Source organism: Hemiscyllium ocellatum, chromosome 9 (assembly GCF_020745735.1).
Source record: "Hemiscyllium ocellatum isolate sHemOce1 chromosome 9, sHemOce1.pat.X.cur, whole genome shotgun sequence".
Lineage (NCBI taxonomy): Eukaryota > Metazoa > Chordata > Chondrichthyes > Orectolobiformes > Hemiscylliidae > Hemiscyllium > Hemiscyllium ocellatum.
The window spans coordinates 83,803,487-83,947,665 of record NC_083409.1 but is presented as its reverse complement, the minus strand read 5'-3'; the positions used below and the strand labels follow the sequence as shown (position 1 = coordinate 83,947,665).

Below are 144,179 nucleotides of genomic sequence, written 5' to 3'. Positions count from 1 at the left end.
ACAGAGAGAATGTGCAAACTCCACACAGACAGTTGCCTGAGGCTGGAATCAAACTTGGGTCCCTGGCACTGTGAGGCAGCAGTGCTAACCACTGAGCCAGCGTGCCGCCCCTATGTCCTCTAGTTCTGGACTCCATCATGTAACTGTTTCTTCACAACCATGTCCCTGTCGGCTCCAAAGCCACCATCTTCCTCAACAGTTTGTCCAATGAAGATGACATCAGCCAATCCCTAACCTCACCAAATCATCATCCCTGCCCTTGGGTTTACAGGAAAATCCAACCACTACTTCAGACTTTCTGCACTTTACATTGGCGCTCAGGGACACATATGGTTTGAATGCTTTCATCAGGTTACTTTGTGCACAGGGACACCCATGCTTCTTGTATGGTTGCTTTTAAAAATGGACTACCACATGTTAAAGCTTTTAGCTGAATTCCTTAATGCTCACTACCTTTAGCTACCAGCTCTATCTACTTCACATTGCTTTGGTGGTTTATATTGACTGACTTCAGTGTTGACTGACAGGCTATCAGCTTCTGTGTAGCCCACATTGGTGTCTTAGCACACAAGATCTTTATAACTCAGTTACTCATATTTTGAACATGTTTCTTGAAGATATGAGTACTAACTGTGAGACATTGCACAACAGGTAGTGCATTTTATGCACTTATAACAAAGGTAGCATCACATTACATGTTGCTCCATGTGCGAAGACTGTGGGAGGAAACCAGAGCACCCAGAGGGAACCCACACAGACACGGGGAGAACGTGCAAACTCCACACATACAGTCACCCAAGGCTGAGATTGAACCTGGGACCCTGGTGCTGTGAGGCAGCAGTGCTAACCACTGAGCCACAATGGTATGTGGGATTGCTGATGTAACCATGCAAAAGTGCTTGTTAGATTGACTTTATCATGGGAAAATGCACAAGTGGGGAATGTGAAATGTAGGATATTCTAATGGAAGTGGACACCCTCGCCAATCTGACTGAACTTGGGGAACAGCATTTGAATGAAGGCAATTGCATAGCCTCACTCTGGACACATCCTGAACAGTGAGACTCTCAGTCAGCCCACAGCAAAACATCTAAGCAAAGCCAAAACTTGGCTAAACAGTTAAAATTTCCTTCAGGATGTGGGCCGGCAAGCCATTGTGGTTGCTGCCAGTATGCTGGCTCAAGACAGCAAAAGGGTCACACTAGACATAAATTGAGTTATACAGCTCATACACCAGTATCCAGGAGAACTCTCACCCTGGAAAGTTCACCTACATCTGTTTTGGAACAGTTAAATCGCTTAGCAACATCCAAATCAGAATCTATCAAAATAAACGTCTTGTTAAATGAAAATTAAAATAACTGCGGAAGCAGTAAATCAGAAACAAAAACAAATTGTTGTAAAAGCTCAGCAGGTCTGGCAGCATCTGTGGAGAGAAATCAGAGTTAAAGTTTTGGATCAAGTATCTCGACCCGAAATGTTAAGTCTGGTTAAATGATCTGGACTCCAACACTTAAGTTTGCGCAACACCTCTGCTAAACTGAGAATCTACACTCGGGAAACTTTACAAATTAAGGGTACAACTTCAGTCCTAGTCTCTTATGAGAAGTAGCTGGTTCCGTTATCACTGATGTGGGAAAAGGCTCATTCCCAACCTTGATGGGTGAAATTGGTTGAGAAAGACTCACCTCGATGGACTCAAGAATTTTTGATGAGAAAATGGCTGCCTGAGTGAAGTACTAATTAAATACATACCTGGAAGATTTTCAGGAAGGTTTATGGACTAGCATTGGAGTCAAGGCCACTTTGACCAGGAAGCAATTCCACAATTCTACAAGTCCTGCCCAGTGCCATTTGCCTTCCAGGTAAAAGTAGATGCAGAAACGAAAAGGCTGGAAAGCGAAGGAATCATCAGAACCAGTCCAGTTTGCCAAATGGGCAGCACTGGTTGTACTGATTATGAAGCCTGAAGGGTCGGTTTGCCTTTGTGGAAACTTAAACAAATGGTAAACCACTTTTCGCAGCTGAATAAATATCCAACCCCTCACATAGAGAATTTATATGCAAACCTGGCTTTCAAAGCTGGACATGAGCCGCGTATACTTATGCAGTTGATGAGGTTTCTCCGATATGCTACAATTAATACCCTTAAGGATTTGTACCAATATATGAGACTGTCATTTGATGAATTGTCAGCCTGTGTAGTTTTTCAGTTGATGATGGAGAACATTTTACAAGGTCTACCTTAAGTCACTATTTATTTAGATGACATGCTAATAAAACACTTAGAGAATTTGAAAATCACCCTTAGACATTTCTCTCAGGTGAGCATATGCTTTCGAAGGGAAATATGTGTGTTCCAGGCACCCCAAATAACCTACTTGGGCTACGGAGTTGACAAGAACAGATTACATCTGTTGAAAGATAAAGTGAAGACTATCAAAGGTGCCCCAGCTGCCACTTCTGTACCAGAGCTTAGATCTTTCTTTGGGCTGGTGAATTATTATGGAGAGTTGTTACACAACCAGGCCTCCATCTTGGCACCTTTGCATCAACTCTTCCAGCCATGGTCAGCCATGGACATGGTTGTAGAGCCAAGCCATATCTTTCAGGCAAGTGAAGAAACAGCTATCATCCTCTAAGCAATTGGCATAGTATCTGATCTGATATTGACATGCGATGCTTCCAACATGGCATTGGGGTACTACTAACTCATAGAAGAGAAATATCCAATACAATATGCATCTAAGACTTTGGCTAATACAGAGTGGAAATATGCCCAGATGGAGATGGAAGGTTTATCAATGTAAATTTGTAAGAGTAACGGATCACAAATCCTTGCTGGGTCTATTTAAAGAGGACAAGACAGCACATCCTATAGCTTCAGTCTGAATTCAGTGGTGGGCTCTAATACTGTGTTTAATTGCAAGTTGGAACATCATCTAGGAGGCCAAGTAGCAAATGCAGATGCATTGAGCTGCCTTCCACGAGCAGATACCCCACCAGTGGTACCACCACTGGAAGAGTCCATGAAGGTTTTTAATTTTCTGGACATGCTTCCAGTCACAGCTGACAATATCAGACTTCGGACACAGAAAGATCCAGTCCTGGCAAAACTGCAACAGCTGGTGGTGATGGGGGAAACCAAAGGGCCATCACAATCACAACCAAAACCTTTCTGGACCCAGAGAAACCAGATCACAGTAGAAGATGGCATATTATTATGGGGAGCAAGAATGATTGTCCCAAGCAAAGGTCACTGCCAGATACTGGCTGAACTCTACCAGGGTAATCCAGGGGTTTCCAAAATGAAGTTATATCTGGTAGCCAGGATTAGATGCAGATATAACTGCATTAGTGGGATGGTGCCCAGAATGCCAATTTAGACACAACTTTCTGCCAGCAGATGCCCTACATTCATGGGGAATGGCCAGATAAATCCTGTACTCAGTTACACATCAACTATGCTGGTCTTTCTGTGGGCTCAATGTTCTCTGTCATTGTGGGCACCCACTCAAAGTGGATGGATGTGCATAGAGTTCATGTGGCAAACACAGGGACGATGATAGAAAAACTGCATGCAGTTTCACAATACACGGACTTCCAATAATGTTGGTCACAGATAACGGGCATCGTGTATCAGCAGGGAATTTGAGTATTTCCTAAAGTCGAATGGTATTCAACTTATATTCAGCTCCATACCATCCATCATCCAATGGTCTGGCAGACAGATCAATCCAAACTTTGAAGGCAAGCTTAAAGAAATGACCGAACTGCTAGAGTTCCTATTTGATTATAGGACCACCCATCACACAATGACAGGGATAGCTTCAGCAGAGTTGCTAATAGAGAGAAGACTCTGCACCAGGTTAAATCTGATCTTTCCAAACCTGGAGAGGAGGATGAAATGGCATAAGGAATGCCAATGTCATGCAGAAGATCCATTAAGTGATAAAAACAATTTATTTCAGGGGACAAAGTTTAGTGTAGGAACCACAGGAATGGTCCAATATGGATGAGAGGCAAGGTCGATGCAAGGTCAGGTCCAGTGACATATAAAGTTCAGGTAGGTGCGACTGTCCTGAACAAGTAGGTGAACTATATGAAAGCTGCAAACGGTGCAGGAGCATAGCGTGCCTGGCTCCTCGACAGCCTTTGCAACTCTTACGGAATCCATTTCCATGAGAGTTGAAGATACCTTGGAAGCTGAGATGGACACGGCAGATGTTGCTGCTTTGATGTCTTTGCCACCTGAAGAAGAAAATGAGTTTCTTTCAAGACACTCCAGGCTCAAGAAGTGAGCTACTGTGCATTACATGCCACTCGTATCAAAGACACAATTAGAGGAATCTGACCCAGTGCAAAAATGCTCCAGGAGGAGCTTGAAAAAAAGAACCACCCTATGTCCTTGCACGCAGAGGCGGGGCAGTGACAGTAATGATGTCAGCCAGGTGGACCTCATAGAATAGGAGGTCCATGTTTGGGGCTGTTAATCTGATATAATCAGAGAGTCCTGGTGACAGATACATATACCAGAGTGTCAGCCATCCTGTTCAGTCTGAGAGCTGGCTCTGAGGGAGCTGAATCAATGTCAAAGACTCTCCATGTGCAAATAATGAGTGATTTGGTGATGGACTTTCAGCCTCTGTGGAGTTATTTCAGGAGGGACAAAATAGGGGTGAGAATTTTAAGATGAAGACTTTACATAATTAGGAACTAATGTAAATTAGGCAGCTTAGGATGAAAACTGAACAGGACGTGGTGGAGAATTTGCGAAAACAGTCACAAACACATTTACCACTGTCTAGCGGTAACAAAGTCATGAATTCATCACTAGGTGAGGATGAGGGAAATGAATGTACTATCATCAAGTTGTGGATGACATGAAAATAGGTGGCAATACAAACTGTCTGCAGAGGGATACAAACACGTTAAGTGAGTAGGCAAAAACTTGTCAGATGGCATGTAATTTGGGAAAATGTAACCACTTTGGCAGGAAGCATAGAGGAGCTGAATAGAGGGGAGAAAAAAATGCAGAAAGATGGAACAAAGGGATTTGGGGAACTTTGAGTCTGAATCACAAAATATTGGCATATCTGTTCAGCAGGTAATAGGAAAGAATATGGAATGTTGGCTTTTATTTCAAAGGTAATGGAAATAGAGAAGGAGAAGTTTTTCAAAACTACTTTAGGCACTGGTTAGACCTCGCCTAGAATGCTCTGAACAGTTTTGGTCCCTTTATCTAAGGAAAGATATAATGACAAAAGAGGTAGTCCAGAGAAGGTTTAGTGGGTTGATCCTGTGCATGGATGGATTTTCTCAATAGAAGAGGTTCAATAGTTTGAGCCAGTACTGTTATCAAGTTGAAGGTACGTACTGTAACTTTAAGAGAGAGAGAATGTTGTTCTGAACTGAGAGATTACAAGCATCTGTGTATATGACTAGATGACAGTCCTAGAGTGTACTGTAAAATTGAAAATATGGAACATTTCGCTGTGAAATGGATACCTAAGTTTTGGTTGCTGTTTTGGCAGCAATTCAAATTTAAATTATGCTCCAGGATACTAAAACCCAATCTAGTTTTGCTAACGTTAAACCAATGAGATGATCTGATGTTGCAAGGGGGTATAACATGCAAATTTTTTGAAAATCGGTCAGAGAGCAACTGCTGTTGAGATAGTAATGCATAGAGAGTTAACATATTGCTCTCCAAGAAATTAGGAAACACTCTCTATCAAAGATACCTTTTCATATAAAACATATTCACAGTAAAAAAAAAGATCCCTAGCCTGAAGAAGAAAGATGCAGAAGATGACAGCAGCTGTGGGTTTTGACATTAAGTTGGTGTAATTTTACTAAGTATATTATTGGAACAGCATATTGTTATAGAGTTGGAGGCAGATAATAAGCAATTAATAGAAAGGGAGCTGTATATACTCGTGTATAGGCTGATCTCTTAGAATAAGTTGACCCCTTATTTTTGGCCAAAAATCTGGTATTTTTCATCTACTTCATTAATCCTAGTTTTTGTGGGGTCCCTTCCTGACCATATATGTAGCCTTAAAAGGCATGATTTGCACATTTTTGATTCAAGTGCAATACATGTGTCATCACATGTTACATGCACCAGTACATATTTGTACAACGTGATTTTCAAATCATTAAATTGAATGTTAATAACTATATACTGTATATATTGATTTATGTAATATTTACATACATACATTTGAACCGAGCATGCAAATATCTACAGTACCTTACGGCAGTTCTCGGAACTTGTCTTCCTGCTGTTGTCTCAGTTTCTTAGAAGTAGGTAACACATAGAGTTGTGCTCTGGACCTATTATAAAACTCCCCCAAATTTTTCTGACAAAATGGCATTATGAATAAACAAGTATACAGCACAGTTTAAACTAAAAGCTATTGAAGTTGCAGAGAAGGGCAACAATAGTGTAGCTGCAAGGGAGTTCTGTGTTTCTGAAAAACTTGTTTGCGTTTGGAGGAAAAAAGCCACACAGTTAAAGGCTATGCCAAAACAGAAGTAGGCCAACTGAGGCAAGCTGAACAAGTGGCTACAATGCGAGGAAAAGATTGCTGACTGGGTAATTCAGTGTCATCAGAACAGGAGCATAGTGCCTCAACAATATATAAGAATATATACCATAAACAAAGCAACAAAAAGATGGATTCAGTGATTTCAAAGCCAATGCTGGATGGTGCAGTAGGTTGATGAAAAGATATGATTTAGTGCTTAGACAGAAAACTAAGATTGCCCAACGTCTACCAGCAGAACTTAATGACAAGTTAATTGGGTTCCTTCGCTTTGTAATGAGAAGTTGGAAGAAAGATGAGTACAGATTCTCGTGCATCGTAATATGGACGAAACCCCAATGAACTTTGATATGCTAGGGAACAGAACTGTGAACAACATTGGAGCAAATACATTTTTGTTTAAGACTACCGGCCCTGAAAGGAGTTGGTTCACTGTGCTACTTGTTGTATGGCAGATGGAACAAAATTAAAGCCTAAGGTGATTTTTAACCAGAAAACTCTGCCCAACTGGAAATTTCCAAAAGGCATTCTTGTCCTTGTCCATGAAAAGAGTGGATAGATGAAGGTGACATCAAGACTTGAATTAGGGAATATGTGACCAGGTAGACTTGGAAAGGAAAAAAGCTTACCGGTTTGGGATATGTTCAGATCACACCGAGTGAAAAATGTCATCAGTGAACTTTGAGATAACAAGACTGACATTGAATGATTCCTAGAAGCCTTATGAGCATTGTGCAGCCATTGGATGTTAGCATTAATAAACCTTTTAAGGACTTAATATGGAAGGAATGAGACACTTAGATGCAAAAAGGGGGAAAAAAAGCTTCACAAAAGGTGGCAACATGCATGCTCCATTATATGCACTGTATGTGAGCGGATTGTTGATTCCTGGAAGGTGATGAAAACTGAAATTATTGTGAAATCCTTCAAAAAATGTGGAATTTCTAATGCTTTAGATGGTAGAGAGGATGTCTATTTATGGTCAGATGGAAATGATGACAAATCAAATGATGATCCCCTGAGATTGCAGATGCAGATGATCCTTATAATGATCTGGCTGACCCATATGACTGGAATGAATTATTCAATGGTGCAACTGATGAGGACAGTGAACTTGAAGGATTCTCATGGATTTTTCAATGTACACGTAACTTTTATTATAAGCAGCTATCTCATAATATTTGTGATGTACGGTTGATCAAAACAGCAAGCAGTTTGCTGTTTTTGATATTACATCAAAAATATCAGTTTTTGATGTAAAGTGTTTATCATATATTATTAACAGTTTCATGCGGTCTTTTTAAAATTAAATACTACCAGTCCATTTTATTGATTTTAACTCTCCTTTGTTTTTATTGTATGAATTGTGTGTTGTACAAATATCCCTGGTAGACGGCCTGACCACCTGCTGGAATGCCTGTTACCTTTTGCACTCCATGGTATGGGTAACTGGAGTATGGTATGACAATACCACTCCACCATAGCAGGCAGAATGAAGATAGTTATTTTGTAGATAAATATTCAATAAGGACCATAATACGATTTCCTTTTTTTATTATTTTATACAGAGATCTGGCTCTTGTTTGTCTATTTTTTGACTTAGGCCAAGCATAAATTTCATACCCTCAAAAAAAACCTTGTGTATAAGTTGACCCTCTAATTTCAGCTAAAGAAAGTCTTCAATATGTGACTTATACATAAGTATATATGGTAGTTGTTTAATGTTCACTTTTAGACTTAAAAATAAATTGAGGTTATTTTCTTTAAATAGTGGAATTTTGGAGTTCTCTTTCACTCATATTTTAACAGATTACGAGGTGAGGTGAGTTCTTCTGAGTGTTTGGTTTAATTAGCAGAGGGGTTTACTGCTGTGTTGTAAAAGTGCTCATTGGTGTTTTATTCAGAATGAGAAGCAACCTTATTGAAATATGTAAGATACTTAGAATACTTGGCAGAGGGCATAATTTCTGAATTGAGGGTGGGGGAATGGTGGTGGTGACCCAGTTACAAGAAAGATGAGGAGAAATTTATCAGAGCAATCGCTGAATTTGTGGAATTCTTGAATGCAGAAGGATGTCAAGGCTGGAAAGGTAAGTATATTCAAGTCTGAGATAGATTTTTAATCAGTAAGGGAATCGAGGGATTTGAGAAAAGGAGGGAAAGTAGATTTGAGGTTTATCAGAACATTCATGACCTCATTGAATGGTGGAGCAAATTCAGTAGGCCAAATAGCCTTCGCCTGCCACTTTATCTTACCGCCTAAAACTGGGCAAAAATGGATGATGAAATCCAGCTCAAAATTAGGAATCTTAATGGTGGGCAATGTGGTGAGCTGTGCATTTCAAGATCAGTTAAGATCCCAAAATTGCAAACAAATTGATTTAATCTCAAATTGTTGACAAAGAGATGAATGGAGTCAGTTGCTGACAAGACCATTGGGACAGCAAGAAGAAGGAAGGTGATGTTGACAAAGGCAGAGGAGCAAGGGGATATCTAGCTAGGCCTGAGGAGCGAAAGGAGATTGTCAGAGGAACAAGCAGGGCACAGGGCTAATGAAGTCAGAGAAGTGACATCGGGGATACTGCAGAAGCCCAGAATAACAAGGAAAGTGGGTGAGTTGGGATACAGGTGGGTGCAAAAACCTGGGAATGGACCCAAACTTCAATGCGTCAACTAAGTCAAGAGTACAAGTGAGTGCCTCAGGTCAAAAAAAAACTATGAGCACCACAAAATTGTGCATCTAAAATTCCTTACTTACATTCTGCTGCCTCAACCTCAGCTACATGCGGATCCCTTAAATAACAACCTTGCTTCCAGCATACATACACAACACACACTGCTGCCTACGCATACTAAGAATCCTCTTACCCCAACTCCTTTCTACACAGGAACCCCTCTTCCTAATCCTCCGCTTGAACCATGCTAGTCAAGCCTTCCCCTCCTACCACTCACCATCTTGCCTGAATATTCCTCCAGCTTGGGTTTTCTGATTGCTATTGTTGGAGCTAGAGGCAGATGGCATGCAGCTTTTTTAGTATCTCTACAGTATGGAAGCAGTCTGTTTGACCCATCGAGTCTACACTGACTGTCTGAAGAGTGTCTCACCCCTCTACCAATAATATCACATTTCCCATGGCTAATCCAGCTAATCTACACATCCCTGCACACTAAAGACAATTTAGCATGGCCAATTGACCAAACTGCACATCTTTGGATTGTGGGAAGAAACCGGAGCACCCGGAGAAAACCCACTCAGACACGAGGAGAATGTGCAAACTCCACACAGACAGTCACATGAGGGTGGAATCAAACATGGATTTCTGGTGCTATGAGGTAGCAGTGCTAATCACTGAGCCTCTGTGCCACCCCAAATCTTGATAAACCAGACTTTCCCAGTTGCTGGTCTTCCAACCTAAGTTTTCTTTGGAAATTACTTTATTAATTCTGTTACTTTTGCTGTATGAGACCATGGGCAGGAGCTGTTGGCCCTCATCCTCCACTGCACAAATCCAAAAACAGTTATGCATTAAATGTATACCAATGGTATTCATCATTGTTCATCTGTATAATAATGAATAACAATAAGGCAGCTTTGAAGAAAGCTCAAATGGTATGAGGACCACAAACCTGTATGTTGTAAATTTATGACATTAGAACATGTTTGGGCAGTCTTTCACAACCAGCTTACACTCTGCCACACCCCAATCCCAACCACGGTCATTGAGAGAAATCTATTCAGAGTTAGAATGCATCTTCAAAGTTGCTGTCTGTAAAGTTGTTGTAAAGACCAGGAAATAACTCAGAACTGCTTCTACTCCAGTTATTTCACTGGGAGTGAAGTGGAAATCCTGTTTATTCCATACTTCTGCTGAAGAATGAGACCAGCTCCTAGAAATTTCCTGGCTATGGTGTATTAAGTCATTTGGGTCAATATTCTGAGAACTGACTGTAAACAGCACCAGTATTGTGGGGCTGCTTTGAGACAACATTATGAAATTGGCTGCAGTTCAGCATTATAAAACACAAAACTCTTGATCTAAAAACATTTGCAACGAAGGGCCTTAGTTTTCCACAGCAAAGGACAGGATTTTCCTTTATAAGCATTATAACCTGCCATTTTCAAATGTTTGGAATGGTATTTTGTGGTTATCTTGAATAAACAGTATTCCCTGTTACTGAAGTGAGGCCTCAATGAGTAGACACACTGGACTGATTAGAGAGGCTCTAGCAAGGATCCCTGTGCATGTTGTAAAGTTAAATTAATTCAAGGTTGTGAGACAGAATTACCCAGTTTAATCAACAACAGAAAAAAACACTCTATAACTTTGGTTCAGATTAGAAATGTCTGGGAGAACTTCATCTGCTCTCACCTTTTACACAAAAAATGTAAAGGGGAACAACACAGAAAATCAGCATCACATTCAGCTGCAAGAGAAATAGCAATTAACACAAATTAACTCTTTTTTGTCAATACCTTGCTTTTTCATCCATTCAAACACCATTGGGCCTAAGTTATTTGAGGTACCTGAAATTATGTCAATATTGTCAATATCTCTTGTATTCAATAGCAACTTATCGCCAGTCAACACATTGTGCAACAGTAGGTTGATTCAAGTTAAAAATTAAAGAAGATTTTCTAAGATTAAACTGTTCAAAATAATTTGCAAAAGAAGCAAATGAAATGAACAGCAAGAAGTTAGGGTTTGGAATGCACTGGAAGTGTGCTGGAGGCAGTTTTATTCAAAGCAATCAAGAAAACTTTGAATGATTATTCCAAAAGAAACAATGAACAGACTTAAGGGCAGGAAAATGGTACTAAGTCATAATGTTCATTCAAAGAGATAGCAATGACGCAATCATTCGAATGGGTTCCTTCTGCATGGCAACAATTCTATGAAAATATGAACCCCTTGAACAGCTACATCTTGAGATGTTCCATCGTTCATCAAGTGTAGGCTCATTGAATATTTATTTTAATTTTTTTTATCAAAGTTAGAAATGCAATTTAGAAATTTCTTGACTTCATAGATCAGTGCCATATGAATGATCTATGCATGTAAAACTTCCTTTGCAGGGAGGTGATCATGTCATAGAGTCATAGAGGCACAGAGATGTACAGCATGGAAATGGACCCTTCAGTCCAACACGTCCATGCCGACCAGATATCCCAACCCAATCTAGTCAAACTTGCCAGCACCCGGCCCATATCCCTCCAAACCTTTCCTATTCAAATACCAAACCATATGCCTCTTAAATGTTGCAATTGTACCAGCCTCCACCACATCCTCTGGCAGCTCATTCCATACACGTACTACCCTCTGCGTGAAAAAGTTGCCCTTTAGGTCTCTTTTATATCTTTCCCCTCTCACCACACACCTATGCCCTCTAGTTCTGGACTCCCCAACCCCAGAGAAAAGACTTTGACTATTTATCCTATCCATACCCCTCATAATTTTGTAAACCTCTATAAGGTCACCCCTCAGCTTCCAACGTCCAGCGAAAACAGCCCCAGCCTCTTCCTTTTGCTCAGATCCTCCAACCCTGGCAAAATCCTTGTAAATCTTTTCTGAACCCTTTCAACTTTCACAACATCTTTCCGATAGGAAGGAGACCAGAATTGCACGCAATATCCCAACAGTGGCCCTGACCAATGTCCTGTGCAGCAGTAACACGACCTCCCAACTCCTGTACTCAATACTCTGACCAATAAAGGAAAGCATACCAAACGCGTTCTTCACTACCCTATCTACCTGCGACTCCACTTTCAAGGAGTTGTGAACCTGCACTCCAAGGTCTCTTTGTTCAGCAGCACTCCCTAGGACCTTACCATTAAGTGTATAAGTCCTGCTAAGATTTGCTTTCCCAAAATGCAGCACCTTGCATTTATCTGAATTAAACTCCATCTGCCACTTCTCAGCCCATTGGCCCATCTGGTCAAGATCCTGTTGTAATCTGAGGTAGCCCTCTTCGCTGTCCACTACACCCCCAATTTTGGTGTCACCTGCAAACTTACTACTGTACCTCTTATGCTTGCATTCAAATCATTTATGTAAATTGCAAAAAGTAGAGGGCCCAGCACTAATCCTTGTGGCACTCCATTGGTCACAGGCCTCCAGTCTGAAAACAACCTCCACCACCACCACCCTCTGTCTTCTACCTTTGAGCCAGTTCTGTATCCAAATGGCTAGTTCTCCCTGTATTCCATGAGATTTAACCTTGCTAATCAATGTCCCATGGGGAACCTTGTCGAACGCCTTACTGAAGTCCATATCGATCACATCTACTGCTCTGCCCTCATCAATCTTCTTTGTTACTTCTTCAAAAAACTCAATCAAGTTTGTGAGACATGATTTCTCACGCACAAAATCATGTTGACTATCCCGAATCAGTCCTAGCCTTTCCAAATACATGTACATCCTGTCCCTCAGGATTCTCTCCAACAACTTGCTCACCACTGAGGTCAGGCTCACTGGTCTATAGTTCTCTGGCTTGTCTTTACTGCCCTTCTTAAACAGTGGCACCACATTTGCCAACCTCCAGTCTTCCGGCACCTCACCTGTGACTATCGATGATACAAATATCTCAGCAAGAGGCCCAGCAATCACTTCTCTAACTTCCCACAGAGTTCTCGGGTATACCTGATCACATCCTGGGGATTTGTCCACTTTTAACCGTTTCAAGACATCCAGCACTTCCTCTTCTGTAATCTGGACATTTTGCAAGATGTCATCATCTATTTCCCTGCAGTCTATATTTTCCATACCCTTTTCCACAATGTGATCAATGGTGGTGAAGTAGTGGTATTGTCATTGGACTAGTAATCCTGACACCCACAGGTATGCTGTGGGGACATGGGTTTAAATTCTATTGTGGCAGATAGTGACATTTGAATTAAGTTCACAAATCTGGATTTAAAACTGCATCTAATGGTGACCACCAAAATATTGCCAACTGTCATAAAAGTCCATGTCTTTCTCTAATGTCAATATTGGGAAACAAAATCATTTGGTCTGGCTCACACGTGTCTCAAGGTCCACAGTAATGTATTCGATTCTTAAACAACTTCTTGAAATAAACTAGAAAGGCAATTAGTTGAATGAGCCACTACAAAATCCGATAAAAGAAATGAAACCAGATGGACCATTTGACATTGATTAGGAGAATGAGAACACAATGAAACACACAGTCCTGGGTCAATCCTGAAAATACCACGTTAACAACATCTAGGGTCTTGTGCCAAAACTGGGAGAACTGACTCAAAGACAAGTCAAGCAACAGTCTGATATGGGAATTTGCGCACATTCATACCTCACAAACAATACCTAAAACATATCACTACCTGAATGCCTGGAATGGGTATGTCTTCTGACTATTGGTTGGATGGTTTCCACTTTGGCTTTTAGCAGTTTGAGGATTGACTTGATTGAAATGCATAAGATCCTGGATGACCTTGACAAGTTGCATGCAGAAGGATGTTTCCACTTATAGTTGAGTCCAAAACTAGGAGATGCTGATTAAAATTAGGGGTCAAAATTTTAGGACAATGCAGAGAGGAATTTGTATTCTAAAGAGTAGAATGACCTTGGAACTCTCTGCCTCAGAAGCGATGGAGGTGGTTATTGAATATTTTTAAGGTGGCATTAGATAGACTCTCGTTTGGCAAGGTTATCACAGTTAGATAGGAATATGGAATTTGAAGTACAGATAAATCCTATTGAACAGAGTAGCAGGCTCGTGGTGGGGAATGGGGTCGAGAGTGTAGTGCTGCAAAAGCACAACAGGTCAAGCAGCATCAGAAGAGCTGGAATATCGACGTTTCAGGAAAAAGCTCTTCATCATGAATTATGAAGAGGAATGGCATACTTCTGTTCCTAATTCATATATTGTACATCGGTTTATTTCACCATCACTAGAGGTGGCAACACAATAGACATTCAGGTGAGAATTGCCCTTGATGCCTTCAGTATTGACTCTGGACCCCATGAAGTTTCAAGGCATCAGGTCAAATATGAGAAAGGACATTTCCTGCTGATTACCACCTACTGCCCCACCTGTCACCTGATGAGGCAGTTTACCTCCATGTTGAACACCACCTGGAAAATGTACTGAGGGTGATAAAGGTATAAAATGTACTCTAGGTGAGAGACTTCAATCACCATCATCAGGAGTGGCTCAGTAGCACCATTATTAACCATAAAGTCGTAAAGGACATAACTACTATACTAGGCCTGGACCAAGTGGTGAAGGAACCAACAAGAGGGTTAAACATATTTGGCATCCTTCTCACCAATATACCTGCAGCAGGTGTATTTGTCAATGTAATACTGATAGGAGTGTCCACCATACACTCATGTGGAAATGAAGTCCTGCTTTCTCTTTGAGGATATATCCCATCTTGTTGTGTGATACTACTACCATGCTGAAAAGGGTATATTTCAAATAGAGTTAGCAACTCAAAATCCATGAGTCACTAGGGGACATCAGCAACAGAATCATACTCCAATACAACCTGCAATGTAATGGTCTGGGCAAATGGATTAGCTCAGTTTGGTCTATTTGCACAGTGTAATAAAAGCTTTTGCTTTGATTGATAAATGTCTTTTTGATAAATTATGATGAACTGTTCTTTCTTTAAACTGTACCAGTTCTTTTCAGGATTAGTGGTGCTGACAAAGCATGGCAGTTCAGGCAGCATCCGAGGAGCAGTAAAATCAACATTTTGGGCAAAAGCCCTTCATCAGGAATACAGGAATCTTGTATTCCTGATGAAGGGCTTTTGCTCAATATGTCGATTTTACTGCTCCTCGGATGCTGCCTGAACTGCTGTGCTTTTCCAGCAACACTAATCCAGAATCTAGTTTCCAGCATCTGTAGTCATTGTTTTTATCTCAGTTCTTTTCAGCATTGAACCCAATGTCCTTATGCCGACTTGGATAGGATCAAGAATTTTTAGTAAGGTAAATCTTCTGTTTGCATACTATAATAGTCTAATTGAAACATTTGTAGAGTTACAAGAGCAGTGTTTGTTTATCAAGGCTTACCATTGTTATTACATAGTTTACTGGTTCTTCAGCGCATACTGGGTGAGTGGGCACAGAGGATGCCAGGTCACAGTGGAATTGGCATGCTGGACATGCAAGTGGTATCAATGGGTTGTAAGAGCGTGGAGGGAGGGGAATGGAGAACATCAGCGAAGTGCAAAGCTTGCAAGATCATAGGTAAATCCTTTTTTTAATATACCTTTCAAAGGGTTCCAAAATCCAAACCATGTTTGTCAACTTCTCTGAGGGGCTGTGAGTCATATGTCATCGAGAAGCTAGGCCAATTACATAAAACGTGCTGGGGTATGTGGGGATCAGAAAGATGGGCATGGAATGCTTGCCCCCCTCAGTAGAATTGCTGTATTTAACAGTGCTGGCTGGGGACTCATTACTCACAGTCATATCCTGCTCTGGCAAAACTTTCCAGTAAAGAAACGGGGACAGGAGTCAGCTCAACTCCATGCAAATTCAATCTATTGTTTTCTGTAGTCAAACCAATGTCAGAAAATACATTCAAGTAATCAACAGAAAATATTTCTGAGTTGGACTTAGAATGTTTCAAAAGTGAGCAACCTAGAGAGTTATAAAGTTTATTTACAGTCAGTTCTACTGTAATGCCATAATTCGGTTCTTATGTAATTCCATGTGAGAAGAAAATCATGTAATAGCAGCACCCTTTAAACTAATGGGACCAGAATTGCATTATAACCAATACATGCTTTAAAACTTCGTGGTTTAGAATCAGTGTCCTCAATTCGTCAATTGAGTTAGAGCAAATTCATGCTTATGAAACCTGCATTATGGTAGAACAATCTATACTAAAAGAATATTTATAAGAAACCATGGAATATATATACTCCTTGGAACTAACACATCATATATTCAAGATGTTTACTTTACGCCCTGTTTAAAGTTATGAAGTATCTTCTGCCTAAAATTTGTAACAATTGCTAAGGAATTACGAAACAGCATTTGAACTGAATGACCTTCCTCAATTCAGAACCTATGGGCAACATTTTCAATTGATTTCTGTTTTGAACCAAGATGCTAGTTTACTAGACATTATTGTTTTTGTCAAGTTGGAAAAGCTGTGTAAAAATGTAGGTATTTAACTTTTATGAAAATCTTGCCATCCCCATTTTAAATACAAGTTGTCATCACAAATTGAATTATGCGTCAAGTCACTTGGAACTATTTAACTCTGTTTAGATGCTGCCTAACCTGCTGTGCTTTGACCAGCAACACATTTGCAGCTACCATCTATGGCTCTGAATTTCAGTTTCAAATTATAGCTTGCAAAACGGAGCAATCAAATGCACAGAAGGCCTGATGAATAAATATCCAATAAAAATTGACTAACGACAGTTGAAAAGAACAATCAGCAATGATCAGTCAGCACTAGCCATCATTAAAGAAACAAAGGAAATTAAATAAATTGTCCAAGCATTCTTGATTTCTGCTTAGGAACATGCTTAAATTCAGCAATTTGTTATTTCCTGATCTGAAATTGTCCTTGATCCCAGAAACACAAGTCTCCAAGTGGAGCAGTAAAGCATTCACCAATAGAACAATAGGCCCACCAGTCCTCTAACATTTATAATTGACAGGGAGATGGCAGTTCATTGCACAGCCATAGTAGGTATGTCCCCATCAACTGCCCAATCTATACAGGAGTTCCACTAGTAGATTTACCAACCCAGTGCAACTGAATAGCATCCTCTGGAGAGACTTTCCTGTTTTTATCCATTTATTTCTTAACAGTTTCATATTCTCTTGAATCCCTTCAAGAAGCATTGCTACATTTCACCAAGAATAGGTCGGCAATGCCTCCCTCTCCTATGAACTTCTACAATCAAGAAGAAGAAAAGCAATTTCCCCTTCATATCCTACACTGTCCTCGCTTATAACTGTTCTTATTCCTTTCTTACTTGAGTTGGAATCCTGCACATACCTAGAATGATCATCACAGGTACTTATAGTAGTTAAAGGAGATAACCCACCACCAACTTCTAAGGATAACCAGAAGTTCCAATAAATGGTCATAGAGTCATACAGCACAGAGACAAGCCCTTTGACCCAAACTGGTCCATGCCAATCAAAATGTCCATTAACCCTAACCCCATTTCCCAAGATACACACTTGCCCATATCCTTCTAAACCTTTCCTATCCATTTAATTGTCCAAATGCTTTTAAATGTTGTTAATGTACCCACCTTAACCATTTCCACTGGGAGCTCATTCCATATACATACCACCCTCTGTCTAAAAAATTTGCCTCTCAGGTTCCCTTTTATTTTTTCCCCTCTAACCTTAAATTGATGCCCTCTAGTCCTCAATTCTCCAATCCTGGGGAAAAAAATAAGTGCATTCACCCACTCCATGCCTCTCATGATCTAAAACACTTCCATAAAGATATCCCCTCAATCTCCTACACTCTAAAGAAAAATGTCATGGCTTGTCTAACCTCTCCCTTTAACTCAGACTGTTGAGTCCGAGCAACAACTTTGTAAATTCCGTCTGCATTCTTTCCAGTTTAATAACATCTTTCTTATAGCAAGGTGACCAAAACTGAACACAGCATTCCAGGTGGGGCCCAGTATCAGTGGCCACAGCTTCTGCCTATCTAAGGTGAGTCTTTTGTGGCATTTTGGAGTCCTGTGATTTACCAGGCATTGGATGAGCAAGGGATTTTTTACTTTTAGTTTTGCAGAGACCAAGACCAACAGGGACTGCAATTCCAATGCTAGTCCAAGAGTGGGGATTAGTTCCTTTGTCCCCAGGCTCTGGTAATCAGCTGATTCAGTAGGAGACATCTTCATCTGCATTTGTTTGCACATGCATGCTTTCCCAGGTGCAGATCTGGCAGAGAGGACATAACAACTCTGATTTTAGTGGGATTGTTACAGTACACACCATCTGCAAAATAGATTAGATTAGATTAGATTAGATTACTTACAGTGTGGAAACAGGCCCTTCGGCCCAACAAGTCCACACCGACCCACCGAAGCGCAACCCACCCATACCCCTTACCCCTTACCTAACACTATGGGCAATTTAGCATGGCCAATTCACCTGACCCGCACATCTTTGGACTGTGGGAGGAAACCGAAGCACCCGGAGGAAACCCATGCAGACAAGGGCAGAACGTGCAAACTCCACACAGTCGCCTGAGTCAGGAATTGAACCCAGGTCCCTGGCGCTGTGAGGCAGCAGTGCTAACCACGGATGGTACACTTTCGAGTCAGATGTCATGAAGTTCTGGCTGTTCTAAGCAGCAAGGTTTTATTCCTTTAACTTTTATCAGAGTATATCTGAACATGATCAAATTCACTACCTTACCAGAAGCAAGGCTTCAGCAGCAAGGCCCCAGTCAGATGCAATGGGAATGGTTTCTACCAGTCAGTTGGCGAGAGTATGGGCATAATTTGGAGGTAATTGGAGGGACCAGGGTGGCAGTTGTGGTTGGTGCTGCTTGAGGAGACTGGGCATGGGAATGGGCAGTGTCTTGCCATGGTTGAGGGATGAAAAGATCCCAGTGCAAGAGGAAAGGGAGATTTATAGGAAAGATAGGGATAACTATTTTTGGAAGAGCATGAACAGAGACATGATGTTCTTTCTCTTGTCCCCATAAAGACATAAAAGAAAAGTTAACAAAAACATTGTTTTTATCCACTTTTGACCTTGACTAATCTGACTGATGGGTCTGCTTTAAAGCTGTCTGCAGAGCGTCCTCCTCCCAGTGTGAAATTTCTGACCACTGGTCATCTGATGCATCCCATCCATTTTATGTATGACAGTAAATGATGGAATGCAGTTGTCACTACCTGCTAAAGTCAGGGTGGTACATTTTCTGTGTTAGCCCTGTCCTGCCCCATTCCCAGCCTTTGTTAAAGTTAGGGGAAAGAGTTTGTTCACATCTGAATTCAGGCTAACTTGCGTATATTTACCCAGTTAATCCCTTTCTACCTTCTGGAGCAAGGTTGTTGCATCAGCACAACTTGCTGATGAAAGGAGGATTCAAAATTGGCCCACAGCCTTTATTATCTTTTACCTAACTTTTACTTTCAACAGTTATCAGGGTCAGTGACTTGGTCTCCTTGAATTCTGCAATTTTTTTCATATATTCTATGTCCATTATAGTGTGCCTGTCTTCTTAGTTTTCAATTCATTTTTAAAAACTTATAGAGAATTTTGCTAACTTTACCATTATATATTCTTCCTCCATAATCTTTTCAACAGTTCCTCATGACAACTAGCTGCATAGAAGACTTTGTTAATAAGCTGGTGCAGAACTGCTGTGCTGAAATCCTCCAGGAGGCTAGCACAGCAGGAATGTGAGGATGTGCCACTCTGCTCATACCATTGATCCCACACTGAGGTTTGCAATGTTGGAAAGCAGATAAGGATGGTGCACATGAGAATCTGTGGCATCTCCCCGCGTGTTTCCAACCCCCTTGAAACCTGAAACATCGATGGTGGCCATGGGTAGGCTGTGGATGAGAATAAGGAGCTCTCTCTTCCCCTCGTTACCACCACAAAACAATCTGTCAAATTCACAGGCCTCCCACTTCCAGCTCCCTTCAGTGGGGATGTATTGACAGGGAGTTTCCATTTAGAGGGACTTCAGGGAATAGCTACTAATTAAATAGGCTGCCTCATGAGGCAACTTGTCAACAATGTGCCCAGACCATCCTGAAAGCAGGAAAGTGCTAGGGAGAAGTCTTGAAATGGCACTCCCACTATTTTTCCGGTCTCCTCAGTTCCAAGCCCATTTCCAAAACTATGTCGAGGAAAACTCAGCTCAGGATTCCCTACCTTTGGATCATCCTTGTCCCAAACTCTGTCCCCATACTGCCATCCTAGTGACACTGGGCACAAGACCAGGACAAAATTAAGAAGCATTAGCCTGAACCAGGCAGCACTGAGTCCAGCTGCATTTAATTTGTTTTTCTCTTTTTTTCTCTCATTCCAGGACTTTAAAATCTTTTTTTAAAATAAGATGCCCAGAACTGAAATAGCTGCACAGAGGCTGGTATCCCATCACCAAGCTTTCCTTTGTTTACTTGTGTACAGTGCACTGGCTGTGGCCAGCCGGCTCAGAGTCAGTCCCCAAAACTGAGGAGATTCTAATTCTCTGTTAGTTTTTTTTATCCCTTACTCCCACACTACTGTGACACAGCAATAGTGCTTATTCTGCCCCAAGGCATCCGTGTTGTGTGTGTAAGTTCTGGAGAGAATTGGTTTAGCTCAGTTGGCTGGATCATTTGTTTTCAGAGCAGTGTGAAGCTAACAGTGTGGGTTCAATTCCCATCACCAGTTTGAGGCTACCATGGAGGACTTTCCTACTCAACCTCTGCCCTCACCTGAGGTCTGGTGGTCCTCAGGTTAAATCACCACCAGTTGATTCTCTCTAGTAAGAGGGTAGCACCTATGGACTGGTAAGACTATGGTGACACAACATTGTAAGTGCCAGCACTCAATGAAGACACCATTGTGCAAATAATTGTAGTCAATACTTCTACCACCAGGAAACCAGTAACAAGCAAAGCCTGATAAGGGCAATTCTTACAGAAAAAGGTAAGGGGGAGGTTGGGATTAAATCAAAATAGAATTGGAGGGGGAAATAAAGTACTCCATCCCATCTCCCCCTGAAGGCATCGAGACCATTGGTGGACACCTTGAGTTCCCTCTCCAAGGATAGCTGGGCTCGAACACAGATGGAAAAAAAGGGACAGTCAGTCTGTCAAAATGACCCCCTCCATGGCCCGCTGCCTGGACCCATTTACAGCCAGCCTGATCAGACCCAGGAGCAGACCCACGAGGAGATCCTCCGACCTGCCCGTACCCTTCTGCACTGTGTGTCCAAATATTAGGACTGTGAGGCTGAAGTGCAACCAAAAACAGCAACAGGTCCTTCAGGTCATAGAGTCATAGAGATGTACAGCATGGAAACAGACCCTTTGGTCCAACCCGTCCATGCCGACAAGATATCCCAACCCAATCTAGTCCCACTGCCAGCACCCGGCCCATATACCTCACAACCCTTCCTATTTATATACCCATCCAAATGCCTCTTAAATGTTGCAATTGTACCAGCTTCCACCACTTCCTCTGGCAGCTCATTCCAATGCTCCAGGGAAAACAGCCCCAGCCTGTTCAGCCTCTCCCTATAATAGCTCAAATCCTCCAACCTTGGCAACATCCTTGTAAATCTTTTCTGAACCCTTTCAACTTCCACAACATCTTTCCGATAGGAAGGAGACCAGAATTGCACACAATATTCCAATAGTGGCCTAACCAATGTCCTGTACAGCTCCAACATGACCTCCCAACTTCTGTACTCAATACTCTGACTAATAAAGGAAAGCATACCAAACGCCTTCTTCACTATCTTATCTACCTGCGACTCCACTTTCAAGGAGCTATGAACCTGCACTCCAAGGTCTCTTTGTTCAGCAACACTCCCTAGGACTTTACCATTAAGTATGTAAGTCCTGCTAAGATTTGCATTTCCAAAATGCAGCACCTCACATTTATCTAAATTAATCTCCATCTGCCACAAAAAGTAGAGGACCCAGCACCGATCCTTGTGGCACTCCACTGATCACAGGCCATCAGTCTGAAAAATAACCCTCCACCACCATCCTCTGTCTTCTACCTTTGAGCCAGTTCTGTATGCAAATGGCTACTTCTCCTTGTATTCCATGAGATCTAACCTTGCTCATTTAAAAGGGAGAGCAAATGCCCACAACCATGGTCCATGGACTTCACAGCGTTGCAAAACGAAGAGTTGGGTTCAGAGTTTGTGAACCAACTTAATCTGCGGTGACATCTGGCTGCATTTAAAAGCAGTCATATGGCTGTAACATATAAATGGCCAAACATTCGTATCAGTTGGTGAAACTGATATTTTCTTTAATTCCTTCATGGAATATGAGTTTTGATTCAACAGTAGCATCAATCTGCCAGAGGTAACTGTATAGTGCACTGAAAGTAAATAAAGTATTTAGGAGTAGCTTGGATTATAACAGATGTGTTTTGCCAAGAAACAGTACATATTGTCATTGGGGTCAGTATTTATGTTGTGTCATACATAGTTAATCATTGTAGTCTGTTCTGTTGTATTCCATCACACTTCAGGTAATTACTTCAGAGGGTAGTTTCTCTTCCTCCTCAGTAATGAACAAATTTCTCAATATTAAAAGATTTTGTACTTAGCTGTGGTGAGGACTTTGAACCTTTTCCAGTGGAATAGTTGAGACAAATAGCATATATGCACTTTAAAGAAAGGTCTGTGGAAAAAAGATAATAAAGGGTTGTGCTTCATGCACTTTGTGGTTTTCTATGTTTGTCAACATAACATATATCACAGAGTTCTGAGTCTGAGTCTTCATCCCGTATGTTAGGTAGCTGATGCCAAGCAGTTTCTCTATGCGACCTATTTCTTCAGAGGTCCTGACCATTGTTCATTATAATATAATTTGCCCGAGATTGGACTCAATGACATGTTATCTTTTCCTGAAGTCTTCTGTACATATGAAAATTTCAAACTTATCCATTATGTCCTTATTTGAGTTGGATTAACTCTCTGTGTGTTCATTGATCATGCTTTTGTATCATTTTCTCCTTTTGTTTCAACAATAAGATATGCACATGTGATTGGATGGTGTGAATGTGGGAAGGAAGAATAGCACAGATCATTTCTTTGCTTTTGTTTAGTGCTTTCTATGACACTATTCAATTGAGTGCAGTTTTGAGAAGAGACCGTAGCATTTTGACCATCACTGTTTTTTCTTTACTTTTCTCATTTTTGGCTGGGAACTGTAAGCTGAATTTGAGAATCAAACATTGAACTTTGAACATCAGCTTGGTTGTTTCTTAAAAAAGAGAAGAAACAAATTGATTTCTGCACATGAAAACCAGTCCACAAAGATAATTGTAGTTTAATTATTGCTCTTAGAACACTGCAGAAATCTCATCACCAAGATCTGGTATGGTCAAGCAATGGCAGTTGGTTAGATGTTGCATTCGTCAATCAAGGGGGTGTCAGAGCTGGTTGGCCAACCACAGAAAGTGTTGTAACAGAAAGAGAGACTAAAGATTGAATTGTGTTTACCAGGGTTTCTTTGTGCAAGAGGCTGTCTGCTTGGAAGCTGCTGGACTGGAAACCTGCATTTTTCAGTTTTACTCTCTTTAGTTCTATGTTCAATTCAAGAATTGTTGAATGTCCTGAGAAAAGCATCCCAGTTTATCAGATATAAGTGATCATTTCTGGAAGTCTACTGGAAGTAGTTTGTATTGAATGGTGACTTTGGAATTCAAGCAAGGTACAACCTTATGTCCAAAAATATAATGCTTCATTCAAGGATTCCTTGAAGATCTGGTACCAATTGTTGAAACGGTTACTGAACTGGCCTATTATAACTTTATTTTTTCTCATTTATCCTGTAACTCTGTCTGTCTGTCTGTCTAGTTATACAGGTGAGGTTTACGATCAAGAAGATTGGGTTTAAACCATAGACATTAGTTAGATAACCTGTTGTTAGCTTTGCTCTGCTAAATTTAACTGCATTAATAATTAATTGTTAATTTCTGAAATTTGGTGTCTGATATCTTATTCTTAAAGTCTGGTTGGGAACAACTGGACAATTTTGAATGTCACCAAATGTTTTAATTTCACTGTGTTATTTGTTCTGCTTTAGCAAGTCTGACTTGGCCTAATTTTCTATCCCTGTGTCGTAACAATGCAGAACAAATGGAGAACACCCATCTTCTACATGCTTTGGAAGGGTGCCCTATTGTACTGTGGACTGATGTCAGACATAGCTTGCTGAAGAACACAAAACATACTGATATGGTGATCAATGTGTCAACAAGTATTGTACAAGTTGTCTCTTTGAGCTATCATACAAAAGAGGATTTGGTGAAATAGTCAGTCTTGGATGTACATCTTGGATGGGAATGGCTTAAGAGATCAGCATTTTGATGTGAAGTGCTGGTCATTCAGCAGACAGAGCATTTTCACTGAGTACATGCTGAGGCTGAAGAACATGCTGAAAAACTGATGTAGATGTTGCCCTTAAATAGTACATCTCAATGTATGGAGAAGTGTGTGCAGCCCTCAGCATGTGTTAACGTGGACTCCTCTGAGACTTAAGAACTTTTTTAGATCATCATGTTCCCAATGAAAGTCATTTCTACCAAGAGTGCTATGCCCTGCCACTGGTGAGATGTCAGTTGCTGTGGCTGCCTTCCCAATAAGATACAGGCAGATACAGGAAGGTCAGAAACAAGGCCAGGAGCAGAAGCAGGTTGATGAGGAGTATGGAATAGCTGCCTCAGAAAAGAAGGACTAGAGCATTTTAGCTGATTCCATTTCCTGGGGATAAGGAAGTGATGTATGTCCTGGCATGCTATGAAGGAATTATTTGATATGTGGGAGGCTTTCAAAGAAAGGTTAAAGATAGTACAGGATAGGCAAATTGCATTGAGAGCAAAGGATAGGAAAGGCAAGATTTATGAACCATGGATGACAGGAGAAATCATATGACTAGCCAAGAGGAAAAGGGAATCATACATAAGGTCCAGGCAGCTAAGAACAGAATGGACCCTGGAGGAATATTGGGAGAGTAGGACCAGACTTAAACAAGGAATCAAGCGGGCTAAAAGATGTCATGAAATAGCTTTAGTGAGCAGAATTAAGGAGACTCCCAAAGCTTTTTATTCTTATATAAGAAGCAAGCAGGTAACTAGAGAAAGGATTGGTTCACTAAAAGATAAGGATGGAAAGCTGCATGTCGAACCTGAGAAAATGGGTGAGATTCTAAATGATTACTTTGCATCAGTGTTCACTGAGGAGCGGGACCTGATGAATGTTGAGATTAGATATAGAAGTTTGATTAGTCTGGATCACATTGACATAAGTAGGGATGATGTGTTGGGTAAGCTAGAAGTTATCCCAGGTTGCTGAGAGAGGCAAGAGAAGAAATAGCTGGGGCCCTAACAGATATCTTTGTAGCATCCTTAAACACAGGTGAGGTGCCGGAGGACTGGAGGGTTGCTCATGTTGTCCCCATGTACAAGAAGGGTAGTAGGGATATCCCAGGTAACTACAGACCAGCGAGCCTGACGTTAGTGGTGTGAGAGTTGCTGGAGAAGGTACTGAGGGATAAAATCTATTTTTATTTGGAAAAGAATGGGCTTATCAGTGATAGCCAACAAGGTTTTGTGCGGGGGAGGTTGTGCCTTACCAACTTAATAGAGTTCTTTGAGTAAGTGACGAAGTTGATAGATGAAGGAAGGGCTGTAGATGTTATATACATGGACTTTAGTAAGGCGTTTGATAAGGTTTCCCATAGTAAACTAATGGAGAAAGTGAAGTCACATGGTGTGCAGGGTGTTCTAGCTAGGTGGATAAAGAACTGGTTGAGCAACAGGAGACAGAGAGTAGTAATTGAAGGGGGTTTCTTGAAATGGAGTAACGTGACCAGTGGTGTTCCAAATGGATCAGTGCTGAAGCCACTGTTGTTTGTGATCTACATAAATGATTTGGATTGGTATGATCAGCAAGTTTGCAGATGACACGAAGATTGGTGAAGTAGCAGAAAGCATAGGGGACTGTCAAAGATTATAAGAGGATATATATAGTCTGGTGAGTTGGGCAGAAAAGTGGCAGATGGAGTTCCAGGCAAATGTGAGGTGATGTATTTTGGGAAGTCTTATTCGGGTGCAAATTGTGCAGTAAACGGGAGAGCCTTAGGAAAAGAGAGATCTGGGAGTTCAGGTCCATTGTACCCTGAAAGTTGCTGCACAGATGGATAGAGTGATCAAGAAGGCATATGGTATGCTTCCCTTCATTGGACAGGGTATTGAGTAGAAGAGCTGGCAGGTCATGTTAAAATTGTACAAGACATTGGTTCAGCCACATTTAGAATCCTGTTGCAGTTCTGGTCACCACATTACCAAAAGGATGTGGACAACTTGCAGACAATGCAAAGAAGGTTTACGAGGATGTTGCCTGGTATGGAAGGTGCTAGCTATGAAGAAAGGTTGAGTAGGTTAGGATTGCTTTCATTAGAAAAAAAGAGATTGAGGGGGGACCTAATTGAATTCTACAAAATCATGAAGGGCATAGACAAGGTAGATAAGCTTTTCCCAGGGTGAAGGATTCAATAACGAGAAGTCATGTTTTCAAGTTGAGAGGCGAAAAGTTTAAGGGAGATACACGCGGCAAGTACTTTTCACAGAGGGTGGTAGGTGCCTGGAACGCATGGCCAGCAGAGATGGTAGAGGCAGGCATGGTAGATTCATTTAAGATGCATCTGGACAGATGCATGAGTAGGTGAGGGGCAGAGAGATACAGATGCTTAGGAATTGGGTGATAGGTTTAGACAATGGATTTGGATAGTTTCAGGCTTGGAGGGCTGAAGGGCCTGTACCTGGGCTGTAAATATTCTTTGTCCTTTGTTCTTTGTTCTAAACCTATGCCCTCTAGCTCTGGACTCCACCATCCCAGGGAAAAATACTTTGCCTATTTATCTTATCCATGCCCCTCATGATTTTATACAACTCTATAAGGTCACCCCTCAGCCTCCGCACTCCAGGGAAAACAGCCCCAGCCTATTCAACCACTCCCTATAGCTCAAATCCTCCAACCCTGGCAACATCCTTGTGAATCTTTTCTGAACCCTTTCAAGTTTCACAACATCTTTTCGATAGGAAGGAGACCAGAATTGCATGCAATATTCCAAAAGTGGCCAAAGCAATGTCTTGTACAGCTGCAACATGACCTCCCAACTCCTGTACTCTATATTCTGATCAATAAAGGAGAACATGCCAAACGCCTTCTTCACTATCCTATCTACATGTGACTCCACTTTCTAGGAATATGAACCTGCACACCAAGGTCTCTTTGTTCAGCAACACTCCCTAGGACCTTACCATTAAGTTTATAAGTCCTGCTAAGATTTGCTTTCCCAAAATGCAGCATCTCGCATTTACCTAAATTAATCTTTATCTGCCATTTCTCAGCCTATTGGCCCATTTGATCAAGATCCCATTGTAATCTGTGGTAACCTTCTTCGCTGTCCACTACTTTTTGCTGTCTTATGCAAACTTACAAACTATACGTCTTATATTCACATCCAAATCATTTATATAAATGATGAAAGGTAGTGGATCCAGTACCGATCCTTGTGGCACTCAACTGGTCACAGGCCTCCAGTCTGAAAAGCAACCCTCCACCACCACCCTTTGTCTTCTACCTTCTGAGCCAGTTCTGTATCCAAATGGCTAGTTCTCCCTGTATTCCATGAGATCTAACCCTGCTAACCAGTCTCCCATGGGGAAACTTGTCGAATTCCTTATTGAAGTCCATATAGATCACATCTACAACTCTGCCCTCATCAACCCTCTTTGTTACTTCTTTCAAAAAACTCAATCAAGTTTGTGAGACATGATTTCCCACACACAAAGCCATGTTGACTATCCCTAATCAGCCCTTGCCTTTCCAAATGCATGTACATCCTGTCCCTCAGGTTTCTCTCCAATTGCCCACCACTGATGTCAGACTCACTGGTCTACAGTTCCGTGGCTTGACGTACCACCCTTCTTAAACATTGGCACCACGTTAGCCAATCTCCAGTCTTCCAGCACCTCATCTGTGACTATTGATGATACAAATATCTCAGTAAGAGGCCCAGCAATCACTTGCCTATCTTCCCACAGAGTTCTAAGATACACCTGATCAGATCTTGGGGATTTACCCACTTTTATGTCTTTCAAGACATCCAGCAGATGTAATACAGACATTTTTCAAGATGTCACCATCTATTTCCCTACATTCTATATCTTCCATGTCTTTTTCCACAGTAAAGACTGATGCACAATACTCGTTTAGTATCTCCCCGATCTCCTGTGGCTCCACACAAAGGCCACCTCGCTGATCTTTGAGGGGCCCTATTCTCTTCCTAATTACTCTTTTGTCCTTAATGTATTTGTAAAAACTCTTTGGATTCTCCTTAATTCTATTTGCCAAAACTATCTCATGTCCCCTTTTTGCCCTCCTGATTTCTCTCTTAAGTGTACTCCTACTGCCTGTTAAGGATTCACTCAATCTATCTTACAAATGCTTTCTTCTTTTTTTTAAACCAAACCCTCAATTTCTTCAGTCATCCAGCATTCCCTACACCTACCAGCCTTTCCTTTCACCCTAACAGGAATGGACTGTCTCTGGATTCTTTTTATCTCATTTCTGAAGGCTTCCCATTTTCCAGCCGTCCCTTTACCTGTGAACATCCACTCCCCTAATCAGCTTTTGAAAGTTCTTGCCTAATACCATCAAAGTTAGCCTTCCCCCAATTTAGAACTTCAACTTTTAGACCTGGTCTATCTTCTTCCATCACTATTTTAAAACTTAAAGAATTATGGTTGCTGACCCCAAAGTCCTCCCCTACTGACACCTCAGGCTCTGAGATTCTCAGGTTCTATTATCAGGCTCTCAAAGAAGTGTCCAAACAGCTGCAGTGCTTGTACTTCAAATGTGTCCTGATCAATTTTGGTTCAAATGCATTATTTTGCCCTGTTTGTCTTGCTCTAACACTGAAGCTCTTCTTGCAGTCTTAATGCAATAACAAAGGGAGTAGCATTCTTGTCTGCTATAAAAATATATCATGGACCACACTCTCTTTCTTTTCCAGTTCTTTGCCCAGAGGCAAGTGCAATCCATCACATCCCCCACAATCTCCACCACAGGTCACACAAGCAGGCAGGCCCCAAAATAAGATAGTCATAGCACTGTGCTGCAGAATTCGTCAGCCAATAGAGGCTCTGTTCTATTAATGTCCTGGCGATCTATAATCATCATTACCACTTTGTGAAGGTGTACGCCCACCACCCAAGCAACTGACATGACCCCTACATTTTGCAGCGCTCTTCTTTCCCAGCTGTATTTGAGGGTGCATCACAAAGCCTGGTTGCAGGGGACAAGGGCAACTCACTACAACCATGGCTCATGACACCACTGCACTACTCCCTGGCGCGTGCGGAGCGCAAGTACTATAGTATTTACTTGAATATACTGCACCATGGATGAACACTGTGTTCTACTGAATGGAAACTTGCAGGAAGATTTTTCTCTGATCATTAAATACAATGAAATCATCAACTTGTGTTAAGGAAAGCACAATCGTGTTTTGGTATACTGTATCTGAACAATTTGCTCAATCAATTGGCTTGTTGGTCAGTTTATGAGCACTCTTGTCAGATTTTGTGAAACTGTTCTATGCCAAACAAACTGCTCCCTTTAAAATAATTTCGAATAGATGGTTCTACTGAAGATTTTGACAAATTCAAGAGTTAAGGTAATTCTCCTTTTTTCCCCACAACAACAATTTTACAACACATGAAGTCTTGATGGTTCAGTGGTTAGCGCTGCTGCCTCACAGCGCCAGGGACCCAGCTTTGATTCCAGCCTCGGGCAACTGACTGTGTGGAGTTTGCACATTCTCCGAATGTTTGTGTGGGGTTCCTTCAGATGCTTTGGTTTCCTCCCACAATCCAAAAATTGCAGGTGAGGTGAATTGGCCATGCTAAATTGCCCAAAATGTTCAGGTATGTGTAGGTTGGGTGCATTAGTCAGGGGTACATATAGGATAAAAATTATGGGTCTGGGAGGGTTACTCTTTGGAGGGTCGATGTGGACTTGTTGGGTCGAAAGGTCTGTTTCCACGCTTTAGGGATTCCAAGATTCTGTGAACAACATTGCCTGAATATTACTCATTTGTACCTGAAAGGGATAAATATAGAGTCATAGAGATGTGCAGCACAGAAACAGACCCTTCAGTCCAACTCGCCCATGCCAACCAGATATCCTAACCCAATCAAGTTCCATTTGCCAGCACTTGGCTCATATCCCTCTAAACCCTTCCTATTCATATACTAATCCAGATATTTTTTAAATGTTGTAATTGTACCAGCCTCCACCACCTCTTCTGGCAGCTCATTCCATACATGCACCACCCTCTGCATGAAAACGTTGCCCCTTAGGACTCTTAATTTTTTTCCCCACTCACCCTAAAAGAAAGCCCTCTAGTACTGGACTCTCCCACCCCAGGCAAAAGACCTTATTTACCCTACTCATGCCCATCATGATTTTATAAACCTCTATCAGGTCACCCCTCAGCTTACGATGCTCCAGGGAAAACAGCCCCAGCTTATTCAGCCTCTCCATATAGCGCTTATCTTCCAACCCTGGCAACATGTTTGTAAGTTTTTTCTGATCCCTTTCAAATTTCACAACATCTTTCTGATAGGAGAAAGACCAGAATTGCACACAATGCCTAACCATCATCCTAGACAGCTGCAACATGACCTCCCAACTCCTGTACTCAATACTCTGACCAATAAAGGAAAGCTACCAATCATCTTCTTCACTATCCCATGTATCTGCGATTCCACTTTCAAGGAACTATGAACCTTCAGTATAGAGTCATGGAGTCATACAGATGTACAGCATGGAAACAGACCCTTCGGTCCAACTTGTCCATGCCAACCAGATATCCCAAACCAATCTAGTCCCACCTGCCAGCTCCTGGTCCTTATCCCTCTAAACCCCTCATATTCATATAGCCACCCAGAATACCTTTTAAATGGTGCAGACATATTAGCATCCACCACGTCTTCTGGCAGCTCATTCCATACACATACCACCCTCTATGTAAACAATTGCCCCACAGGTCTCTTTTATATCTTTCCCCTCTCACCCTAAACCTATGCCCTCTAGTTCTGGACACCCTCACCCCAGGGTAGAGACTTTGTCTATTTATCTTATCAATGCCCTTCATGATTTTATCAACCTCTATAAGGTCACTCCTCAGCTTCCGATGCTCCAGGGAAAATAGTCACAGCCTGTTCAGCCTCTCCCTATCGCTCAAATCCTCCAACCCTGGCAACATCCTTGTAAATCTTTTCTGAACCCTTTCAAGTTTCACAACTTCCTTCCGATAGGAAGCAGACCAGATTTGCATGCATTCCAAAAGTGGCTGAACCAATGACCTGTACAGCCGCAACATGACCTCCCAATTCCTGTACTCAATACTCTGATCAATAAAGGAAAGCATACCAAACGCCTTCTTCTTTATCCTATCTACATGTTCCACTTTCAAGGACCTATGAACTTGCAGCCTGGGAAAACAGCTCCAGCCTGTTCTGCCTCTCCCTATCGCTCAAATCCTCCAATCCTGGCAACATCCTTGTCAATCTTTTCTGAACCCTTTCAAGTTTCACAATTTCCTTCCGATTGGAAGCAGACCAGATTTGCACGCAATCCAAAAATGGCTGAACTAATGTCCTGTACAGTCGCAACATGACCTCCCAACCCCTGTACTCAATACTCTGACCAATAAAGGAAAGCACACCAAACACCACCTTCACTATCCTATCTACCTGCGACTCCACTTTCAAGGAACTATGAACTTTCATTCTAAGGTCTCTTTGTTCAACAACACTCCCTAGGACCTTACCATTAAGTGTATAAGTCCTGCTAATATTTGCTTTCCCAAAATGCAGCACCTCACATTTATCTGAATTAAACTCCAGCTGCCGCTTCTCAGCCCATTGGTCCATCTGGTTAAGATCCTGTTGAAGTCTGAGGTAACCCTCTTCGCTGTCCACTACACTTCCAATTTTGGCGACATCTGCAAACTTACTAACTGTACCTCTTATGCTCGTATCCAAATCATTTATGTAATTGAAAAAAAGTAGAGGACCCAGCAATGATCCTTGTGGCACTCCAATGGTCACAGGCCTCCAGTCTGAAAAACAACCCTTCACCACCACCCTCTGTCTTCTACCTTTGAGTCAGTTCTGTATCCAAATGGCTAGTTCTCCCTGTATTTCGTGAGATCTAACCTTGCTAATTAGTCTCCCATGGGGAACCTTGTTGAATGCCTTACTGAAGTCCATATAGATCACATCTACTGCCCTGCCCTCATTAATCCTCTTTGTTAATTCTTCAAAAATCTCAATCAAGTTTGTGAGACATGATTTCCCACACACAAAGCCATGTTGACTATCCCTAATCAGTCCTAGCCTTTCCAAATACATGTACATCCTGTCCCTCAGGATTCCCTCCAACAACTTGTTCACCACTGATGTCAGGCTCACTGGTCTATAGTTCCCTGACTTGTTCTTACCACTCTTCTTAAACGGTGGTATCACGTTAGCCAATCTCCAGTCTTCCAGCACCTCACCCTTGACTATCGATGATACAAGTATTTTGCTGAGATATATTGCCCAGCAATCACTTCCCTAGCTTCCCACAGAGTTCTCAGGTACACCTGATCAGGTCCTGGGGATTTATCCACTTTTATGCATTTCAAAACATCCAGCACTTCCTCCTCTGTAATATGGACATTTTGCAAGATGTCACCATCTATTTCCCCACAGTCTATATCTTTCATATCCTTTTCCACAGTAAATACTGATGCAAAATACTCATTTAGTATCTCTCCCATTTTCTAGGGCTCCACACAAAGGCCGCCTTGCTGATCTTTGAGGGGCCCTATTCTCGCCCTAGTTACCCTTCTCTCCTTAATGTATTTGTAAAAACTCTTTGGATTCTCCGTAATTCTATTTGCCAAAGCTATCTCATGTCCCCTTTTGCCCACCTGATTTCCCTCTTAAGTATACTCCTACTGCCTTTATACTCTTCTAAGGATTCACTTGATCTATCCTGTCTATATCTTACATATGTTTCCTTCTTTTTCTTAACTAACCCCTCAATTTCTTTAGTCATTCAGCATTTCCTATACCTACCAGCCTCCCCTTTCACCCTAACAGGAATACACCTTCTCTGGATTCTCTTTATCTCATTTTTGAAGGCTTCCCGTTTTCCAGCCGTCCCTTTACCTGCGAACATCTGCCCCTAATTAGTTTTTGAAAGTTCTTGCCTAATACTGTCAAAATTGGCCTTTTTCCAATTTAGAACTTCAACTTTTAGAACAAGTCTATCCTTTTCCATCATTATTTTAAAATAATGGAATTATGGTCGCTGGCCCCAAAGTGCTCCCCCACTGACACCTCAGTCACCTGCCCTGCCTTATTTCCCAAGAGTAAGTTTTGCACCTTCTCTGGTATGTCTCTTTGTTCAGCAAAGAGGACCTTACCATTAAGTGTGTAAATCCTGCTAAGATTTTCTTTCCCAAAACGCAGCACTTCACACTTATCTGAATTAAACGCCATCTGCCACTTCTCAGCCCATTGGCCCATCTGGTCCAGATCATGTTGTAATCTGAGGTAACCCTCTTCGTTGTCCGCTACATCTCCAATTTTAGTGTCATCTGCAAACTTACTAACTGTAAATTTACATCCAAATCATTTATATAAATGATTAAAAGTAGAGGACCCAGCACCAATCCTTGTGGCATTCCACTGGTCACAGGCCTCCAGTCTGAAAAACAACCCTTCACCACCACCCTCTATCTTCTACTTTTGAACCAGTTCAGTATCCAAATGGCTAGTCTCCCTGTATTCTGTGAGATCTAACCTTGCTAACCACTCTCTCATGGGGATCCTTGTCAAATGCCTTACTGAAGTCCATATAGATCACATCTACTGCTCTGCCCTCATCAATCCTCTTTGTTACTTCTCCAAAAAACTCAGTCAAGTTTGTGAGACACGCATAAAGCCATGTTGACTATCCCTAACCAGTCCTTGCCTTTTCAAATACATGTACAACCTGTCCCTCAGGATTCCCTCCACCGTAATTAAGGATCTTCACATGTTTTGCAGAATCTTGGCACCTTAATTAGTGCAACCTTAAAAATATATTGCTAAAGATGGTAACTGGTCAGGGAAGTCGACATATTCTGTGATTTTTCTTGATTTATATTAAGGGAAGGTGAAAACCTTGCAGAAACTTTCAACGGCAGCTTAAAGGGTTGTAAAGGGTTGTATATAGTCTGTGGAAAATCATTTATGGAAATTTTAAACATATCATTCTGTCTTATCCGTTATTTAATTGCATGCATGAATAATTTTTTGAAGGGTTTCAGTGCCCTCTAGCAACTAGACTGAAATTGTTCATATTATGCTGATAAAATTGTAAAATAGGACAATACAGAAGTAAACTATTCAGGACATCAAATCTGCATTGGTTCATCTGAATCCAGTTAGCTCCACCTCACACATTTTCTTCATCTCTTGCTGAGTTTTTTTTCCCTTTCAGCAGATTTCACTTTTCAACGCAATTAAATCACATCATTCAGAATCTTGAGGAATTTCGGAAAAGCAGCTGTAACAGCTGGATTCCAAGATGCAGTTCTACTGATTCTGTTGCTATCTACAACAGGTGGTACAAGGACTCACCCAGCCAGAGGTGTAACCACACACAAGCCACTTTGCACTTTCCAGTCAGGACACTGCAAAAGTGGCCAGGCCCTAAATCACCACCCAACATGCCGCCCTCCATATCTTGTAGATTTGAGCCAAAGAGCAAAACCCTTCAGCATATCTGGCCAATTTAGACCCAAGTACCCATGAGGTCACCTCACCAAACCTCCAAGTCCAGTGGGCTCCTTTACTGAGCAGGCTCCCTCCATTTCAACTTAGGAACCTGGGATCACACTAAGACATAATGGCAGTGCAAGAATGGATAGAACATACTGAAAGCACTTCAGTGACACAGATGAAAATGGCTTCCATCTTCACACCATGCATCAGCACTTTATGGCCACAGGTGAGGCTATGTGTATGGAGGTCAGTGCTGAAAGTTCACTGCACCATCTGGAAGCAGAGAGGAAATGATATTGGATCTTGGTGAAACCTTTGCCCCTCCATATTCAACATCCTTTGTGTTTGGTTGCATCTATGCCCAGAATTGTAGCTGTCAAAGAGTTCTCCAGCAGTGACTGTGCCATACATAGAGAGTCATTGCTGCAGAATGGCCAGGGAATAAGCAGTCTGTGTGCCAGTCTGTTGTGTATTGCATGGGCCTGTGAACAAGTTTCTTTCCCTGTAAAAGCCCTATGATTGGTGTTTGCTGCAGCTCTCTCCCTCATAGTCACTCTCCTCACACACCCTGACTGTGGTCGCAGCCATTTTCTTCCTCATTCTGCACTTTCAATTTTTGGTGCCAGTGGTTTCCAGTCTCAGCTTGAATGCACTGCGAGGCCCTCAGACTTACATATTCTCTTCCTAAAGGCTTATTCTGTTCGACCCACAGGGTTCATACTTTCCCAAATCCCTACTCTATCAATCTGTAACTCATATTTTAACAGATTACAGGGTGAGGTTGGTTTTTCTGGGTGTTTGGTTTAATTAACAGAGGGGTTCACTTCTGTGTCGTAACAATAGTGTCCTAAACTCAGCCATCTTCCAGCATAAGACCAGAAGTGGGGATGCATGCTGATAACTGTGCAATGTTCAGCACCATTTGCAACACTTCAGATATTGAAGCAGTCCATGTTCAAAGGCATGACTACATCGACAATATCCATGTTTGAGCTCACAAGTGGAAAATAACAAAAGCACAAGTCCTAGACAATGACAATCTCAAACAAGAGAGAATCCAAACTCTGCCTCTTGTCTTTCAATCGCACTACCATCACTGAATATCACACGATCAATCTTCTGGGTGTTACCATTGACCAGAAACCAAACTGGACTAGTCATATAAGTACAGTGGCTACAAGAGAAAATCAGGCTCAGAATGTTGAAGAGTAATTCAGCTCTTGACTCCCCAAAGCCTATCCATCACTATAAGGCATAAGTTAGGAATGTGATGGAATACTCTCCACTTGCATGGATGGGGGTAGCTCCAATAACATTCAGAAAGCTTGATACCATCAGGACAAAGCAACATCCACAAACATCCACTCCCTCCACGACCAACACTCAGTAGCATCGGTGTATTCTAACTACAAGATGGGCTGCACAAATTCACCAAAGGTCCTTTAATAGCACCTTCCAAACTCACAGCCACTTCCATCCAGAAGGATAAGGGCACCTGTAGTTTCCTTCCATGTTACTCACCATCCTGACTTGGAAATATAATGTTATTCTTTCAGTGTTGCTTGGTCAAAATCCTGGAACTCCCTTCCAAATGGCATTGAAAATCAACCCCTAGCAAATGGACTGCAGCATTTCAAGAAGGCAGCTCACCACCACCTCTCCAGGACAACTCGGGATAAGCAATAAATGCTGGCCAGCCAGCAATGGCTGCATTTCATGAAATATTTTAAATTGCCATTTGCATTAATGCTTCACTAACATTTTTGCTAATTATTCTATTGTCGTGTATTTTTCGTGATCAATACAAGGTATGGGCTCGCTTTTGTATTAATAACAGCACCCAATTACATTCTGTAAGTTTTAAAAAGTTTCAGTTTGCCCATGCTCCTAAATGGGAGAAAGTGAGGACTGCTGGAGATCAGAGCTGAAAAATGTGTTGCTGGAAAAGCGCAGCAGGTCAGGCAGCATCCAAGGAGCAGGAGAATCAACGTTTCGGGCATAAGCCCTTCTTCAGGAATCATTCCTGAAGAAGGGCTTATGCCTGAAACATCGATTTAACTGCTCCTTGGATGCTGCCTGACCTGCTGCGCTTTTCCAGCAACACATTTTTCAGCTCATGCTCCTAAATGGAAACCATGTTGGCCCATAGTAACTGGTGCGAGAGCCACATCATAGCACAAACTTTACCACTTTGATGTTGAAGGGCAGCAGATTTGTGGGAACTTCACTACCTGCAAATTTTCCTCCAATCCATTCACTATCTGAATCAGGAATACATCGCTGTTCCTTCAGCGTCACTGGGTCAAAATCAAGACTGCCTTCCTTACTGTGTTTTACTCTGCCCTAAGGACTTCTTCAATTCAAGAAGGCAGCTCACCATCATTGAAACCAAGACAATTAAGGATGGACAATAAATGCTTAGCCAGTGCCAGCCAATCCCATGAACCAATTAAAATATATATATTTATCAGATCCATAAGTTCCCACAGAATAATGCAGAGTGATAGTAATTATAAATATCAAACACAAAGTTGAAAACTTTCAGATTGTGAGAGCAGAACATTCAGTACCCTGTGCCCATTCCTGCAAATTGTGCTATTTTGCATAATTTAAAGAGGAGCAGTTTGCATTGTCTATAAGTTTAGAAAAATATTGATGTTTAATAAAGTACAAACAATAGTCTTTTTTATTATGGAATGAACTTCCTAAGAAAGTGATGGTTACGGGTACAATTACAGCCTTTAAAAGGCATTTGGATGCATACATGAATAGGAAAGGTTAGGAGTGATATGGACCAGGGGCAGGCAGGTAGGTCTAGTTTAGTTCGGGAATATGTTCAGCACGGACTAGTTGAACCGAAGGGTCTGTTTCTGTGCTGTATGACTACATGACTCGATGTACAACAATAATCAACCTGTTCAGATGTGCTCTGACACATCTTTGAAGCAGCTGGGATTTGAACATAGGTTTTCTGGCTCATGCACAACAGTTTTTTGAATCAACCCGTTCAGAGATGTTACTACATACCACAGAAACACATGGGACTTGAAGTTGAGTCTCTGGCTCAGAGGTAAGGACATTACCACTGTAGCCCAAGTATGCTTGTACAGCAGAGTTTAATTGAAACTATAAAAGGAAAAACAGCTGAACTCAATTTTAAGATTGATTTTCATGGTCATTATATTGATTCCATTTGTTCTTCCTGAAAATATTTCCAAGCAGTTTTTATTTAAGCTGATTTACAAAATAAATCTTCAATTAATAATTAATGTCCTCAATCTAGTTGGTCAACCCACTTGGGTTATCATGGAGCAACATGTGATGTGAAACCACCTTTGTTATAAGTACCTGTTGTGTAATGTCTCACAGTTAGTATACATATCTTCAAGAAACATGTTCAAAATATGAGTCACTGAATTATAAAGAACTTGTGTGCTAAGACACCAATGTGGGCTACACAGAAGCTGACAGCCTGTCAGTCAACACTGAAGTCAGTTCAAAGTTTGTGCGAAGATTTGTAGCTCGGGTGCTCGTTGTTGTGGTTCTGTTCGCCGAGCTGGAAGTTTTTGTTGCAAACGTTTCGTCCCCTGGCTAGGCGACATCATCAGTGCTTTGGAGCCTCCTGCGAAGCGCTTCTTTGATGTTTCTTCCGGTATTTATAGTGGTCTGTCCTTGCCGCTTCCGGGTGTCAGTTTCAGCTGTCCGCTGTAGTGGTTGGTATATTGGGTCCAGGTCGATGTGTTTGTTGATGGAGTTTGTTTTTAAATGCCATGCCTCTAGAAATTCCCTGGCTGTTTTCTGTCTGGCTTGCCCTATGATAGTAGTGTTGTCCCAGTCGAATTCATGTTGTTTGTTGTCTGCGTGTGTGGCTACTAGGGATAGCTGGTCGCGTCGTTTCGTAGCTAGTTGATGTTCATGTATGCGGATTGTTAGCTGTCTTCCTGTTTGTCCTATATAGTGTTTTGTGCAGTCCTTGCATGGTATTTTGTATACTACATTAATTTTGCTCATGTAGGGCATCGGGTCCTTCGTTCTAGTAAGTTGTTGTCTGAGCGTGGCTGTTGGTTTGTGTGCCATTATGAGTCCTAAAGGTCACAGTAGTCTGGCTGTCAGTTCTGAAACGCTCCTGATGTATGGTAGTGTGGCTAGTCCTTTTTGTTGTGGCATGTCCTCATTCCGTGGTCTTTCTCTTAGGCATCTGTTGATGAAGTTGCGCGGGTATCCGTTTTTGGCGAATACCTTGTATAGGTGTTCCTCTTCTTCTTTTTGCAGTTCTGGTGTGCTGCAGTGTGTTGTGGCCTTTTTGAATAGTGTCCTGATGCAGCTTCGTTTGTGTGTGTTGGGGTGGTTACTTTCATAGTTTAGGACTTGGTCCGTGTGTGTTGCTTTCCTGTATACCCTTGTGGTGAATTCTCCGTTCGGTGTTCTCTGTACTATCACGTCTAGGAATGGGAGTTGGCTGTCCTTTTCTTCTTCTCTCGTGAATCGGATTCCTGTGAGTGTGGCGTTGATGATCAGGTGTGTTTTTTCTATTTCCGTGTTTTTGATGATTACAAAAGTTTCATCGACGTATCTGACCCAGAGTTTGGGTTGAATTTGTGGTAGGACTGTTTGTTCTAACCTTTGCATAATTGCCTCTGCTATGAGTCCCGAGATTGGTGATCCCATGGGTGTTCCGTTGATTTGTTCATATATCTGGTTGTTGAATGTAAAGTGTGTAGTGGGGCACAAGTCCAGTAGTTTAAGTATGCCGTTTTTGTTGATAGGTTCCGCGTCCTGTTTTCTGTTCTGTATGTCCAGTAGGTTGGCTATTGTTTCTCTGGCTAGGGTTTTGTCAATCGAAGTGAACAGTGCCGTCACGTCGAAAGAGATCATGGTTTCTTCTTTGTCTATGTGTATATTTCTGATGATGTTCAAGAATTCCTGTGTTGATTGTATGGAGTGTTCGGATCCGCTGACCAGGTGTTTCAGTTTCTGTTGTAGTTCTTTGGCCAGTTTGTATGATGGTGTCCCTGATAATGATACTATGAGTCTGAGTGGGATGTCCGGTTTGTGTACTTTAGGTAGTCCGTAGAATCTGGGGGTGTTGTTGCTTTCCGGTTTCATTCTTTGTAGGTCAGCTTTGGTTATCTGTCCGTTTTTTTGTAGATTCCTTAGTGTGTTATTTATTCTATTGGTGAGTTGTGGTGTGGGGTCACATTCCTTCATTTGGTAGGTGTTGGTATCTGCGAGTAGTTGTTGTGCTTTTTGGATGTAATCTGATTTATCTAGGATGACCGTCATTCTGCCTTTATCTGCTGGTAGTATGATTATGTTCTTATCGTTTCTTCAGAACTGACAGCCAGACTATTGCGACCCTTAGGACTCATAACGGCACACAAACCAACAGCCACGCTCAGACAACAACTTACTAGAACGAAGGACCCGATACCCTACATGAGCAAAACTAATGTAGTATACAAAATACCTTGCAAGGACTGCACAAAACACTATATAGGACAAACAGGAAGACAGCTAACAATCCGCATACATGAACATCAACTAGCCACGCAACGACACGACCAGCTATCCCTAGTAGCCACACACGCAGACAACAAACAACATGAATTCGACTGGGACAACACTACTATCATAGGGCAAGCCAGACAGAAAACAGCCAGGGAATTTCTAGAGGCATGGCATTTAAAAACAAACTCCATCAACAAACACATCGACCTGGACCCAATATACCAACCACTACAGCGGACAGCTGAAACTGACACCCGGAAGCGGCAGGGACAGACCACTATAAATACTGGAAGAAACATCAAAGAAGCGCTTCGCAGGAGGCTCCAAAGCACTGATGATGTCGCCTAGCCAGGGGATGAAACGTTTGCAACAAAAACTTCCAGCTCGGCGAACAGAACCACAACATTGAAGTCAGTCAATATAAACCACCAAAGCAATGTGAAGTAGATAGAGCTGGTAGCTAAAGGTAGTGAGCATTAAGGAATTCAGCTAAAAGCTTTAACATGTGGTAGTCCATTTTTAAAAGCAACCATACAAGAAGCATGGGTGTCCCTGTGCACAAAGCAACCTGATGAAAGCATTCAAACCATAGGTGTCCCTGAGCGCCAATGTAAAGTGCAGAAAGTCTGAAGTGGTGGTTGGATTTTCCTGTAAACCCAAGGGCAGGGATGATGATTTTTTGAGGCTAGTAATTGGCTGATGTCATCTTCATTGGACAAACTGTTGAGGAAGATGGTGGCTTTGGAGCCGACAGGAACATGGTTGTGAAGAAACAGTTACATGATGGAGTCCAGAACTAGAGGACATGGGGGCGGCACAGGGACCCGAGTTTGATTCCAGCCTCAGTCAACTGTCTGTGTGGAGTTTGCACATTCTCTCCGTGTCTGTGTAGGTTTCCTCTGGGTGCACTGGTTTCCTCCCCCAGTCCAAAGATGTGTAGGTTACGTGAATTGGCCTTGCTAGTGTTATGAAGATGTGGGTGTACTATACCTTTAAGAGAGTTAAAAGCAACAAAACTACCTGACCGAACCAAGTGTTCTGAAAAAAATCTATTTAGTCAAACAACTTGATTAGCTGGTTGCCTGGAAACGACAAAATAGATTCGAATTAGGCCAATCAGTTTAAATTATACACCAAAAAAATACTAAACTCCAGTCCAGTTTGAACTGAGTATATTGACAATCTTAAAAGCCAATGACAGAATCTGATGCTGTGGGGTATAACACTGGGGTAAATTGAACAGTTGAGAGGAGAACTGCCACCATCATGTAGAAAAGACTGTCTGAGAAATAGCTCTCTTAAAAGGTATCTTTATCAATCAGTAATCTCTGAAGCAGAATCTGCAAGAAGAAGAAAAGCAGACAGGAATTCGGAGAAAACTGAAAGCTGCCTGGTTTTGAGATAAGAAGTTTTGTTTTGTAAATCTTAATTAGGGGCTTTATCGGACTGGTATTGTAGATGGGAAAGTAAAAGATAGGTTAGAGGAAGGAATTGTAAATAGTTGTTAGCTAATTATTCTCTGTTATACTTTAAGAAATAAAGTTGTTAATTTGTACTTCAACTAGTTCTTGGCCTATCGAATTTTCACAGATTACTGCACGGGATAAATCTTTTCTGTGTTGCTGGTTTTAAATTAGCAGTGGGGTTTAACCCTTGTCATGTGGAATCATGTTAACAAGTGTAGTACAGATATATTTCTCAATGCTTTATTACTATAGAAATACATTGTAGAACAAATGGAAATAAAGCTGTTTTATATCTAGCATTGTATGATAGGACAGGCTTAAATAGTGATCTTATGGTAAGAGATCTGTGGGAAACTAATGGTTAAAATAAACCAAATTACATTAAGTTGAAAGCAATATACTCCAGTCATAAACTAGAATTTTAAACTTGAACAAAACCAATTATATAAATCTGAGAGAAGAAGTGACTAAAATTGGTTGTGTAAATAGACTTTAAAAGTATGGCTTTAAATAAACAGTGGAAAACATTAAAAGAAAGAACTCAAAATGTTTAACATACAGATTCTGAGCTGGCTGGCCAGAATCCATGTGCTATGCACATGTAAATAAAGTGTGACTTGGTGACAGCATATCAACCTCTGGGCAGATATTTCAGAAGGGGAATCGAAATTAGCGGGCATAGTTGTAAGGTGAGCGGGAGAAGATTTAAAATGGATTTGAGGGGCAGCTTTTTCACACAGAGAGTATAGTGTATGTGGGTTAGGTTGCCAACAGAAGTGGTATAGGCAGGTACAACTGCAACATTTAAAAGATATTTGGATACATACATGGAGAGGAAATGTTTAGAGGACCACGGGCCAAACACAGGAAAATGGGACTAGTTCAGTTTAGGAAACCTGATCAACATGAACGTATTGGGCCGAAGGGTCTGTTTCCATGCTTTATGACTCTGTAAGTCTATAAGTCTATATAGATTCCATTCTGAAAAAGAGTAATATTGAACTCAGCATTTTAACATCCTGTTTTTCTTGCCACAGATACTGTGAGACCTGCTGACGTTTTCCAGCATTTTCTCTTTTCAAATCAGATTTCCAGCATCTGCAGTATTTTTGTTTCTGTGTCTTTTTTGATGCTGTGTCAGCTTTGAAAATATTGTTGGTAAGCTTTTGTTAGATTTTATTTGGGTTAGCATGTGTCTTTAGACTATACAGACTGCGAAGTTCATAAATCTTTTCACTGGATTGGTTGAACATCTTGTAACTCACCACCTACCTTCCATGACTCCATCAGAATAATTAAATTGAATAAATGACTTCTAACTACCTATTATCCTCTGTTTATCTATCTGTCATTTCACTGAATTTGTTCAAGATAGATGAAACATTTTGTAAATCTCACTGAGAGACAAATTTGCTTTATAGTCCAAGTATTTTAAGGCATTGCTAATTTGCTGAACCAGGTCAAGCAGATGTACGTTTCCAAAATCTGTTGTGCAGATGTTAATACTACTGCCCCTCCGACAATAAATATGATGGTATTTTATTCAGTTCTCCCAGAATATTCAGGAAATATAAAAGCTGGCTCCTCTTACTCTTCACCAACACTATAATCAAGATCTCCCATAATAAGCCTCATGTGCTGGGGTGAATTATGTGATCTGTTACAGCAGCAATATCTGCAACTAATTAACCCAAGACTTCTATTAATATAAAATAAAGAAAGGAAGCAACTGAGAAGGAAGAAATAATGTCTTCCATTCTCTGTCCAGCAAAAATCCCTTTAGTGTCCCTTCACAGCCTTTGGAACCTCTCCTTAAGAACATATTAATATGTACGAATACAAATCAATCCAATTTTTCCCACAGTTGAAAATATTAAAATGTTAGAACTACGACTGTACATTCAATCTCTGTTTCAATATACAATCCATAGTATTACTGTAATAGAACCTAATCTGGCTATTTTCCATCTCTTCTCCACCCAAATGATTATCCTTCCGCTTCCTGCTAAACCAGTAAATTAATACTTTTCTTTTGAATACTTTAAATGATTCCGAATTTAAACACTAAGTAGTGCACTTTAAATAACGATGACTGAGGCAGCATACCTCCCCTGGGTGACTTAGTTGGTGAATCATTTTATAGAGGCGTGGGTTGCCCACCCACATTGGACCAATTAATGACCACTAAAAGACTTTATCCAACGCCACCAAATATTTCCACAGGACATGTGGAGTGTGGCACCATGTGAGAATCCCAGGGGCTTTCATTGTTCAGGCTGTTGTTGGGCCAACGGCATACTTTCTTTAGCGCCCACCAGGCCACCACACTGCCCTGTGTAAACAAGCAGAACTTTTACCTGGACATCCACCAAGGTCATTTATTGTATCCATTGCTCCCAATGCGATCTCCTCTACAGTGGGGAGACTGGATGCTTCTTTGCAGAGTGCTTCAGGGAACATCTCCGGGACACCTGCACCAATCAACCCCACCACCCCGTGACCCAACATTTCAGCTCCCCCTCCCACTCTGCCGAGGACATGCAGGTCCTGTGCCTCCTTCAGCGCCGCTCCCTCACCATCTGACGCCTGGAGGAAGAACGCCTCATCTTCCACCTCGAAACACTTCAACCCCAGGGCATCAATGTGTACTTCACCAGTTTCTTCATTTTCCCTCCCCCCACCTCACACCAGTTCCAACCTTCCAGTTCAGCACCATCCTCATGATCTGTCCTACCTGCCAATCTCCCTTCCCGCCTATTTGCTCCACCCTCCCCTCTAACCTATCACCTCCACTCCCATCCCCATTCACTTATTGTACTCTTTGCTACCTTCTTCCCAGCACCCCCCCACCCACCCCCACCCACTCATCTATCCACCCTGGAGGCTTCCTGCCTCTATTCCTGATGAAGGGCTTTTGCCCAAAATGTCAATTTTTCTGCTCCACGGATGCTGCCTGACCTGCTGTGCTTTCCCAGCGCCACTCTGACCTAAACTCTGGTTTACAGCATCTGCAGTCCTCACTTTTGCCAAGGAGGCTGGAAGAACACAGCAAGTAGGCAGCATCAGGAAGTGGAAAAAGGCAATGTTTTGAAAATAATCCTTTTTCAGGAATGGAGGTGGGGGCAGAAGCAACTGAGGGTACTTCAGTTCATTCACAAGACTGAGAGGTTGATAAATTTCAGGTTTCAGGATGTGATCATACCACAGCTTCAGGAAATTGAACACAGAGAGGGAATGGGTGAGTGCCAGACATAAAAAGGGGAACCAGGCAGATAGTGAGGAAATCCCTCGAATGCATCCCACTGACAAATAGTTTTACATCCTTATAAAACAATGAGAATGACAGCTGTTCTGGGGAAGCCACGGTCATGGCATTGTGGATGGTTCAGCTGTTCAGTGATAGGGAAGAAGTGTGGCAGGGCAGCAGTGGTAGTGGATTCATTAGTGAGGAGTGCACATAGGCAGTCCTGCGATTGGATACATGACTCTCTGGCTGAATGAATGTCACTTCAATTCTGTTCTAAATTGACCCCCTCTAATTCTAAGGGTGTGCCCATGGGACCTAGTCTCCCTGCCTAAAGAAAACAATTTCCCACCCTTTCTAAGCCATACATTATTATGTAAGTTTCTACTAGATCTCCCCTCAACTATCTTCTTTGAGATAGTGACCATGATTCAGTTAGATTTTTGGATAGTTATAGAAATGGTTGAGGAGGTACCAAGAATAGAAAATTTCTAAACAGGGGAAAGACAATTTTACTAAGAAGAGGTACAATTTGGCCCAGTAGACAGAGAGCTGCTACTTGCAGACAACTTTGTCAGAGTGGGAGGCATTCAAGGAGGAAGTTAATAAGAGGAAAGAGCAAATATATTCCTGTAAAGGCAAAGCATGGGACGAAGACCAGAGAACCCTTGATTTCAGGGGATATTAACGATTAAGAAATAAAAGAGAAGATTAAGTCAGATACTGAGGACGCTATATGGTAGAGTCCCTATAGGAGTATAAAAAATGTAGGCATGGAACTTAAAAATGAAATTAGTGGGTAGATTCAAGGAAAACTCAAAGAAGCTTTTTATATGTCTAAAGAGGAAGACAATAACAAGGGAAACAGTAAGGCCCATTATGAACCATATAGGTAATTGATGTCTGGATCCAGAAGATGGTTCTCAATGAATAATTTGTGTCGATCTTCACAATGAAAGAGGTTGACACAGATATAAACATCAGGATGGAGGACTGTGAAATATGAGTAGAAATTAATTTTCTACCTTCGAGTGAGAAGGCACTCACAGGTTCAGCAGTCTTAGAAGTAGATAAATCAGCTTCCCTCTTCACAGACTGTTGGGGTAGGCAATAGAGGGCATGTCAAGGGCTCTGACAGTAAATTCAAAGGTGAGGTGCCAGACCCGGAGGATTGCTAATGCTGTCCTGTTATGAAAAAATGGTGGAAGGAATAAACCAGAAAATTACAGGCCTATCAGGCTAATCTCAGTGGTGAGAAGTTATTAGAAAGAATTCTGAGGGACTGAATATATCTGTCCTTGGAGAGACATAGATTATTCAGCATAAATTTGTTAAGGTGAGGTCCTGTTCATTAAATTTGATCAAATTTTCTGAAGAGGAAATCAGGAATGTAGATGAGAGTATTGTATTTGATGTAGTCTACATGGACATCAGCAAGGTATTTGATAATGTCCTTCATGACAGACTGGTCAAGGAAATATGAACCCAGTAGATGTCAGGTAAAGTTGTGCATTGAAACCAAATTAGTTCAGAGACAAGAAATAAGACTGTAAGACCATAAAACATAGGAGTGGAATTAAGGTCATTCAGCCCATCGAGTCCACCCCACCATTTAATCATGGCTGATGGGCATTTCAACTCCACTTACCCACACTCTCCCTGTTCCCGTTAATTCTTTGCAGGATCAAGAATTTATCAAACTCTGCCTTGAAGACATTAAAGTCCCAGCCTCCACTATGCTCCATGGCAATGAATTCCACAAGCCCACCGGCTGAAGCAATGTCTCCTCGTTTCTAAATTGACCTCCTCTAATTCTAAGGCTGTGCCCACAGCTCCTAGACTCCCTACCTAACAGAAACAACTTCCCAGCATCCACCCTTTTTAAGCGATGCATTATCTTCTAAGTTTCTATTAGATCCCCCCTCAATCTTCTAAACTCTAATCAATACAATCCTAGGATCCTCAGCCATTCATCATATGTTAGGTCTACCATTCCAGGGATCATCCGTGTGAATCTCCGCTATACATGCTCCAGTGCCAATATATCCTTCCTGAGGTGTGGGGCCCAAAATTGGACACAGTATTCTAAATGGGGCCTAACTAGAGCAGTACAACATCTCAGAAGCACATCGTTGTTTCTATACTCCAACCCTCTTGAGATTAATGACAACATTACATTCACTTTTTTAATTACAGACTCAACCTGCAAGTTAACCTTTAGAGAATCCTCGACTAGCACTCCCAGATCCCTTTGTACTTTGGCTTTATGAATTTACTCACCGTTTAGAAAATAGTCCATGCCTGTATTCTTTTTTTTCAAAGTGCAAGACCTCGCATTTGCTCACATTGAATTTCATCAGCCATTTCCTGGACCACTCTACTAAACTGTCTAAGTCTCTCTGCAGCTTCCCACTTCCTCAGTATTACCTGCCTGTCCACCTAACATTGTATCATTGCAAACTTCACTAGAATGCCCCTTAGAAGCTTCATCCAGGACATTAATATATAAAGTGAACAGCTGCAGCCCCAACATGGAACCCTGCGGGACACCACTTGTCACCAGTTGCCAGTCTGACAAAGAACCGTTTATCCCAACTTTCTGCCTTCTGCTAGCCAGCCAATCCTCAATCCATGCCAGTAGGTCACCTCGAAAACCATGAGTCCTCACCTTACTCAGCAGCCTCCCGTGAGGCAAGTTATCAAAGGCCTTTTGGAAGTCTGGATAGATAACATCCACTGGGTTTCCCTGGTCTAACCTACTTGTTACTTCTTCAAAGAATTCTAACAGGTTTGTCAGGAATGACCTCCCCTTACTAAATCCAAGCTGACTTATTCTAATCCAACCTTGCACTTCCAAGAATTTAGAAATCACATCCTTAATGATGGATTCTAGAATTTTACCAACAACCAAAGGTTAGGCTTATCGGCCTATAATTTTCCATCTTTTGTCCTAATCCTTTCTCGAACAAGGGGGTTACAACAGTGATTTTCCAGTCATCTGGACTTTCCCTGATTCTAGTGACTTTTGAAAGATCACAACCAACATCTCTGCTTTTACCTCAGCCACCTCCCTCAGAACTCTAGGATGTAGCCTATCGGGGCCAGGAGATTTATCAATTTTTAGACCTTTTAGCTTTTCTAGCACTTTCTCTTTTGTAGAGGCTACCATACCCAACTCTGCCCCTGACTCTCCTTGATTGTTGGGATATTATTCCACTGTGTCTTCCACTGTGAGGACTGATGCAAAGTACTTATTAGCTTCTTCAGCTATTTCCTATCTCCCGGCACTAGCCTTCCTGCATCAATTTGGAGCGGCCCAATGTGTACTTTTGCCTCTTGTTTGTTTCTTATGTGCTGAAAGAAAATTTTATAGTCATTTCTAATATTACTGGCTAGCTTACCTTCATATTTGATCCTCTCCTTCCTTATTTCTCTCTTTGTTATCCTCTGTTGGTTTATGTAGTCTTCCCAATCTTCTGATTTCCCAGTGCTCTTGGCCACTTTATAGGCTCTCTCTTTCTCTTTGATACATTTCCTGACTTCCTTTGTCAGCCATGGTTGTATAATCCCCCCCAGATAATCTTTCTTTTCTTTGGCATGAATCTGTGTCATGTGTCCTCAATTACACCCAGAAACGCCTGCCATTGTTGCTCTACTGTCTTCCCCACTAGGCTCTGCTTCCAGTTGATTTTCGTCAGTTCCTCTCTCATGCCCCTGTAATTACCTTTATTTAACTGTAACACGGTTACATCTGATTTTGCCTTCTGTCTTTCAAACTGCAGACTGAACTCTACCATATTATGATCGCTGCCTCCTAAGTGTTCCCTTACTTTAAAATTTTTTATAAAGTCTGGCTCATTATATATCACTAAGTCCAGAATAGCCCGCTTCCTGTGGGCTCCATCACAAGCTGTTCCAAAAGGCCATTCTGTAAGCATTCCATGAATTCCCTTTCTTTGGATCCACTGGCAACATTATTCACCCAGTCCATCTGCATATTGAAGTCCCACATGATCACCGTGACCTTGCCTTTCTGACATGCCCTATCTATTTCCTGGTACATCTTGCGCCCCTGGTCCTGACCACTGTTAGGAGGTCTGTACATAACTCCTATTATGGTTTTCCATCTTTGTGGTTCCTCAACCCCACCCTCACAGACTCCACATCATCTGACCCTATGTCATTCAGTGCCATAGATTTAATTTCATTCTTTAACTAATACACTCCACCCCCTCTTCTACCTCCCTGTCTTTTCGATAAGTTGTAAATCCTTGGATGTTTAATTGCCAGTCCTGAGCCCCCTGCAACCACGTCTCTGTGATGCCTACTGCATCATAATCATTCATGATGATTTGTGCCGTTAATTCAACTACTTTGTTACGAATACTATGAGCATTCAAGTAAAGCACCTTAATGCTAATTTTCTTATCGTCATGATTTCCAACATCTCTAGTAATTTGTCCTAAGTTATCTTTCCTTTTTGCTTCATTCCTAGACTGCCTTGAACTTGAACCCTGCACATCTGCTAACCTGCTGCTTATCTTTCTACTTGACTCCATACTCCCTGTCGCTTTTGCTTTTCCTTCCCCTTGACTCACAAGTTTAAAGTCCCCGTGACCACCCTATTTATCCTTTTTGCTAGAACACTGGTTCCAGATCGTTCAGGTGGAGACCGTCCCACTGGTACAGATCACCACGGTTCCAAATGTGATGCCAAAGTCGCGTGAAATGGAATCCCTATTTCCCACACCAATCTCTTAGCCATATGTTTCCTTCCCTAATTTTCTTATCCCTATGCCAATTAGCACATGGCTCAGGCAGTAATCCAGAGATTATGGCCCTCGAGGACCTGTTCTTCAATTTCCTTCCTAGTGCTTGATAATCGCCAAACAGGTCCTCCACTCTAGCCTTGGCTATATTATTAGGGCTAACATGGACCACAACAACTAGATCCTCCCCCTCCCACCCCAATTTCCTTTCAAGCCGATTGGAGATGTCCTGCACCCTGGTACTAGGCAGGCAACACACCAGGCGGGACTCCCAATCCAGCTTGCAAAGGATACTATCTACCCCTAATTATAGAATCTCCTATAATAACTACTTGTCTTTTTGCTCCCCCCTGTTGAATGACCTTCTGCACAATGGTGCTGTGGTCAGCTGGCTCATCCTGTCCATAGCCCTTTTCCTCATCCATACAGGGAGCAAAAATCTCATACCTGTTGGACAAGGTGAAGGGCTGAGGCTCCTCCACTCCTGAACTCAGAATCTCCCTACCTGCCTCACTTACAGTCACACAGTGTTATTTCTGATCACTGAATTTGAATTACTTAATCTACCAGGTGTGACTGCCTCCTGAAACAAAGCGTCCCCCTCCCAGATGTGTCACAGAGTTTGAAGATCAGATTCCAGATCATCTATTCTGATCCGGAGTTCTTCCAGCAACCAACACTTGCTGCAGGTGTGGTCACTGCCGTTCACAATGTGATCAGCCAACTTCCACATCATACAGCTACAGCACATCACCTGCCCAACCATCTCTAGCTATTTAATTATTGCTGGAAAATATCGAAGTTCCTAGGCGAGGAGTCCGCAGGGTCCTAGAGACATCTTTCCCACACAACAATACTGCGGGAGTCCATCGTGACCTAGAGACACCCAGTCCCAGCAAACATTACTGAGTGAGTCTACAGTGTCTTAGTGACACTCCATCCTGGGAAACATTACTGAGGAAATCCACCGGGTCCTAAAGACACCCGGTCTCTGCAAATATAACTCAGGGAGTCAGGTGGGAGCTAGAGATATCCTTTCCATTTTTACAGAGCAGCGAGGAGAGAGGGCAGCGAGAAGTGAGGGCTGATGGGAAGAGATAGCGCGAGAACTGTTTTTAAACGAGCGGAGTGAGGAGCAGAGGGCTGCCAGGTATATATTTGGGTAGCGGCTGAATCCCAAGACACTACATGTGCAGTGTTTCCAACATGCACTCCTTCTCTAACCAAAAAAAGGACTCTCGTGTGTTGCTAAGGTAAGGCCTATCAATTGATATTTCTTGTGTATTGTGTAATTGATTAAAGGTCTACTGTTAGTTGGTTTGTTAAATAAGACCATAGAGAAGTACTAGAAATTATTTCACTCAATTTGTATAAATTAATTAAATAAGTAAAGAAATAAAGGGTATGGTAGATAGATATTTCTGTGATTGCAAGTGGCTTGTTGCTGGGGTCCTTGCTATTTATGGTGGAGCATTAATTATTTGGTCATAAATATAGGGCTATCATCAAGAGATTCACGGATGACAAGGAAATTGATAGGGTGGCGAATTCTGAGGAGGTTAGTTGTAAACTGCTGGAATAAATCAATGAAATGGTCAGGTGGACATTCAAATGGAATACAACTTAGAAAAATGTTAGGTAATGTACTTAGAGTCACATTGTCATCGAGATATACACCCTTTAGTCCAACCCGTCCATACCAACCAGATATCCCAACCCAATCTAGTCCCACCTGCCAGCACCCGGCCCATATCCCTCCAAACCCTTCCTATTCATATACCCATCCAAATGCCTCTTAAATGTTGCAATTGTACCAGCCTCCACCACATCCTCTGGTAGCTCATTCCATACATGTACCACCCTCTGTGTGAAAATGTTGCCCCGTAGGTCTCTTTTATATCTTTCCCTTCTCACCCTAAACTTATGTCCTCTAGTTCTGGACTCCCCAATCCCAGGGAAAAGACTTTGTCTACTTATCCTATCCACGCCTCTCATAATTTTGTAAACCTCTGTAAGGCACCTCTCAGCCTCCGATACTCCAGGGAAAACAGCCCCAGTCTGTTCAGCTTTTCCCTATAACTCAAATCCTCCAACCCTGGCAACATCCTTGTAAATTTTTTCTGAACCCTTTCAAGTTTCACAACATTTTTCCGATAGGAAGGAGACCAGAATTGCACGCAATATTCCAACAATGGCCTAACCAATATCCTGTACAGCTCCAACATGACCTCCCAACTCCTGTACTCAATACTCTGACCAATAAAGGAAAGCATACCAAACACCATCTTAACTATCCTATCTACCTCCGACTCCACTTTCAAGGAGCTTTGAACCTGCACTCCGAGGTCTCTATGTTCAACAACACTCCCTAGGACCTTACCATTAAGTGTATAAGTCCTGCTAAGATTTGCTTTCCCAAAATACAGCACCTCACATTTATCTAAATTAAATTCCATCTGACACTTCTCAGACCATTCGCCCATCTGGTCCAGATCCTGTTGTAATCTGAGGTAACCCTGTTCGCTGTTCACTACACCTTCAATTTTGGTGTCATCTGCAAACTTACTAACTGTACCTCTTATGCTCACATCCAAATCATTTATGTAAATGATAAAAAGTAGAGGACCCAGCACTGATCCTTGTGGTACTCCACTGGTCACAGTCCTCCAGTCTGAAAAACAACCATCCACCACCACTCTCTATCTTCTACCTTTGAACCAGTTCTGTATCCAAATGGCTAGTTCTCCCTGTATTCCGTGAGATCTAACCTTGCTAATCAGTCTCCCATGGGGAACCTTGTTGAACGCCTTACTGAAGTTCATATAGATCACATCTACTTCTCTGCCCTCATGAATGCTCTTTGTTACTTCCTCAAAAAACTCAATCAAGTTTGTGAGACATGATTTCCCACACACAAAACCATGTTTACTATCTTGGACAGGGCTAACAAGGCAAGGATTATACAGAGAATGGTAGAGCTTTGGAAAACACTACAGATTAGAGGGACCTTGGTTTGCCTATCTACAGATCCCTGAAGGTAGCAATGGAGGTTGATATTATGGTTAAGAAGGTATTTGAAATAATTGACTTTACTAGTCAAGGCATACAATACAAGAGCAGAAAGTTATGCTGGAACTGTATTAAATGCTGGTTAGACCACAATTGTATGCAATTCTGGTCAACACATTATAGGAAGGATGTGATTGCACTAGAGATGGTATTGAGAAGATTTACCAGGATGTGGCCAAGGTTGGAGGATTTGAACTAAGAGGAATGGTTGGATATGTTGGAGTTGTTTTCCTTGCAGCAGCAAAGTCGAGAGGGGACCTGATAAAGGTATATAAGATTACGAGGGCCATAGAAAGAGCATATAAAGTGTCACTTCATCCATTATTAAAGGGATCAATATTGAATGATGCAGACATAATGGACCAAAGTGTCTTCTTCTCAGTTGTAAATATCTATGAGTCTCAATTCACTATGTCAAAGTTCCATGGCCGTCATTGTCTGTGTCCTCTATCCCACTGTGTGCAGAACTATTTTAAACCATAAGTTGTGAGTCATACAAGTGCTGTCTGCTCAGTTCACTAAACACCTGTTCTGGTTCTGATGTTTGCCACACAGCTTCAAGCGTGACCTGTGAATCTGGCCCAGCAGTGGTTATTGTTGCTGTTGCAGAGAAGTAGAGGAGCAGCAGAAGAGCCGGCAAGTCCTTCACTCTGACAAGAGGTCCATACAATGCAGCAACCTCCAACAGATTCTGAACAACCTCCACATGAAGAGGTCGTAGCTGAAGGTCCCCTCAGGATGAGCAGGAGTTGTAAGAGGCCCACAGTATATCATCCTCATTGCTATTTCCTCCAGATAAGCGAGGAGCAGCAGTGTCACTGTCAGATTGAGGACAGCCTGGGACCCTGTTACAGAATAATGCTGACTGCTGAAGAACCACTTGTAATGTGAAGGAGTGGATGGCCATCCCATTCTGGTGTCTATCAAGGGGTCAGCAGCATTAAATATTTATGCAATTGGCTGCCCTAGGAAACCTGCATAGGATCTCACAACCCATTTTCTTCTTTTCTCCCTTTCACATCATACCTCTTTGGTGAACTTTATAAAGATCAGCATCAAAATTCCTCTTTGCAACATTTCTGAAAAAAATACCTTGGGATGATTTATTACTTTAAAGGTGTTAAATAAATATAGTCTGGTGTTGTCGATAAGTCTGTTTCTGCTCAATGCTTACTCATGCTTTTTCACCAGTGTAGATGTCGGAATCCCCGGATGCTGCCTGACCTGCTGTGCTTTTCCAGCACCACTCTAATCTAGACTCATGTGGGAATCCCAGTTGAGCTAGCTTCAGGTGCTTCTCGAATTTATCACCACAAAGGTGGCTTTAAGCAACTAAGATCCACTAGCTCAGTAGAAACCAAATTCTGAAGTTGATCTGTTTAGCTCATGCACAAATAAAATTCTAATAGCATCATAGAGTCATACAGCACGGAAACAAACTCTTCGATCCAATTCTCCATGTTGGTCAAGTTTCCCAAACTGAACTATCCCACTTGCCTGCATTTGGCCCATAATCCCTCTGAACATTTTCTATCCATGTAACTATCCAAACGTTTCTTAAACATGGGAACTATATCTGCATCTACCACTTCCTCTGGCAGTTTATTCCTCATACGAACTACTGTGTGAAAATTGACCCTCAAATCCCTTTTAAGTCTTTCTTCTCTCATCTTAAAAACATGCCCACTAGTTTTGAACACTCCTACCCTAGAGAAAAGACCCTTCTTAGTCACCTTATCCATGCCACTCATGGTTTTATAAACCTCAATAAGATCACCCTCAATACCCTATGGCTCCAGTGAAAAATGTCTCAGCCTATCCTTATACTCAAACCTTCCATTCCTGGCAACATCCTGGTGAATCTTTTCTGAATTTAATAATATCCTTCCTATGGCTGGGCAACCAGAACTGCACCCGGCACATGTACTCCAAAGTGGCCTCACCAATATCCTGTACAATCTCAACATGACATCCCAACTTCTATAATCAATGGTCTGAGCAATGAAGGCAAGTGTGCTAAACACCTTCATAACTATCCTGTCTACCTATAGGGAGCTCTAGGGAGAGTCTGAATAGGCTGGGGCTGTTTTTGCTGGAGCGTTGGAGGCTGACGGGTGACCTTTATGGAGATTTATAAAATCATGAGGAGCATGGATAGGGTAAATAGACAATGTCTTTTCCCTGGGATGGGGAATTCCAGAACTAGAGGGCATAGGTTTAGAGTGAGAGGGGAAAGATATAAAAAGAAACTAAGGGGCAACTTTTTCACACAGATGGAGGTGTGTAATTAGAATCAGCTGTCAGAAGAAGTAGTGGAGGTTGGTACAATTGCAATATTTAAAAGGCATCAAAAGGTGTATGAATAGGAAGGTTTTGGAGGGATATGGGCCAAGTGCTGGCAAATGGGACTAGATTAGTTTGGGATATCTGGTCAGCATGGACGAGTTGGACTCAAGGGTCTGTTTCCATGCTGTATATCTCTATGACTCTTTAACTCTATGACCTGTGATGCAACTTTCAAAGAACAATATACCTGAACTCCACCCAGAACAATGCAACCCAGGGCCCTACTGTTAAATGTACAAGTCCTGCCTTTACGTATTTTATCAAAATGTAATTTGTCATATTTATCCAAATTAAACTCTATTTGCCACTCCTCAGCCCAATGGCCAATTGATCAAGATCTCTTTGTAATCTTAGATAATGTTCTTCACTGTCGACTGTACCACCAATTTTGGTGTCATCTGCAAACTTAACTAGCCATGCCTCCTAAATTCTTATCTAAATAGTTTGTATAAATGACAAATAAATGTGGACCCAGCACCTTCCTTACAGGGTCTTAAACACATCAATTATAGCTTGTCACAATTTCTTCATAAATGTGAGTTTAAGGGGGAATCAGATGGTGTGGTGTTTAAAATATTGAAAGGATTCGCTCGGATAGATAGGACTTAACTATTCAGTAAATTGAAAACAATGGAACATAAGCTTAAAATTAGAGCTGGACGAAGCAATAGCATGATCAGACAGCACTTTTTCACACACAGGATTCTCAAATCTGGAACTAATTCTCCCAAAAGGCTAAAACATTTGAATTTTCGAGACTAAGTTAGATATATTTTTATAAATTAAGGCTGTCTGTCAAAGGCTAGGAGCAAAGGTGTGAAAATAGTGCTGAGCTGCAGATCAGCCCTGCTCTAACTGAATGACAGAGGAGGTATAAAAGGGGCTGCATAATCTACTATTCCTAATGTTGCTATGCCCCTCCCTGAAGTCCAAGCTTCTCTGGAATTACATCCACAATCTCATTAATCTTACTGTGGCAACAATGGGCCTTTAATCTGGATACCAATCTCACATTTCCATCTAGCTCACTCTTTTAACAGAATTAACATATTGAGTATGATATGAGTCTTCTTCAGAACTCAAGTTAGTTAACCCTGTTCTCTCTGCTTCTCTTCAGAGTTAACTCAGCTTCTCTCTCCAAATCATCTCTCTCCACAGATACTGCCAGACCTGCTGAGTTTCTCTAGTACTTCCTGTATTTGTTTGGATGATTTAAAGTTTTGAAGGGTAGAATGTGGGAGACTAGCCAAGACAGCATAGGAATAGTCAAGTCTAGAGATGGTAAAGTTGTGAACAATGGTTTCAGTGGCAGGTGTAGAAATGAGTGGTCTTAGTAAAAGTGCAGATATATGGTGGATAGCTCATCTCAAGGTCAAGTTTAACAACAAGGTTGCCAACAGACTGTTTTGCCTCAGACCACCGTCAGGTACAGAGAGAGGGAAAGAAAGTTGATAGCTAGGGAATGGAATTTGGAACAGGAGCTGGAAGGACAGACTTTAATCTTCCCAACATTTAATTGGAGGCACTCCCAGAACTGAATGTCAAATAGACAGATTGATAAGTCCCGAAGAAGGACTTATGCTCGAAATGTCGATTCACCTGCTCCTTGGATGCTGTCTGACCTGCTGCGCTTTTCTAGCAACACATTTTTCAGCTCTGATCTCCAGCATCTGCAGTCCTCACTTTCTCCAGATTGATAAGTAAGCGAAGACAGATAAATTGAGAGTAGTGATTCAGAAGTACAACTGGCTGTTTGTCAGTTAATGCAAAAGCTGACACTTTGCTTTCAGATGATTTCACATGCAGATGATAATCAGACGTAGCCAAGGAACATGAGAGGTAAGAGTAGCAAGAGGAGCAAGAAGAAACAGTGATTAGGTAGATAACAATGTCCTCTCCATCTTGCCAATTCTGTCAGCGTTATTGACATCCTGACTGTACAATCTTACCAGTTAGAATGCAGTATTTGCTTTCCTTAGTACAAAACAAACTAATATACAGTGATGATTAGTAGGCAGGTGCTAAATGCTATGTTGGGGCAGAACTGTGCTTTAACTTGCAATGAGATGTTGAAATGTTTGCATAATTGTTCATCATTGCATTAATACTAGCTGCTGACAGGATAAAGCATTGTGGGAACATTATCTTTTCACCATCTGGTTTAGTTTATGTCAGTTAGAGCAAAATATTCTCTCTTTTTGTTCCCTGTATTTTTGAAAAACCATGATGGTGACATGTCTGGGAGTTCTAATATGCACCACACAGTGGTAGAATTCAAGTCCGCACAACAATTCTAAGAATGATGAAGCTCACCATCATGAGCACGATGTCACTGAGGTCTTGTGGCAGAATGAACATAGAACATAGAACGTTACAGCGTAGCACAGGCCCTTCGGCCCTCGATGTTGCGTTGACCTGTCATACCAATCTGAAGCCCATCTAACCTACGCTATTCCATGTACGTCCATATGCTTGTCCAATGACGACTTAAATGTACTTAAAGTTGGCGAATCTACTACCGTTGCAGGCAAAACATTCCATATCCTTACTACTCTCTGAGTAAAGAAACTACCTCTGCCATCTGTCCTATGTTTATCACCCCTCAATTTAAAGTTATGCCTCCTCATGCTCGTCATCACCATTCTTGGAAAAAGGCCTTCCCTGTTTGGATCTCTGCCTCTGTGTCAGAAATGAGAGCAGTTGTGATATTGATAAGGGAGAATATCACAGCTGTATTGAGGAAGAATGCCTTGGAGGGCTCATCCAGTGAGGACATATGAATAGAGCTCAGGAATAGAAAGAGTGCAGTCACTTTAATAGGATTGTACTACAGGTCTCCCAACAGCCAGTGACTGATAGAGGAAGAGATAAGTGGAACGATTGTGGAAAAATGTAAAGTAATTGTTGTGGTCAGTAATTTTAATTTCCCCTTATTGACTGGGACTCACTTAGAGTCATAGAGATATTCGGCATAGAAACAGACCTTTCGGTCCAACCCATCCATGCCGACCAGACATCCCAATCCAATCTAGTCCCATCTGCCAGCACCCGGCCCATATCCCTCCAAACCCTGGCTATTCATATACCCATCCAAATGCCTCTTCAAGGGACTTGGATGGGGGAGGGGCAGACATTGGTAGGTGTGTCCAGGACAGCTTTTTGAAATAATATGTAAACAGTCCAACTAAGGAAAGAATCATACCAACCTGGTTTTGCAGAATAAGCCCAGCCAGGTGATTGAAGTTTCAGTGGGGGAGCATTTTGGAAACAGTTACCATATTCTGTAAGTTTTAAGTTACTTATGGATAAGGATAAGAGTAGTCCTCAGGTGAAAGTACGAAACTGGAGGAAGCTAAACTGCCACAATATCAGGCAGGAACTGGGGAATGTAGACGAAGAGTGACTGTTTGAGGGTAAATCCACATCTGGCATGTGGGAATTTTTTAAAGGCTAGTTGATCAGAACCAACATGTTCCTGTGAAAATGAAGGATAAAGATGGCAAGACTCAGAAACTTTTGTTGACAAGAGAAGTTGAGAGCTTGGTCCAAAAGAAAAAGGAAGCATATGTAGGTTTAAGAAACTGAAGACAAAGTCCTCAAAGATACAAGGAAAGCAGGATAGAACACAAAAAAGCAATTCGAATGGGTAAAAAGAGGCCATGAAATGACTTCAACATAAAAGGATGAAGGAAAATCCCAAGGCGTTTAATATAGTTAAAAGGAGTAAGAGGGTAGCTAGACTAAGTCCACTCAAGGACAAAGGAGGGAATTTATGTATGAAGTCGAAGGAAGTGCGTTAGGTCCTCAGTGATTATTTTGCATTGGTATTCACAAAAGAGAAGGACATGATGGATGGTGAGTTTCAGATGAGGTATTAGGTCAGACAGATTCTCAGGACTGGATTGGGATCTATTCCAGCATACTGACGGAGGGAAGTGAGGAACTTGATGGAGCCTTGTACGAAATAATTGTATCCTCTATAGTCACAGGAAAGGTACCAGAGGACTGAAGAGTAGTCAGCATTGTTCCTTTCTTTAGGAAGAGCAACAGGGATAATCCAGGAAATTACAAACTGGTGAGCCGTATGTCAATAGTAGCAAAACTATTGGAGGAGATTCTTAGGAACAGAATTTACTCACATTTGGAAAAGATGTGGACTTAGTAGTGATAGATAGCATTGTGCAGGGATGGTCATGTCTCACAAGCTTAATTGAGTTTTTTGAAAGTGACAAAGATGGTTAGTGAGGGCTGGGTGGTAGATGTTGTCTATGTGGACTTTAGCAAGTTCTTTAACAAGGTCCCTCATGATAGGCTGACACAAAAGGTAAAGTCACATGGGATCCACAGTGAGGATATAGCAGGATATGGATAGGCTGAAGGCTTACAGGGAGATTAAGTATAATCCAAACAAATATGAGGTGATGCATTTTGGAATATTTAATGCAGGAGGGAAGTATACAGTGCTGAAAATGTGTTGCTGGTTAAAGCGCAGCAGGTCAGGCAGCATCCAAGGAACAGGAAATTCGACGTTTAGGGCAAAAGCCCTTCATCAGGAAGTATACAGTAAAAGGCAAAGTCCTTAGTAGCATCAACATACTCAGGGATCTGGACAAACAGGTCCATAGTTCCCTGAAAGTGGCAATACAAATGGATAAGAAAACTTATGGCATGCTTACCTTCATTGCTCAGGGCATAGAGTATAAAAATTTGCAACTCATATTACAGCTGTACAGAATTTTATTTAGGCCACATTTGGAACAATGTGTGCACATCTAGTCACCACACGACCAGAAGGATGTGCAGGCTTTGGACAAAATACAGAAACAGTTAACCGGAATGGTTTGGAGGGTGTTGCTATGGGGAGAGATTGGACAGACTTGGTTTATTTCACTTGAATTTTGAAAATGAGGGGCAACCTGATAAAAGTTTACACAATTATGAGTGACTAGATTGAATGGATAGTCAGAATCCTTTTCCTAGGGTAGAAATGTCAATTACTAGGGGATATTGGTTTAAGGTAAAATTGGGTAAGTTAAAAGGAGATGTGAGAGGCAAATTTTTTTAGAGAGTGTTAATTGTCTGGAATCTGCTGCTGGAAGAGGTGGTGGAGGTTGATACAATAGCAGTATTTAAGAGGCACCTTGACAGATATATGAATAGGCAGGGAATTGAGGGATATAGACTGAGTAGAGGCAAAAAGTTTTCAGTTCAGAAAGGCATCATGTGTACTTTTAGATTAGATTATTTACAGTGTGGAAACAGGCCCTTCAGCCCAACAAGTCCACATTGACCCGCCGAAGCGCAACCCACCTATACGCTTACACCTAACACTACAGGCAATTTAGCATGGCCAATTCACCTGACTTGTAGACCTTTGGACTGTGGGAGGAAACCGGAGCACCCGGAGGAAACCCACGTAGACACGGGGAGAACGTGCAAACTCCACACAGTCAGTCGCCTAGAGTACTGTTCTGTGTTCTTTCAAGTGGAGTCCCATTCTACAATTTGATCATCATGGAAGATGTATTCAGAATCAACCAAACAGATTGATTAACAATCTGCAATTCTTCCAATGCACATTAATGGCAAGTGCTAAGAGTGGGAGAGATTCAGGAAGCTATATGTGTTGGAATGAAAATTGGAACATCTATCATCACTATCCCTAGTTCCAGACTCCAATGTGCATGTGAAAGTGCATTTTGCCACAGCAAATCAAAATCTCAGACTTCCTGTCCCACCAATCTCTGTCAAATGTATTATGGAATAAACTTCAATGGTTTAGGTGAGTGCAGCTCCAAGAACAGTCAAAAAGCTGAATATCATCCAGTACAAAGCAGCCCTCTTGATTGACCCCCATCAACCACCTTCCACATTCAATCCCTTCACCACCTATGCGCAGTGGCAGCAGTGTGAGCCATCAGAAATTGCCCTTTACCAACTCGCCAAATCTTTTCTGGCAGCACTTTCCAAACCGGCAACCTCTATCACCTCGACTGACAAAGACAACAAATACTTGAGAATACCGCCATATGCAAGTTCCCATTCAAACCACATGTAATTTTAATTTGGAACTGTATCACTGTTCCTTCGAGATCGCTATATCAAAATCCTGGAAATCCCTTCCAACAGTACTGTAGATGCCCCAACTCCCTAAGGAGTGCAGCAATTCGAGTAGGCAGCTCACCACGTTTTCTCCAACGTAATTGGGGTAGGCAATATATTCTGGCACAGCCTGCAACACACACATTCCCTCAACAAACAAAAAAAAGGGTTACAAAACCTATTTCCTTCCTGCAGTCAGAGAAGCCTTTGAAATAAATATGTTGGGTTTTTATATCCTTCTCGTTCAGTGAGAACTACGTTTCCACGAATTGACAGCATCCTTTAATCACAGAAAGCAAAAGAAAACTTGGAATCCAGTAAAATCTCAACTGACAGAGAAGAAGTTGTTGTCGAACATTATGGCATTGTATCAAAGGTCTTTTGGAAGTCAATGTGCATCACATCAACAATAATTAACCTCTTCAGCCCTCTCAAACAGGTTTACTTCATTTTGGTTACTTAGAATATAAACTTGAACGGTGCGAAGTTTTCGTAGCACACGGGAACTATAATCATTCCCAAAACCAGAATAACTCAATCATTATAAGTTTGAACATTGTCTGCCACAAAAGTCAGAAAAATATTGATTGTAGAGTTTGCCATTCATTAGATAGATTCATACTAACATTGACGAGGAGCAGCATTCAGATGCCTATAATCTTGATAGAAGGTTCCTTTAGTGACCTGGTGTTTTACTATAATGCATGCACATGCCAAATTTCTTTCTCAGAAACAGATTCTTCCACCCTTTAAAGTGATGACGTCTTCTGATGTCATGTACACCCTGACAAAGTGCTTCATTTTCAACATGAGTTACATTTTCTCTCCCTGAATGAGGCACGATGATTTGAATCAAGATCGACCTCCTCAATTTGGGGATATTTTTGAGGAGATCTGACCATGATAGACATGTATTAAAAAAAAACCCGCTGAGGTCTCTTTGTTCTCTAATGTTGCACTCAAGCTGGACGGAACAAGCTCTGTCTGCAACTCTGTGGGTGCCTGTGTAACCACATTGAACTAACTAGTACTTTCATAAAATCATAGAATCCCGACAGTGTGAGGAGACCATTCAGTCCATCAAGTCCAGATTGACCCTCTGAAGAGCATCCATCCAGACCCAAACCCCTACTATATCCTCATAATCCTGTGATTACCCTGGATACCCTATGAACAGGAGCTTAATTGTAACTTATTTAAAATGCTTCCTGCCTTCTGCTTCCAGCTTACTTTCAGTACCTTTGTACAACGCCCACGAACACATACACTCAAACACTAAACAACTGAATACAACAGCAGAGGATTGTGAAGATGCAGGGGGTTGGGGTACAAGATTGATTGCTTGATTAAAACTCTTTAGCTATCCTAATAGTTTTGAAGAGAGTAATTGACTTTAGGACTGATTTGTTCCAGGTGTACAAAATACTGACATTAAGAAGATTACATGAACAAAGGATTTCAATTGAGTAGTTTAGGGAGAACATGGGGCCATTTTCACAAATTCTACCAGATCAGAGTTAGGACACATGACAGTTCTTCCTATCCCCAAAAAAAAGCAGGCCTGTGAAGCAGGACAGTTGCTTGTACACTGAAAAATGCTGATATTCTGCATGTTTTGTTTGTGGCTCAGATGAAGATCACTTCTTGTGACTGTTCTCTGATACCTATCCAAGGCATCACAATCCCCTTTTTTTGCATTTCATTGTTCAGTGTTTGATTGTGTGTGTCTGTGGACTGATTCCTCTGATGTGTGTCATGTGCCTGTGGGTGTTGTAACAAAGGAATTGAAAGCAAGCTGCAAGCATGCAGTAGCAGATATTTTAAAAGTATTATAATTAAACTCGTGTCACACAAAGAACCTGGAAAAGGATGGATACTCTATAATAGGAATAATACTCCATGTGAAGGTCAGGATCAATGGGATTTCTTGAAATAGGCTAGACCAGAGAAGAATATTTCAGATGTTTTTTTACACTACCTGGTCTTGATGCTTTTTTTTTAACTCTCCCATATTATTACCTAGTTCTGTGTATTTGTTGTGGTGGTACTTTATGGAATAGGCTAATTGGACCAGTGACCTTTTCCTATGTATGATCAAAATTATTATATAAAAACTGAAAGAACTGGGGATGCTGTAAATCAGAGACAAAAGCAGAAATTGCTGGAGTAGCTCAGCAGGTCTGGCCAGCAGCTATACAGAGAAAACAGAGTTAATGTTTCAGGTTGACTGATTCTGTCTCACCACTGTTCTGAGGAAAGGTCACTTGACTCAGTTATTGCATGTTTCTTATGGCATAAAGCAGCAATTCTTAGATGCAGTAGAGATGAGCAAAGAATCAAAGAAGCTTGAATTATTTTGAAGCTCTACTGTAATTTCAAATGGAAAATCTAATGAAATAATTGTTTATAATTCCTGATGGGAAACTTGAAAGGATACTGGAAACCCTCTATTGGTGGAAGCATAAGACTGCAAGAAGATATGCAAGAATTGAATGGATACAGATGCATACAAGTTCTTAAAGCCATATTAGAAAGGCAAAATTTCCTCTGTCTGCAGAGGTCTGTAAAGAAAAACAGGTGACAAAGAGGCTATTGAATAAAAGAGAAAAGAAATGTGCAGCATGACTCAATGGGCAGTCCACAGGCCAGACCAGCAATCCATGTTTATTGAATGCTGAGTTGTAATGTGTATTCGTTGAAGTAATTGAGAGGAAGTGGTCCTGCTTGATACCATAAGCATAGGTCAGTGCTAGAGTATGTTTGCAAAGAGGTACGGTCTAACGGGAAATTGCAGCTGGACAGTGCCATTACTGGCTGTGCCCAATCATATTCCATATATTAGCAAAAACTGGTGACACCATCTCATATCCCACCTTGCAGCTGACCAGATCACGGATAAAGCAGTTTCTCAGGTTCAGTATGGCAATGCCTGTATGTTTGGAGAGATGAGAGAATAAGATTTAAAAGGGATCTAAGGGGCAACTTTATTTTGCAGAAGGTGGTGCATGTGTGGAATCAGCTGCCAGACGAAGTAAAGGAGGTTGATACAACTACAACATTTAAAAGGCATTTAGATGGATACATGAATAGGAAGGGTTTAGAGGGATATCGGGCAAAAGCTGGCAAATGTGACTGGATAAATTTAGGATATTTGGCATGGACGAGTTGGATCAAAGGGACTGTTTTAGTGCTGTACAATTCTGTGAGTCTGTGATTTGATGGCTGCGGCTCAGGATTACTGCCTCATGAAGTACCTTGGACAGCTGTGGAAAGGTGCCAAAAATCAGCTCCAGAAACAATAGCAATTTTTTGAGATGACAAAAAAAGATAAACAACTGGTAAGTGATGGCAAATAGTAAATGGTCGAGAAGGTTCACCCTAATTTTACTCCATCAGACCTAGCCTTCTAGCAATTTTGAATGTCCATATTAAAGCAGTATTTATTTAGAGAGCTCAGAGGAAACAACAATGGGAAAAGATACACCTTGTTTGGTGTTTTGATACCTTTTCCATACAGCAAGCACTATTTTAGTGGACTATACCAGTTACCAATTCTGCAGGAAAAGGAAGTTTATCATGGCAGACATAGCTTTATTCATCCTTGGCTTGTTTTCTCTGTCCAGATATTGCAACAGTACAAGAAGCAATGATCATCAAAACCTTGTGTATTATGATCTTTAGATATTTACAGTAGGCATCTTGTGCCACCCTATGGCCATCTCATGATATTACATGTACTGTGCTAATTAAATTAATGGAGTTGAGAAAAATAAAAATTTCAACCTTAAAATATTCCTTTACCCAATGCAATCTTCTATTTAATCTTCTACTTACAGAAGTGATATTAATTTTGATTTTCCAAACTCAAGTCTGCTACTAGACAAATAAATGGAAGAAAGGAAAACAGAAAGAACTGTAGGCAGGCTAACTCTCCATAATTTGCAGTAGGCAGTTGGTGTTTTGATTCAAAGTTCACTTCACAGTTATTTGTAGAAAAATTGTCAGATATTTAGTTTTTCTGCAGTTCTACAATTGAGAAATCGAGAAGCCCAAGCACCAGAAACTCCGTTCAATGACTGTTGAAGAGGAGGTGGTACGACATGAAGTACCGAGACTTTCTCTTTTTTAATTTATTTATTGATAGTGGTTTTCACTAGCTGGGCCAGAATCTATTACTCATCATAAATTATCCTTTAGAAGGTGGGCTTCAGCCTTCTTACACCACTAAAGTCCTTTGGTATAGCCACAATGCTATAAGGAAGGTAAGTCCAAGACTTTGACCCAGTGACAGTATAATGGAAAGGGGATACAGTTCCAAGTCTGGATCATGTACGGGTTGTAAGGAATCACAGATAGCAAAGTTTCCATTTACCTGCTGTGTTTGCCCTTCTATATGGTCATTTCATATAGACTTTAAGAAAATCTTAAAGTAAGGGAACACTTTGGAAACAGCGATCATAATATGGTAGAGTTCAGTCTGCAGTTTGAAAGAGAGAAGGCAAAATCAGATGTAATGGTGTTACAGTTAAAGGTAATTATGAGGGCATGAGAGAGGAACTGACGAAAATAGACTGGAAGCAGAGCCTAACGGGGAAGACAGTAGAGCAAAAATGGCAGGAGTTTGTGGGTATAATTGAGGACACTGTACTGAGGTTCATCCCCAAGAAAAGAAAGATTATCCGGGGAGGGATTAGAGAGCCATAGCTGACAAAGGAAGTCAGGAAGTCTATTAAAGAAAAAGAGAGATCCTATAAAGTGGCCAAGAGCAGTGGGAAATCAGAAGATTGGGAAGGCTACAAAAACAAACAAAGGATAACAAAGAGAGAAATAAGGAAGGAGAGGATCAAATATGAAGGTAGGCTAGCCAGTAATATTAGAAATGATAGTAAAAGTTTCTTTCAATATATAAGAAACAAACGACAGGTAAAAGTAGACATTGGGCCACTTCAAACTGATGCTGGAAGCCTAGTGATGGGCGATAAGGAAATAGCTGGAAAACTTAACAAGTACTTTGTGTCAGTCTTCACAGTGGAAGACATGAGTAATATCCCAACAATAAAAGGGAGTCAGGGGGCTGAGTTGAGTATGGTTGCCATTACAAAAGAGAAAGTGCTAGAAAAGCTAAAAGGTCTTAAAATTGATAAATCTCCTGGCCCCGATGGGCTACATCCTAGAGTTCTGAGGGAGGTGGCTGAGGAAATAGCGGAGGCATTGGTTGAGATCTTTCAAAGGTCACTGGAGTCAGGGAAAGTCCCGGATAATTGGAAGATCGCTGTTGTAACCCCCTCGTTCAAGAAAAGATCAAGACAAAAGATGGAAAATTATAGGCTAATTAGCCTAACCTCGGTTGTTGGTAAAATTCTAGAATCCATCATTACGGATGAGGTTTCTAAATTCTTGAAGAGCAGGGTCTGATTAGAACAAGTCAACATGGATTTAGTAAAGGGAGGTCGTGCCTGACAAACCTGTTGGAATTCTTTGAAGAGGTGACAAGTAGGTTAGACCAGGGAAACCCAGTGGATGTGGTCTATCTAGACTTCCAAAAGGCCTTTGATCAGGTGCCACATGGGAGGCTGCTGAGCAAGCTGAGGGCCCATGGTGTTCGAGGTGAGCTACTGGTATGGATTGAGGATTGGCTGTCTGACAGAAGGCAGAGAGTTGGGATAAAAGGTTCTTTTTCGGAATGGCAGCCGGTGACAAGTGGTGTCCCGCAGGCATCAGTGTTGGGGCCGCAGCTGTTCACGTTATATATTAATGATCTGGATGAAGGGACTGGGGGCATTCTAGCGAAGTTTGCCGATGATACAAAGTTAGGTGGACAGGCAGGTAGTACTGAGAAAGTGGGGAGGCTGCAGAAGGATCTAGACAGTTTGGGAGAGTGGTCCATGAAATGGCTGATGGAATTCAATATGAGCAAATGTGAGGTCTTGCACTTTGGAAAAAAGAATAAAAGCATAGACAACTTTCTAAACGGTGAGAAAATTTGTAAAGCCAAAGTACAAAGGGATCTGGGAGTGCTAGTTGAGGATTCTCTAAAGGTAAACATGCAGATTGAGTCCATGATTAAGAAAGCAAATGCAATGTTATCATTTATCTCAAGAGGGTTGGAATATAAAAGCACCGTTGTGCTACTAAGATTTTATAAAGCTCTGGTTAGGCCCCATTTGGAGTACTGTGTCCAGTTTTGGTCCCCACACCTCAGGAAGGACATATTGGCACTGGAGCGTGTCCAGCAGAGGTTCACAAGGATGATCCCTGGAATGGTAGGTCTAACATACGAGGAACGGCTGAGGATCCTGGGATTGTATTCATAGGAGTTTAGAAGATTAAGGGGAGATCTAATAGAAACTTACAAGATAATACGTGGCTTGGAAAGGGTGGACGCTAGGAAATTGTTTCCGTTAGGCGAGGAGACGAGGACCCATGGACACAGCCTTAGAATTAGAGGGGGTAAATTCAGAACAGAAATGCGGAGACATTTCTTCAGCCAGAGAGTGGTGGGCCTGTAGAATTCATTGCCACAGAGTGCAGTGGAGGCCGTGATGCTAAATGTCTTCAAGGCAGAGATTGATAAATTCTTGATGTCACAAGGAATTAAGGGCTACGGGGAGAATGCGGGTAAGTGGAGTTGAAATGCCCATCAGCCATGATTGAATGGCGGAGTGGACTTGATGGGCCAAATGGCCTTAATTCCATTCCTATGTCTTATGGTCTTCATCCTAATTACATGTCTACTTTCGTTGATGACATCACCATTATAGGCCTGATCTCAAACAATAACAAGACAGAACACAGGAAAGAGATAAGAGTTATTGGTGGCATGGTGTACAGAAAACAATCTCTCCCTCAACATCAACAAAATGAAAGAACTGGTCATTGACTTCAGGAAGCAAAGTGGAGGGCGTGCCCCTATTGAGAGCAATGGAGATGTTCGAGAGTGTCAAGTTCCTTGGAGTGATGATCACTAACAATCTGGCCTGGTTCACACACAGTGATGCAAAAGTCAAGAAAGCACAACAATGCCTGTATTTCCTCAGGAGATTAAGGCAATGCAGCATGTCCTTAAGAATTCTTACCAGTTTTATAGGTATACCATAAAAAACAATCTATCCGGATACATCACGGCTTGGTAAGGCAAAAGCTGTGCCCAAGATATAAGAAAATAGAGAGTTGTGAACACAACACGGTCTATCACACAAGTCAACCTTTCATCCATTGACTCCACCTATATTTCTAGCTGCCTCAGGAAAAGACCACTCCCACCCCTGCTATAATCTCTTTCATTCTCTCCTGTTGAGTAGAAGATACAAAAGCTTAAACAGATTCAAGAACAGCTGCCTCTCCACTGTTATTAGACAGTGAGTCATTGTGATGTATGGCTCAACCCATCCATGCTGACGAGATATCCTAACCTAATCAAGTCCCATTTGCCAGCACTTGGCCCTTATCCTTCCAGATGCCTTTTAAATGTTGTAATTGTACCAGCCTCCACCACTTCCTCTGGTAGCTCATTCCATACACGCATCACCCTCGGCGTGAAAACATTGCCCCTTAGATCACTTTTAAATTTTCCCCTCTCACCCTAAACCTATGCCCTCTACTTCTGGACACCCCAACACCCAGGAAAAGACCTTGTCTATTTACCCTCTCCATGCCCCCCATGATTTTATAAAGATCTGCAAGGTCAGCCCTCAGCCTCCGATGTAACAGGAAAAACAGCCCCAGCCTATTCAGCCTCTTCCTATAGCTCATCCTCCAATGCTGGCAACATCCTTGTAAATCTTTTCTGAACCCTTTCAAGTTTCACAACATCCTTCCAATAAGATGGAGAACTGAATTGCACACAATATTCCAAAAGTGGCCTAACCAATAAACTACAGCTGCAAATGACCACCCAACTCTTATACTCAATACTCTGACTAATAAAGGAAAGCATACCAAACACCTTCTTCACTATCCTATCTACCTGTGACTCCACTTTCAAGGAACTATGAATCAGCATTCCAAGGTCTCTTTGTTCAGCAACACTCCCTAGGACCTTACCATTAAGTGTATAAGTCCTGCTAAGATTTGCTTTCCTAAAATGCAGCACATCGCATTTATCTAAATTAAACTCCATCTGCCACTCCTGTGCCCATTGGCCCATCTGATCAAGATCCTGTTGTAATCCGAGGTAGCCTTTTTTGCTGTCCCCTACACCTCCGATTTTGGCCTCATCTGCAAACTTACTAACTATGTTCACATCTGAATCATTTATATAAATGACAAAAAGCAGTGAAACCAGCATCACCCTCTGTCTTCTACCTTCAAGCCAGTTCTGTATCTAAATGGCTAGTTCTCCCTGTATTCCATAAGATCTAACCTTGCTAACCAGTCTAAGATGAGGAACCATGTCGTACTCCTTACTGAAGTCCATATAGATCACGTCCACCGCTCTGGCCTCATCAATTCCCTTCGTTAGTTCTTCAAAAAAGCTCAATCAAGTTCATGAGACATGATTTTGCACGCATAAAGCCATGTTGACTATCTCTAATCAGTCCTTGCCTTTCCAAATACATGTAAATCCTGTCCCTCAGGACTCCCTCCAATAACATGCCAACCACCAATGTCAGGCTCACCAGTCTATAGATCCCTGGCTTTTCCTTACCACTTTTCTTAAAAAGTGGCACCAAGTTAGCCACTCTCCAGTTTTCTGGCACCTTACCTGTGGCTGTCGATGATACAAATATTTCATCAAGGGGCCCAGCAATCACTTTCCTAGCTTCCCACAGAGTTCTAGGATACACCTGACCAGGTGTTTCTGAATGGACTTCTAAAATTTCATGTTGATCTCGCTCTTTGTGCACCTTCTCTGCAGCCATATCATTGTATTCTTCGCTCTGTCCCATTACCCTAATTCACTTTGTATGGTAAGATCTGCCTATACTGCATGCAAAACAAAACATTTCACTGTACCTAAGTACACATGATAATAATAAATCAAATCAAATTAAATCAGCTGTAGATTTGGAAGGTATTGTTGGAGGATCCTTGGTGAGTTATTGCCATGTATCTTACAGATGGTACATACTGCTACCACTATGCATTAGTTGTGGAGAACATAAATGCTGAAAGTGTTGGGATGGAATGTCAACCAAGCATACTGTTTAATCCTGGATTGTATCAACCTTCTCGCATATTGGTGGAGCTGCACTTATCGATACTACTCCTGTGCAATATTTCACCATACACCTGAATTATGTCGTGTAGATGGTGGGGGAGGCTTTGAGAAGTTAGGGCATGAGTTATTTGTTTAAGAATTCCCAGCCTTAAATTTGCTCTTGAAACCTCAGTATTTATATGCCTGTTCCAGTTTAGTTCCAGGTCAACGCTAAACTGGAGTTTCTTCAATTGTAATGCCATTGAGCACTTCCCTTGGTGGAGATGGTCATAGCCTGGCACACTCTGTGATGATGCTGTACGTTTATGTTATCCTTGGCTTTTTTTTCCAACGAGGTTGTAAAAAAAGTCTATGTTTGAAGGTTTTAGAGGCAGTTTGATTGTAGCTAACAGATACTACCTCAGGCAAAAGGCTTTTAAGTTTAAAAAAAAACACTTGGATAATGAAAGGGGAGTGGCCAGTTCTCCCAGCTCAGTTTTACCCTGGTTTGGTCTGGCTATTCCCTGAAAGCAGTCAGGCAAGTGTTGTGAAGCTGTTGAATCCAAAAAAAAATAAGATCCAAACCGATCCTCCTCTCTCTCTGACTTTTCTCCTGTAAGGCCCTGTGTTTGATTTTGCCTTTTTTGCCAAGGGGTGTTTATGGGGATTGTTGACAATTACCAGCACTGGAAATATAGACTTGCTCTGTGCTGTATAAAATCCAGCATTAACATATATTAGTATTATTGCATTGACTGCTGCCCAAAGAATCAGTCTTGGCTGCGAGGGACCTCCAATGATAATGATGATGATGTCCTATAGCTTCCTCTGAGAATAGAAGCCTTTTTGTTCTCCAGTGATTTGATATAAGGCAGGTATAGAATTAAAGAGACAAACAGCTAAACATGCACTGTTTGTGCAGTTGATTTTCCTGGTATCCTTTCATGGGTTTTCCTCTTCTTCTCACCATCTCGTGTCGTGCACTGACAACAACTTGCATCTTTTATTTCAATTGTGGTGAGGTAACTCTGATTGCTTGCTGCAATATGTTCTGCTGAAGCTCCCTGTCTTAGTATACCAGAGGAATTGTTTTCCCTTGTTCTTAGCAGTACCAATATTAGCATCACAGAAGCTGTCAGGAATCTTAACATTAAGTCACATTGTTCTGTGATTCCATCCGTGCTGGAACAGCTTGGTTCAGGGTGGGCAAGTTCAGAACGTCAAGTCATCAGTACTAGTGCTTGGGTATTATCAGGGCCCACAGCCTCCAAGTATTTCTTGATATCACATGGAGTAAATCAAATTGGCTGAAGACAGGCATCTGTGATGGGGGAGACCTCTGAGGAGGCCGAGATAGATCAACCACTTGACACTCAGAATATTTATGTGAATGCTTTAGCCTTACCTTTTTGCATTGATGTGAAAGGTCATACTTGTGGAGCCTTATCTTTCAGTGAATTGTTTAATTGTCCACCACCATTCACATGTAATGTGATAGGACGGCAAAGCTTAAACCTGATCCTTTGGTTGTGGAATCACTTTATCATTTACTACTTAGGCTGTTTGGCATGGTATCTTCACCAATGGTAACACATCATTTTTAGCTATGTCTGGCGCTATTCCTGGCATGATCTCCTGCACCCTTCTTTGAACCAGGGCTGAACCCCTAGTTTTATGGTGGTGGTTGAGTGGGAGAATATGCTGGGGCCATGAGATTACAGAATGTGCTAGAGTACAATTCTGCTGCTGTTAATAGCCCACAATGCTTCATGAATGCCCGGTCTTGAGTTGCTAGGTTTGATTGGAGTCTGTCCCATCTTGCAGGGTATAGGAAGCTTGGCACTAGGCAACAATACTGGTGCAGGCACATTCAGCCAAATGACTTCCCTCTGTGCTATAACGTTCTGTGGTACAGTGATTCTGTGATGTATTCTCAGTGTGAAAGCAGGGTTGTGCTGAGGCCACTATTATTGATACTGTCATGGACAGATGGATCTGCAGCAGTCAGATTGTTGAGGATGGGATCAAGTATGTTTTTCCCTCTTGTTGGTTATCTCACCACATGTAGAAGACCCAGTCAAGCAAAAATGTTTGTAGGACTCGATCAGCTCAATCAATTATGGTAGTGCCAAGCGAATTTTGATGATGGACACTGAATCGACACTCATGAGAATTCCTAGAAGCATGGCACTCCAACCGGAACTCTATCAACAAACACATCGAGTTAGACTCCCATCTACCACCCCCGAGAAAAAGAACAGGAAATGACATTACCACAGGAACTGACATCACCAACCCAAAGAAAACCAAACATATAAATACAAAGTTAAAAATCACACAACACCAGCTTATAGTCCAACAGGTTTAATTGGAAGCACACCGGCTTTCGGAGCGACGCTCCTTCATCAGGTGGTAGGAGCCCTCCACTACCACCTGATGAAGGAGCGTCGCTCCGAAAGCTAGTGTGCTCCCAATTAAACTTATTGGACTATAACCTGGTGTTGTGTGATTCTTAACTTTGAACACCCCAGTCCAACACCGGCACCTCCAAATCATATAAATACAAAGCAGGCATCAGCAGCAGTACTTCGCCTGGAGGCCCACTGAAGATGTTACCTATAGGGTGATGAAATGGCTGGAAATGAACCTTCCAGCTCAACGAACAAACCTACATCCAAGACCTCAATTTAAGCTACAGATCTTCTCAAATCTCGATGGACACTCAAATTCCCCACTAGAGTACATTTTGTGTCCTTGCCACTCTCAGTGCTTCTTCTTTCCAAGTGATGTTAAACATGTGCTGATTCATTATTCAAAGGAGGTCAGTATGTGGTAATTACCCAGTGGCTAGATTTGGTGCCATGGCGTCTTGAAGCAATGTTGAGAGCTCCCAGAGCAACTTCCTCCTGACATCTTTACTGGCCCTGTACTGCCAAATGTTAGTAAGGGTGACTTTATATGGTTGACAGGACTGTTTTCTTTGTTGTCATTTCTGATGTCTAGTTCGATGCCAGCTTGTCAGTCTGGTTTCATTCCTTTTTTGAGACTTTTTTAGTAATTGCTACAAAGGAATCCATAATTCCTTTTGAATTTCTACACAGACTCCCTCACATTTTACAATGCTTTGTATAATCCACAAACTTTGAAATTGTCACCTGACCATCAAAATATACACCACTAATGTGTATCAGGAAAAGCAAGGGTCTCAATACTGACTCCTGGGGGCCTCTACTATTTCCTCTAGCCTGATAAATATCCATTGACCATTATTCTGTTTTTTATTGCTCAGCCATGTTATTACAGGTCCTTTTATTTCATAAGCTACAACTTTCCTCAAAATTTCTTACGTGGCACTGCATCAAAGATCTTTTGAAAGTCAATGTACACATCAACAGCATTACCTTCATCAATAATTTCTGTTACCTCTTCAGCAAACTTCATCAAGTTAGTCAAACACAACTTCCCTATGGAAAGCCATGCTGGCTCACCTGAAACAATGCACCATTTTCCAACAATAATTATTTCTAGAACAGTTTCCGTCACTGAAGTTAAACACACTAGTGTGTAATTCCTGAGCTTATCCTCAAAACCTTTTCCAAATGTGAACAAGATCGGATTGAGCAGAGAAGTGCCCTACCATATGACAGGCTCCTCCTGTCACCTTCCCGAAAGGGGATCTTCAACCTTAATCCCTTAGCATTGGCATGGTGATGGCTGCCATAGGGAGTCTAAATGAGGACAATTTCAGTTCCCATTTCCTGTCTCCTTAAAGAAAATTCAGCCTGTAGTCCTCTCTTTTAATTCGCATGAGCACTGAGGCACAAAATTAACATAGACGATGGGACAGGTTTAGATCTTTGAGCCTTCGACCCCACTCCACCATTCAATATGATCATAGAAAATGCACCACAAATACCACATTTATTTAAACAATTTAATGTTTTCATAGTAATCATAAAATTGGAAGATGACATCGAAATATTTAGGTACAAGACGGCAGCAGAGTAGAATTCCTGAGCCAGAGTCATCTACTCCAACTGTTTTTCTTTCTTATTTTCTTGTTTGTTTTTTTTTAGTTTTGCTTTTCTTTACTCACCTTCTGGAGGGAACTTGGTCATGGAGGCAGCAATGGCATTGGCAGCGGCTGAGGACTTTGGCGGTCGGCACACAAGTTGTGCCTGGGCAGAACCTTGGCGGTCAGCAGCATCACGCTTTCTTTGAGGTCCAGAGTGGAACCAGATTGGGACACCAGCAGGAGTGCAGGAGCACACAGCTGGCAGCGAGAGCAGGAGCACGCAGCCTAGGTGGCAGCAGCGGGAGAAGGAATAAGCTGCAAGGTGATGACTGGAGGCAGCCCAGAATCTACTTCACCAGACCACCGGACCACTCAGATGTAAGAAACCTGCGAGGAAGCGGGGTAAGCGTGCCGGCCTGCTAGTAAGACTGAGACTACGCGGTTTCAAGACCCCCCTTCCTAACTTACTCCTAGCAAATGTACAATCTCTGGAGAACAAGATGGACGAACTCAGATCACGGCTAAGCTACCAGCGTTAAACTGCAGGACTGCTGCGCACTCTGCTCCACAGAAACCTGGCTCAACCCATCCATTCCCGATTGCGTACTTCAGGCTGATGGTTTTTCTATCCATCGTACGGACCGTCCTCAGGTAAGACAAAGGGTTGAGGGGTTTCGTTTTTAATCAACAATTTGTGGTGCATGGACATTGCAACTCTGAACAGTCATTACTCCCCAAATCTTGAACTATTGCTGCTATACTAACTGCTGTGTACATACCTCCACAAGCAAAGATTGAGGAAGCTCTGGATGTACTTACTCCACCACTAACACCCTGGAGACGGAACACCCCGAGGCCCCATTTATTGTGACTGGCGACTTCAATCAAGCCAATCTAAAGAAGGTGTTGCCCAATTACCACCAGAACATTACCTGCTGCACCAGGGGACCAAACATTTTAGACCACTGCTACACCACTGGGAAGGCTGCCTACCACTCCATCCCCCGCCCTCATTTTGGGAACTCCAACCACAATGCTGTGCTTCTTCTCCAGGGTTACAGGCAAAAGCTCAAGCAGGAGACCCCCTCGCGGATGCAGGTCCAGTGCTGGTCGAGGAGGCAGAGGATCAACTCCTGTGCTGTCTGGAATTGGCTGATTGGGCCATGTTGAAACATGGTATCTTGGACGAGTACGCTACCACCATCACAGACTTTATCAGCAAGTGTGTGGAGGACTGCATACCAAGGAAGTCAATCCAGGTGCTTCTCAACAGGAAATCCTGGATGAATCAGGACATACAGACCAGCTAAAAACCAGGCGTGTGGCCTTCAGGTCAGGAGACCCACTCAAATATAAGGAATTCAAGTATGACCTTCGCAGAGCCATTAAGACAGCAAAGGACCAATACCGATCCAAACTGGAGACCCAGACAGACAAACGGTGACTATGGTAAGGACTGATTAACATCACAGGTTCTAAAAAGAGACAGTGCAAGATAGCAAACGATGACATATCCCTTCCAAATCGTCTTAATGCCTTCTATGCTTGCTTTGAGCAGAATTTCGGCAGAGAGGTAACACCTATACCAACAAGTCCTGACGAACCTATCCCAACAGTCACTGCATCAGAGATTAGATTAGTTTTCCTACATGTGAATCCAAGGAAAGTGACGGGACCAGATGGAGTATCAGGCCGTGGACTCAGAGCATGTGCAGATCAACTGGCAGAGGTGTTCTCGGACATCTTCAACCTCTCCTTACATCAGGCCACTGTCCCTACCTGTTTCAAGAGGGCCAACATCATCCCTGTGCCTAAGAAGGCTCATGCAGCATGTCTCAATGACTACTGCCCAGTGGCCCTAAGGCCATTGGGGAAGAAGAGAGGCCATACCACTCCTCGCTAGAACAGAATGCTACTTTGACTATAGTTCAGCCTTCAACACTATTATGCTCTCAAGACTGAATACTGAATTAAGTGATCTCGGACTAAGCGCCACTCTCTGCAACTGGATCCTCAGTTTCATGACCCACAGGCTACAATCAGTGAAGATTGGGGACAATATTTCATTGTCACTAACACTCAACACTGGAGCTCCCCAGGTGTGCATACTCAGCCCCCTATTGTACTCACTGTATACCCCTGACTGCGTCGCCAAATACCAGACTAATGTCACTGATGACACCACCATTGTCAGTCAAATCTCAGATGGCGATGAAACAGACTACAGACAGGAGGTGGAAGACCTGGAAAAATAGTGCACTGAGAACAATCTAGCTCTCAATGCCAGCAAAACCAAGGAACTCATTATTGACTTTCGGCGGGATGTTACTCATGCTCCCCAACCCATTAACAGCACAGAGGTGGAATGAGTGGAGAATTTCAAGCTCCTGGGAGTAGTCATCCAAAACAAGCTTTCTTGGACACTTCATGTGGGTGCACTGGTTACAAGGCCCAACAATGTCTCTTCTTCCTCAAGCAGCTGAGGAAATTTGGCATGATGGCGAATACTCTTGCCAACTTTTATAGGTGCGCCATTGAGTGCATTCTGTCTGAATGTATCACTACCTGGTATGGCAACTGTACCATTCAAGATCAGAGATGGTTGCAGAGAGAGGTGAACTCAGCCCAGACAATCATAAAGGCTGACCTCCCATCTAGAGAATCCATCTACCAGGCTCACTGTCATGGAAAGGATGCCAGCATTCTCAAAGATCCATCCCACCCTGGCAATGTTTTTCTACAACCTCTACTGTCTGGGTGAAGGTATAGATGCCTGAACACACGCACCAGCCAGTTTCCTAACAGTTTCTACCCTACTGTTGTTAGAATACTGAATGGACTCACAAACTCTTAACATTTGCCTGTGTCTGTGTTTTTGTTTTTGCTTCTGCTTACCTATTATTTACTATGTGATCTGCCTGTTTTGCTCGCAATACAAAGCTTTTCACTGTGCCTCGGTATACATGACAATAAATTCAACTCACGTTAGCAGCAGGACTAAGGTCAAGCCTGAAGCTGGTGAGGTCAAGCCCTTGACAGGAGTGCGAGACCGACACACTCAGGTGCTTATTGACTGTAGCGTTGAGCTGTTAATTGAACTGTTAACACCTCCAAATCAGAACTGTTAATTGTGTTTCTTTTTTTATTAAGAAGAACTATGATGTTTAACTTTGTTTTCTTTATTTTTACGCATTGTACGTAAGATTCTGTGCCTGAGATGGTGCCATAAGCGGTGAGATGTACTCATGTGGGTACACGTGTCAATAAACCTAATTCAATTAATTTCATGCATAATTTAATCTCTTGCACCTCTTGGATGGTAACATTCACCTGGCCTAATTAACACTACAATACACAATGATGATCTGATCTTTCTAGGGGGTGTGACCGCTTACTGTACTGAGCTTGGCACACTTAAAGGCACTGTTTAAAGTCGGCGAACATCCCTAAGATACAGAATTCGACCTTCAGTGAGGTCTCTGAGCAGTGTACCCTCCCCTTTAAGCGGTTACTATAAAGGAAGGCGGGCTCAGCATGGACGCTTGCGCATGTTCAGTACTGCAGGGTTGGCGCGCGCTGTTTTGAAAGTTGTTCGGTTTGGCTGTCACCCTCACTGCTGGCAGGTTTTTGTGCGTTTAGTTCGGTTAGTGCGAGAGAATGGCTCAACATTTCGAGCATGTGAAAGTGGGGCTTATTGTGAAAATTCAACGCAGCAATGGTAAGGAATTATTTACTTTTCAATCGACGTGAATGTGATGCGTGCTGAACTAAACGGGCTGACCTGGTTTTAGGGCCGGTTGGGCCTGGACTCTTCCTTATGTTCGAGTCGAGGTACCTAAAAGTGCTTTCTAACCGTTTGTAGATTTGGCGGTGGTGTTTGGGGGATGAAAATAAGTGAAACGCGCAATAAAAAGTGATGTGGTTTGCGGCAACGCACATGCGCATCGGTGTGGTTTTTTGAATTAACCCGCCGTGGTGACGTCACGGCGCTCTGTCCTGCCCGAAACCAGGAGCCTGGCGCTGGTTGGCTGCCTCTCGCATTGTGACGTACGTGCCCGCTCGCTATTGGGCAGTGGTTGCCTATTGATCGTATGAACAGTTTGAGTTGGCAGCGTGGTCCCCAGTGAGGGAATACTGTATTCTGGATGTGACATGATGGGCAGATCCTTCAACTTCGTACACTTTTTTAAAAAAAATTACGTTTGCATTGATTTAAAATCTACTCTTTCGACTCGAGATGAAAGCGAAATGCTTATCGTGTACCAATTCCTACTCTGTATTAGTGACTGCGCTTCATGAATTGGCTGTAAAACGCTTTCAAACGTGTGGTTATGAACAGCGCAATGTGACTTTCAGTCTTAACGTCGCCGATTTGACTTGGGACTACAACTAATTGCTCTGTATTCAGATGGAGTTCTTGTAGCTCGCGATATTTTTTTCCTTAAAAATCAACAATTTGGCTCTTCAGTCACAACTACGTAAAACTTAACTATTAGTGCGGATGGAGTAAATCAGAACTATTGCTGCGCAGACAGTGACCATTGAGCCCAAACTGCCTGTGTCGGCTGTTCAACGGAACCTCATCACCCAGTGGCAATCACTTATCATTCCTACCATCCCACCAACATACCCTCGCACACTACTTCCAAATAAGTTATCCACTGCAATCCTTTTTATTTTATTAAAAAAGCTCAATTGAACTTTTCTGTCTTCACCTATCAAACTTGCTGCTTTTGCACACCATTTTGAATGTGTCCTTCTGTTGTACTGTATATTGAGTTCTCCCTATTTACAGCTATTCCAGATTGCTCATGTATAATGTGAAGAATAACTGAAGACATTGCAAGTTTCCAGATGACTCTGAAACTGATGGGGCAGATAATGTTGAGGATGCAGGAAGCTGCAGAAGGATTTTGACATGCCAGGAGACTGGGCATAGAAATTATGGGAAAAAATGCTGAAAAGAGTGAGATTATGTACCTTGGGAGGAAGAATGCAAGTGTAGATGCATTTCTAAACGAGGAAGGGCTTTGGAAATCTGAAACACCGGACTTGAGTCTTAATTCTCTTATGGTTAACATGCAGGTTCACTTGGCAGTTTGGAAAGCAAATGCAATGTTTGCCTTCATTTTGAGGGGGCTAGAATGTGAGAGCAGGGATGTACTGCTAAGTCTGTATAATGCTCTGGTCAGCCACCTTTGGAGTATTGTGAATAGTTTGAGTCTCATCATTAAGGAACAATGTGCTGGTGATGGAGGGGATCCAGTGGAGGCCCACGACGATCGTGGAAATGAAGTGTCATATGGAAGAGTGGAACTCAGAAGGTTGAGTGGTCTTATGGAAACTTCCAGGCTACTGAAAGGCCTGGATAGAATAAATGTGAAGATGTTCATGTTGGGAATGACTAGGGCCTGAAGGCACACTCTCATAGTGAAGAGGCATCCCTTTAGAATTGAGGAACAATTTCTTCCTCCAGCGGGTGGTGAATCTGTGGAACTTATTGCTGCAGAAGACTGTGGAGGCTAAATCAGAATATCTTTAAGGCAGACCTGCTCTCGTGGAGAAAGTGAGGACTGCAGACGCTGGAGATCAGAGTCTGGGATGCTGGAAAAGCACAGCAGGTCAGACAGCATCCAAGGAGCAGGAGAATTGACTTTTCAGGCATAAGTTCTTCCACAGGAATGTGGGAGATGGAGCTGAGAGATAATAAGGGTTGAGGTAGCTGGGCAGGTGATGGGTAGACCCAAGTCGGGGGCCGATGGTAATATGTTAGAGGGGTGGTGGAGTGGATAGGTGGGAAGAAAGATGGACAGATATGGCAGTTAAAGAGGGCAGTGCTGATTTGGAGGGTTGGATCTGGGATGAGGTGGGGAGGAGAGATGAGGAAACTGGTAAAGTCAACATTGACATGTGGTTGGAGGGTCCCAAGGCAGAAGATGTTCTTCCTCCAGGTGTTGGGTGGTTTGGATTTGGCAGTGGAGGAGGCCTAGGACTTGCATGTTATTGGTGAAATGGGAGTAAGATTTGAAGTGGTTGGCTACAGGCTATTAGGGTTATGGTGTGTCCCTGAAATGTTTCATGAGTTGGCATCCTGTCTTGCCAATGTAGAGGAGACCACATAGAGAGCAACGGACACAGTAGATGAGGTGTTTGGATATGCAGGAAAATCTCAACCTGATGTGGAAGGATCCTTTTAGATGTTGGATGGAGGTCATGGGCAGGTTTTACACCTTTTGTGGTGGTGGTGGTTGGTGGGAGGCATAGACCTAATGAGGGTTGTGGAGGGAATGGTCTCTGTGGAATGCTGATAGGAATGGGGAGGGAAATATCTCTAGTGTGGTCTGATTTGTAGGTGGCAGACATGGTGGAGAATAATGCGCTGTATCTGGAAATGGAAGTGAGGACCAGGAGAGTTCTATCCTTGTTGTAGTTAGAGGGAAAGTGTTCAAGGATGGCGATGCAGGACGTGGAGTGATGTACTGGAGAGCATTGTTGATCATGTCGGAAGGGAAATTATGGTCCTTTGAAATAGGTTCTTGGCTTATAACGGGATTAAGCATCATGGGGAGAAAGCAGGGAATTGGATTGAGAAACATATCAGCCATGACCAAATGGCACCGCAGACTTGACAGGCCGAATGACCTAATTCTGCTCCTATAATTTATGGTTTTTTGTTATATCCAGCCTGGTCAGATTTTGAAAATCTCTTCCAAATTTCCTCTAACCTCTTCTACACAAGGACAGTTTAACTTAAATTGATCCTCAATTGAAATTTCTCATTCTGGGAACTATATTCTTGAAAATGACTTTTACACTGAGTTATACAGATGTACAGCATGGAAGCAGACCTTTCAGTCCAACTTGTCCATGCTGACTAAACATTCTATGTTAATCCAATCCATTTACCTGCATTTGGCTAATATTCCTGTAAACTATCCTATGCGTATACCCATGCAGAAGACTTTTAAATGTTGCAATTGTACCAACCACATCTGGCAGCTCATTCCATACACGCAACCTTCGACATGAAAAAGTTGTCCTTTTTTTTATATATTTGTCCCTCACCATAGACCTATGCCCTCTAGTTTTGGACTCTCCATCCTGGGGAAAAGATTTTGATATTCACCATAACCATGGCCCCTCCTGATTTTCTAAACTTCTATACGGTTGCCACTCAACTTCCCACAGTCTAAGAAAATAGCCCTACCTATTCAGCCTCACAATAGTTCAAATGTTCTGGTGACCTACTTATACATCATCTATGAGCCCTTTCAAGTTTTGCAACGTCTTTCCTATAGCAGGGAGACTAGAATTGAATGCAGTATTCCAAAGCAGTCTACCCCATTCCTGAACAGCTGCAACATGACTCCAACTTTTCTACTCGATGTACTTGCCAATAAGGGCAAGCATACAAAATGTCATCTTTAACCTGCCTACCTGCAACTCTGCTTTCAAGGAACCATGAACCTGCCCCCAAGGTCTTTGTTTGGCAACGCTCCCCAAGACCTTACCACGAAGTATGTAAGTTCTGCGCTGATTTGTTGTATGAAAATGCAGCATCCCATTGTGTAAATTATATTCCATTTTCCACTCCTCTGCATGTTTGACCATCTAATTCAGGTCACATTTTTACCAAAAGTGGCGCCCTTGACTGTACACACCACTCTAGTTGAAGTTGAACAAGTGTCTTACAAGTTTGACATCTAGAGGCAGATGAACAACACAAACAGACCCTTTGGTCCAACTTGTCCATGTCAACCAGATATCCTAAAGTAATCCATTTGCCAGTACTTGGCATATATCTCTCTAAACCCATCTAGATGCCTTTTTTAAATGCTGTAATTGTACCAGCTTCTACTATTTCCTCTGGCAGCTCATTCTGCGCACACATCATCCTCTGCATCAAAACATTTGCCTCTTCGGTCCCTTTTTAAATCTTTCCCCTTACCTTAACCCTATGCCCTCTAGCTCTGGATTCTCCACCCCAGGGAAAAGACCTCGTCTATTTACCCTATTCATGCCCCTCAGATTTTATAAACCTCTATAAGGTCGCCCCTCAACCTCTGACACTTGAGGGAAAATAGGCGGAGCCTTCGTCTCTCCCTATAGCTCAAACCCTCCAAACCTTTGGTTATCACCTCTGCCTTTCTTTAAAGAAACTTGAAGATTCTGCATCCACTGCCTTTTAAGGAAGGGAATTCTGAATGCACTCAACCTTCTGAAAAATGTATTTTCCTCCTTTCTGTTTTAAACTGAAGATTGTGCAAGAATGTGATGATTATGTGGTGATGTGGAATTCTAGCTATCAGCAGTTAGCCATCCAAATTGGAGAACAATGCATACCGCTCCAGGTGGGTATAAAGTCACCAGATCAGAATGAGTTGTCAAACTGATGAGGCATTGTGTTGGACTTTGAATAATTAGTCAGTAATCTCTTCACTTGTTTAATTATTGAATTGATGACATATCATGTAACTATATTTGAGTTTTTTTCTTTGGAAGGGGAGTATTGCAGTCAGTATACAGGATGTGGCTTTCTCTAGCTGGACTGCCATTATTACTCTTGACTAAGAAGTGGTGAGCTTTTGAGATGTGCTCCTGATATCATGTCTGTGCCATAGCATGTTGCCTGACAATGTGAAGGCCTGTTAAGCTGTCTTGCTTGGGATCACTTGAAGCATCGCAAACTACATAGTTGGGTAGATGATTGTGTATTTTAACTGTACTGGGACATTATAACTAGTTCAAGATTACAAACCTTCAGTAACTGCAGGGTTTGCAACCTTTAACTTAATCCACTTTTGTAACCTATAACTTCATTTTAGACCAGACACAATACATAGCTATTTGTAATAAAAGTCTGGATTCTTCAATGCTGCAATATCCATGCTTAGCTTGTCTGGAGGGACATTGCCCTTGTTCCCTCATACCTATCTTGTTGACTATTGCATGGAAGCACTGTCCTAAGTCAGTACTCATTGGCTCTGTAGCCAAATTGCTAACCGAGCTGGCAGAGTCCTTGAAAACCTATCTAGCAGTCTGGGATAGCAGGTGGTGAGGAAATCAATGAGGAATATAAAGTTGACCTCCATTCCTGATGATCTACAAGTTGCAGGTATGTTGTCTGTGACTGTATTGACAGTGCAAAGCCCTCTAGGGATCAGGTTCCATTTCAATTCTGAAGATGTTGTTGTGGTAGTAACATTACCACCCTGCTAAATGGGGTAGATTCAATACAGGCACTTCAAAACTAGTTATGTAAAGCAGCAGCAGAATTATATTTAACAATATGTTGCTTTTATAGCCCAGCATATCCCTTGCTGGAAGTAGGTTTGAAGCTTCATCTGGAGGCTCACTGATGTTGCCTAGTATGGTGATGAAATATCTGAAAACAAACCTTCCAGTTCAGTGAGCAAACCTACGTCCAGAACCTACATCCTCAACCTGAGCTACAAAATCTTCTCAAAACTCGCTAATATCCCTTGCTGTTCCAGCACCATAAAGTTGTGATAAAGGCCTTAGCTCATTTGAGGAGTAATGCAGGAGAGCATGATGAGAACAACCATAGGCACACTTAGAAATGTGGTGTAAATCTGATGAAGTTACTGTTTGGCCAAATGGTTGCTAAGTAGCTGAGTAGTAAACAATGCACTTTCATTCATTCCAAGAATTGCTTTGATCCTGACAAATCCCTGTAGTTACTGAAGACTTGCAATTTTGAATGAACTGTAATATCTCAGCACAGTTAAAATACAATCCTCTACCCAACAATTGGAAAATTGACTAGATATTTGATTATACATAGGTCAAATCCAATTAGGGTTTGTTAATACATCATCCATCTCTTTATTGATCATCCCTGCATGGTGGCACAGTGGTTAGCACTGCTGCCTCACAGTGCCAGACACCCAGGTTCAATTCCTGCCTCAGGCAACTGTCTGTCTGTGTGGAGTTTGCATATTCTCACCATGTCTGCGTGGGTTTCCCCCCACAGTCTGAAAATATGCAGGTTAGGTGAATTGGCCATGCTAAATTACCCATAGTGAAAAGGTAAATGTAGGGGAATGGGTCTGGGTGGGTTGCTCTTCAGAGGGTCGGTGTGGACTTGTTGGGCCGAAGGACCTGTTTCCACACTAAGTAATCTAATCTAATCTAAAGCATTGCAAAGTAATGGAGAGTGTCTTGATAGTGGTATGGAGTGGCACTTGTTTTAAGTGTTAATCTGCTTGCTTTGCTTTGGCAGACATCATTTTGTTAGTGAAAACATTGATGAAAAAAGACAGGTGACAGTTATAGCTGATGACATTGGCAACTTTTTAACTGAATGCTATTCCTAGAACACTACCCCTAAAAAGATTGAAGTCCACAGAACTCTGGTGAGATGGCTCGATGTAGAAGTTTTCAAGTTAATCCTGTCCCGAAGGAGGAAGATTGGTCGTTCGCCAATCATCCCAGCAAGAGAACATCATTGCAAGAGTTTATCAGGATAACTTAATAGTCAATTTGTTCAGACATGATTTGGAGTGTCGGTGTTGGACTGGGGTGTACAAAATTAAAAATCACAACACCAGAGCGTCGCTCCTTCATCAGGTGGTTGTCACCTGAGTGGCATTCCGAAAGCTAGTGTACTTCCAATTAAGCCTGTTGGACTATAACCTGGTATTGTGACTTTTAACTCTGTTGAGACGTGACTTGCAAATAAACTAAGTAGGATTTGAACTCTGATTTCCTGGCCCACCACAAGAGATGCTACCACTATGCCTCATAAGCCCTAATTATCTTAGGATAGATATTTCTAATCCAGCTGTACAGGGATGCGCTTACTTCTGGAGTTGGTGAGACTTAAACCCAGATCCACCTGCTCAGGCAGGGAGGGATGGTATCTTTGTGCCACAAAAGCCTTGTAGATGAATGCAGATATTTTTCAGTATCAACCTGTTCAGAGATATTAATCCATCTGGAGTAGGAAGGGATGGAACCAGGACACCGCTACACCACAGGATGCTTGGGTTCCTCGAGGTGTTTATTTTGAACAATCTTCAGACCAACATGATGCAACCAGAGCAACTATGACTTGAACATAGGCCTTTGACTCAGGTTTTATTTGTACTATCTCTAAACAGTTTCTTTTAATATTGGATCTGAAACTGAAAACAATACACTTTTTTTTTCTTTTCATTAATATCCTGCAGAAAACCCAAGCAATAGTTAAAAGTACAAACAGCCTTTCTATGAATCTTAAACTAATCCTCTAGAGATTGACATAATGGATCCATTAGTGTGGGGTTTATTAAATTTCAACCACAAATTCCTATAATCATGAGCTATTCTCATTTTGGAGATTTGACTTGCTGAGACCATAAAACTACTTGTACTTTTTGCATTTATTTTGGGGACTTTTAACTACAAATGGTAGTCGAGTTATTTTATGATGTCACAATAGCTTCCTCGTAATGACCTGAAGATTATGTAGGTTGTGTTGTTGATCTGTCATCTATCATTTTGTAATGCAAGCTTGAAGTTTTTTAAATATCATCTTGAATTGCTAAGATCTTTTTGAAACCTTGGTAAGTGGCTTTCTAGAATGAGTGGCAATAGTAATCCAAGTCATGACTTTTTGAATGTTGCTGTGTAAAGATATTCTAAGTTGTTCCAGGGCTATCTTAAGATGAAATTTTGAAATTTGTAACCTATCCAGTGGATTGAGTTGTTGAAGCAAAGCTTTGCAAAATAAGTTGTTAGTTTACATTGAATGCCTATGTTGACCTGAATTATCGTGCTGATTAGTACATGTAGGAAATGATTGGCAGCTTTCTATGTTGCAGTCCACATGAAAACATAACTTAATGTGATTTTTTTTTTCTCTACTTGCAAACCAGTTGCACTATTCTCGAAGAGGAATTGATTTTTACAATTTGAGTATATTTGTAGCTCAGCATGCTGAGCTAGTAGATTTTTTTTGTCACCATGCAAGGTAATGTCAGTGAGCCTCCGATAAAGCACTGGTGTTCTGTCCACTTGCTATTTGTCTTGGTTTGTTGTGGCGGTCACATCACTTCCAGTCCTTTTCTGAGAGATTGGTAATGGGATCCAAATTGATTTGGTTTGTTAATGACATTCAAACCAGAACTCCAGGCCTCCAGGAATTCCTGTGCATGTCTTTGTTTAGCCTGTCTCTGGCTGGATGTATTGTCCCAATTGAACTGGTGTCCCTCTTTGTCTGCATGTATGGATCCTAGGGATTGATTTTTGGTGGCTGGTTGGTGCTCATATATCCTGTGGCTAGTCTCCTGCTGTGAGAAACGAAGCTCACTCAATTCAATAATTTCAGTCCGAGACCAGATCTGAAGCAGTAGTATCGTTTATTACGCTCTTGCAAGAGGGATGTGGTAAAAACAATGACTGCAGAGGCTGGAAACCAGATTCTGGATCAGTGGTGCTGGAAGAGCACAGCAGTTCAGGCAGCATCCAATGAGCAGCGAAATCAACGTTTCGGGCAAAAGCCCTTCATCAGGAGTAAAGGCAGTGAGCTGGAAGCATGGAGAGATAAGCTAGGGGAGGGTGGGGTGGGGAGAGTAGCATGGAGTACAATGGGTGAGTTGGGGAGGAAATGAAGGTGATAGGTCAGGGAGGAGAGGGTGGAGTGGATAGGTGAAAAGGAGCTAGGCAGGTCAGACAAGTCATAGGGACAGTGCTGAACTGGAAGTCTGAAACTAGGATGAGATGGGGGGGGGGGGGGGGGAGGAGGAGGAGGAAGGGGAAATGAGGAAGCTGTTGAAGTCGACATTGATGCCCTGGGGTTGAAGTGTTCCGAGGCGGAAGATGAGGCGTTCTTCCTCCAGGCGTCTGGCGGTGAAGGAGGCCCAGGACCTCCATATCCTCAGCAGAGTGGGAGGGGGAGTTGAAATGTTGGACCACGGGATGGTGTGGTTGATTGGTGCGGGTGTCTTGGAGATGTTCTCTAAAGCGCTCTGCTAGGAGGCGTCCAGTCTCCCCAATGTAGAGGAGACTGCATCGGGAGCAACGGATACAATAAATGATATTAGTGGATGTGCAGGTAAAACTTTGGATGTGGAAGGCTCTTTTAGGGCCTTGGATAGAGGTGAGGGAGGAGGTGTGGGCACAGGTTTTGCAGTTCCTGCGGTGGCAGGGGAAAGTGCCAGGATGGGAGGGTGGGTCGTAGGGGGGTGTGGACCTGACCAGGTAGTCACGGAGGGAACGGTCTTTGTGGAAGGTGGAAAGGGGTGGGGAGAGAAATATATCCCTGGTGGTGGTCATATCCACCTCCTCCAAGAACACCACCCACGCCCTCCACCTCCTCCAAGACTTCGGTTTCCCCGGCCCCAATGCCTCATCTTCACCATGAATATCCAATCCCTCTACACTTCCATCCGCCATGACCAGGGCCTCCAAGCCCTCCGTTTTTTCCTCTCCAGACATCCCCAACAGTACCCTTCCACTGACTCTCACTCTCATTCTTTTGGCCGAACTGGTCCTTACCCTTAACAATTTCTCCTTTTTGAAACCTCCCACTTCCTCCAGACCAAAGGGGTAGCCATGGGCACACATGGGCCCCAGCAATGCCTGTCTCTTTGTTGGCTACGTAGAACAATTGATCTTCCGTAATTACACCGGCACCACTCCCCACCTCTTCCTCCGCTACATTGACTGTATCAGCGCCACTTCGTGCTCCCGTGAGGAGGTTGAGCAATTCATCAACTTCACCAACACATTCCACCCTGACCTTAAATTTACGTGGACCATCTCTGACACCTCTCTCCCCTTCCTGGACCTCTCCATCTCCATTAATGACGACTGACATTTTTTTACAAACCCATCGACTCCCACAGCTACCTGGATTACACCTCTTCCCACGCTATCTCTTGCAAAAATGCCATCCTGTATTCCCAATTCCTCCGTCTCCGCCGTATCTACTCTCAGGAGGACCAGTTCCACCATAGAACAGATGGCCTCCTCCTTTCGAGACCACAATTTCTCTTCCCACGTGGTTAAAGATGCCCTCCAACGCATCTCGTCCATATCCCGCACCTCCGCCCTCAGATCACACCCCTCCAACCGTAACAAGGACAGAACGCCCCTAGTGCTCACCTTCCACCCTACCAACCTTTGCATAAACCAAATCATCCGCCGCCATCTCCAAAGACCCCACCACCAGGGATATATTTCCCTCCCCACCCCTTTCCGCCTTCCGCAAAGACCGTTCCCACCGTGACAACCTGGTCAGGTCCACGCCCCCGCCGCCCCCCACCCCCCCACACGACCCACCCTCCCATCCTGGTACTTTCCCCTGCTGTAAAACCTGTGCCCACACCACCTCCCTCATCTCTATCCAAGGTCCTAAAGGAGCCTTCCACATCCATCAAAGTTTTACCTGCACATCTACTAATATCACTTATTGTATCCGTTGCTCCCAATGCGGTCTTCTCTACATTGGGGAGACTCGGCACCTCCTAGCAGAGCGCTTTAGAGAACATCTCCAAGACACCCGCACCAATCAACCACACCGCCCCGTGGCCCAACATTTCGACTCCCCCTCCTACTCTGCTGAGGATATGGAGGTCCTGGGCCTCTTTCACCACCGCCCCCTCACCACCAGACACCTGGAGGAAGAACGCCTCATCTTCTGCCTCGGAACACTTCAACCACAGGGCATCAATGTGGACTTCAACAGCTTCCTCATTTCACCTCCACCCCCCACCTCATCCTAGTTTCAGACTTCCAGTTCAGCGCTGTCCCCATGACTTGTCTGACCTGCCTAGCTCCTTTTCACCTATCCACTCCACCCTCTCCTCCCTGACCTATCACCTTCATCTCCTCCCCAACTCCCCCATTGTACTCTATGCTACTCTCTCCCCACCCCACCCTGCTCTAGCTTATCTCTCCATACTTCCAGCTCACTGCCTTTATTCCTGATGAAGGGCTTTTGCCCGAAACGTTGATTTCGCTGCTCGTTGGATGCTGCCTGAACTGCTTTGCTCCTCCAGCACCACTGATCCAGAAAGAGGGATGTGGTGTCTACTGTCCACGAGGCGCACACACTCGCTGAAGTTAATGAGTACACAATATTTATGTGATTAGCTTCTCTTCCCTCCTCCCATTGCTCCTCCCCTGTTTACATTTCCCACTACTCTAAGCCTGACACCCACTACTCTTGTTTATCTCTGAACTCATCCAGCCTTGTCCATGGCAAATGTTTATCTCTGGCCTCAGGCCGTTTGGTCACAACCCTCTGTAGTCCTATTGTTGTATATCCTTCTTCACTACCATCTGTTTCACTTGCTTGCCAAAGCAACCTTTCCTTTTTATTCTTTGCCCATACTGGGCCTTAGACCTCTTGATTGTGTTTTGTTCTTGTTTTTGCAAAAGTGGGAAACAGATGCTTATAACTACTATTTGTACAGGCATATCTAGCTTAACGCCGTCCCTTCACAGCACCTTATCAAGTTGTCTGTAACATCTACCATTGTTTGCAGGCACATTTCATTCTTGTATGCACATTTTTGCTAATACAAAAACAATTATATATTTCCTTCACTTAGTTTTCATTCTTGTTAACTCAGCTCTTGGCTGAAACAATTATATACAGGTGAGTTCATTTACCTTGCATAAGTAATTATGATTGCAGAAGTAACACTGCTTTACCTATATCCCACACTGCCCATCTGTCCAATGTAATGTTTGTTGCAGGATGTCTTTGTAGATGTTCATTCTGCTGGTTGTTGGTATGGGACCCTTTTTTTTTAAAAAATTAATCAGGAGTCCAATAAATTCGAAACGTTACATTGGGCAGGAAACTAGCCACCAGGATACATGAACACCAACTAGCTGCCAAAAGACATGACCAATGTCACTAGTTTCCATACACCGATGAAGAGAGGGACACCAGTTCAAATGGGACAACACATCCATCCTGGGACAAACACATGTGGGAATTCCTCGAGGTTTAGCATTCAAACCGGAACTCCGTTAACAAACATTGATTTGGCCCCCATTTACCAACCCCTCAAAAAGAAACGGGAGTGATATCACCCACCACAACAGACCAAGATCCACATAAACAAATGGGACAGAACACGAGCACTTCATCAGAGTCTCGCTGTTAGCTACCATTGTGACAAAAGGTCTAAGAATAAATCTACCAGCTCAGTGAGTAAACTTACCTAGAATTGTTTTTAGTTAGCTGGACCTCCGATATGGGATTGAATTGTTTCTCCTCTGCTTTTTAATGCAATATTTTAAAGTACCATTCCTAAACAACGTTGAACACAATACTAAAAAATTGGCCAATTAGCCATTGTATAAGAGAGGAAACATGCATATTAAAGTCTAAAAATTGAGGTTCAAATCTTCAATTATTTCAATGAAGATGCCTTGAGCAGCTGAGACTTTATTGACTGGCCTTTTCAGTACTGTGATTCTGAGCACGTTCTTCCTAAAATTCCAAATATGCTGCTTGTGGTAGAAGATTGTACACCAAACTGTCAATAAAATAATGATATGATGCAGCACTTGCTCAATCCTTAGTTTAGGTCATTTGATAAACTTTCTTTTCTTTTGCTGATGCTTATTTTTGTTATCGTGTCACAACTGAAATTTGAAGTGAATTAACTCAATACAGCAAGCTTTGTTTTAACCAGGACCTTTATAGCCAGCACTCATTTAAATAAACAAAATTTTTTTTACCTCAAACACTGGTTTATTGTTATTTTGTTACATTATTAGTTTTCTTTCTTAACCTCAGTGTAAATATATTTGTTCAATCAAATGGCCACAGTTGATTTTCAATTGTCAATTTCTCCAATACTGAGAGAACAATGTCTGAGTCAGTTGAGGGTTTGCTTTTAAAGATAAAGTTGCATTCATAATGATTTATAGAACATAGAAAAGTGCAGCACAGAACAGGCCCTTTGGCCCATGATGTTGTGCCAAGGTTTAATTCTAACGTAAAATATAATAACTTAACCTACTCACCCCTCAACCCACTGCTATCCATGTGCATATTGCTGTAAATATGGAAGTGATGTTTCAATAACTTTTTGAATTGATCATGTATACTTGATTATCTGGAATATTTGATCAACTGGTGCATGCCTGGTCCCCATAGTTGTTGGTTAATTAAGTTTGCTGTTCATCAGTAGTTCTTTTAAAAAGGCCCTATACAAACAACCAGCAAAACAAATATCACTTACAAAATACCCCCTGCAAGAACTGGAACAAACACTACATTGGGCAGACGGACAGAAAACTAGCCAACAGGATACACCAACTCCAACTAGCCACTAAAAGACATGACGCTATCACTAGTATCTGTACTTTACAGACTAAGAAGAACACCACTTCGACTGAGACAACATATTCATCCTAGGACAAGCTAAACAGACACATGCACAGGAATTCCTAGAGGCCTTTCATTCAAACCATAAATCCATCAATAAACATATCTATTTGGACTCCATTTACCAACCTCTCCTGAGGGAAAAATAGAAGTGATATCATCTGCCTTAACAGACGAAGACGCCATAAATTGAAAGCAGGACAGGACACCAGCACTGGTGACACCAACCTTGATAACGGAATGTCTGAAAACTAACCTGCCAGTTCAGTAAACAAACTTACAACTTTTGGGGGGAAAAGTAAAATTGCACTAGAAATTTTGATTTCTTCTGCATTTCTGTAGCAAAATACTACGGAGTTACATTTGGTTTATGAAGTAAAGCTATGCTTCTGGATAAATTTGCACATCCAATACAATAACCACTTTGTTTAGAACAAGTTTAAAGTAACTCTGCAGGGGCATGGGAATCTAGACTGCAGCTTTAGGGTGCAGGACCTGGAGTGTAGGGAGGTTAGGAACATGGCATCAATCTCGAAGGAGGGTGCCTGTAAACAGGAAGGTGGTTTGAAGTGTGTATACTTCAATGCGAGAAGGATACGAAATAAGGTAGGTGAACTTGCAGTGTGGGTTGGTACCTGGAATTTCTGTTATGGCTATTACGGAGACATGGGTAGAACAGGGACAGGATTGGCTGTTGCAGATTCCAGGGCTTAAATGTTTTAGTAGGGTCCGAGGTGGGCGTTAAAGAGGGGGAGGTGTGGCATTGCTTGTCAAAAATAGTATTAAGCGGTGGAAAGGACAATTGATGAAGACTCGCCATCTGAGGTAGCTTGGGCTGAGCTTAGAAATAGGAAAGATGAGGTCACCTTGTTAGGAGGCCTGTAGAAAACTCCTAATAGTCCTAGAGATGGAGAAGAAAGGATTGCGAGGATGATTCCGAAGAAGAGTGAAAGTAATAGGGTCATTGTTATGGGGGACTTAACTTTCAAGATATTGACTGGGAAAGCTATAGCTCGAGTATGTTAGATGGGTTGGTTTTTGTCCAATGTGTGCAGGAGGGTTTCCTGACACAATATGTAGACAGGCCAACAAGAGGTGATGCCATACTGGATTTCGTTCTGGGTAACGAATCAGGCCAGGTGTTAGAATTGGAGGCAGGTGAGCACTTTGGGGACAATGACCACAATTGGTGACTTTTACTGTAGTGATGGGGAGGGATAACTCTTGCCCTGCAGTGCACACTTATAGCTGGGGGCAGGGAAATTATGATGCGGTTAGACATGACTTAGGTTGCGTGGCTTGGAAAAGTAGGCTTCAAGGGAAGGGTGCAATCGATATGTGGAGCTTGTTCAAGGAGCAACTATTGAGTGTCCTTGATAAGTATATATCTGTCAGGCAGGGAGGAAAGGGTCGTGTGAGGGAGCCATGGTTTAATAAGGAATTGGAATACCTTGTTAAAGGGAAGAGAGCGGCCTATGTAAAGATGAGGCGTGAAGGATCAATTGGGGCGATTGAGAGTTATAAGGTAGCCAGGAAGGATCTAAAGAGAGCTAAGAGCAGCAAGGAGGGGACATGAAAAGTCCTTGGTTGGTAGGATTAGGGAAAACCCAAAGGCTTCCTATAGGTATGCCAGGAATAAAAGAATGCCTAGGGTAGGAATAGGTCCAGTCAAGGATAGTATTGGGAAGTTGCGTATGGAGGCTGAAGAGTTGGGGGAGACGCTGAATGCATACTTTTTGTCAGTATTCACTCGGGAACAGGACATTGTTGCCGATGTGAATATTGAGTCACAATTAATTAGAATGGATGGCTTTGAGATATGTAGGGAAGAGGTGTTGGAAATTCTGGAAAGGGTGAAAATAGATAAGTCCCCTGGGCCTGATGGCATTTATCCTAGGATTCTCTGGGAAGCAAGGGAGGAGATTGCAGAGCCATTGGCCTTGATGTTTGTCCTCGTTGTCTACAGGAATAGTGCCAGAAGACTGGAGGATAGCAAATGTGGTTCCCTTCTTCAAGAAGGGGAGTAGGGATAACCCTAGTAACTATAGGCCGGTGAGTCTCACTTCTGTTGTGGGCAAAGTCTTAGAGAATTGTAAGGGATAGGATTTATGAACATCTGGATAGGAATAATGTGATCAAGGATAGTCAGCATGGTTTTGTGAAGGGCAGGTCGTGCCTCAAACCTTATTGAATTCTTTGAGAAGGTGACTAAGGAGGTGGACGAGGGTAAAGCAGTAGATGTGGTGTATATGGATTTTAGTATGGCGTTTGATAAGGTTCCCCATGGTAGGCTACTGCAAAAAATACGGAGGTATGGCATTGAGGGTGAGTTGGATGTTTGGATTAGGAATTGGCTGGCTGGAAGAAGACAGAGGGGAGTATTTGATGGTAAAGGTTCATGGAGTGCAGTTACTAGTGGTGTTCTGCAAGGATCTGTTTTGGGACCATTGCTGTTTGTCACTTTTATAAATGACCTGGAGGTGGGGCTAGAAGGTTGGAGCAAGTTTGCAGATGATACGAGGAGTCTGTGGAGTTGTTGACAGTGAGGAAGGATGTGGCAGGTTACAGCGGGATATAGATAAGCTGCAGAGCTGGGCAGAAAGGTGGCAAATGGAGTTCAATGTAGGTAAGTGTGAGGTGATTCACTTTGTAAGAGTACCCAGAAGATGGGGTACTGGGCTAATGGTCGGATACTTGGTAGTGTGGATGAGCAGAGGGATCTTGGTGTCCATGTACACAGATCTCTGAAAGTTGCCACCCAGGTAAATAGTGCTGTGAAGAAGGCATATGGCGTACTGGCTTTTATTGGTAGAGGAATTGAGTTCCGGAGTCCTGAGGTCATGTTGCAGTTGTATAAGACTCTGGTGAGGCCTCATCTGGAGTATTGTGTGCAGTTTTGGTTGCCATACTATAGGAAGGATGTGGAGGCACTGGAACAGGTGCAGAGGAGGTTTACCAGGATGTTGTCTGGTATGGTAGGAAGATCGTATGAGGAAAGGCTCAGGTACTTGGCGCTGTTTTCATTGGAGAAAAGAGGTTTAGGGGTGACTCGATAGAGGTGTACAAGATAATTAGGGGTTTGACCATGAGAACCTTTTTTCCATGTATGGAGTCAGCTATTACGAGGGGGCATAGCTTTAAATTAAGGGGTGGTAGGTATAGGACAGATGTTGGGGTAGATTCTTTACTCAGCGAGTCGTGAGTTCATGGAATGCCCTGCCAGTAGCAGTGGTGGACTCTCCCTCCTTTATGGGCATTTAAACGGGCATTGGATAGACATATGGAGGATAGTGGGTTAGGTGGGCTTGGATCGGTGCAATATCGAGGGCCAAAGGGCCTGTACTGTGCTATACTTTTTATGTTCTAAGTTTAAAAACTGTCTACATTTTAGTATTTTTTTTTTTTGCATGTATCAAAACATTATTATAACCTAGGCTTTGTGAGATAAACCTGAATGCGTGGGGAAGTGTTGCCTAGAATGGGTGAGAGCTTTAAAGATTTAGATGACCTTTTTTTAGTTCATTTTTGATTTATTAGTTCTATTTCTCGTTCTCTTTCTGATAGGGATGATACAGGATGCAAGTATAACTGAATTATTTACAGATAAGTCCAGTGTAAGAGCTGAGTGGCTAGAGGGCAGCTTAAGTAAGGCCAAAGAGGTAAGGTTGTTTTCAATAAATGCATGTTTTCTAGTTGAAAGGAAATCGATCTAATGAATATTTCATTTAAATGGCTAAATTCTTGCTGCTTAAGCTGAAACTGGAATCTATTATGAAAGCTGTCCATCACTGACCATATTTATTTTACATGTAAAATTTCTGAATTTTGGTATTTAAAGTCTGATATGGAAGTAGTTTTCCCCAAAAGAATACTTGAGCCTGACTTCTGATTTTCCTGCCTCACTTGCTAAAATCAAGTGACTTTTTGAATGTTGCTTTATTTCATATTTGAATTTTAAAACACTAATGTGGATGTACTGTGAAATTCTCATTTGAAGTGTGCTTTGCTGAAAAGTTTGTGAACCAGTGGAGTAGACCTTTTCTAATTGTCAGTGACAAAGCTACAAATTTACAGGAACTTGGTATGTTTTCCCAAACACTTCCAAGAGCCATCCTATAGTATTTGTGGGAGTAACCATTTCGTATCATTTACAGATGGTGTGAAATGGGGTTGAGGCTGACCAAGCTCCCTTAGCATGGGATCCTTGCAGCCAACAAATAACGGAAATTTTCCATTTTATTTAACTGTATTAAATGCTCGAACATTTTGGGCAGTTGAATTCAATGTACCCCGTGCATAAAGTGAACTTTTCAGATAGTTTCAGCAGGATTAGTTTGATAATAATAAAAGAATAAGCCTAGTATTCTATTAACTCAAGTCTGATCTTCCAATGTGCTTCATTTGCAAAATAACTATTTTTAAGGTGTAGCGATCCTTTTCCTGTGTTTAATTTTTTAAAAATATGCAAATGAGTTCTTTTATTTACCTTTTCAGATTGACATTGAAAGCTTACTGTCGTTAAATCCTAATTTAGTAGAAAAAATGCCACCTTCAAACCTGCCAAGAAGAAACTCTAGGGTAAGATTTAAACACTTAGCTCTTGAGTTCTGGTTTACGGATAACAAATGCATTTCCAATTCTTGGACCAATCAAAAACGGTCTACAAATAGCAAAAAGTAAGTTACATGTAGAAATATAAGCTGCCTTCCCCCATTGCGATTGATCTCAGTTGAACACGAAATTGATTTCACTTAGTACTATGTTTTTACCCTAAAGTAATAGAAATGACTGCATATGCTGGAAACCAGATTCTGGATTAGAGTGGTGCTGGAAAAGCACAGCAGTTCAGGCAGCATCCGAGGAGCAGGAAAATCGACATTTCGGGCAAAAGCCTTATTCCTGATGAAGGGCTTTTGCCCGAAATGTTGATTTTCCTGCTCCTCGGATGCTGCCTGAACTGCTGTGCTTTTTCAGCACCATTCCAATCCATTCTGTTACTTTAGTCTGTCTCAGTGCAATAAAGAGTTACACATACTATTTCCCAATTGTAGGCTGCAGCAAAAAGAAATTCTGTGCAAACTTACACAATAAAAAAATTAAATAAGACTACCTGTGGACAGTAAGGAGGAAACGCTGCTGTAATGTCAAAGTAAAAGAAACTGCAGGAATTAAAATGGGGATTCTTATCTGTTATCTTAACACATTCATTCTAATGACAGTGAGCAATATTTGCTATTGTATTGTGAATAATTAGTGTAAAGGACAAGGATCCAAGTTTATCCAAAGTACACTCAGGAAAATTTACTACTTTTTGTGTTTCCTATCCAATAGGAAGTAGGCACTACTGGATTTGGTTTCAAACAAATGCTAGGCCAGGTTGATCCATTATCAATAGGAGACAATGGTTAGAAGGTAATGATCCTAGTTCAGGTTTACTAAAGAAAAAGGCCATGAGAAATCCAAACCAAAAGTAACTATTCTCAGATTTTCAAGGAGTGAAAACTGATTTGACCTGGGTTCATTTATAATCAAAGGTAGGCAAAAAATGTAATTGAAAATAAGTTGCCTAAAGTGCTGATACGTTCACTTTGGAGAAAAGGTAGGACACAGTCTGTCATTTCCAGTGGTGAAATAGAAAGATGAAGCAACAAGTGCATATTGGTGATATCAGGTTAAAATAAAAATGGAAGCTGAATAAATGAAATTGAGGGAAGGTAAGAAAGGCCAACAAAGAATCCAATAACCTTTATGAACATAGCTGATATCAGAACCCAGACTTAATTTGGCTTGATGGGTCATGTTTGCTCTTTTTTAATTGAGGTGGTCTTTCACTGAAGTAAAGCATGCAATGCTCCAGATTTGTTTTAACAATAAAGCTTAATTTAATTGCTTAAAAGAAGTGATTCTGAAGTAGACTATATCAAACTTCTTGGCCCTTGCTGCCGCCACCTATTGCTTCCCTCGAATGAACACAGGCCCTATCTACTGGAGTCTATGTAGAACCAAGAAAAAGCCATGCAGAAAGCTCATCAAATGATGCAGAAATGGATCACTGATTTTTGATGTCTTATTGACTAGGTTTGAGGTATGACATTTAGTACTTTAGTGAGGTATGGATATCATCAGCAAGGCTAGCACTCATTTTTCTGCTTTTTTTAAACCTTATGCTGAATGCCTTGCTCTGCTATTTCAGAGCAGTTCAGCCAACCACATTTTACTATGGGTATGAAATCGTGCTGCAGGAGACTCTGACACAAATTGTCCTCCAGCTTTAACGGCCTGTGTGGAAATTTATTAAAAGTTTAATGGATAAAGACTTGAAAGCATTTTTTACTATATAAATGTTCAACATGAATATATATTCGAATGGGTCTGATGTTCAGTATAATGTGAAACCTCATTGATTAAATGCTTTGCTAGCATGTCACTGCCTACCATTCAAATTGGAGCTTTCCAAGTTCTCTCTGGTGTGCTCTGTTGTATTTCAGAAATAAGTACTGTGTGAATTTATTTAAGGTGTGAACAGAATGCATAACATTATATGGGAGACATTAAGCCATGAAATAGTTTCAGTAAATACATCACTATTTAACATTGCTGATTTCTGGTATATTATAGTATGTTTCTGCATGCAATCATGTCTGCAAGTTAGTGTTTATGACCTGGAAAAATGATTTTTCACCCTCCCTTTGCAAAAACTTCAAAATGGATGCTGAAAGAATAATTATCACCTTTCAGGTCCCAAGACGTGAATCTGTTCTCCCAAGGAATGGGATTGCAAAGGAAAGTAAGTTGGATTTTACACAAGTTCTGATGTTGTATAGTTTGCTTGATTATTACTTTGTTTCTTTCAAGCTATCAATCCTTAAGTTTAAACAGACTTTTGACTTTTTGTTAAAATAGGTTGAACATGATCCAGACAAAGTGATTAAATTATTCTAATTCATTGAAATATTTTAATTTGAGAAACAATTTTTGGGGGAAGGAGAAGAATCAACAATGCGAGAAGGGCGCACACAAGTTGTGTATTGAATTTCAGAAGGTCACTCCTTAGAGCAATTTATTGGCTATTTGTAGCACTGAAGTTTAAAAAAAACTCTAACTTAAATTAACTTTTTTTAATGGAAAGTCTGTATAATTTTGAAAATCAGTGACCTAAGCAGTCCAAGTTCTTGTCTGTAAATCTTTGTTGACTGGAAGTTTATCTGCTGTAGATGGCAGCAGTTACTTTTCAAATTTAGGTACTGGATTTTTATACTTATGCTGTACAAAAGAGCTCTGGTCTTGTTAATCTTTTATAACACTTTTTTGTTAGTCCATTTTAATCATTTTAATATGAAGCAGCTTCAATTGGTGCCTTCCCAAAGGAAGCTGCATCACACACAAAAATAAACATTTACTTACAAGCAAACTGGGTTTGGGGCAGGAATGGAAGACAGTGGTAGACTCCTGTACTGAATCTAATGGAGTTTTTTTAAAAATTTGTCACTGATTATTCCAGAACCTGTGCTTGATTCTGATGTTCCAGGTAAAGTTTACTGTCTGCATTTTGCTCTCTAATTTTTTTTCTCCTTTATTCTGTATCCTGATCACACATCTAGTCCGTTTTGAGCACTTTCAAATGTTGTCTGGATTTCAAACTAAATATTTTTTAAAATGTTGAACTATACTGGGTAGGCACAAGTCTTTTACAGAACTGTTGGTGAACTGTAGCAGCTCACTGGGAATGCAGCATCTTCAAACATCTTTAGAAGTCCCATGTTTGTGGCCATTTCCACTGTCAATACTTTTCTTCATAAAACATTAGGATACAAGTTGGGATCTACTTTTGTCAGGTGATCTAATGGCATGCAAAGGGCACAAATTCTCCATAATTGTGGGAAAGCTGGTGAGATAATTGTATTTTTAAAATAATCTCTAATGGTAACCAGCTTACAGTTGCATTGGGTGGCAGTTCTTAGAATGGGCATTTTTGTATGCAGTACTACATTTTGGGAATATATTTAGATTTTGCTCAAAAATACCCTTTTAAAATAAGAGGTGCTTAAAATCAAGGAAACTGACATCTGTTTTCTTGCAGATGTTGGCAAACATACTTTGGAAACTAATGGGTTATAATGTACAAGACTGCTACTTGGTTAAAATTTGAAGTTGTATTTTAGATCACTTATAAATCTTCCTCCTGTACCCAGCCAAAATGGGTCGAAGGCCTAAAATATTTCAGATTATTTTTCATAAAAGAAATTCTGGTTAGAATTTTTTTTTTAAAAAAAACAGCTAGAGTTAAGATTTACTTAACATTTCACTGTCAATGCTCCTGTAATCTGGTAGTACCTCTGGGTGAACTTGTCAACACTGCAAATTGCATGCTGCCTATTGACTCTAGGCTAATTGAGTGATAATTGGGCTTTTTAATTGTAAGGTTTAAAGGAGAACAGGAATGTGGGAATTTTAACTTTTTTCCTTTTATTTTCCTTGAGTACCACGCTCCACTCGTTCAAGAACACAAGCCACATTGGAAATGCAAATTACGCCCAATTCTAGACTATCAGAAGTAGAACCTGTAATACACAAGACTCTTGCAACAGGTAAAGACTTTGTTTAAAAATATTAACACTTGAATATTATAGCCATCCTCAAGCCCCCATTCTATTGGTTTAAAATGACATCGAGAAGGACATTAAGTTTTGAGGTGAAAATGTTTCCCATATTTCTAGTTTTTAGTTTTATAAGGTTTACATGTTTATCCCCTAGTAAGTTCCATACATTTTTTTAAAAAACAAAAATTGTTCCTGTGAAAGCTGTGGAGGAATTCAAATTCATGCTATAAAGCATTTGGCTTTGATTACTTGTCCAGTGATAATACTGCTATAATATCCCCTACCTAAAACCCTACCATCTCAACGCTAGCAGATGCAAGCCTAACCTGTCCAATGTTTTTCCCCATATGACAACCTGCTCAGTCCAGATATTAGTCTAAACATTCTCTGAACTGTTTCTGACATAATTGTTTTTCCCTAAATGGGGAAATTAGTGTACACTATCGCCCAACGTGATCTCCTCAACGCCTTGTATAACTGAAACATGTAACCTCTATTTGTAAGTTAATTCCTTCTTTTGGAGAAGGATAGAAATTCATTAGCTGCCTTGATAACTTATTAAACCTACATCCTCATTTATTTCTACGTTATCCAGTAGAACACTAAGGACCCTTCCACACAGAGATTTTACACTTGTCCTCAGTTTTATTGACTTCCGGTATGTGGATGTCATAGCTGCCCTGCATTTAGTGGCCATCCCTAGTTGGCCTTTTGAGGAGGTGGTGATAAACTCTCTCCTTGAACCACTATAGTCCATGTGCTGTAGGTGGACCACAAAGTCCTTAGAGAGGGAATACCAGCATTTTCACCTAGCAAAGGAAATATCTATTTCCAAGTCATGATGGTGAGTGGCTTGGAGGGGAACGTGCAGGTGGTGATGTTTCCATGTATCTGCTGCTCTTGCCTTTCTAGATGAAAGTGGTCATTAGATTTAAAGATGTCATCAAAGAATCTGGTTTTAATTTTCTGCAGTGCCTCTTATAGATAGCAGCATTATGTACTACTGAGCATTGGTGCTGGAGAGCGTGGATGTTTATGAATGTAGTGCTCGTAAAGCAGACTGCTTTGTCCTGGGTTGTCAACGTTAGAATATCATTCTAACTGCACCCAGGCTACTGGGGGTATACCATCACATTCCTGCCTTGTGCAATGTATATGTTAGACAGGCTTGACAGAGGTGAAGGTGAGTTACTTGTTGCAGTATTCCTAGCTTTTAACCTGCAACTACTTCTTTTGGGTCAATGGTAACCCCAAGGATGTTGATGGTAACATCAAATGTCAAGGGGCAGTGATGAGATGGTCATAGCCTAGCATTTGTGTAATGTGAATGTTACTTGCCATTTGTCAGCCTAAGTCTAGATATTGTCCATCTTGTTACTTTTGAAATAATAATTTTAAATAATAGTCTGCTTTTCTTTCTTCCTGCCAAAGTTAATCTGTTTTCCCACATTTTCTGATATATCTTATCTAAAAATTTAATTCCTATGCCTTTGTTTCCTTCTAATTATTTGATAAACTGTTTTAAATTGAGGACCAGTACTGTGGAATCGCACCCTGAAAGACCTACTTAAGCATAATCTGTTTTATACCTGCCAGCCAATATTCTATCCATGCTGGTAAGTTACAGCTGACATCATGTGAATCTACTCTGCACAGTAAACATATTTTGAACTCTTCAAATGCCTTCTGGAAGTCCAAGAACAGTAAATCAGTGGGTTCTTCTTGATCAATCATATGTGCTACTCAATTTCATAAATTGGTTAATCATTTAAACCATGCTGATTCTTCTTGATTTCCCTTGAGGTTTTTAAAGTGCCTGATTTTATGGCAACATTAATGAAGTCTAAAACATTCACCAAGACTGACACCAAGTTAACTGGCCTATGTTTTCCTGATTTCAGACTCCCTTCAAAAGAAGAGTTGTAGTTGTTGCTTCCTGGTCTGATGGAACTTTTCCAGAACCTAGGATGAATTCCATCAGGACCTGGAGACTTATCAACTCTCATTCCCTAATTATAATTTCATCAATTCTTCTCTCTTCCTACAACTTCCTGATTTACAACTTTTACTTGGTGTCATTCTCTGCCATTTGTTTATATTCTGATCAATCATCTGTTCTGAGATTCCTCTTTTGTCAAACTTCAATACTCTTCTTAACTTTTCTAGGTAAGTGTCCTCCACTTGGAATTGTTCTTTATAGTACATATTCTGACATTTTTTTATAAATGTCTGCTACTGTTTGTCTATTTATCTCTGCCTTGTGCCGGGCATCTATTTTAATATGGGAATGCTGTTGCACTTACACTTGTGGCCCTTGATGGTATATCCAGTTCCAGTGGCAAGGGAACCTTGACAACTGGGTATCTCCCTCCTGCTGTAGCCTTCATCTGCTGTCATGACTGTTGATAGCACAAATATCTTCTGCCTTGATTGCGATTGTTTTGAAATGCACTTTGTCAAGTTCCTCTCATCCAGACTTTGCAGTTGTGGATATCCCTGCCTGGAGTTTAGAATGCCACTTGATGGCATCATTCTCTCTAGAGCAATGAAACACTCTTGCCTCGACCAGAGCAAGGTGGCTATACACAGGAAAGAAGATTTTCCAGCAAAGATTTTCAAACTTTGAGTAGACCTTAATGGTCATCTCTAACTGTCCCTGTACGTGTGGGACAAAGAAGAAATTGCTGCTGATCTTCAGGACATTGTCATCACCATAGACAAAGACTGAGTAGGTTGTTCCACATTTCAATCTCCTATTTTCCATTACCAGGAAGATCATCACCCAGATCTTTGCCAGGTGTTTTATCCCAGTCTGAGGAAATACTTTTGATAAGTATCCCAAACAAACTGAACTATAAGCATGATTTTCACTGCTCAGTGACTCCACGAGAAATGCCAAGAACAATAACCACTCTACATGGCTTTCATAAATCTGATCGTGGCCTTTGACTATATCATGAGAAAGTGAGGACTGCAGATGCTGGAGATCAGAGCTGAAAATGTGTTGCTGGAAAGGCACAGCAGATCAGGCAGCATCCAAGGAGCAGGAGAATCGACATTTTGGACATGAGCCTGAAGAAGGGCTCATGCCCGAAACATTGATTCTCCTGCTCCTTGGATGCTGCCTGACCTGCTGCACTTTTCCAGCAACACATTTTCAGCTTTGACTGTATCAGTTGGGAAGTGCTATGGAAGGTCACGTCAAAGGCACGCTGTTCAGAGAAATAAATCAACATCTGCTGTCTTTTCCAAACAAAGTGTGGATAATGTGACACAATCCTTTTGAGGTAAAGGCAGGAAGTAGGCATCATCCCCACCTTTTTCTCCATCCTAATCACCAATTTTTCATGAAGAACAAAAGTCCCAGTGCTGTGGACAAAACATAAAACCTATTGGCTACCTCTAACCTAAATTTCAATCTGTTTTCATTCTCTCATTGTCACTAATTTAAATTTTAAATATGATCTTGGAACCACTTGAACTGAATGTAAAGTTATGGTCATTGGGCACCTTCACTGAGATCGATAATCCTACATGTTGCATATTAGCCTGCTCTTGGCTCCAGAATGTGGTGATTTCAAAATATCCCAAAAAACATTTCTATTAACTGCTCACCTTGGAGGCTTTTGCCCCACTTACCTTTTCTACATATATGAATAGGAGTAAATGATATTCAAGCTCTTGAATATGGTATCCCCAAAGGAATAGGTTGTAGAATACTCTTGATTTGAACTGGTGTATTTTTTAACATCCTGATGGTCCGTATTTAAGGTGGTTGAGTAGTTCGTAAACAATGGCTCGGGTGGCGTGGATTGCTCAGTGATGCACTGTTTTGCAGCACTGTAGTTGGATTGAGGTTTGTAGTAAAACCTCAGTTCCATCCATCTTGAAAATGTTGATATGCTTTCTACAAATCCAATGCACTACATAAAACCAGATGAGTGACTTGAAATTTTGCAGAGACAGGATACTTGAACAACTTTGCAAGACAAATTCACTTCATGTTGGGCAGAAAGGCATTGAGATTGGATTTTGCATGTTAATGTAAAAATACCTTTCTACATTTGTATGTGCTTTGGTAAATACTGGTTAAAAATGTGTTGTGAATGTCACTAGATATGCTTATGGCAAGTAAGTCTATCATCTAGCAATGAATAGGTTTTGAATTCCTTGACAGGAAGAAAGTCTGTATGTGTAAGAGAAACTGAAAAGCTAAAGAAACAACGTGAAGATCGGAGAACTCAGTTACAGGAGATAAGAGAAAAACGTGGACAGGTAAGAACCCAATCAGAAGTCCAAACATAGTAGTAGAATAAATCTCCAAGTGGACGTGATGTTAATAATTCTGTTATTAGTTTGTGTGGTGGCATCAATGTCAAAGTGGGTTATTAGGCTGTTATTGCACCTACTTTAAGATTTCTGAACTGCAAAGTTTGTTTTTAAGCAGCAAATGGAAATGTCCGACATGGTTTTCTGCTTTTATTTGAGTGATTTCCTTTTTGTATTGCAATGGTATTACATTATTTCTTTGTATTTTCTCATACATTTCTGAAGCAGTACACAAATTGCATGGTTTCCCAGTTGATTTTAAAGCAGATTTGAGTATACCCCACTCCTGCAACAAAAATTCTTTAGTGTGCTTTTAATCTCCACCCTGTTTTTTTTTCTGCCTTGTACAAAAAATATTGAATCCAGGCATAGCACTGGTTTTCTTTCAATTTGAGCCTAAATATGTTTTTGTTTTTTGTTTTTGCATCTTTTAATGGGATATGGGCATCATTGCTGTTGAAGGTGATAGTGAGCACAGATATATCCCACAGTGCTGAAGTGTTTCAAGATTTTGACCGTGACTGAACTAACAGCAAAATAGTTCAAATCCAGAAAGTGTTAACAAGGAACTGCTTGCCTTGTCCTTCTGTGATAGAAGTCAAGTGTGTGGCGCTGGAAAAGCGTGGCAAGTCAGACAGCATTCAGGGAGCAGGAGAAAATACATTTCTGGCAAGAGCCCTTCATCAAGAATGAGATGACATTGATTCTCCTGCTTCCCAAATGCTGCCTGACCTGTGCTTTTCCAATATGCTTGACTCTGGTCTCCATCTGCAATCCTCACTTTGTCCTTCTGTGATTTAGAAATCATTTGGTTTTGGAAGAAGCTGTCGAGTGTTGTAGTTAATCTTTGTAAATGGTATTACTGTTATTTGGTGTGCCAATTGTACTACTTTGACCTGAGGTTTTCAAACTGCCTGAGTGGTGTTAGAACCACTCCTGGCAAGTGGAAAGTATGTTATCACATTCCTAATTTCTACCTTTTCTTTAAACAGCAAGCATGATTTGAGTTAGTCTGTACATAATCCACAGCTTCTGACCTCTTGTAGCTGTATAGATGGTCTATTTCTGTTTTTTTTTGTTTTGCTCGATGACTGACGTTACTTCTAGAAGATTGAGATGGTGATGTTTTTCGGAGAAAAATGACTGAATCCTCTTTGGAGGAGGAATTTCCTGGCATGTATGTGACACGAATGTTATTTCCCACCAGCCTGAATGTCACTCCGATCTTGCTGCACATGGGTATGGGCTATTTTCAGTTTGAGGAGTCATGTGTGGTGCTAAATGTTGTGCAATCATCTCTTCTTTTTGAAGAAAAGTGGAAAATGAAGTAGCTGTGGGAAATAGTTGTAACAAGGGACACCATCCTGAGGAACTCCCTGCAGCAATATTCCAGGACTGAAATAATTGACTCCAATACCTACAATCATTTAAAGTCCTGTCATAAAAAGTGCAAGATAAAAGCTGTAAGATTGTTGTTTTTTGGGTTTTTTTTAAGAAATTTGTAAACCGTACCAATGTAAAAGAAAAACTATTATCCACCTGTTCAAATGTTATACAGCTGTGAAATTGGGACTCTAACATGGGCCTCCTGGCTCAGAGGTAGTGACATACCACTGTGCCGCAAGTGCATAACAAAAATTGTAGAGCACTTTATCCTTGAACAGGGATTATGCTCCTCTTCCCTGTTCCAATTATATTTTGTGATGCCAAAGCAAGAGCAATAATACTTAGTGGAGTGTGTGCCTGTGAGCTAATTGTCAAATAGACACTGAAGGTGTTGCCATTTAGAATACACTGTTAATCATTGGCTGAAAAATAAACCCAAGCATGGTAGTCACCAAATTTAAGTTGAAACCAATGCTGTGTTTGCATGTCTTTTATGCCTGCAAAGAACAGAGCCCTGGATGTAGCTTCCAGTATACCTCATTGCAAGCTCAACTCTCAATTTAAATTTTTTCAGTATGATTCTCTGCACTCGGTGCAACATTGGCTAACTAATCCAATTGCAGAGTCACTGTTAGACACTTGAATTCTACAAGTATGTGCTAGTTCTGTTGGATCAATTTTCTTTTGTGAACAACTAAATGATATTATGATTTGCCAATCTTTGGGACATAGAGCCTACATGTCTTGTATCTCACTGAAGTTCATATGCGTGATTCGTTTCTGTGAAAGCACATCTCTTAAACTTGACAGCAACATTCTGTCAATGGCAAATACCACTTGTGTTGCTATGTAGCTAGCTTCTCCTATTAGAGTTATAGAGATGTACAGCATGGAAATAGATCCTTCGGTCCAGCCTGTCCATGCCGACCAGATGTTCCAACCCAATCTAGTCCCAAACTGCCAGCACCTGGCCTATATCCCTCAAACCCTTCCTATTTATATACCCATCCAAATGTCTCTTGAATGTTGCAATTATACCAGCCTCCACCACGTCCTCTAGCAACTCATTCCATACACTTACCACCCTCTGTGACAACGTTGCCCCTTTGGTCTCTTTTATATCTTTTCCCCTCTCACCCTAAACCTATGCCCCCTAGTTCTGGACTCTCCCACCCCAGGGAAAAGACTTTGCCTATTTACCTAATCCATGCTCTCATAATTTTGTAAACCTCTATAAGGTCACCCCTCAGCCTCTACTCCAGGGAAAACAGCTCCAGCCTGTTCAGCCTCTCGTACAGCTCTGGCAACAACATTGTGAATCTTTCCTGAACCCTTTCAAGTTCCACAACATCTTTCCAATAGGAAGGAGACCAGAATTGCATGCAATATTCCATCAGTGGCCTAACTAATGTCCTGCACAGCTGCAATATGACCTCCCAACTCCTGTACTCAATACTCTGACCAATAAAGGAAAGCATACCAAACGCCTCCTTCACTATCCTATCTACCTGTGACTCCACTTTCAAGGAGCTATGAACCTTCACTCCAAGGTCTCTTTGTTCAGCAACTCTCCCTAGGACCTTACCATTAAGTGTATAAGTCCTGCTAAGACTTGCTTTCCCAAAATGCAGCACTTTGCATTTATCTGAATTAAACTCCATCTGCCACTTCTCAGCCCATTGGCTCAGCTGGTCCAGATCCTGTTGTAATCTGAGGTAACCCTCTTCGCTGTCCACTCCACCTCCAATTTTGGTGTCATCTGCAAACTTACTAACTGTACCTCTTATTCTTGCATCCAAATCATTTATATAAATGATAAAAAGTAGAGGACCCAGCACCGATCCTTGTGGCATTCCACTGGTCACAGAGCTCCAGTCTGAAAAACAACCCTCCACCATCACCCTCTGTCTTCTACCTTTGAGCCAGTTCTGTATCCAAATGGCTAGTTCTCCCTGTATTCATGAGATCTAACCTTGCTAATCAGTCTCCCATGGGGAACCTTGTCGAATGCCTTACTGAAGCCCATCTAGATCACATCTATTGATCTGCCCTCATCAATCCTGTTTGTTACTTCCTCAAAAAACATGATTTCCCACCACAAAACTATGTTGACTACCCCTAATCAGTCCTTGCCTTTCCAAATACATTTCCTGTCCCTCCAGATTCTCTCCAACAACTTGCCCTCCACCAACGTCAGGCTCACTGGTCTATAGTTCCCTGGCTTGTCCTTACCATCCTTAAACAGTGGTACCAGGTTAGCCAACCTCCAGTCTTCTGGCACCTCACTTGTGACTATCAATATACAAATATCTCAGCAAGAGGCCCAGCAATCACTGTTTGATGCCACACTCCTCCCCTTCCAAGAATTCAGTTCTTGTAATGATCTTGTATAGATTGTAATGAGGCCAGGAACTGAACCCCTGGTGAAATCCAGACTAAATGTCAATGAGCAAATTTCAGGTATGAGGCTTGATGGTACTGTGATATTTTTCCAGTCACTTTGATCAGGGGTAGTTTGGGTTGGATGCCCACGACATGAGCAGTTTCCCCCAACGTTGAGTAGATACCACTGTTTTAACCAACTACAGCATTTTGGTTAGCGAGTGTTGGTTCTGGTGCATAAGCCTTCAGTGCTGTGGACAGTCTTCTTCCTCCACTTCAAGGCCACCATGATGTGGAGGTGCTGGTGTTGGACTGGTGTGGACAAAGTCAGAAGTCACATGGCACCAGGTATAGTCCAACAGGTTTATTTGAAATTGCAAGCTTTTGGAACACCGTCCTTTCAGGTCACCTGACAAAGGGGCTATGCTACAAAAGCTTGTAATTTTAAATAAGCCTGGTGTTGTGACTTGTGACTTCATAAAGGTAGCAGGAGTCTGTGTATACCTGTTTTTTTAAAAGCTATTGTTTGTAATTTCGAGCATAAAGTAGCCCATACAAAAAGATGAACAGTTTTAGGTGTAAAAATGATACTGGAAGCTGTTCTATTTAAATCTTTTTCAGTAAAGCTGTCTGTGTTCTAGCATTGATTCTGTAGAGCCTTTTCTTAATGGAATGAGTGCACAAGTAAGGCAAGCACTTACTGATATTGAAGAAGTACTGCTGAGCATCGGTCTGTCTATTTATTGTAGGTACGTTTGCAACTCCCATCCCAATGAAATTCCATCATTTTCACCTTGTGACATTGAGGGAGCAGTAACCATTTCCAAGACACACATCCCTGTCCAAAAGCATCTGCCATTGTTCCAGCTAGTAGATACTGAGAGTTTGGAAGGTTCTACAGAAGGACACCTGGTGCTGTTGTTCATCTATGGATGGTCCACATTGTGCTTACATGTATTTATAACCACACCTAGAATGTAATAGTTTTAAGCAGCTAAAACTAAGTGTCAGATTAATTTTTTTAATTTATTGCAGGAATATGATGCTAGCAATCCAAACTGGGAATTCTTGAAGATGATTACAGAACTCCGAGCTACTTTAGACTCCTATCAACTTCTCTCTCATTCAGATCCTGTAAGTAATTTTGCATCATTCACTGAGAGAATTCTGGAGGGACGATGTACTGCTCTCCTTCTGGAATTCACGCCAGTTGTAGTACTGTTGACAATTTAAGACTGGTCTTGAGTGCGTTTTCAAAAGGGAATGGGGAATTGCTGAGTTAAAACAATTGCTCCAGGGCAATAAGCATAGAACTTTTTTTTTGGAGCTTCATAGACTTGCTGTGTTCCCTCTGCAGCTTTAATCAAGATTTTAAGCTTGGCCCTAGAATGTCGAGTTGTGTCTAGATGTTCTTTTTGTTTCTCTAGTTTTTATGCACCCCCTACTAAAGCTGACCTGCCCACTCTCGAAATTTATTCTTATAAATTTGAATAACCAGTCACTGTTGCTCAAGCAATCTTTCCAAGAAATAAATGGATTATTTTGCTTCAAGAATTGTTTTAGTGAAAATTAGACTTCAGATTTTGCTCCTGTATTAAAATCCGTCTTTAGATATTAAAAGCTGCCATCCCAAGTTCCTGTATTAGGGAACAAGCAGTCAAACAGAATGAAGTATGAAAATAAGGTCTTGCTAAAACAATATTTGGCAACTAGTCTGACCACACTTTAAACACTAAACAATCCAAGAAATGACATACTGTCATTGGAGGCAGTTCAGAAGGTCCACTAGGTTTAGATTGAGGTGTGGAATTTGAGTAGTGGATCTTTCAATTATTTACCATGGACTTTCAAACCTGAATTAAGTGTATTCCAGGCTAAGGTAGATTGGTATTTTTTTCCTTAATCAAAGAGAATTATACATTTATATGGATAAAGCAGAAAAGTAGTTGGAATTCAGATCAGCTAGACCGCATTGAAGCACACTAGATGGGCCAAGTGGCCTACTTTCATTTATCTTATGGCTTTAAAACAAAACGAGACAGTTGACCCATTTTAAGCCTGCTCTGCCACTTAAAAATTATGGATGATCTGACTGCAGCCTTTCTTACCACTTCCCATGTCTATCCCCCAACTTTTGACCACTTAGATAATCAAAAATCTGTCTAATTCAGTATTGAATATATTTATTGATGCAGTCACCGATTGGGCTCTGGAAGAGAATTTCAGAACTAACAAATGAGGGAAGAAAATTTCCTCTCCTGGTTCAAATGGAAATTCCTTTATTTTTAAACTGTTCACCTTAGTTCTAGACTCCTCTACATAAGTTAAAATCTCAACATCGTCGGTCCTGGAAAAGATTTACAGGATTTTGTTTTGGTAAGATTCACTTCTGGCTTTAAGAGTATTGAATGTGTATAGGCTCAACCTTTTTTCCTCAAGACTGCTCCTTCATTCCAAGAAAAAGCCTCGATCTTTTTTTTTCTCTGCAGGGCTTCCAATGCAAGTATGTCACTCCACAAGACAGCCAGACCTGTACACTGTTCTCCTGATTGGTCTCTCCAATTCCCGCACATCATAGCAGATTTAAATCTGTCAGTACAGTTGGTTTACAATGCAGAATGGTGCCAATAGCATGGTTCATTTCCCCACACTTGCTGAAGCCACAATAAGGGTTCCACCTTCTTCAGGCGTGGTGACCCTCAAGTTAAAGTACTTTCAGCCCCCTCTTCCCTAATGACAGAGCAGCCCTTTCTGGGACCATGGAAACTTTATTTCCAGTTGAAGCAAAACCTCCCTAAACTGACATTCCATTTAACATGCAAATACATTAATTAAAAAGTGTTGTACTGCAGCATTCCACAGTTTGTCTCTACTGCTTTTCTGCTCTTGCCAAAATGGGCAACCCCTCATATTTTTACTGCATTCATTCTATCTGACAATTTTCTATGCATTCATTAAACATTTTATATCTCCCTCCATATACCCTCGTATCTGTTAAATTTTGTAAAATTGCAGGTAAACTCCATTTATTCAAAATTGAATCCCTGTGGAGAAGAATAGGAAATTGTACTTGCAGACCATAATTTGTTTTAATTTTGTTAAATTTAGCTGAACAAGAGAACAAAACTAGATGCAGCTCTTCAGTAAATTTTAAATTTGTCTTCATTTAGGTTAGACCGGTTCAGTTTTTTTAAAAACCAAGTAGTTTGTCCCCTTTTTAAAAAATGTATAATTCTGCATCGTTTAATTTTGTACAGAGATATGTGGGCAAACCTTGATTCTCATCTAGGTGGAGAGTAAGCTTTTTTTTTGTGACTTTTGGAGCTGACCTGCTAATACTTGGAATTTACTGGGAATTGGTGCCAGTTCCTGGTTGATTTTTGTTTTTTAAAAACCATTTTTTTGGAATTGCATTAGTTGAGATAAAGTCACCTTCCAGAAGTTGTGATGGAGGTGGCTGCCCCACTTCATCATTATACCTGGTTTCACATTTGCTGCACTTGAAAGAGAATTTCATTGTAATCAAAATAAGTAATGAGAACATTACTAAGGTTTTGTCTATCGGAAGTGAATTTGTCAATAAATTTTAACATTTCAACTTCAGGTTGAGCTTCACAAAATTTGTGTGTGTGTCCGAAAGCGGCCTCTCAGCAAAAAAGGTACGTAGTTGAGTGTTATAATTGCTCAATCATAGAATGGTCTTTCTATGTTTGAAGTACAGTACTATCAAACTTAATGGATTTGAAGTGCTCAACATTTAGTAATTTCTTACCTTTTTTCATACACTGCACTGTCGTCCCATTTCCGTATCAGTTGAAGCAAATGCTCAGACACAGTGGCTCAACCTCCTTCATCTTCATTCTGAGCCCTGGAGAGTGAGAGCAATCGCCCACGTACACAAGAACATGAATTCTTAGCCTTCTCTCAAACAGAAGATTCTTAAGGAATTATATACTCACTCTCAGGGGGCAGCATCTGTATTGGTTGGGTGATTGTTACAATCAGCAAACATCAACAGTAATGATTAAGCCATCTGGCATTACACAATGTGTTCTTCACCTTGTTAAACCACTACCCCTGTCTCCAGCACCTCATTGTTTACTGCAAGTTTCTTATCTGGTCAAAGTCATGCTAGCTGAGCCTTTGTCATGTGACCCTAAACTTGACTCTCTCCTTACCTACTCATGCCTTATACACATTCCCCGCACTGAGGTGTGGAGCAATGATCAGCTTCTACTCTTTTGGCTCTTCCAAAAATTTCTGTAAGAGGTAGAATCCCAGATTCCCATCTGCAGTAAAATCATGTTACAACACAAACATTTATCAACTGTTCCCTTTTACAGTCTGTCCAATCAATCTATATAACACTTCTGTCCAGAAAACAGTCTTCAATCGTTTCTGCACCTTTTGCTGCAGCTTTTCCCAAAGTGTGGTGTCAATCCAGACACATTACTTGAAGCTGAGCCAATATTTTGCTGAGGTTTGTCATAACTACCCGACATTTGAACACACCGTCACATTGGAAAGTGCAAGAGCCTGTGTTCCTTCTCAGCCTGCCTTTCAATGGTGTGGCTGCATCAACAGGTCCCTGTTGACACTACACAGTGTCAGCTCCTTTTGTGTTGAACAGTTTTGGGAAGTCTGAAAGTGAATTACTCACTACAGAATTCTCAGCCTTCTGCTTGTAGCCACAGTATTTATCTAGCTAGGCCACTTCAGTAACTTTTTTTTTGCAATGGTAAAATTGTTGAATGTCACTGGGAGGTGGTTAAATTCTGTATTGGAGCTGGTCATTTTCTGGTACTAAAATGGCTAGTAACATTCCTCCAAACATCAACTCTGCCTAAACATTGTGTTCAGACAATTTCAATGTCTGAGGTGTTGGTGAGCAGCACTTAACATGTTCAACCAACAGTAAATATCAAATCAAAACTGAAGCAAAAGTCATTGCTGAAAATGAGACTAGTTTAGAAGAATGCACATCTCTACTGTCTCACTTGACAGTATGCACAACTGTTTGAGAGTTCTTGTGGCACAGTGGTAATGTCCCTACCTTGTTTTGGGAAGTCCAGGTTTAAACCCCACCTACCCCAGATATGTGCCATAGGAGTCTGAACAAGTTAATTTTTAATAGCCTGTGACAGTCTGATATATAATGTATTTAAGTTACTTGGCCATCTTTTGATGTATCTAATTGTTTGTAATGGCAGAAAATATCCCGTAACTCTTTCCTCCTGTCTGTCTGCCTTCCCTTCTTTCCCACCCCTCCCCACTATCTGTCTCAACCAATATAATCACAACCTCCAATTTGTAAACTGTTGGACTTGGTTCCAGTATGTTGCTCAAATCACTCTGGCATCCAGGAACGCTGACATGCTGCATCTCATGGTTTAAAACATTATTCAATTATTTCTTTCCCTCTGTTTTATTTGTTCTGCCATTTAATTAGTATGCAATGTTAAGCTTCAGGAACCACACCTGGAGTATTGCGTACAATTCTCATCTCTTGACCTAGGAAATGGTATTTACTAGGGAGCTGATGCAGACTAATATGAAGCCTAGTGAAAGTGAGCACTGCAGATGCTGGAGATCAGAGTTTAGATTAGAGTGGTGTTGGAAAAACAGCAGGTCAGACAGCATCCGAGGAGCAGAAATATCAACATTTCGGGTAAAAGCCCTTCATCAGGAATTAGCCCGAAACGTCGATTTTCCTGCTCATCTGGTACTGCCTGACCTGCTGTGCTTTTCCAGCACCGCTCTAATCTAATATTGAAGCCTGAAGAGCCAGTCAATAGCAAGTTAGTCAAAAGTGAGCCAAGTTGATCAGTTTCAAAAATGAAAATAAACCTGATTGAAATGTATAAAGTTTTAAAATGGCTGGACAGATTAGATTCGGGGAGAATGTGTTCACTGGCTGAATCTAGAATCAGACTATATTCTCCTGGTACAGCACTAGGATAGGCAAGTATTTCAAATGTTCTACCACAATTCTTTACCACAAAAAACTATAGAGTCCAGATCACTGAGTACACAATAGAAATTGATAAACACTTTTGGATATTTTAAAGGCCTTGAGTGGGACTGTGGTGTTAAGGTAGAGGATCAGCCATAGAGATGTACAGCATGGAAACAGACACTTCAGTGCAACCCATCCATGCCGACCAGATATCCCAACCCAATCTTGTCCCACCTGTCAACACTTGGCCCATATCCTTTGAAACCCTTCATAATCCTATACCCATCTGGATGCCTTTTTAAGTGTTGCAATTGTACCAGCCTCCACCACTTCCTCTGGCAGCTCATTCCATACATGTACCACCCTCTGCCTGAAAGAATTGCCCCATAGGTCTCTTTTATATCATTCCCCTCTAACCCTAAACCTATGGCCCTCTAGTTCTGGACTCCCCCACCCCAGGGACAAGACTTTGTTTATTTATCCTATCCTGCACCTCAATTTTTTTTTAAACCTTTATATGGTCACCCCTCTGCCTCAGACGCTCCAAGGAAAACAGCCCCAGTCTGTTCAGCCCCAAAAGGATCCAATAGCATACTCTTACTATTAGTTTTCATTAACCCCTAACACATACCAGACAACTAGGTTCTCCCCATAAGAGTGTAAGAAAGTTGTAGAGACATTCCAGCTGTCTAGGCCCAGATATATTGGCTTTCATTTTTCCTGAATAAAATTCAAGAGGGAATCTAGATGCAAGGTAACTGAGTAGACCATTCAGCCCCTTAAGCCTGTTCTGCTGTTCTCGATCATAACCGATTTACCTAAATCAATCCCATATTCCTACACCATCCCCATTATCCCTTAGTGTCTTTATGAACTAATAATCTGTCAATCTTTCTGAAGTGACCTAATGACTGAGGCCTTCAAAGCCCTTGAGTAGAGAATTCCAAAGATAAGTGAAGAACTATTCCCATCTCAGTTAAATGAATTTTTTTTAAAATTCTGAGACAACCTTTGCTCTAGATCTTACAGCCAGGGATGTATCCATTCCATATCTATCCCTTTTAATGAAGTTTCTATGAAGATTTCTCTCATTCTTAATTTTAGGGAATGCAGATCTAGTTTTCCTCCACTTCTTCACATAGGATACAATCAATTTCCAAGAATCAGTTTGAATCTCCACATTCAATCAATGGCAAGAGTCCAAAACTGCACAGTGCACCAGTTGTGTTCTCCCCAGGGTTCATATCATTTGAACAGAATCACAAGTGTTACAATGCAGAAAACAATTATTTGGCTCATTGTACTAGCTCCTCAAATGATCATTGTTATTTCCTGTAAATCTCCTGCTTTAACCCTATATGCTTCTGTTATTTCTATTGAAATAATCATCCAATACCATGAATACCTCAATTAAGCCTGCCTTCACTACAATTCCAGGCAGTACATTCCATACCCGAACTATTGCTGTGTTTTGATTTTAAAAATGTTTTTGCCTCACTTACTACTTTAAATCAGTGACATCTGGTTCTTAGATTTTTTTATGAAGAAAATGAACTGCTCCTTCATTCTTCCTGCCAAAGTAGATAACCTCACCCCCTTCCATCTACCATGCAGTTGCCCATTTGCTCAACTTGTCTGAAGCCCCTTTGTATTCTCTCAAGTCATAATTGCGCTAACTTTTTTTTGTCATCTGCAAACTTTATATCTGATTTGATTTCAATATGCAAGCCATTGATCTAGACTGAAAATCTGGGACAGAAGCTGTGGTCATTGACTGTTAACCTGGCCAAATAGCTCCTGTCTCTCCTATTCTGTGGGGTCAGGAAATTTTCAAATTCTTGTGGCAGGGTATCTAGCAGATACTTCTGAAGAACAGAGGTTTTAAAATCTCTGATCATGACCAGTTACGAAATACTGCTTATTCTTAATAGGCTATTACTGTCGGTGCCATTCTGTCTGAGTTAACTTTTTTAAATGGATTTGGTATGATTTTTAAAGTGACGAAATTAAAGTTCAATCTTTAATTCTCTATTTTGACTTCCACAGAAAAGTTAAAAAGAGAGATTGATGTGATTACCATCTCTGGCAAAAATGTTGTTCTGGTGCATGAGCCAAAGATGAAGGTTGACCTCTCAAAATACCTGGATAACCAACCCTTCAGATTTGACTATGCCTTTGATGACTTTGTTACAAATGAGGAGATATACAGGTATTCCATTTTAAATGAGTTTAGAATTAGCATTTATACATTCTTAATTTCTTTTAAAAGTTAAGGGGTATGCTCAGCCTTTTTGATTTACTAACCCTCTCAGTTGTCATATAAGCTAGCTGCTGAACATCTGAAGGAGTTCTAGAGCTGAGTTGAGAGAGACCGGAAGAGTGAGTTTCTAATAGGGAAGTGACAAGAAATCATCTTGGGTACCAGAAGGAGCCACAAACCAGAGGGTGGGAAATGAGGAAGGGGTGGCTCCAAACAGGTACCAATCTGGTCACCCTTACCCTATGTCATCTGATTTGATGCAAGACTAATTTGAAATAAAACTTCTGAGGCTAAAAGTGAAAATGGGCCCCCATTTATGAAGCAGAGTGATTTTAAAGTAAGATAATTTAGAAGGGGCATTTTTTTCTTTTTAAAAGGATCTATAAAAGTACAATGAAATAAGTACAATGCAGTGCTTGCCAGGATATTATAGCAAAGTCTGATACTGCAAGAATCTACATTTGATCCAATGTTTATTCAAAGGTAGGTTTTAAGGAGCCTCTTAAAAGGAAGGTGAGACAGATGTAGGGAGCATAAACCAAAGTTAAAACCTTGGCAATTGAACAGACACCAACAAACGTCGTCAATGGTCAGAAAACCCATCTGGCTCACCAATGTCTTTAGAGGAGCAAATATGCCATTCTCACCAGGTCTAGCCTACATGTGACTCCAAACCCACAGCAATGTTGTTGACTCCTAGTTGCCTTCTGAATGGCTTGCTAGACCATTTCTAAGACTTCATTTCAGTTGTGGGAATTGCTATGAAACTGATTTCCAGGGCCAAGGTCAATGCCTGGTTAAGACAAAAGCAGAAACAGCCCTGTTGACCCTACAAAGGTGTCCTCATTAACATCTGGGGGCTGGTGCCAAACATGGGAGAGCTGTCTGCCTGTTTCTCCCCCCATTCCTGATGAAGGGCTTTTGTCCAAAACGCCTGTTTTCTTGCTCCTTGGATGCTGCCTGACCTGTTGTGCTTTTCCAGCACCACACTCTAATCTCCAGCATCTGCAGTCCTCACTATTGCCTGTCTGACCGAGTAGTCGAGCAACAGCCTGACAGTCATGCTCGCAGAATCCTACTTTGCAGACAATATCCCAGACACCACCATCACCATCCCTGGATATGTGCTGTCTCCCTGGCAAATCAGAACCAGCAGAGGAGGGAACACAATGGGTATACAGTCAGGAGGAGTTGCTCTAGGAGTCTTCAACATTAACTCCAGACCACCATGAGTCTTGTGGCTTCAGGTTAAACATGAACAAAGAAACCTGTTGATAGCTGAGGGAGGACAGTATGTGGTAATGAATCTGTACTCCATGTTTAAGAATGCTTGGAGGAAACACTGGCAAAGGTTCAAAATATACTCTAGAGTATTTAGTGTCCAACAAGAGTGGCTTAGCAGCAGTACTATTGATTTGACTGGTTGGGTCCTAAAAGAGACACTTACTAAACTGGGTCTGTCGCAGGTGAGGCGGGAAAACATACTTGACCACTTGCTTGCCAATCTGCTGGCTGTGTACCATTGTGCTCCCTCTTCTGCTGGTTCTGTCTTGCCAGGGAAACAGGACATGTGTTGTCCTATCACATGCTAAATGGGACAGACTTCAAATAGATCTAGCAACTGTAGACTGGGCATCTGAGGTGCTGTGGGCCATCAACAGCAGGAGAATTGTACTTCACAATCTGTAATTTTGTGGCCTAGCATATCCCCTACTCCTCATTTTACTGTCAAGCCAGAGAATCAACTCTGGTTGAATAGAAGAATGCAGGCAGACCTGGAGATAGTGTCAAGCTGGTGAAGCTGCCAAACAGAACTGCTTGCATGCCAAACAATGTAAGCAGCAAGTGATACAGCCAACAGATCAGATCTAAGCTCCACAATCCTGCTGCATCCATTCGTGAACAATTACAGCCCACTGGAGAAGGCTCCACAAATATCCCCCATCCTGAATGTTGGAAGAGCCTGGCACACCAGTGCAAAACATAAGGCTGAAGCTTTTCGCAGCAATCTCCATCCAGAAGTGCCAAGTGGATGATCCATTTCTGCTGCCTCCAGTGGTACCCAGGATTAAAGATGCCAGTCTTCAGCCAATTTTATGCACTCCTCTTGATATCAGAAATGGTTAGAGGCACTGGATACTGCAAAGGCTATGGGCTCTGACAACATTGTAGCGATAGTACTTTTGCTCCAGAACTTGCTGCTCCCCTAGCCAAGCTGTTCCAGTACCATTACAACACTGGCATGTGCTGGGCCATGTGGGAAACTTGTCCAAGTATGTTTTGTACGTTTTTAAAAAGCAGGACAAGCTCAACCTGGAGAAAGTGAGGACTGGAGATCAGAATCGAGAGTGTGGTGCTGGAAAAGCGCAGCATCTGAGGAGCAGGAGAATCTATATTAGGGCATAAGCCCTTCACCAGGAATGAGGCTTGTGGGTCGGGGCTGAGAGATAAATGGGAAGGGAGTGGGGGGAGGTAGGTGGGTGAAGATAAGGGAGAAGGGGATGAGTCTGGAGGGTAGTGCCGAGTGGAGGCTTGGGACTGAGATAATGTGGGGGGAGGGAAAACAAGGAAGCTGTTGAAATCCACATTTATCCCATGTGGTTGCAGGGTCCCAAGGGGGAATATGAGGCATTCCTCCTCCAGGCATGGTTGTAATGTTTTGGCGGTGGACGCGGCCCAGGACCTGCATGACCTTGACTGAGTGAGAGGGGGAAAGAGTTGAAGGGTTCAACCATGGGGCATTTGGGGTTAGTGTCCCAGAGATGTTCTCTGAAATAATCTGAAAGAAGGCATCCTGTCTCTCCGATGTAGAAGAGACCACACCGGGTGCAACAGATGCCGTAAATGACATTGGTAGAGGTATGGCTGGATTTCTGGTTGGATGTGCAAAACCTGCGCCCACATAACTCCCGTCACCTCCATCCAAGGCTCTAAGGGATCCTTCCATATCTCAGAAATTCACCTGTACCTCTATCAATGTCATCTACTGCATCAGTTGCACCTGGTATGGTGGTCTCTACATCAGGGTGACAGGATGCCTTCTCATGGATGGTTTCAGAACATCTGACACCTGCACCCACCACCCTGTGGCTGAACCTTTAAACTCCCCCACCCACTCCAAGGACATGCAGGTCCTGGGCTGCCTCTACCGCCAAACTGTTACTGCCTGATGCCTGGAGGAGGAATGCCTCATACTACCTTGGGACCCTGCAACCACATGGGATAAATGTGGATTTCAATGTGGGGTAGGAGGAAGATAGCTTGAGAATACAATAGGTAGATGAAGGTGGAGAACATGATTGGATGGTGGAGTGGATAGATGGGAAAGGTGATAGACAAGTCAAATTGGCGGTGCTGTATTGGAGGCTTGATTGGGATAATGTTGGGTGGGGGGGGGGTGGAGGTGGAGGTGGAGGAGGAATAAAGAAACTGGTGAAAACTATAGTGCAGCCCCAACACCAGCTTGACATCATCCAGGACAAAGCCCACTTGATTGGCACTGCATCCACTCTCTGCACCACTAACATGCACAGCAGCATACTATATATAAGATGCATTACAAATTCACCAAAAATCCTCAGCTAGCACCTTCCAAACACTACCACTTCTATCTAGAACAAGGACGGCAGATATATGGGAACGCCATACTTCAACTTCCACTCCAAGCCATTCACCATCCTAACTTGGAAATCTATTGCCATTCCTTTGCTGTCACTGGGTCAAAATGCTGAAATTTCCTCTAGTGGCATTGTGAGACAACCTACAGCAGGTGGACTGGAGTGATTCAAGCTCACCTTGAGGGCAACTAGGGACTGTAATAAATGGTCAGCCCATGTTACCCACATCCCACAAAATTCAATGAAACAAAATTAGTGTAGACCAGAGGCCACATTACTAGAGGGATGATACATGAGCATTGTGATGGCCAGACTGTGTGGAACAATTTGGAAAGAGGGCATTGCTTGAGTGGAAGCCAATGCTTATCAAGTCCCATTGGAGGAATGGGATGTGCTGTTCAGTTTTAGATTTCCTTCCATAAAGTTGAGGGAAGAAGGGAGGGTGGCCCAGGGTGTCAGATTGTTGCCTCCAGACCTGACCAAAGGCATGAGTGAGTTTCAGCAATTGATGAGCTGAGGGACAGAGGTATGCATCTCTTAAACCTCTGGGGGTGGATGTCATAATGTTTCCACTGGTGGGAGACTTCAAAACCAGAGTTTGTAAATAAACCACTAACTTATCCAATAATTCATCAGGGAAGTGTGGAACATGTTCCACAGGTAGCAACTTGGTTGAATAGCAGGTTTACCAGTAAGATAAATAAGCATGAAGGAGAAGAATAAAATGATATATTCTTAGTAAAATGGTGAATGGGAGAAGTTTGTAAGGGGCACAAGCTTCAGCCCTTGGCCTGATGTGATTAAAGTTTTGGGAAGATGCAACCCATCTGAATTTCTACCAAGTGGAGTGCTTGTTTTTGAGAAATGTTTGTTGGTCTGTTGGTATTTTCAAATTTAGTTCTGACCATTTTTTTTTTCTTTTGACATCCAAAAAATTGAATGTTAATGAATAGATGTACAATTGGCTTTTTTTTTAACCTCTTATCAGGTTCACAGCAAAACCCTTAGTACGGACCATCTTTGAGAGGGGAATGGCTACCTGTTTTGCCTATGGACAGACTGGAAGTGGCAAAACTCATGTAAGCTACTGTTAATTTATTACGGTATCTATTCCTCTAGATTTGTAATTGACTTTCATATGTTCTCACCAAGAATCAGGTGAGGGGGTGTGCGTGGTAAGGTGGGAGATGGCGACTGTGTTTGTTTACACTGGACTGTGATTCTTGGATATAGGAAATCTTCAGGTTTTCATTACTGTCCCTAGCTACATTTTCGGGCAGCTAAAATGCTAACCTCTACCAAGCAATCTGAAAAATTACACGTAGGTCCAGTGCACGGGACACATCCAGCCTGACCCAGTTACCATCATTACCCCATCTGTCTAGTGTCACTGATCAGTAAAATGATGGGAGTGATCACAAACAATGCCAACAGGCAGCACTGCTTAACAATAACTAGCTTACTGACACCCCATTTAGGTTCTACCAGGGCTGCCAACTTCATGACGGCCCCTATTTCCAATAGGGACAAAAGAAATCTGATCAGAGTGGCTGTCCTTTAAGTCCAAATTTGAAACGTGTCCTCAAGGAGATCTCTACTGGAATCAATCATCAGGAAAGTCTGGAGCTATACCTAGCATATGGGAAGGCTTTTTTTTTGTGACCTTAAAAGAGCCAAAGTTCCTGACATAACTAGGAGTTCCTCAGGGTATTGTGTAGTTGAACCTCTAGCTGTTTCATCAGTGATCTTCCAAACGTGCGTGTTTGCTGATTGGGGTGGCAGGGTGGCTCAGTGGTTAGCACTGCTGCCTCAGCACCAGGGACCTGGGTTCTATTCCAGCCTCGGGCTACTCTGTGAAGTTTGCACATTCTGCCGGTGACTAAGTGTTTTCTCCCGCATTCCAAAGATATGCAGGTTGTGAATTGGTTATGCTAAATTGCCCATTGTGTTCAGGGATGTGTAGGTTTAGATGCATTAGTCAGAGGTAAATATAGGATAATAAGGTAGGGGAATGGATCTGGATGGGTTACTCTTCAGAGTTGGTGTGGATCTTTTGGGCCTTGGGGCCTGTCCCCACACTTTAGGGATTCTGATTCATAGAATATTCAGTGCCTTTTGAAATTCCTTGGATATGAAGCAGTCTATTTTTAAAAATCCAGCAAGACCTGGACAATTTTTTCTGGGTTTTTGAATTATCAAGTCACAAGCCCCACAAGTGCAAAGCAGCAACCTTCTTCAAGAATAAACCATCACTTGATGGTCAATGACATTTTCCATTGCTGAATCCCTGCTATCAACTCGGAGTTACAATTGAGCAGAAACTTAACTGGGCTCACTAAATACTGTGGCTATGAGAGCAGTCAAAAGCTAGGAATCCTGCAATGGACTAGAGTCGCCTCTTATCTCTCAAGTCTGTTCACTATCTACAAGGCAAAAGTCAAGAGTGATTGGAATACTCCTCCCTTGTCTGGATGAGTAAAGCTCAAAGTTCAACATCATCCAGGACAAGGGGGCTTTTGCCCGAAACGTCAATTTCGCTGCTCGTTGGATGCTGCCTGAACTGCTGTGCTCTTCCAGCACCACTGATCCAGAATCTGGTTTCTGGCTTCTGCAGAAATTATTTTTACATCATCCAGGACAAAGCAGCCCACTCGATTGCTCCCACGTCCATAAACACTTACTGGCTCTACCTATCATGTTTAGTAGCAAAAATGCATACCCTCTCCGAGGTGTGGTGCAGAAATTTGCCAAAGCTCTTTTAGACATTAATTTCCCAAACCAGAACTGCAACAATCTAAAAGGACCAGGACAGCAGATTCATGGGAACACCACCACTATTGCCTGCAAGTTCTTGCTAAAGTCCACTTATCAGCCTGACTCTGAAGGAACAGTGATGTATACTTCAGTGTCATGAGCACAAAATCCTTGAACTCTTTCCCTGATAGTATTGTGGATGCATCAACACCAAATGGACCCACCTCCTTGAGAGCAGTTAAGAATGTGCAATAGGCTGCTAATATGCAGTAGTGGTGTCTGTACCTCAACCAGGAGTTTGTGGGTTCAAGTCTCATCTATGCTGATGTCGTAGATAACCTCTCATTTGGTAATGTTTTGATTAGGCAGAAAGAAGTGCAATAAATGCTGGCCTAGCCAATTCAGCCCACAGGCCCTGGATGAAAATCTAAAAATAGAATTTAGATCAAATAGGTCACATGGCCATTCAAACTTACAAATATGATTTTGATCTCTTCCAGTTCCTGATGGCACCTTTTGATTTCCTGGTCTATTGCAAGTTCATTTAACTGATGTTTTAATTAAGCAGTTTGTAAACGTTATACAAGATAAATTTACACAGGAAATTGAGGGTGATAGTCTTTTTTTTTAAACTTGCATCCAAGTTGCTACTTCAGATACAGTAGCTTTGTCAGAATTTGAGGCTTCCTTTTATGTATGGATAACTACACTTGCAGTATCGAATAGTAACTCTTGTGTTAGTGGAAAACTCTTCTAATAGACTGGTAACTTTGGATACACCATCTGTTATGTCACCCACCTTTTGACAAACTTGTCACCCAAGACCCTTCTTTTTGGCTCCATTGATAGATCAGCATGTTTCTTGGGTGTGGAAGCAACACTTACTATCCTGAGCAGTTAAAATGAACGTTGCATCTTTCAGGATATTTCACATTTTGTAATAAGGATCCTGGGTATTTCAGACATGGAAAGGGAGGACTGTCGATGGTGGAGTTCAGCGGTGTGGGGGCTAGAAAAGCACAGGTCAGGCAGCATCAGAGGAGCAGAAGAATCAACATTTCTGGCATAAGCCCTTCATCAGGAAACCGATATATTTAAGACATAGCCAATGAGAGCTCTACCCATGTTGTGCACAGTCCACAGATATACAGGATAGGAGAATTTGGCCATACTAAAATTGCACCATAGTGCCCAGGGGTGTGCAGGCTAGGTGGAATAACCATAGTAAATGCAAAGTTATAGGGTGAGGGGGGCTGGGTTGGATGCTCTTCAAAGGGTCAGTACAGTCAATGAGCCAAGTGGCCCCTTTCTGGGCTATTGGGATTCTATGTATGTTGGAATATTTTTAATATTTTATTTCTTTCCCCTTTCAGACGATGGGTGGTAATTTCTCTGGGAAGAACCAAGACTGCTCAAAAGGAATCTATGCTTTTGCAAGTAAGGAATAAGAGAAACTTTAATGAAGTTTTGTCTTGAAAATTTCAGTGCTTGGTTACCAGCAGACATCCAGATCCTTATTCATTTTCACTTTCCTCAGAGTACATTGCTCTCTACGATGCTTTCCAATGTACCCATTTCTATCACTGACCTCACACGACTAATTCTTCTCTTCACTTGTTTTGCATTTCCATTTTGAATTTTGAACTTAGTAGTGCTTTGGCTAAAAGTTGTCCCCTACTCCACCGTCCCTTTTTTCCGTCATCTGAATTCTGGATGATGCTCCTGGAAATCACCATCTACCCTCCAGATTCCTTTCAATTGAAAACTGCTCACATGCCAGCAATCATCTCTCCTTTCTTTCTACCCATCCCCTCAATTTTTGAACAATTGTTTTGAACATGCAGCACTACTTTCTCATCTGCCAGCACATGTAATATATTTATTCTTTATTGCATGTTCCTCTGCACCATGACCTTGCCACTTAGCTTGAAGGCAATTTCCTTGACTTCATGTGCTCTTCTGTTGTATCACTTGATGTTTCCAGTTCTGAGAGATCAGCAACATGAAATATTTAGCTTGCTTCTATCTCCATAAGCTCTGACCTGAGAACTTCCAACATTTTGCTTTTATTTAATGTTCCCGCTTCAATATTTTGGCTTTTTGGCATGAAAGATTAAAATACGGAGTGTGATTTGAGTTGAGGATGCAAGAAAGATTCCAGGTGGTATAGACAAGTTGGGTGAGTGAGCAAATGTGGCAGATGCAGTACAATATGGCTAAATAAAATTGTTGCTGGAAAAGCACAGCAGGTCAGGCAGCATCCAAGGAGCAGGAGATTCGACGTTTCGGGCATGAGTCCTCCTTCAGGGCTTTTATTTTACAAAATAAAATTGTAACCTTTGTTTTACACAGTATTATTTACATGATATTTTGGAAAATGTGGATCTACAAAGGAATCTAGGTAACTTGAACATCAGTTATTGAAACTGGGCAAGCAGGAAGGCAAATGGTACATTCTTCTTCATTGGAAGAAGATTTGAGTTCCGAAGTAGGGATGTAGTTATAAAAGCCCTTGGTGAGACCTTTTTTTATCTACAACATCGGGTGCAGTTTTGTCTCCTACCTAAGGAAAAGATCTATAACTTTCTGTATTAGAGGGATTACTGTGGAGATTCACCCAGGGTGGTACTGGGTGTGGCAGGACTGTCCCATGAGGAGAGATTAGTTCAACTGGGCCTGTATTCACAAAATCTTAAAGGCATGTGGGAGGATCTGATTGAAATGTATAAAAATGTATAGCAGGGCTGGACAGACCAGATATAAGGAGGATGTTTTCTCTAGGGAGTCTAGAAACAGGTGACATCCTGAGATATGGGGTAGACCATTTAGACTGAAATTTCTTTAATGCTTGTGGACCTGTTAAATCCTTGGCCTTCAGTGTCTTCTGAGGCCAAGTCACTAAGTGAATTAAAAAAAGTTCTTTTGTTAGATGTTAAGAATCTAATCTGTAAGTAATCTAATCTAATCTTAAGGTGTTTCAAAGCATGCAGGAAGGATGTGCAAATATGGCATGGAGTTTGAGGATCAGTCAGAATATAGAATGGCAAAGCAGGTGCAAAGAACTGAATGACCTACTTTGTTTCTATTTTTCTATATACTAAAGGCAAATTAAAACTTTTTTCTTTTCCTACAGCTCAAGATGTGTTTTTACTGCTTGAACAGCCTCGATACAAGGATCTCAATCTGAAAGTATCCGTAAGCTTTTTTGAAATCTACAGTGGTAAGGTGGGTTCAGAATTGTTTTGAGTGAACAACATTAACTGATTGCAATGTTTCATGAAAACATAAATAGAAAAATATGCTATATAGATTAAGACATTTTAAAAATGTGGATAAACACTATGAAAGTCTAATAGTCACTTACAAATGCTTGTAGCTTCTCAGTGAAAATGGGGTGTAGGTGGTGATATTTTTGAAAAGAGAATCAGTGTCTATAGATTCCCTGCCTGTAAAACAGTGCTTTCTTTTACTGACTTCTCTGGTGTTTGCATGAATTTTTACACTGAACAAATGTTTCTTTCTACCTCTGCCTCACCCAGTTTACCAAAATAGCGCAGTCCCAGAGATCCAATATTTTTTTCCATTCTTTGGTGTTTCTATCAAGGACAGCAATTGTTACCCATCCTTGCCTTGCCTTTAAACTGATTAGTAAAAAGTGAGGTCTGCAGATGCTGGAGATCAGAACTGAAAATGTGTTGCTGGTTAAAGCGCAGCAGGTCAGGCAGCATCCAAGGAACAGGAGATTCGACGTTCCTTGGATGCTGCCTGACCTGCTGCGCTTTAACCAGCAACACATTTTCAGCTTTAAACTGATTAGGTCTCTAAGAAATTTCAGAAGGCAATTAAGACTCTACTACATTGCTGTGCATTCAGTCACATGTAGGCCAGGTAAGAACAGAGTTCCTTTCCCAAAAGTTTTTTTAGTGAACCAGATGGATATTTGACAATGGTTATATAGTCACAATTGGACTAACTTGTAATTCCAGATTTTTTTTTCTATTGAATTTAAATTTTGCCAGCTGCTGTGGCCTATCTCTCCAGAACGTTAGCCTGGGACTCTGGATTAACATTATCACTATGTCACTGCCTCTCAGAATATCTGATATTGTGGAAGTTAAAATGTTGATGGAAGATGTAGGATATAAATTAAGTCAGGCAAAATTTGGTTTTGACTGAATTAGCTGAACATGAGGTGAGTTACAACACCCAAATGGCATTCATCTTAAGTAAATGATGGGGGAAACCAGTGGAGTTAGAATCCCAGATGTGTGGTTTGCATCTAGAACTGGATGATGCCCAATAACCTTTCCAAGACACTAGGCTAAATTGGCAGTATTTAGTTCAGTATCAGTAACTTGGGCAAATTTACAAATTTGACTGTAAATAAATGTGATATAAATTGACTTTTCAGAAGGTTTTTCAATAGGAACCTTAATCAGGGATATAGTACATAAAATACCACAACATTATGAATTATTAGTTGTTGGAATTGATTGATTATGGTTATGAAGGGTCCTAACTTAAATTTTAAGGGAAGAGGCTAGAAGGATATTTTCACATGGACTACTGGAGCATGCCACATGAGAACCCAAAGCAAATTCCTGAGGACTGCAGTGGCACTGGAACTTTATGGGAACAATGGATGAATATTTGAAGTAGAAGATGATACTTCACCATTTTAAGTGAGGAGTATGTTATTTATTCTGAATTCCAAATTATACCAAAATTTGGCTACTTCCTTCCTTCAAAGAATACTTTCGACCTTCCCCTCCAACCCAAACAGCTTACTGTGAAGAAAATTCTGCTAAAAACATTAGCCTGTGATGCGTTTACGATTATAGCTGACTTCATTCGGAAGCACAAAACTTTTTTTTTTATTTCTTATTAGTTTTTATCTCCTCCTACCTCTCTTTCCCCCAACCATTCATCCAAACAGATGTCCTCTTCAAGCAAAATATGGATGTTTAACCATCTGTCAACTGAAATAAGAAATTCCAGGTGTTAAATTTTTGTAAAAGGATTGTTAGTTTTTAACAATTTTTCTACCACCTGCCCTTACCCAAAATAAATGGTATAAACTTAAAGTTTTTTTTAACCCCTGCATTGGCAGGTTTCCATCAAATTTTCAGCTGCATTTTGTTAGATGGTGACTTGGTTTTCTTAGTTCTAATTCATGGAAGAGAAGTCTGAAAACTGGTCTAAACAGTGATTGGCTGACTGAAAGCAAATATTGTTCCTCCACATGGCTTACTGAACTAATGCTCATTTGTTTTACAGGTGTTTGATCTCTTGAATAAAAAAACTAAGCTGCGTATAATGGAAGATCATAAACAACAGGTACAGATTGTAGGTCTCTGGGAACAGGATGTCTTTTCTGCAGATGATGTGGTCAAGAATATTGATATGGGGAACAATTACAGGTAACTTTTTTTTTCTCTCTCCTCCAATGTTTGTTTCTTGCTTTTCTCCTTGTTTTGACTCACTTCAGAAACATGGCTGGTAGAAAAACTTCACTCTCTCTATGTATTGAACATTTTGAACACATGCCTATAATCACAAACGTATATTGAATTACCTTGACTCATCAGTACCCGCATTCAAGTTGTGGTGTTTTAAGCACTGAAGTATGTAAAAGTATTTTCCAGATATGATATAATTATAACCTAATACAAGGCTTAGTATTAGTTTAATATGATATTTAAAGAAATCATGGTCCTGTTAAATCTGTCTTTTAATTATACTGGTAGCAAATTTCTCAAAATTTAAAACTGATGAGTTTTGAAGATGGCCATGATGCACTTTAAATATTGTATGTTTGCTTCTGTTCTAGAAGTTAATTATTGAATAGAGCATGTGAAGTCTCATTTTAATGTAAGTGTTAAAAGGAGGTGATGAACTCCTGTAGGGATCATGATTGTAAGCAAAATCTAGCATTGCAGGTTTTAAGCATACAACTTAATACTAGCTAAATCACTTGTCAGAATTCTCAAGGCTATTAAAAACTGAATATTTAAAGCTGTTCTATATTACAAAATGCTGTCATACAGTATGATACTATAAGGTTAAAGGCTAATTTTTGTTTTGTTTTAGGACATCTGGGCAAACATCTGCAAATAGCAACTCTTCTAGGTCCCATGCAGTATTCCAGATTCATCTTCGGAGGAATCATGAACTTTACGGTCAGTTTTCTCTCATTGATCTGGCTGGAAATGAGCGAGGTGCTGACACTAGCAGTGCAGACCGACAAACCAGAATGGAAGGTGCAGAGATTAATAAAAGCCTACTTGCCTTGAAGGTAACTAAAATATATATTACACATGCAAAAGGACAATTTTGGACTTTTCCATGCTATTCTTCAGTTGCTCTTGTCCATTCTCTGCGTAAGAAGAGTGATAGTACTCCAGTAAGGAGATGTTATCCAATTTTACTTCAGAAATCTGCAGTCACTACTCTTCCTTTCAGTGTACTTTTAAATTGTAACAACTCACTCCTCATTCCTGAGACAAGTTTTGTCAATTGTCTTTAATCTACATCCTTAAGTTACTGACTGAGGCAACAGTTTCTCCTTATTTACTCCATCAAATCTCCAACCTTTTGGATACTTTCATTTGGTCTTCATTTTAAGGAGAACAATCCCCAGATTTCCAGTCTTTCAACAAGTAAATATCATGTCATGCATTACCTCAATTTAAAATAATTTTGACTTCTGCAAATTTCGCTTGAAATAGTTCCTTTATGTATTCACTTTTTTTTTTCTAAGTATGTAAGTTAGCTCACTGAGCCTGAAGGTTTGTTTTCAGATGTTATCTAGTATGGTGACAAAACATCAGTGAGAGTCTCTGAAGTTCCAGTGGTATGTCCAGCCTCTATAGGTCTTGGTTTCTTTAGGTGGGTGATGTCACTTCTGTTTTTTTACAATGGAAGGTAGATAGGGTCTAAATCGATGTGTTTATTGATGGCATTTTGGTTAGAATGTTATGCTTCTAAGAGGTGGAACATACTAACATCGCTTCACCAGAGACACTGTCACCAAGTATGATAACAAAACATCTGAAAATAAACCTTCAATCTTGGCAAGCTAACTTAATACTTACCACCCTGAGCTATACATCTTCTCAAAATTTGCTAATTCACTTTTTCTTTCCAGGCTGGATGATCTGGTGACTCATTTCAATTTATGTGAAACTTTTTAAGAAGGTGTAAATTGAAAAGGAAATGCAGATCTGAGTGGTTTCAGTCATGTTGATTATCTTTTTAATCTTAGTTCAGACGGGGTCTAGTTTATTAATGATTTCATGATCTGACTCGGCCTGTGGTTAAATTACCACTGTGGCCATTTTAACTCAGCTGTTTCTTTGTCAAGACTGGGTTTGTTTTTTTTGTCTTTTTGTTCGTTTTTTAGTCTATAAAAGTTCCCAGGTATTAAAAATCTGAGTTTTTTTTTTAATAGAAAAACAGTGAGCTTGCTAAGTTTTTGTCAAGGTCAATCTGTGACCTTATTGAGGACAATCCTGGAAACAATATTTCAGGAAATATGTGTAGGCTTTTAGGTTACAGAAAAGCATACCTGGAATGTTTTTGAAGGGGGTGGGTTCTGGTATCCAGATCCTTTTCTAGGAATAGAAGGGATGGCAGGTTTTAAAGATGAAGGGTTTGAAACATTTTTCTCAAACGTAAGTAAATTAACACACTGGATGGGTATATGACTAGGAAGGGTTTAGAGGGATATGGGCCAAATGCTGGCAAATGGGATTGACTAGATTAATTTAGGATATTTGGTCAGCATGGACAAGTTAACCAGCAACACATTTTCAGCTGTGATCTCCAGCATCTGCAGACCTCATTTTTTACCTGAAGGGTCTGTTTCCATGCTGTACATCTGACTGGCTTGTTTAAATTTCAATTTTTCTGAGGATGCTTCTCCAGCACTGATCCAGTGTCATGGGTAATCTAAGTGCTGCCAATCTAATGATGCTTGGCTGGCTTGTTTACTTGACAAGTGAACTATTAAAACCATAACCAATAGGACCAGGAATAGGGTGTTCGGCCCCTCAAACCTGCTTCGTCATTCAATAGGATCATGTTGATTTGGCATTCAGCACCAAAATGTCATTTCAAACCTGATTTACACCCCATCGTGTAATTTTTGTTCTCAGGAAAACAGCTTGGACAGTGTCAAGGATTTCATTGCTCAATTTAAAATGTGGATTTTTTTTTTCTCCGATTTCGTTGTCTTCTAGGAGTGCATTCGATCACTTGGGCAGAATAATAACTATACACCATTTCGAGCAAGCAAGCTGACCCTAGTTCTCAGAGATTCGTTTATTGGTGAAAATTCGAGAACTTGCATGGTAAGTCTGTTTATTTCTGAAGTCTGTTACACACAGTACATCTTTAATTTTTACAGATATTAAACATTTTGGACAAAAGGCATTTTACATTCAAGCCAAAAGTGGGTAATGGAAAATGTACTGAATTGATCACTGTTATTTGTGTGGAACAGCAAGGTTTGTTTTGCCATCAAACTGCTTTGCTGTGTGATATTTTGGTGCAGGACGTTGGATGCCTCACCTAACTAATGCTATTGTACTCCTTGATTAATTGTTCTCATATCTTTATCGTCTCTTACATGTTAAGGCGTTAATTAGAAACAATTTATGGGAGATGAGCAAATGATGGGGAACGCACAAATATTTCATTTAAGTTCAATTTGCAATTAATTTTAAATTACAACTTTTATCATCTTTCTGTCTGTACTTTAAACACTTAATTCTTAAATATCCAGTTTCATAATGAAATCCTGAAAATCCAGTTGTGGGGTACATGGTGTCCTGAGTGACTACTTTGCACACTGTCATGAACCATTGATATTGCTTTTGTGCAATCTGTAGGGAAATAAATGTTGCCTTTTTCAAATAGGTGTTGGTAATGAGTCTTCCAGCCCTTTGAAAAACTATTCAAATAAATATCAATAATGTAAGCGAACAATCAGCATGTGACAATCCACATGAGAGAATATCAAAATCAAATCATTGTCTATGTGTGTATCCAGCAGAGTTTGACAAAGTGACCGGGAGCAAAACCTGCTTTTGGGAAATAATTATTGTAATTTGCTAGTGGTCCAACCAGAGTCTGTAAAGGCTGACAAGAATCTGGGCCCTGTCCAGTCAGCTTGTCTTGAGCAGAAACAAAGCAGCCTATATTATCTACTTTTATCCAAACGTGCCAATTTCTTCAATTTGAGTGCAGACTTTGCCAGCTATCTCAGATTTGAGACTTTGCTTTGGCACTGACTTTGTTTTTATTCATTTTACGGGATATGGGCATCACTGGTCAGACCAGCCTTTTATCAGCTATCTCTGGCTGCCCAGAGCAGTTTAATCTAGCATTTTGCTGTGGACCTGGATTTGCTTATAGGTCAGACCTGGTGCTTTCATGAGAGAGCTTCTGTCCTTCTAACATGGCTTTGCCTGTAGCATGGAACTGTACCCTTAACTGAAAATGATGTTATATTTTGGGATCTTGCATTTGTATCAGTTCATATGAGTATTTATTGATCTTGCTGAAATTTTTTTCCAGATTGCAATGATCTCACCGGGATTAAATTCTTGTGAACACACATTAAATACATTGAGATATGCAGACAGGTAACTGCTTAAGCGATGATAATTGAATTTCAAATAGCTAATAAAGCAAATGAGGTCATGCCTTATTGGTACAAGTTTATTTTCTAATGCAGCCAATGGCTTGTTCTATTAAAAGCTTCTTAAACATACTCTATATCTGTCGATGCTTTTGCAGAGTCTGTTTGAGATGGAAAGAGGTGAAGGCTATTGATTTGAGTTGGTCTGCAGTAGTTAACCTTGCAATGATTTTTGCCATTTGTTTTTTGAGGTTGAATTTCAAGTATGTTTACCTCTGATCATAATGATGGAATTGTAAATTCTAGATTGCTAATTTTTGTTTCAGTAATACTTTCCCCAATTAATGTAAATTTGCTGATCATTAATATAGAACTAGGTGAAATGTAATAGCCTAACTTGTAATTAAGTATCTGTTGTTATTTTCTTTTTGCTTTTAAGTAATTGCCAAAAATATTCATTTTGTTTGTTCAAGGGTGAAAGAACTTGGTGTTGAGGAGGTTTCCGATCAGCCAGTATGTTCCACAATACCTGAAGAGCAAGGATTCAATGAATCCTTGGAGTCTGACATTCGGTTGCTCTGTAAGGAAAATGTAAGTACAGTTTAGAATGACTTTCTTTAGAAATATTTTGAGAATATATTGGACTCTAACATTATTTTTACTGTAAGGCACACCAAGTGAGGATTTGAGAATGTATTTAAAAATTCTTCAAGCATAAAGCAGACTTTTCTGCTGGTTTGCAGGAGTATGTCCTTAACTAATTTTATTCATTTTTGTTTAGTCTTTTGACCATTCTTCTATTGTGGAACACTTTCTTTTTTTTTGTAATTGATATTTGGTTACCCAGTTTGAAATGTTATCCTGTTCAAAATACAAGTAAGGCATATACGGTTCTCTGGGATTTTAATGAGATCATTCACCTGTCTGAAGACTGTTCAATGAGTAAATTGACATGTTGGTGGCATGAATGGGCATGTGAGGTGGTGCATTTTGGTAGAACATTGTCTTTCAATGTAAGTTAGAGGAAGGAATTCTAAAAAGAACCAGAGTATATATGTGGACAGATCACTGAAGGTGGCAGGACAGTTGGAAAGAGCAATAAGTAAAGAATGCAGTGTCCATACTTTATTAATAAAGAGAGTGCAGAAGTGAAGTGATTCTTTTCAGCCCTGTGTGGGGAGGTGCCTGTCAGAAGCTCAGGTTTTTAAATCACTGCAGTCAGTGTTTCAAGTTTACCCACAATGCCCTTGGAGTGCATTCCAGGATTTTGACCCAGTGATGGTAAAGAATCAGTAAAAATACTTCCACGTCAGGATGGTGAGTGGCTTGGAGAAGAATTAGCAAGTGGTGGTGTTCACATGTATGTGCTACCCTTGTCCTTCTAGAGGGTTGAGAGTTTGGAAGGTACAGCTTTAAGATTTTTAGTGAATTTGTTTAAAATGCATGAGACCTTAGTACTTGGACTATTTTCTAAATGAGGAGAAAATTCTGAAGTTTGAAGTGCAAAGAGACTTTAGTTCTAATCCTGAATTATTTCTAGATAAACTTACAGGTTGTCAATAATTATGAAGGCGCACACACAAAGATGGCATTTATTTTGAAGACTTGGAAGTATATCCCTGCTTTTATATTCAGAGGCTGTAAGGCTCTTGTTATACCATATCTGGAGTATTGTGCACAGTTTTAGGCCCCATATCTCAAGAGGGAGGTGTGTTCTGAGGAGGTTCATGAGAATGGTCCCAGGACCAAAAAGCTTAGCTTAAAGGAACTCTATGGAGTTTAGAAGGATGAGGAGGAATCTAATTGAAGCATAGAATGTTGAATGACCTGGACAGAAGATGTTGGAGAGATGCCTCCATTGGTAGGAAAGACAGAGGGGATAGCCTTTTGAGTAAGGAGAACTCCTTTTTATTTGAGAACTAAGAAAATATTGCAGCCATAATGGTGAATCTATGGAATTCATTGCCACTGAAAACTATGGAGGCCAAGTCACCTCGAATATTTAAGATTCCGATTCTTCAGTGTCAAGGGGATCAAGGGTTACTGGGAGAATGGGGTTGAAAAACTTATCAGCCATAATTTGAATGGCGGAGCATACTTGATGTGCTGAATGGCCTAATTTTTGCTCCTACGGTGGTGTTGTGAATGCATAGTAGAGAACATGGAAAGATTCTTGTAAATCACTTCTAAGGATGAGAAATTTGCATTGAGAATAGATCTAAGAGATTGGGACTGTTCTCCTTTCTTGAAAGTGGCTAAGAGCAAATCTGGTTTCCAAAATCTTGAGTGGCTTAAATGGAATAGATAGGGAGAAACTTTGTTAGTAAAAGGAAGAAAGTTGAAGGTGTAGACTCTAGCGATTTTGCAAAAGCGAGCAGAGTGGTGTGAACATTTTCAGTCCAAGTAGTTGGTGTATGGAATGCACTGGCTGAAGGTATGGTAGAAGCAAGTTCAGTTGAGCCATTCAAAAGGCCAATGTGATAATATTCTATGAAATTTCCTTTTACAGTGAAAGGGAGAAAGGACAAAGTTCAAAAGAAGTATCTGAACTTAAGAAATGGGAGTAGCCTACCTGGCCCATCAAGCTTGTTCCGCTGTTCAGTAAGATCATGCCTGATCTTTTCACTGAGACTGCTCCACATAAGCATAACATCAAAAAATTGTACCTTAGCTCATTCAGCAACATGTTTTCTTTTGTCTTTTCAGAATAGTTTATTTTAGTATTCCTTTACATTATTGTATATAAGTATAAGCAACTTCTGATTTAATTGCTCTTTGATTATTTTGTCACTTTTTAGATTTACAACTGAATGCATGTTATTTCGTACTGGCATGAAGTAGCTTTTAAATCAGTAAAGTTTCTGAATATAAAAATAAAATTTAATGATTTTAAGGGTGTTTCGTAATGTCGTCCAACGTGCATAATGTATTTTCAATTTAAGTCCATATATAGTTGAGGACAGAACCTCCATAACAGCCAGCTAGCCTCCTTTACTTCACCCAGCAGTTTAAACAGATTAAGGATAAAAGTTAAACCGGTTGGGATTTGACTCATTGGATTTTAGAATGAAGGGTGATCTCATTGAAGCATGTAGGATTCTTAAGGGGCTTAGTATAAATGCAGAGAGGATGTTTCTCCTCAAGTCTTGGATTAGAAGGTATAGTTTCAGAATTAGGAGGTGCTAATTTTAAGATTGAAATAAGGAGTAATTCCTTTCTACTGGGCTGTAGGGCGGAGTCCTTATGTATATTTAAGGGTCAGATTGATCAGTAGGGGAGTTGAGGATTGAGAGGGGTCAGGAAAATGGATGTGAGTGCCAATCATCCTATTGAATGTTTGACGACAGAATGGCTGACTCCTATTCCTCGTTCTGCATCTTTACAATTGTCATAGCAGTATTTTCTAATTATTAATAAAATGCAAACAAAGAAAACAGAAGTTATTATGTTGCATCCTAATCTCTCAGAATATCTCATTATTTAAATTCCATTAACTTGGCAAATATAGTTCTATTTCATTGTATTCAGTGAGTAGTTAGGGTGTAGAATGCATTTGTCTGAAAATGTGGTGGAGGTAGGTCCAATTGAAGCTTTCACAACAACATTGATTATTTGGATAAACATGTACAATAGCGCCTCGACTTACGAACTTAATCCATTCCAGAACTTAGTTTGCGAACTGAATCAATTTTTCCCATTGTTCAAATAGCATAAGAATGCTTGGACGGCTGTTCACAGTGCATGTGCCAAAGACTAACTGAATGAGATCGCGCAGGGCCCAAGAGCTTTTGCGTTCAAGCACATAGCAAAGCAGAACAATGAAACCATGTCTCGCACGGACTTTTTGCATTCGTACCTTGAATTTCATACGTATGTTGAAGCAAAATTTTACAAATCGGTTTACGAACCAGATTGTACATATGTGAACAGGTTGCTATGTTGAGGCGCTACTGTACAAGGGTATGGAGTAGGAGGTTGGCACAAGGAAATGACCTAGTGCAAGTATAATATGCTGCGTGTTGCCCTCCTGTGCCATTACACTTCTGTGCTAGTCTTTCCAGACTTAAAAGCCCAACTTTTTAACCATGTAAAATTGGATCTTTCACTTCCTTCTTCTGGTGCTTGAAATATATTCTCATTTGGCACAACCCAGTTTCGGTGCTCTGGCTAGACTGCATCTCTCTATTGTTTTAAATACAACACCCTCTGACTTTTGTATTTTCTTTAATTACATTGTTCAACATTTGATTTGTCCTTAATTCTTTGCCAAAAAATGAAGCTGCTATGTTGTTAATTCTCCACTTTATAATGCTGTGTTGTTAATCAGTATGTGAATTTAAACAAAAGCATGAATTGCTAGAAATCAAAACCGGCTAATTGACCTGAAAATACAAATTTAAAATGAGAGCAAGAATCGTAACTGATGCTGTTGTCGTCATTTCCATCAAGCGTTGGAAATGAAACCCCCACCCAACAGGTCAGATTTCCACTTTCAGTAAATCCTTTTATTGACTCTCTACAATGAACTGATTCCAGCAATATAACGAGAATCTCCTTCGTGGATCTTGCTGTGGTCCAAAATGGACTGCATGTAATTCTGAGATAATGCACATTTTGGCTGCGCGATTTGGCTATAACATCACTGGAGAATGAGAGAATGGTATTTTGGCGAATGCTTACCCTCCCCATTGGCAATAGTGCAATTCCAGCAGGGATCAGTTTGTGCACTTTGTTCTGCACATATACCAATGTGCACACTGAAATCTCTGCTGTTATGCATATGCATGATGCTCGTGCCTGTCTTCATGATGTTCTGCACACGTGCTTACATTTGTTCAATGTAGTGTTAAGATTACTTTTGTTTCATTAAGTATGATTCACCCTTCATTCAGGCTGTGCTCTATTTTACATAGAATTGGTAAAACTCAGCAGGTCAGACAGCTGAGAGAAAGTTGACATTTTGTCAATTTATTTTTGTTCAGTGTCCTGTTTTTTGCATGTTGTCAGAGTTGGATTTTTTTCAGCACTTTTTTTTGGCTCTTGCCAAGAATTGTGAAAATCTGAAATATTTTGCTTTGGAGTCAGTACTGTACACTTTGTGTAATTTTTAAATTACACTTAATGTTTGAACTATTAACATTTTACTACAAAAATGTTAACCAGCACTGACCTTTTGCTATATGCGCACACTTCAAAAATAAATGAACTTGAATTCTTGCTTATACAATTGTTGTCTTGATTGTCTTTCCATTTTTAAGGAGGCACCATCAAAGATTTGTGACTTGCATGTAGATGTTGCTCACATAATTGAACTAGAAGAGCAAGTGGTGGATGAACATCGTGAAATTCAACAGGTATGAATTAGATTTTTTTCACCCAACTCAAAATTTTGACTTGTTCCTTTTAGCTTTAGATGGCAAGTGACTTACTGAGCAATTGACATAATGAGGATCCCAGGCTTGATCCCCAGTGTATGCTGTCTCTTCAGTGCTATCCTATGAAAGAACACTTCTGTGTTGGTCCGTGGTTATGCTTAGCAAGATACTGCAATGGTCTGCTATTACCTGCAAATGGCTGGCAGGGCTTGTCTCTGCTTGCTCTGGAGCAAAACTGTACAATACCAGGAGCAGATCTTTTTGGTCCACAAAGACTCTGCCAACACGTATTAAAACTGAAAACTAATGCCTCTACACGTCCATATCCCTCTACTGTCTACCTATTCATGTATCTGTCAAGATGTCTCTTAAACATTGCTAATTTTGTAAGCTTCTCCGGTTGCCTTTTCAAACAAAAACAATTATCTTCTCTTTGTAGCTAAGACCCTCCAAAGCAAGCAACATCCTGGTAAACTATTTCTGTACCCTTTTTTTTTTCTTCAGTCTTCACATTCTCTGGTAGTGCAGCAGCCAAAGCTGTATGTAACAATATTCTAAATGTGTCATAACTTAAGTTCAATTCAGGTGCAACATGACTTGCCTTTTTTATATTATGTCCCAACTGATTTTGAAGGTAAGCATGCCATGTGCCACCTTAACCACCTTTTTTATCCACTAGTGTTGCCACTTTCAGAACTGTGGACCTGTATACCAAGATCCTTCCTTAGATTGATGCTACTAAGGGTTCCACCACTTGTGGTAGGCTTCCCTCCCATATTAGATCTCTCAAAATACACCACCTCTTTTGTTCATATTAAGTCTCTAACGTATCTATTTCTGCTGTGTTCCCCCATTCTGCTGAAGAACTCCACACAAGCTGCTAGAATCTCCAATATCTTCTGGTTTTTAAGATTTTTTAATTAATCTGTTTTGACACATCTTGGGGTTCAGGTGCAAAGTTACTTAAAAGTTGCTTCACAGGAAGATAGGGTGGTAAAGAAGTCATGTGGCATGCTTGTCTTCATGCTCAGAGCCATTGACAATCGGAGTTGGGACATGTTGTGGTTGTATAGGACAATGGTTAGGCTGCTTTTGTGTACAGTTCTGGTAGCCCTGCTACAGGAAGAATGTTAGTTAAATTGGAGAGGGTTCAGAACCGATTTACCAGAATGTTACTGAGATTGGAGGGTTTGAGTTATTGAGACTGGATTGGCCTGAGACTTATTTAATTGGAACATAGATCATCCCTAAACACCTAGATTTTATAAAATCATGAGGAACATGATGTGAACAGCAAAGTTCTTTTCCCTAAGGTATGGGAGTTCAAAACTAGGGGTTATAATTAAGGTAAGATTTAAATGGGACTTCAGCAACTTCACAAAAGGTGGTTCATATGTGTAAATTGCCAGAGGAAGTAGTAGTGGCAAGTTCAATTACAACATTTTAAAAGACATTTGGACACTTACATGATGATGAACTGCAAAGGTTTAGAGGGATTTGGGCCAAACGTAGGCAAACCTGACTAGTTTAGTTTTGGAGAAACCTGATCATGGAGAAGTTGGACCAAATGGTGTTGTCCTGTATGACTGATTTTGTGTCTTGTGCACTTGTGCAATTATGTAATGGAGTATAAACTCTTTTCTGCTGAAAATTAGATTAGCATTTTGGTAATATATCCTCTACTCTTAACAAAACAGAATACCAGCTTCCCTTTTGTTGATTATTCAACTGATACTCTGTCAAATCTGTTGTTTGAAGAAAAAAATGGACAAGATGCTACAAAATGTGAAGTCTGCTTTTCTCCACAGGTGCTGGCAGACCTACTGAGTTTCTCCAGCACTTCCTGTTTTTGATTTTGTTCCAAATTTTTCAGCATCCATATTTTTTTGCTATGAAACATAATTAAATAAAACCGTAAGTGCTTATTACTTGAGTCCAGTATGAGGTGTAGGGGAAACTGCAATGACATACAGATGTGCAATCTTGACTGTTTGCTGGTGGAAAAATGATTCTTTTTAATCTGAGTTTTAAGAACTGCGGCTAAGTTTTCTTCATTCAGAGTTCTGCCAGATATGAGTGTTTAAATGTTTGTACCAATTTCCAACTCTATCCTAGCATAAGTGACCATGCATCATTTTTTAAATGCATAGAAAAAGTGGGTTGTGTTTTTTCCTTACAGAAACTGCATTTGTGGATTGATGCAGATGACAAACTCCTGGAGATGACTCAGCTACCTGATTATAATGTTGAAAATTACGCCAACATATTGCAAACTTACATGGATGAGAGGATAGAAATATTTCAAGATTTTAACAGTATGTTTTTTAATTTGTATCTTCTTGGGATAATGGATGTGTATACCGAACTGAAGCTCATCTGCCTGTGCAAAGACAAACAGCAGGATTAAATATTTGTTACTTCTAGTGCTGTTTCAATTGCTATTTGCTCTTTGTTCTCATCCTCAAATTACCTGGAGTCCAGTAAATTGTTTCTAAATAGAAAAACCTGGATGAAATTGGTCACTGGCAAAAGTAAATCAGCAACCCATTTTACAGTACACCTAAGGAGGAAATCTGGCATAACATAAGCAGCTGCTTTTACGGATCTGTGTTTCATCCTACTGTTTTAGGATGAGTTTGACCTATCCCAAAAACACGGTTATCACTCCAGAATTTCTTGTATCACAAATTCTTCTTTCATGCCTGAGGTGGTTCTAAAAGCGTTTTTTGTTAAATATATTTGCTTTTCTAAATTTTGTGTACTTGACTATGTACAAGCCAAATTTGTTTGTTTTTAATCTGATGTTTCACTTTTTAACCATAAAACCAACCCCTTTTTAGATTTTAAAAACACTTACAATTGAAAATCAGATTGAGTTTGTGAATGAATTAATCATATTGTGTAATTGAGCTTTACGTTCTGGTTAGGAATGCAGCTGTTGTGCTCTTGGAAACCAACTGTAGTCACACTTTTCATAGTGGGTTCAATGGTATTTGAAATTCATTTTTATTTTTGTTCTTGGTTACTGTTGGAGTTCAGGGATAAAAGTCAAGTCCAAGTTTGAGAATTATAATATAGGAAAGAGGATATTATTTTCTGCGAGATGTTGTTCTTGATGTTACTGCTTTCTTGTAACAAAACGATGAGTTTACCATGGCCTCCCCATGACAGAAAGGAGCATTCAATGAAGACTAGTGTTGACCCCACTGGGGACAATCTATCTTTAAAAGTTTTTTGGTCCATTGTCAGAGTTGCCCATTATCCATTTTGATAAAGTAGGGATGAGTTTCAATCCTTCTTTGCATAAGTAGTTTCAGAATTGTTGTTTCAGCAATATCTGTACTTTGAAAGTCTGTGGGGTGTATATTCCAGGTGATGCATATTGAACACGTTAAATTAAACTGTCTTGGATCACTTTTAAAGCTGCTTAGTATTGATGAATACCACATCAATATTAGCTTGTGGTCCAAGCACTGGGCCAAAATTAATTATTAACAAAATGTGTCATGAAAGCTTGTATCAGCAATGAAGCAGTACAGTAATGAGCTCAAAGCCGCGAAGTAAATTGACACCTTCATTTCCTCTTTGCACAATTGTTACTCAAGAATTTGTTCTTGGCTCCATGCATGAAGATAGGATGAATATTTTATTTTGCTTAGAATATTTAAGGGCTGTGATTAAATTTAGACCTGAATATACTATTGCCTAAGATAGGCTCAGTTGTCCTTTCATGGTTATGGAATTAATTGCTGATTGAATACCATTTAGTTTCTTAATTGGTACTTTTTTTTAAGGTTAAGTTGGTATTTAAATACAAGTGATTGGGGAAGGTCATCAGATTATACACTTTTTTTTAAACTGTCAATGGACAAAATCAAAGCTGGCTTGTAATTTATTCATATACAATTCCAATAATTTTGTTTCCCATCTTGATATTACATCTGTTGCAGTTAGTTAATGTCTTTTCTTTTTGTCCTACAGAAAACCTGAAAGCCTTGAGACAAGCTTTGCAGAAGGAGGAACAAACTGCCAAAACTCAAGGCTGAAAAGTCATCAGCATCAATTTGTGAATCTGAAATTTGTTAAACGTACTTGCATTGTAACTGTGTTGACCACCGAATTCAACTGTCATTCGCCCAGGGGCCACAAAGTGTGCATGTGTTCCTCTTTACTGTTTCTGTCCTTACAAACTTCTTTCCAAATCTTTGTCTATATGAATTTTCTTAAATTGTACAGATTTATATCTAGTATGCTTGAACTGACTTTGTCACACAACTAAAGGAAGAAGTATGCAGACAAAGCAGTGCAGGCTTAATTAGTTTTTTGAGATGCATTGATTTCTCTAACCCATTTCTCAATTGCCTGTGAAGAAATTACCTTGGAGTTTTTAAGTACTACAATGGAATTGCTGTATCCCTTGCCCTTTTTCACCATCCTCTCCCAAATGCTCCAAGAGACCAATTTTAATATGTTGGTATTGTGGGACTGTGTATTTAAAACATACAACGTTTTCTAAGTTTAACAATGTCTTTTTTATAATTATTCTAATAGAATACACTACCTACTTTGTTTCTGAATTTAATGAATAGTGGGTTTTGTATTCCATTTTCAAACCAAGGGTCAATTCACTATGCATATTAAATACAGAATGGTAGTATTTAACAAACTTGGTATTCCTTTGTTACACTAAAACTTTTGAATTGTTGATGGACTTTTAGTTTTTTCAACCAGCTGCCAGGATATTGTAACTCTTGCCTTTGTATAAGCAAAAATTTAAGCCCTGGGTGCTACCTGTGTCAACTGAAGTGAAACATGGCAATTTTGAATTGTTCTACTGTAAAGGCAAAGTAAGCTTCTTTTGCTTAAAATGTGCTTAACTTGTAAGTGAAAGCATCTCATTCACTTTTTAAATCCTGTTCAGAAATGGAGTAGAAGGAAGGGCATCATAGATTTTTGATTCTGAAAAGTTTTTTTATGTTAAAAAAAAATTAGTTGAAGTACTGAATTAAGGTTTTCTTCATTTATCCCTAAATGATTGCAGTACTGAAGTGGAAAAGCCAATCCCAAGATGTTGGGGCATGGAGATTCATTGAATTGAAGAATCATTATATTGTAATATTTAATAAAGAAATTAAAAGCCATGCAAACCAGTTGATTGTTTTTATAATTTGTAAATCCCATTTAACTTTCAACCAAGTGTTGAGCAAAAATTTATTTTTAATTTTAGAGATTTATCAAACTGCTTAACATCAAATTTGTTGTTCCTTGCTTTTAATAAAGCTTTTTGAAGTGATCAAGTGTTAACTGAACTTAAGAATCTGGGTGAGCCTTTTTTTCATTTGCCTTTATTAATCTTGCTGGTTTCAAATTGGTAAGTTATTTGTTTAAAAAAAAAACTTTCATAGGATGTGATGTTACTGGCAAGGCCAGTATTTATTGCCCTTGAACTGAGTGGTTTGCTAGGCTCTTTTCAGAAAGCAGTTGAGACACAGCAATTTGGTTGATTCATGAGTCACATGGAGGTCAAGTCAGGTAAGAATGGTAACTCTCTTCCTACTATGGAAAGAAAAAGGACAATGGGTTACAAATGATCCTTGTCATAGTCACCATGCTAAAGACTGAGACTAGCTTTAAAAGTCTAGACTTATTAATTATATTTATTTTCCGCTCCCACAGTGGGATTCGAATGCTTGTCCACAGAGCATTACCAGTCCAATGATACTACTATACCACCACCTCAATGAAAGCCAGTCTGACATATA

The 144,179-nt window shown here is 41.0% G+C and overlaps 1 protein-coding gene across 2 annotated transcripts; it reads left to right on the top strand.

Moving 5' to 3' along the window:
• The first annotated feature begins 78,351 nt into the window (after positions 1-78,351).
• Positions 78,352-143,590, top strand: kif2c (kinesin family member 2C). Of its 2 annotated transcripts, XM_060829875.1 has the most exons (20): positions 78,352-78,477; positions 95,680-95,774; positions 96,610-96,693; positions 98,854-98,902; positions 100,596-100,703; positions 104,893-104,990; positions 109,848-109,946; positions 112,417-112,471; positions 116,815-116,977; positions 121,634-121,724; positions 124,773-124,836; positions 126,533-126,624; positions 128,677-128,819; positions 129,490-129,694; positions 131,640-131,750; positions 132,979-133,046; positions 133,516-133,633; positions 138,301-138,396; positions 140,597-140,732; positions 142,399-143,590. In XM_060829875.1, exons 1-20 carry the CDS (start codon positions 78,417-78,419, stop codon positions 142,461-142,463), a joined length of 2,001 nt encoding a protein of 666 aa, XP_060685858.1. In that variant the 5' UTR covers positions 78,352-78,416; the 3' UTR covers positions 142,464-143,590. The 2 variants fall into 2 exon arrangements, with proteins under 2 accessions (XP_060685858.1, XP_060685859.1); XM_060829876.1 differs by lacking the exon at positions 95,680-95,774 and having other exon boundaries at positions 78,397-78,477.
• Positions 143,591-144,179: the final 589 nt, after the last annotated feature.

Excerpts from the sequence above, each read along its gene's own strand:
- kif2c (XM_060829875.1), top strand. The coding sequence starts at position 78,417 with ATGGCTCAACATTTCGAGCATGTGAAAGTGGGGCTTATTGTGAAAATT. Across the intron at positions 128,820-129,489 it reads GATATGGGGAACAATTACAG|GACATCTGGGCAAACATCTG; the intron begins GTAACTTTTTTT and ends GTTTTGTTTTAG. Across the intron at positions 133,047-133,515 it reads ACATTGAGATATGCAGACAG|GGTGAAAGAACTTGGTGTTG; the intron begins GTAACTGCTTAA and ends TGTTTGTTCAAG.